At 43.3% G+C, this 122,999-nt stretch overlaps 1 protein-coding gene across 1 annotated transcript; it reads left to right on the top strand.

Moving 5' to 3' along the window:
• Positions 1-8,435: 8,435 nt before the first annotated feature.
• Positions 8,436-121,585, top strand: kcnq5b (potassium voltage-gated channel, KQT-like subfamily, member 5b; the record flags this gene model as incomplete). The annotated part of the gene is made up of 14 exons (XM_080463297.1): positions 8,436-8,767; positions 100,449-100,539; positions 101,741-101,867; positions 105,535-105,710; positions 107,453-107,578; positions 109,396-109,506; positions 109,687-109,782; positions 111,463-111,557; positions 112,825-112,851; positions 116,137-116,360; positions 117,277-117,385; positions 117,877-118,008; positions 119,632-119,758; positions 120,299-121,585. The coding sequence occupies exons 1-14, from the start codon at positions 8,445-8,447 to the stop codon at positions 121,583-121,585; spliced, it is 3,051 nt and encodes a 1,016-aa protein (XP_080319423.1). The 5' UTR covers positions 8,436-8,444.
• Positions 121,586-122,999: the final 1,414 nt, after the last annotated feature.

The following is a 122,999-nucleotide window of genomic DNA, read 5'->3' as shown; positions in this document are numbered from 1 at the left end:
GCTCTCCACCACGGAGCCGAGAATCAAAAGTGGAAGCAGGGTGGTTTTTAACCGAATCAACAATAGCAAAGAAATGTATGTAAGCATCGGAATGTATGGACAGAGGTAATTACCCTCCACACCTGCAGGGGGTGCCGTCCCCCCTTCAGGGGGGGCTTCTCCTCTTCAGATCCCCCGACACATTGCCGGCACGCCTGCTCTGCCGCGCCCCCCTCCCCCCCTCCAGCGTGGGTCTTCAGTCTGGAAGCACAGGGCCTTCTTCTGGTGCCTCGGAGCTGCATCACTGGTCCCCCCCCCCGTTCCTCCCCTCTATCCCCCATCTCTCTTTTCAATATGTTTACCACGGCTGCTGTGAAGCCACTCCGTTTCAGCGTGTTTGCTTTTTTTTTCTCCCCCCCCCTTTGTTTGTTACTACGGGCACAAAAAAAACTTTCTACAGTGCGTGAAATGCTCATGATAATGTCGTCAGTCTGGTGTGTGCATGGAGAGATTAAAAAAAAAAAAATACACAAGAGATACAAAAAACTACTAAATGTCTGCAAGTGTTATGCAGTGGGAAGGCTGGGGTGGTCGGGGTGGGGGGCTGGTGATGATGACACACTTTAGATTTTTACACTTGACCGTGAGGTTAGCGTTGTTATTCCTCGTTCCACCGCTGGAGAACGTCCAGTCGTCTTTGTATAGATGTGTATTAGGCCTCTCAGGAGGTTGACCAATAAATAACTTAAAGTTTATGTCACTTTGAAAAATCACAAGGGTACAACGTCACTGTAAAGAATGAAAAACTAACGTCAGAATAAGTAAAAAGTGCATCTTTGTTCAGCTCTCTGGAGGTGGGGGTGGAGGGGGGAGTGCCTTCCCTCCTCCGGCATGTTTTTACCCAAACTCTTAGTTTGTTTTATTATTTGTTTTTATTATTATTATTATTATTATTAAAAAACACAAGCACAAGAGCTTGATTTTTTTACGACAAAAAGTTTAACTTTTTGAGAAAAGAAAAATACGTGGTTTAAAAAAAAAAAAGATGGAAAAAAACAACAAAAAAAGCAACAATTTTCGTCGACGAGTCCGCTCTATGTCTTTGTGTCCGTCCTCAGACACAGGCCAAATGTGAAGACGGGTGACGCGTCTGCACGCAGAAGCAAAGCTGAAAAATCCCTGCAGACTGTTCCTGCTGTGTTTGCATTATTATCACAGGACAGACAAACTGAGACTCATCAACGAGCCATTTCAAAAGAAAACCCTCCACTTTTAAAGTTTGTAAGCAGTAACTAATCTTTCAGTATTTTTTAAATTACTTGCACAGCAATGGACATCATGCCAATGGATGGTAAAGTTAATGTTTGTTTTTGAGAAAGTTACAAAAAAAACTAACATTTCTCACATGCTTTTATTCACATTAAGAGAGTTAATGTATTTCTGCTTCCTGAAAGCGGAAACTGGTCGCGAGCTTAGCACGACATGAGTTGCAGCAGTCATCAACAAGTGTTTTTACACCTACAAACAGAATTAAAACATAATAGGAAAGTTAACTTTATTCACGTTTTAAATTTGCCTGATGTGCAGGAGGGAAATAACTACACTCGGCCAGCAGGGGGCTGTCAAGACAGTTCAGCTTTGTTTTTTCGGCTTTGCGGCGTCATCCATCTTTTCCTACATGAGACAGAAACCGAAAGAAGTGTCGCTCACAGTTTCCCTCGTGCATCTCTGTGAATGTGAAAGTAACCAATCAGACTGATCTGTCGGGACACCAACGCTCATCCATCCATTCAGCCCGCAGGCTCCTCCCACCGGGGGAGGGAAGAGGCGGGGCCAGCATGTCTCTGGAACCAGTTCCAAGCTGCATGCACATTTTCTTTTTTGTAAAACAGATTACAGAGGAAAAAAAAAGAAACCTGAACTAGATAAACGTGTGTTAGTTCCACATACTGTAGGGCCGCTTGTATGTTGCATGCCGTTGTACAGTTTGCTCGTACTTGAATATTAAAGAGATAAAACCAAGAAATCGAAGCCATTCCCCATCACACGAAAGACATTTTAAACTGCAGTCTTCTCCACGTCCCTCAGTCCGGTGCTGAATGTCTCTCAATCCGAACCCCAAGATTACGTTGATGTCTCTCCTGGACCCTCTGGAAGATGTACTGTACTGCACAGTGGTACTGAGCAGACCTCACAGCCTCTCTCACTGTTACTCCACATCATAGTATACCTCCAAGGGGGCTGAGGCCATGTAAGAATAATAAATATGTACAAATCAGATTCACATATAAGGAAATATGAATTATGTTTCAACATAATGATTTCAGATACACACAGATATATTTAGAAGCAGATGCACAGAGAGTCACACTGTAAATACTCAGCAGGCGTTCACTGGCGTCTCATTGGTTCGAGTGATAACTGCAAAAATAAAACAAAACAAAACATAGAAAGGGGCCAAGTTTTACAACGATCGAGCTGATCATCACTAGGGACCATAGCGCAGGGTGGGATGCCACAAGGCGATGTACTGGGGTCCCACACAGTCATCGTCCGACCCCAGCCGCGTTCAGTCCCACCTCAGAAGAGTTTTTTTTTTCTTTTCCATCGTCCGGTGAAGCTGTTTTGTTTTCCTTATTTTTCTTACTTTCTTTTATTTCTTTGTCAGTATTACCAGGAAAAAAAAAAAATGCTGATTGTTTACAACTTCTGTGTTCCACTGAAGCAACAAGAAAAATTAGAAAAGAGTAAAGCATTCACTGCAACATTTCTTGTTTGTATAACAGATGTGGCTCAAATGATGTGTATGTTTTATATATATAAAAAAAAAAAAAAAAGTTCATTTTTATTATTTACAAATAAAAAAAAAGAATGTGTGGAAAAAAGTTGAATGTCTTTTTTCATCCGTCCATCCTCAACAAACAAGGATGTTTTTGGAAATAATTGAAATTGAATCCAAGTCTTTTTTTTCTGTGAGGCAACAGTGCGAACTAGTGCACCATTCCGATTCTGTTCACAACCACACCCATCTGTCCTGTAAACAAGCTTGATCCTATTTCTATTTACATCCACCGGGACAATCCCAGTTCGCAACGGATAAAAGTCTGAACATACAGCAGTCATGGATAATAGAGAGAAACACAATCACACTCACACAAACGGGTAATTCGGAGCAACCAAGAAGGAGGCCGTGCCTGAAGAAATGGTAAATGAATTTCACTTATAGCTTTTCCACTGCTTGATCACCCCCAAAGCTTCTTACGCTGTAATTTTAATCACATTGCTTCGTTCACACACCAATGGAGGCGGCTGCCATGCAAGGTGCTCAAATCCATCCATTGGGAGCAATTTAAGTTACAGTGTCTCGCTTCTAGGATATATGGACTGTGTGAGTTGGGGAATCAAACCAGCCTTTTTCAAATTGAGGGACTCAACCGACATGGAGGTGCCACCCTGAAAGATAGCAGTCTCCCATCCACACCTTCTCTGTCGGTTTTATCCATCTTATTATCTCAAGATACTGTTGAGTCTTTTTTTTTTTTTTTTATGTATTTGGTTTTCCTTTGTTTTGTACAATTCTTCTTGTCTTGTCTCACTCCTGACAGTAATTAGTCTGACTGCAGAAACAAGCTGAACACGGTGGGTGAGTCATCTGGCCTCATCAAGAGGATCAGGGGCAGGTGAGTGGAGAAGCTGGCGAGAGGAGCTCAACTGTTTGCTTCAGTGTGTGGAATACCTGCGGAGACGCCATGAGTAGGACGGCTGTTTGGTCTGGTCCACAGGCCTGAGATACTGTATCTGTGCTCATGTCATTGAAGCTATAAGCTTGGAGTTTAGTTTGACTGGCGCGCGGTGGGCTTAAGTTGGAGCGCATTGAAAAGCGACATGAGCTTTATTTTGGCTATGTTTGTAAAAATTGAAAGAGCTTGACTTGGTGGTGGAGGAAAGGAACTTTAGCTACTGTTTTTTTTTTTTTAATCCCTGAAAAAATCTTCTTCGATCACAACAAAATTGTATGGTGGGATTGGCTCCTTTAGATTTTCTCAAGGTGTTTAAATGCAGGATGATTCGTTTTACTAATAAGTCTTGTACCTTTACGTTTGAGGTTTTCAACTAACGACACACTCTGCATTTGTTTGTCAACACAACATAGAACAAAAAGGAGTGGCGTTGTCCAGCGTCCTCTGGTACCATCCTCGCCGATTTCAGTTGAAGCTGAACTTGAAGCAGAAACAAAAATTTCCGGCGATGTGAAAACTGTCGAAAGGATCCTTTTAGTTACATACTCGAGTGTCTTCGGATCGGTTTCTGGCAGTTTTCTTCGATTTTTAACGAATGTCTTGTTTTTCATTACCTTCCCGTGCGGTTTTGATCTGTACGTCCGTTTTTTTTTTGTTTTTCGCTCTCGATCTCCACTTTCTGGCTTGAAACTCTGTGAAGAAGCTTAAAATTCAATTTCGGGTCATTTTCTTAGTGGAGCTGCTGTAGATTTAGAACGCTGGAAGACATCCTGACTTTCCGTACGAGCGTCGCCGTCAGTATCTCGGTGTGTCCCTCCACTGTGATCTGTGCTCTCGTTTCTCTGTTCCTTCCTTCCTGCGTGTTCTGTGACTCTTTTTCTGCAGATGTTCTTCATCTTTAGTGCATCTTCTGTAGGTTTTCTCCTTAAATCTGACTTTGCCTTCCACACTCCAGCCTGTGTTTGCTCATACGTGACCGTTTCTCTTCATATTTCCTCTTAATGCGGCGTCCTGTGAGAAAAGTGGCGCTATGTAAACACGACTGAAGCGAAGCGCATCTTTAATGGAAAATGTCTCGCAGAAATCGGTGTAATCTGATAAAGGCGAGGTGGCTTTTGGAGAGCGGGAGTTTGATGATGTAGTATTTGTTGATAGAAGCACATGACAGCCGTGCAGCGCTGCAACAGAACACCATAACTCTGTGGTCCGGGTGCTGCGGCGCTGCTTCCATCCAGAGAGGAAGTGGGGCCACGGCGGCCTCATGTGTGACCTCACATATGATACAGTGCAGCAGAGGGCTTGGGAGATTTATGTTCCACATCCTCTAGTTAAATAAGCAGAGGGCCCCTAGAAACAACATCTGCAGGCAATCTCCGTCAATGCCAGCCCAACGCCCCCCCCCCCCCCCCCCAAACGCTTGGCCCCTGAAGGGGGTCGCGACCTATGAGTATAGAGCGTGGATTCATACAGTCGTGGAAACGATAGTACGAGTCCGAGAGTGGGACCACGCTGCTCCCAGGAAAAAGATTGGAATATGTCATGAGGTCCAAGGTCAGACAGAAAGACAAACCGTGACGAGAAGTTTTCATCACTCGGATGAAACATCATCCACAGAGATTCTCCTCAAAGAGACAAACTCACCAAAGCTTCAGGGGGAAAAAGACTTTAGAGCCAAATTCTGTTTCCTGACCCCAAACCGACTCTGAGAAGTGTCCACGACCAGGACACTTTGATTAGTTCCAGGATTTGATCTTCTGAAATCGATTCATCTGAACGCGTCAAAACGAGCTACTAACTAAATAATGATATTCTGCTGCTCCCTCCTCAGAATACACAGTTAATATCAACACAATATTCACATTACAGATTATATAACGCTCTGACACACGCTAGTGAGAGTCTTCCAATCCATTTCAAATGAACCTTTTTGGTTTGCTCAGCTCTCAGTTTTAATATCTTAGGATTTATCAGCTTATGCGTTGGCCATTAAATTGTCTTCTCACCAAAAAACGTTTCAGTTTATTCTTTTGCTTTTTCCATTTTGCTTTTTTTTTTTTTTTTCATGTTTTTTTTTTTTTTTTTAAATCACACTTTAAATCCAGTTTTATCCACTCTTAACAAATCCTTGTCTATTAATTAAGACAGCACTTTTTTGTTGTTCCAACTAAAACGAGCAGGAAGGGTCTGACAGACTGTTGGGCCGAGATGTTGTCTGCTGCTGCACCAGTAGATGGAGTAGTTTTGTAGGAAGACGGACGCTTCATCCGGTTCAAGCAGCTGCTGCATTAACACACACACACACACACACACACACACACACACACACACACACACACACACACACACACACACACACACACACACACACACACACACACACACACACACACACACACACAGAGTTGAGTAACAGTCGACCAGTGTTATGCAGAGTTTGGTGTGATGTACAAACACGACCCTTCATTAAAAACATGGTGGCGCATTTTTTGGCAGCAGTCTGTGCAGTGACAGAGAGCCAGCGGTGTTGTAAAAATGAAAGTCACTCTGATTAATCCAAATGCAAAAATAACTTCAGTTATGATTCTCGAAAACATTCACGTGCATATCTACAGTTACCAACAGTTGGTGGTGTTTTCTCTCAGGTGTTTGAAGTAAAAACAATTATAAATGCTTGCCAAAAAGTGCTCCCCCTCTTTTTTTTCCACATTTTATTGAAATCTCTTTGAATTCAGTATAAAAATCTACATGTAACAGCAGAAATGGGACAAGTACTGTAAATTAAGGGGGCAAGTAACTATTTTACTATGTTGCGATATTCAAGTAGATTTTTCGATTATGTATCCTATTTGAGTATTTTGACAATAGAAGCAACATTTAGCCACACTGAGCCTGCAAAAGTAATCAGATTACATGAATAATAGCAAGATATCAAGACTTACTCATGCTAATATGAATGGAATAGGATTTTACCTATTTCATATCAAGGGGTTGTATCTTCACATGCTGTTGCCATGATAACAAAAGTTACAAAAGTGGGTAAAAGATGTTCACTGTAGAACTTGTACTTTTTACTTTTACTTAAGTAAAGCAGACAAATCAGTACTTTTACTTGATATTCTTTTTTTTTAAATCTGTACTTCTACTTTAGAATGAATGTCATGGTCAATGTCTGATTATGTCATTTTTTTTTACTGTTATTGTTTTACATATTTATTCTTCAGATTCTTTTTTTTCTTCTTCATTTTGCTACTCTTCTGTCCACTGGCGGCTGTAAACAATTTAATTTCCAAATTTATGGACAGATAAAGGCATGTCTGATCAAAAGGTCTGCAACCTGCCGCTTCGGGTCACATGTTGCTCTTCAGCTGTTCTGTAGTGGCGCCATGAAGCTTCCACAAAGACATTTTATCTTATTTTATTTATACAACAGTCATTTTTTAAAAAAAAGACTATTGGCTAAATGATCTTGACAATGGTCGCAACTTCAACAACTGAGGAAAAACAGCTTAAAAAACTGGAATTACTGGGCATTCTAAAAGAGGGTGGTGTGTGTGTGTGTGTGTGTGTGTGTTGGGGGGGGGGGGGGGTCGCCATAACTCTGGCGGGTGAAACGAAGAAGAGGAAATCCTCACACAGGAAGCGCAACTTTCTACTTTCACAGCAGCTTCCAGATCCTCCTCTGCTTCACTTCACTGTGAACACACCAGGACCAGAAACAGACCAGGACCAGATCACCACACACACACACACACACACACACACACACACACACACACACACACACACACACACACACACACACACACACACACACACACACACACACACACACACACACACACACACACACACACACATCTGTCACGTGGTTTGAAGTGACAGCAGGACAACACATGACACGAGCAGCCGTGAAAAACAGAAGTGTGGAGCTGCTGGACTTGTGGCGTGAGAGTCCGTCCAGAACATGAGGACCAGTTCTCTCAATTAAAACTCCTTTCTGTTTCCACCATAATATTTTCTGCAGATGTTCACGAGCCGCGGCTCCTTTTCCAGCCCACCAAGTGGAAAATTCATCAGAGTCCGTTTCACAACATAACGCGGTGTCATTTGGAACTTTTTTTTTTTTTAAGGAAATTAAATTTAAAGACGATCGTCAGATGCTCATTTGCATCTCCGCCGGTTTGGCACAAGCAGCGTCGCCTCTATAAACTCTTCTGAGCACAGAGCGTCACTGTGAGAAATAAATAGAATTAGAAAGAAAAATAAAAGATGCACCGTTCAAACTGATGGTGAAGTCTCCGAGCACGACCGGCGACACTGATGCGCATCAGCCGGGGACGCGCAGCACCGCTGAAGCAACAGGCGGTGGAAGCGCAGGGGAAACAGGGGTGCACTCACATTTAACGCTCATATATCTTTTTTAAACTCCCATTGCGTCTGGAAGTTGATATTTTATCCTGAGCGGGAGCAAAACGCGCCGCGGGCAGCTTTTTACGCGCGGTAGATGTAAGAAAAAAGGGAAGAGGGCGGTCAAAGTGTGACGGCACACTGCGCTGCTGCTGCCGCCACCGCACGTCTCCCGCACTCTGCGCCGCTCACGCTGCATCCCGCACGTGGTATCTGTCGCTCAGGTCCCGGTCCCGGGTCTAGGAAACCCCTCTCCCCCCCCCTCCACCGCATGCTCCAGTAACCCAGCGCGCACTTGATGACCGCTTTGGTGATGCCATGCCCCGGAACCACGGCGGAGACGAAGGCGGCACCGGGCTCTGGATGAGGACGTCGCCGGGGCACCGAGCGGAGGGCTACGGCTTGAAGGATGTGGAGACCGGGCGGAGGATGATGAACAGCGCGGGAGACGGGCTGCTGTCCGCGGCCGGCTCCGACAACCTGCGGGGGAAGCAGGGCGCGCGGCTCAGCCTGCTGGGGAAGCCGCTCATCTACAGCGCGCAGAGCGGCCGCAGGAACGTGCGCTACCGGAGGCTGCAGAATTACCTGTACAACGTGCTGGAGAGACCCCGAGCCTGGGCCTTCATATACCATGCCTTCGTGTAAGTACCAGCTCCAGTTTTCAAGCTGCACACCTGTTGATCATCCACACGATCACACTCACTCTCACTCATTGTTTTTGCACCAGATGTGCAGTTTATTACTAAAAGCTGTTGTGTGTATTGAACCCACTTTGTCTCATCGTGTAACATCTGAGTCCATTACTGTGGAGCACATTGAACTCTGAGCTGTCACAGAAAATACATAGACATTCTGCTTTTTCCATTCAGGAGACATTCAACATGCTTAGAAACTGAGCTTTCACTTCTCCTGTGAACCAAGAGCTCACAGATTCGGTCTGTCTGGCTCCTAGAGGTCAAAGGTTAAAGATCGGGCTCTTCAAACCTGTTGATCTCCCACATGCGACTGTTTGTTTGTTGTGCGATCGTTTCTGACAGGAAGGAAGTTGACATGTGGGACCAGAAGAGGGGTTTTGACAGTTTACAGAGTAGCACGTTTTTCCTTTTTAATGTCAACGCTGAAGTCGCTCACTGTCATTAGATCAGTGGTTTTTAAAGCGTGGAAGATGAGCACCCCCCCACCACACACACACACACACACATACACACACACACACACACACACACACACACACACACACACACACACACACACACACACACACACACACACACACACACACACAGGACCTTCCCCCGCACATGGCTGAATACCAGTCTGACTTCCTGTTTCACAATATAAGATATTGTTCATGTTTGTATCGATGTCAGATTTCAAGCAATATAATGTAACTCAAAGTGCTTCACAAGTAATTTGTGATTGGACATCATCGTATGTTAATTATTTGAAATTTTGAAGAAATCATGTAAGAAAAGAACTAAAATGTTACGTAGGCAAAAGGCACCCCCCTCCACCGCCCCCACCACCCCGACCTGCTCTGACCCCCAGATGTTTCCTGTTGTGGCCCCCACGGGATCCCCACTGCTTCAGGCTGTGGCAATGGCTTGAAAATGTCCAAATGAAGACACATTAACAGCAGCGTCTGGCTTGAGGCGCCTCAGATCAGCAGGAATGATGAACATGGGGGAGAATCAATGAAGGAAAGTGATGGTGGAATATGGAGCGCTGACGTCACGCTGCTGGATGTCTGAGGTCCAGAGTGACGATGAAATTTCCTGAAGTCGTTCAGCAGAGCTCGTCGACCAGCGTTTCCCACAAGGCTTTTTTAGTAGCAGTTTGAATGTGACACAGGAGGCGAGTCGCTTGTGTTTATTAGTGTGTGTGTGTGTGTGTGTTTGTGTATGTTCCCAGTTTGGGATACGTTTTGGGTGTAAACTCATTATCTTAGCCTTAGTCAATTTTCTTCTTTTAAATTTCATGGTTACTCTTAATTATTTTTCACATTTTTGTAGCTTTACACTCATAATGAGACATCAATCTTAGAATAACGACACATGAAGAAAACAGGGTCACTTTTCATCTTCATGTCAATCAGGCGTCATTGAAATGTGTTTTGCGGTTCACTTGGTTTCTATGGACCTGCTGGACCACAGCGCCTCATGTACTGTAAGGTCTTTAAACTGTCTTACACATTTTGACGAGATTCAAGTTGTCCTTTAAAGGTGCTCTGTGTAAGTAATGCCACTTTTGTCCACTGGGTGGATAAAATGAGTCACTTCCTCAGAGTTAAGGCAGTTTGCTCATTGATTTTCACGTTCTGACTAATGTTGATCTTTTCTGACTTGTGTTGATCGTTCTGTTGATTCATTTTGACTCGTGTTGATTTGTTTTGACTCTTGTAGATTCAGTCCGACTCGTGTTAAAGTGTTTCTGACTTGTGTTGAGTCATTGGCTGACTCATTCTGAGTCGTGTTAATTTGTTAAGACTCATCTTGTGTTCTTGTTTTGGAAGCAGGTAAGTAGCTCTTCACACCATCTGGTGGTCCAATGCGATATTACAGGACTGACTCTGCTAGCAGTTTAGGACTTCTTTGCTTGTATGATTATTCGTTGTCTGACCCTGATTTCTCAGTGTAACAATAGTCTGGGGGGGGGGGGGGGGGGGGGGGGGGGGGGTTGTAGTTTGTAGTAAACCTGTTGCTCTGCCCTGCTGACCTGACTTGTTCCACTCGTGGTTGAAGCGTGTGTATTTTTTGCTGTTAATATACTGGAAACCTGAGAGGACACTCTTATTGCTTTTTGTCTTCAGCAGTATTATCTTTCATTCCGAGACACAGAAACAGAAAAATGGCCTCCAAAGCAGCGCGTTCGCCAAATGACCCAGCTTGATAGTGTGGTTACCACCAGGACAGTAAGTTTATTCAAGGGGAGTTTTTTGTTTTGCGTCATTGACCGATCTCGCTAACCCCCGTGTCTCTTTTGTGAAGCTATTTAGACTGAAGCAATGACGGGTTGAAATCGGATGGCACATCCAGCAATAAGCATTCTACAAAGACACGTCTGTGTTACATCTCAGATGAGCACACTGAAAGCTGTTTGATCACATCAAGTGTAATTTTACAGAGACATGAATGGTTTCACAAGCTCCATTCAACTTTTCCCACTATATTTAGCCATCCTGAATGCTGCTGTGTTCAGAACTCCCAACAAGTCCAGGGTCATATTCCTCATCTAAACTGTAAAAAGCATTTAACACCCAGTAACTGTTGTTCAGACGTTCTTTTTGTGTTGCGACAGCAGTTTTCATGGTGGTGCCGGGTGTGTGAGTGATTGTATGCATGCTTGCACAAACACATTATATAAAGGCAGCCCATCTACCTGTACTTGAAGTTTGAAGCTATAGAACCCCCCCCCCCCCCCCCAAAAAAAAAAAAACGCCACTAAATTGGACATGGACTTTAATCTCTGTTCCCTAAAACTCAGAATAATAAGTTTGAGTGGCGAAGGATAATGCGATTTGATTAGCTTTATACTTTAAGTTTACCAAGAGGGAATATATTTACAGGATAGCCTTTTTCCACACGTCTCATTTCCTGGGGGTCCAACAGAAAAATGTAGATAGAGAAAATATCGGAGTATCAGAGAAGTAACAACCACTTTGACATTTCTGTAGCATAAAAAGACATTCTAATTTTTACAAACTTGATTTTTAACTTTTAAAATTGCTTACATTGACAACTTTGTTCAGGTCAAGGTGCAACTAAGAGCAAGAGAGATTTGTATACGGGAAATGGAGAGTACGGTCTGCTTTTCTGCAGATGATGTTGTGCTTTTGACTCCATTGTAGTAGAAAGTGAAGCAGCCGTGATGCAGATCAGCACCTCTGACGGATAGTGTTTGTTCACATCCCATTAGAGGTCTAAGAGGCAGGGCGTCGTCCATAGTTCAATTCAGGACCTTCTGGAGAGATGAAATCTATCAGCTGGTCTGGGAGCAGCTCAGGGTCCCTCCAGTGCAGCCGGAGGAAGTGGCCTTTGGACAGTGACGTATCTTCTTCACTCCATTACCACAGTGACATTGTGTGGACAAAGTTAGAAGGAAGATTGGCGGATCGACGGATCGTCTATAGAAAAGTCAGCTGAAGAGCAAAGACGTCAGTCCATTAGAGGTGTAGAGCTTGAAAGTTTGAGAAGAAAACAGTCAAATCAGAGCTCAGGTACTCTTGGGGCTAAAAACAAATCTGTTCGGTGATTTAAAGAGAACTGTTGATTTCCTTCTGTCGGCTCAACTGTTTGGCAGAAATGTCGACTCCAAAAAGTCTCATTTGCATATCTTATGAAAGTGTTGACTCACGTACGCCCACAGAGATCTCCGGCCTCTTTTCTCTTTGCCGACATTAGGACGGATTTTCTTAGCTTTCTGTGACAGTAAGTGAAGGTGTGGAGGTGGTCTTTTTTTGGGGGGGGGGGGCACATGAGCCTGACCTCAGCTCTCTGCTGTCTCTGCTGCAGCGTGATGGATGCAGCCATGATGGTCAGTGGCCTTGAAGGTTGCGCCTCTCTGCTGAGATGACGGTTGTTTCAGCCGAGCGACTTCTTCATCAGAATTTGTGTCCGTTTGATGATCTTCAATTTCCACAACAGACATAAAAAAACTAAAATAAAAATAAGCTTCACCTCCTTCCAGAGCCAAGGTGAGACCGGAGTGTCCTCAGGAAAGCGTGTTCCTTGTTCTCTATGCTCCATCAGCTCAAATATCGACTCCACCAGTCCCTTAATACTCAACAATATTCTGCAGGAAAATGACAAATTTGCATAATCTCAGTTGAGAACGAGCTGTTTTTCTCTCCCGCCAAGCTGCTTTGTCATGTAAATCACAATGATCAGCACAGTTTTTAAATAAATTTCCACCAACTGTAGCTTTAAATGTTGTGTTGTTGTTTACTGTGATGTGCAAATCGCATCATTATTGTAGCCGTGAATGTTTGGTCGACAATTAGTAAGACAATGTGGATCAGAACAGAAACTTTACAAATTGCATAAATTACAAATCTGTTTTTGCCCTACTTTTACCTTTTACGTCAATGTTTTAGGGCAACGCTGAAGTAGGAGAGGCTACTGGGCGAATACAAAGTTAAAAAGTGTTTTTTTTTCTTCCAGGGTGTTTCAGTTTGAGGAATAGAAGCATAGAAACCTAAAACAAATGCATGAAGAACGAGAACGGACACCACATTTGTTTGTGGGACCAAGTTGGCATCGCTAGCATGTTAGCCGTGAGGCTAGCTAGCGTCAATATGAGCTGTCAGGTAGCAACATCAATGTGTGAAACACTGAGCACACAGATAAACCGCGACCAGAGTCAGTGCACTCACACTAGTGTTTCTGGATACTTGCTGAACCGAGAAATCAGCTGCGAGCTCCGTAGCGGAGTTAGCAGTGTGCTGGCAGGCCGCTAACAGCAGCTTCCGGGGAAGTGACGGCTCACCGCGGAGCTCAAGTGTGTCCACAATGGAGGATATCGCGTACCTATCCAGGAGCTGCTGTGTCTGAAAATCTAATCGATTTGTCCTTGGATGATGACAAATCATCCCTGAAAATCTCATGCAATTCAGGTCAGTAGTTTGTGCGAAAACGTGGTCAAACACATACATGCAAACAATGAATAAATTAATATAGCCAAAAACATAACCTTCTCCACCAACTTTTGTTGGCGACAGTAATGGAGTATTGAAACTGTATTTAGTCTTTAAAGACTTTGTCGAAAAGTCAGACAATGTTAGATATTGTGAGGTGATCGTAGCTCCTGATGCAAGTTTTCAATGTGGTGTGTTTTGTTGGAAAATTAAAAACCATAACAGTAAATTCTAAGGCCAAATGGTACTAGATGCTAACAAGTATGTAATTCAAGCTCCCTTTGCAAAATTAAAAAGTTAAAAAGTGTTTTTTCTCCCTTGCCAAGCCATGCTATTTCCCAGCCACGGCCGCGTCTTTATTCTCCTTCTCATAATTTCAGGGATTTCTCTCCAATCACATAAATGTCACAATGGCGAGGGCTCCGTTCACGTTTATGTTTAGGACGTGTTATTTTATTGCACACTCACATCGTCGTAGGCTATGATTCAGTTTGCATTTTCATTTCGCAATCTGCAAACAGAAAACTTCATGTGAGGCCATTTAGGAGTGTTAATAGGGGGGCTTCCAAGGAAGAAAGAAGGTAGTGGTCCTGTTGTGTGAATGGATGGAACCTTTTCTGGCATTCAGCAACAACACCAGCTTTCATTTAATAGATTAGTACACAAAGCCCCAGTTGGTCACATAACTCAAATTTTCGGTGCTGATTTTGTCAGACTGACATCCATCTGTCTCCTATACCTGCTTTCTATGTAAACAGATGAGGAGGCAGTCTCAGCTGACGCTGGGTCCAAGGCAGTGTACATCCTGTACAGGTCACCAGTGCATTACAGGACTAACACAGGTGATTTATCCAGCTAGTATTGGCATGGAGCTACGCTTATTTGGTTGTTTTTGGGTATGACTGTTTCTTTTCTTAAGATCACAAGTTTTGTGAGACTCTCAGCAGTTTGCCGTCATTGCCGATATCCTCTAGCGTTGTGTTTGTGCTTTGATCCCCCACGATCATAACTTAGTGCTTTTTGTCGTCTTTTTAAAAGGATGGACAAGATGCTTTAAGGTGCAGTACATAAAATTTTTACTTTTCAGCAGTGACTCAGAGTTTTACCTGTTTGCTTTTAGTTGTTTTGAATTTCCCATTTTAACTTGTGTTTGAATCTGCTGCATGAAGAGTGACTCACTGCACCATCTTGTGGTACAAAGTGGTATTACAAGACTGAGCCGTCTGCTAGCTGGTTAGCTTTAAGATCACTCCGCTTCTCCTTCTTGATTAGTTTTTCATTGTTAATGACTGAAAATATGACAGACTGGAGCTTTATTCGATTTAAACAATATCACGTTTGAACTGATTAAAGATGCAGTTCATTTTATATTCCTATTATGGAGTATTACAGATATTATTGATCCTGCTTCGCTACTGCTATGATCAAAATATACAAAACCTTTTTTGAGAATTGACAGCTATTACTGCTTTTAAGGTAAAAGATAAGAGTAAATTGTGTTTTTGCATATGCTCTGTGATAAGAAACAAATTTCAGCTGAGCTAAAATACTGAGATAGTGTGCTAAAGTGATGACATTGTGAATATTAGAAAATAATCACTGTAATTAATGTGTAAAAGCAAGTTTCTTTACAGTTTGAGCTCCAATGTTTTTCCCACACAGTAGAACTCGCTCTTTTCCCCTGTCATATAAATCATCTGATAGCTTATTAAGTGCATGTATAACACATCCTCTCGTTTCAAATTGGTAAAATCTGTTTTTCCATTAATCAAATGTATTCCTTTTTATGAACATGACATTTTATTAACAACATTCAGGTACATCGGGTGCATGTGCACTTTTCTGCAGAATTGGTATGTTTGACGGTAATTTGAGTCGGTGAAGCTCACAGCAGTTTAATTTCATCATCCATTGCTTTCAGCAGGCAAACGAGGGAAAAAAAACCAACCCTTGCGTTTCTTGGTCTGGTCGCATTAGGAACAGGTCAGAGGAGAAACTGTGCTCAGCAGGCGGCCTGGCAGCTCCAGCTCTCCTCTGTCTGACATGCCCTCACTGGATTCATGCTCACAGAGATATTTCACCTTCAACTGTTCAACTCAAACACTTCCAGACCCCCTGAGGCACAAATTACTTCTTGAAAATCACCAAAGACAACATCGGGGCCAACCTCATCATGTGCATTAGGTTTGTATTTATTAGATGTTGGAGAGTTAATGTTCACATTTGAATGTGCAGTTTTTATCCTGACCAAGCCAAGTGAACGACTTATTGTTCATGTTTCTTTATTTAATGCGATAACGCACCTTTTATACACATTTCACCAGAAAACACTGCAAACCACAAAAACGTTCTGAAGGTAATTAGAGATCCACAATCAGGAGAGTAAGGAGGGAGGATAGATTTATCCAACAAAAATCTAGAACCATTAAATCTCCAAATAAACGCTTTAATGGAAAGTAGAAATAAAATGAATAAATCGTCATATTAGTCATCATATAAATACATATAGAATGAATATATAAACAAATAGTAATACGAAATATGTTAAATTCATAAGGAAGAATCTAAAAAATATAAAAAATTAATGTATACATTAATAACATTATATGTACATGAAATTACAAACAAATTAATTAATAAAATAAGTAAAAACAGAAGAATAAAAAAAAACCCATAAATATACCATCCATTTTAAATTAAAAAAACATATTTTATACAAAATTGAAAATGAAGCTAATAAATAAATAAATGTGTGTGTGATATATAAGAATTCCATCAATATTATATGAACACAAGATATATAAAAAACAAATACATTGATACAGCTATCAATGTATTCATACTTTGAGTTGAGAATACATGTATGAAGTAAAACGTAACCTATAAATCAGTTATTTCACAAACATTATAGGAAGTAAAAAACTATAAAGGGTACATAAAATGAAACTTAAATAATCTGAAATGAAAAGGAATTTAACAGAAATATTCACAATACATAAATAAATACATGCAAAATACAGGAAATGAATTTGAATGGAAAAACAACAAACAAATTATTACATGAAATTACTGAATAATAGCAGAAACAAAGATGCTGTGAAGACAAACTAATTGAAATGTCTCACTGAATAAACAAATGTGTTCAATTTAAGCAAATTATTATTTTTTTCCAGGTGGTTCATTTCAAGTTTCTGCAGTGTTTGCTTTCATAATTAAAAACCGGTTCAGATGGAATGAAAATGGAAATATGTGTGTTAATGGTGTGGGTCATTGGAATATGTCCATGGAAACACATTTCTATTTTTAAGTTAATGTCAAATTCTTCCTAGAGTTTTTTTTTTTTTTTTTTTAATTTTAACACTTTGATAGTATAAATAGTTTTAATTTGTCCCACATTGTTCTTGAAAAGTGTGTTTAATTCCCCTGCTGTCCTGTCTCCTGTACAGTGTATGGGGCTGCTTGCATGCACATATATTTTTATCCGTCCCCCCCTACATGTGTGACGGGAGCAGCACTGAGCCGCTCTTTGTGCGGCGCTGACTTGTGCCTGGGGTCCCTGCCTGCCCTCCTTCCTGCTCGCACACACACATACACAGTGCTGCCATTCATCTCACCTCTGGATTAACAAGCTCTGATCCTCACAAGTATGTTCGGGGCAGGAAAATGTTGGGGGTGGGGGGGGGGATGTCAGCGTCGCTCCAGCCCAGGTTTGTGAGCTGGCACGCCAGAGTAAGTGTGTGTGTGTGTGTGTGTGTGTGTGTGTGTGTGTGGGGGGGGGGGGGGGGGGACATGAACTCGCTGCTCTCACTTGTTAAATATCTATCAGTGGCTTTATTGTTGGGAATACTCCTATTCGCGGGCCACACTAAAGGACGCTGGCTCATCCTGAAAGCCCTGTTTGACGGGCGTTATTGGACACGCCAAGCCAACAGACACAATAAAACGTTTAGTAGACATCTGAGTGAGGAATCAGACGCGGCTCCGAGTCCCGCTGCTGTACTGAATTATACTTTGAGCCGTCGTTTGTGGTGCACGCATCGAGATTCTGTCACTGAGAAATATCTGTTTTTCCTTCGGGCTCCCTCGTCGCTGTCTGCTGGAGAGCTTTATACCTCCGCCACGGAAAACGTCTGCGGGGGGGGATTCAGTGTTTCTGCACACGTTTCCTTCACATCCAGGACCGACTCTTCAGGTTTCTATGGTTCACCATCTATAGAATTTCTTGTGTGTGAAGAAGCTTCACTAAGCACTGAGGCCAAAGTGCTGAATCAGCAGACTGCAACTATTTCAAGTGAAAATGGAAAACCTACGTTGCGTTTTTGGTGCTCAGAAAATGCAACTTTTTGAAAATGGCTCCCAAGGTGGAACTTTCTGAAAACACTTGAACTCTGTCTCCGTGTAGATGGGGTAAAACAACTTTTCCGAAACGGTGCTGGTAAATTGTCCTTTTGCACATACATGAGTAGAATCTCAACAATGTTTACCTCCAGAGGGACATGTCTCCCAGTCCACATTCTCCTGGGACTCGATAGCTTTATTGTTGAGAGTCACCCTTAATAGCAACCCAACATAAGCATCTGTCCATACGAATGTCCGCGCACTTGCCATTGTTAATGTTTATAGTATATTGTTCTCCACGTTCTACGTCGTTTTCTGACACGTTTCTGTGTAAATCAACATAGTTATCAAATCATTGCTGAGGAAAATGTGTTTTTCTGAAAAGAAAATAGAGAAACGATGCATTTTCACTTGAAACGTAGTCGTGCAAATGGGGCCTCAGTGTACAAGAGCAACTATTCCAGTAGAAAATGAAACCAGAAGAGAGTCTGTGGTGTGAATATGTGTAACTTTAATGTGGAGATTTGACTGAAGGACGGTTCATCCAGACGGTTTCTGCAATGCAAGAGAGACAGCAGCAACACAGAAGTCACAACTCACAGATTAGAACCACAACATGAAGTCAAATATTACAAAAACTAACAACACAAAATCTGATCCATTCAACCGTTGTGTAGCAGAATAGTACAGCTGCAGAATGTATAAATGAGAGTAAATGCGGTTAAATGTATGAAAGTGTGCAAACTCTGCTAAATGCTTTGAACCAACAATTTGTACAGGCGTTAATGCAAATTTGCTTCAGACTCGCTCGACCTATTTGTGTTTTTGTGACAAAAGTTGCATGAAAAATGTGTTTGCACACTTCGCCTGTATAAACAAGGGGTGTAAAAGTTGGCCAGATAAGATCAACAAGTGGCTGAGGTGCTGTCTGCAGCCTTGCTGTGGGCTCCTGTCATTTTGTTCAAAGTCACAAAGTTTCATTTGTGAAAAGTGTGTCTGTCTTGAGCACTCGTCTCCGAAACAGGAAGAAACAGCACGTTGGACTGGGTCTATTTTGGGCTGCGTATGAACACGCATGTTGAGCTGCAGTGAGTATATACAGCAGCAGGGAACCTGTCCTGATGTCAGAGCTGCACAGCGACTCAGATAATAGTTTTCGGACAACAATGGCTCAGAGATCCATCACGCTTTCACGGCGCGGCAGCACTTTGTCAGCAGGATGAAATCACTGTTTGTTTTGGTGTTCTCGATGACAATGAGAAAACTTTACTGTAGAATATCAGGCGCTCAAACCATTCACAGCCAATAAAAGGACAGAGTCCGAGTTCAGAGCCGTGTCCCCTCAATGTGCTTTCAGTCCCACACAAATGAAAAAATATACACTGATCAGCCAAAACGTTTTGGCTTTGTGATATTTCCTGAGTTCTCGAGGCCTCCACAGGACCGCTGGAGATGTTTCTGTGGTATCTGCTCCTGAAAGGTACCAGCAGAGTTTCTCTGTACTGAATGGGGAAGAGCGAGGCCTGTAAACAGTCTGTGGACGTGGTCTCAGGGTCTATAGAGACGTGGTCTCAGGGTCTATGGAGACGTGGTCTCAGGGTCTATGGAGACGTGGTCTCAGGCCCCGTTTACACAACAACGTTTCAAGTGACAACACCTAATCTGTATATAGAAAAAAAGTGATGTGTTTACGCTGCAGCAGCGGACACACTGAGAACGATGTAGTTAGTCTGCCGGGCCACGGGAGGGTGCTGTTGCTTCTTTTTGTAATGAAACCACACAGACTTGTGTGCAGAAAACAAAACGCTATATATGTGAACAAAATGGAGAGAACCCGACATCCGTATGGACTGATGACGAATGATATCAGGGGAGAGTCTCAACTATTAAACTACCGATGTGGATGATAAATCTAGAATACGGACCGCGAGTCGCCCCACTAGGGGTCGCCATGTTTGTTTACAGGCACATGAGCAGAAGGAACTATTTTCAACGAGAAGGGAGGGGGGAGATATGCGAATGCTCAGTGACAGCGCTTTGTTGCCTCCGGCAGTCTCTGCAGGACGGAATCGCTACCGTGAAAGAATCTTTCCACTTTGGGAGCTTCGGATAAAAACTTTGAGGAAACAGTGGATCTGCACACCAGTGTCGTGTAAACGAAGACTCGGAGTGTCTGTAGAGGTGGTCTCAGGTGGTCTCAGGTGGTCTCAGGTGGTCTCTGTGTCTACTAATTTTGTAAGTAGTTTTTTTTTTTTAAACCTGAAAATGCAGGAGAAGAGTTTCATTTCTTGTTGAATCTGTGTGAAATCAGTGAATTCAGTGAAATCGGAGATTCTGTGTTGGTGGATCACAGCTGATGGAGATGATCTGCAGCAGGTTTCAGGTTTCAGACCAGCGTTTGCTCAGAGGGAGTTTCCCTGGCTCTATATCCAGAGTTGTCCATTCTGTCAACACAAAGAGAGCCGGCTGTCGCGCTGAACACGCCCGCACACAGGCATTGTGGGTATTGTGCTTCAGGTAAGAGCGTCATCATTTACCTAAACAGCACCTGTTTGCCTCATATGACAGGCTGCCTTGTCAGCCCACAGAGACGAGCTTTAAGAGCTCCAATTCTGTTCTTTGTATTTAATTTAATTTAATTTTATCTTTGTTCACTCAGGTGATCTTGTTAGGATCAAGGAGCTTTTGATCAGCACCAATAATCTAATAGAGCTTTCCTGACCCCCCCCCCCCCTCCCTATTTTGTAATGAAGTATTCATCTTTTCGAAGCCGCCATCTGAGAAAACGACCTTTGAGGTGTTCTTCGGCTCCTCTTGAGGTTTCTGACACTTGCAGGAGGCGGACATCTTTACAACCGACAAGAAGTCCTGAGTGAGCATTGTTCCTCCCAGTCGCCTTTCGGGTTGCACTGTTCTGGTGATACTTTTTCGGCCCAGCGTTTGAGAGGCTGTGATCTGAGTAACAAAGTACCGATTGAGTCAGTGGTTTGTAACCCAGGGAAGTCTCCTTGAGGATGTGTCACAAATCACAGAGGGTTGGTTAAAATTAGATTCACACATGTCAGAAAACCAGAATAAAACACACGATAGAAACCCTGGAAAACTGCACAGTGCTTTCATTTTGAAGGGTCCTTCATGTCCACTGGTATTAGATTCAATATTTTTTGCATATTAGAAACGAGGGGGGGGGGGGTATGCACCATAATTGGAAGAACAATTGGGAGAGTTCAAGTAAAGAGACGATAATCACTGAAAATGTGACCTCCACTTTCTGGTGTCTCCTCTCGTTTACCGCCTCAACCACAGTGATTCTGTAGCATTTCTTCCCTCTTTCATGTAATCTCCACCTGAACCATCACCTGAGTGGCGCGCGAGTGCAGAACGTGCATCACTTCATATCCTCTCAGCCGATCCTTCCCTCGTCTCTTCCGTCAGATCTGTTTGTTTGTCCTGAAAGTGCTTTTGCTCGCTCTCAGAGGGGCTGCCGAGAGGACCTCTCACAGTCTCCTGCTCCCACTTTAGCCCGGTTTTCGTTGCGTGTGATCTTTTGAGTGTAAATCTGGAATGTGATGATACTTGCCTCGAAGGGAGAGCTTACAGAGGAGGCTGGCCTTCTGAGGACTTGTCTCCGCTCCTGTATTGTCTCAGTGAACCTGTGTACAAGGCTATAGAGCGCCATCAAAAACAGAATTGAATTGTTTACAGTCCTTGAACCAGGACGTCAGCCTCACCTTCCCTTTTATGAAAGTGTTACTGTTGGACTCATGTTTGGAGCTTCAGTAAGCTTACGTAAATTTCTTTACCCCTCATCAGTCTGGAGTACGAATACTCTGGGTTACAACGGGTTAAAGAAACGTTTTAGTCTTTAAAGAGACCTTAAGAACCTTGAGCGTTTAGTCGAAAAGCAATGATGAAATCTGACTCCAAACTCAACTCTCACTACCACGCACCAAATCTGAACCAAACTGTGAACCAAGCCTGAATAAAAAACGGAACCAAACCCTCACCTCGACACAACCAACAGGTTGCTCATGATCTCTATCGGTCCCCTCGGTACACGAGTCCCTGTGCAGTCAGATTTCACCTTCAGTGTTTGTAGACCTGGAGGATGATAAAATGTTGCATTGACTTACATTCATGAAACAAATTCTCAAATTTTCCCCAAATGGGACTCTCTTTCTCATCATCATTTGAATGTTTAAACACAGTTTGATCCCGGCAGATGGTCACACACACACACACACACACACACACACACACACACACACACACACACACACACACACACACACACACACACACACACACACACACACACACACACACACACACACACACACACACACACACACACACACACACACACACACACACACACACACACACACACACACCAGAAGCCCCTCAAAACATCTGAGAAAATCCCTAAGTGAAATATGCAATTTTAAGCGCTTTCATGTTGCCATGGCAACAGATGCTGCCTTTCAGACCTCACTGGAGTCTGTACGAAGAACAAGAGAGGAAGAGAGAGATGCCCCGGGTGGGTTTTAGTAAGCAAAGGAGTGAATGCTCCTGTCTGTGTGTACTCCTCTGTCATGTGCTGACGGCGTGCCCCCCCACCCAGTTGACCACGCGGCCCCCCGCTGTGCCACCATGTCCAGCAGTTAGTCATGGCCGAGCTGCTGCTCTGCTGTGCTATATTTAGACACAGATCAACTGGATTGGTGTTCATGGTCTGTGGGGCTGCCCTTTCCCCTGTGGGAAACATGCAGCTCACCTAAAATACCCCCCGCTGACCACTGAGGTGCCCCTTATACATGTCCAACAGGGCTCCTGTTGGACATGTATAAATCTGTGTTCTGTGTTCTTCTAAAGCAGGGATCAACTTCCCATGTCTTTGGAGAAAAAGTTTATATTCTCCAGTAGAAGAAATTGTTCACTTCAGAGACTCAATGATATAATTTTTATGTCTTTTTTCGTTTTGACACGATTTGATTTCTTTGCTCATGTTAAAAAAACAAACATGAAATAGGTGTGAAGAAGGTAACACTCTGCACACATCGTCAGTACATCAGGTCTCACACCTCCGTTCTTTGTGCCCCCATCTCCCCCATGTCCAGTCATCTCCACGTCCTCCATCACTCCACCCTCTTCTCCATCTCCAGCTGGAACCTCCCATTTGATCTGTAACTTCTTCAACCAGCTGTTCCTCTCACCTCTCCATGTTGACTCCATCCTGTTTAATGAACATCTCAGCGTCGTCATCCTCCTGTCTTTTACTCAGAGGTTCCGTCTGCAAACCAAACATCTCTGCTGTTGTGTGAACTATCGCTTTCCATATTATGATCTCTTGGGAAATATTCACTTGACTGAAATGCCCTGAAATTGCTCGAATTGTTACATAAATAAAATTGCACGTCAGATGGACCCAGCACCCGGGGAGAAAGAGACACGTGGTTAAATATAGCTTCTCCATGCCTGACTGTAGTGTGACGTAGGCAGTCTGCATGCGGCAGCACCCATCATATGTTTGTAGTATGTGTGCTCATCCTGCACAAGGACAATGGATTTACCTCCATCAACGTCCCGTTGGGGGAATGGCAGCACATCAGGGGGATTTTGGGCAGGGAGGGGGGTCTCGCTCCGGGCACCACACTTGGCACGAGGCTGGTGATGTTGTGTCGTAGTGGATGAGGGGCCAGAGGCCCTCTGACCTCCATGTCTTACCCGCTGGGGCAACAATGCAGCTGTGTTGACAGTGTGTCCCTCAACTCTTCCGCCTGTGTGGAGAAAGAAATGAAAGTGGCAAGAGAAACCTCAGAAAGAAAGACTCATGAGGAAGAGATTTTTTTTATTCATGGTGTATTCACTGGTTCCTGTTTCTAGTTGTGTTGCTCGTCACTGACGACTGAATCATTAGGGTTTGCACAAAAATGTATTAACCTCTAATTACATCAGAGAAGTGGGTTTTCCCTTCATAGTGTGACAGAAAAATGACCTTAATGTATGTGAGCTATTTCACTTCTCCACTCGGACTTTTTCCTTTTTGTGTTTTAAACGGTGTCTTTATATTCTCCGTGTTCGAGTTCTGATGTTCGAACACTGTGGAAGCAAATTCTGTCATTTTCTGAATAAATGATAAAAGTTATAAAATGTTTGATTCGTGTACACAGTCCTAAATTGCTCAATCGTCCATCCATCCATCCATCCATCCATCCATCCATCCATCCATCCATCCATCCATCCATCCATCCATCCATCCATCCATCCATCCATCCATCCATCCATCCATCCATCCACCCGAAACATGACTGAAACCATTTGTTGGGACCATTTGAAGACTTGACATGTTTATTTCTTTCTCTCCACTGCTCAGATTCTTTCACGTGTCGCTTCCGTGTCCTGTTGTCGCATGTTTTTTTTTTTTTTTTCTCCTGGTGTGATGTTATAGGAAGTGACCTGTTTTGTTGTTTGGTGGCCTTGAGTTCATGTCACGGGGGCCTGAGTGGGTCAAGCCTCGTCATCATATAATAGCCTCTGTTACTTAAACGGCTAAAAAGTCTTCTGGTGACTCCTCTTCTACAGGATCTGCTGCCCAATTCACAAAGACTGTCAGAGTTTGTAGTAACTCCATTCAGCGTTATCTTACGTTAGTATCGGGCACAGTTGACTTAAAACATACAGATAAGATATATGGCATATGCTTCATGTGACAAATCCTGCTCTCTCTATTGAAGCAGGGCCGATTGCTTCATCATCACTGGAATTTAGCTTTTAAATCAGTTTCTTGAGAATCTGTGAGATCGTCGCTTCTCTCAGGTGTCTCATGCCTACGAGCGCCGGCGTGAGCGGCCAATGCATTTGTGGTTCTCCGCTTGAGAAAAGGAAGCTGCGTTTGTCGGCCACGGCTTTGACCTCCTTCCTCCGGCTTGCTGAACCATCGAGAGTCGCCCTGGAAGCGGAGATCCCAGGCTCGCAGCCCGACGTCACCTCGCGTTTGTCCACAGAAATCAGACGCCGCGCGGCGTCGAAGTCAGCGAGGTTAGAGGACCGAGGTTAAAGTGCTGAGGTACGAGTGAAGTGTGGGAGTGTTTTTAACCATTACATTGCTCTGTTAGCACTTTCTTGGAGCCGAGTTGTCAGAACACATTAGTGGTAAGTTTGCTCCCGAGGTCACCGCAGGCAACGTCCTCTGTCATCTGGATAGAGAGAGAGAGCTGTGTGTGTGTGTGTGTGTGTGTGTGTGTGTGTGTGTGTGTGTGTGTGTGTGTGTGTGTGTGTGTGTGTGTGTGTGTGTGTGTGTGTGTGTGTGTGTGTGTGTGTGTGTGTGTGTGTGTGTGTGTGTGTGTGTGTGTGTGTGTGACAGGGGGATGGGAGCAGAGATCGCACACATGCGGCTGACATGAAGAGGTCTTCATGTGCCTTTCCTTTTTCTTTTTTTTTGATTCCTCTGGCCTGGTGGGGAGTGCGGCAGTTTTTTGTTTTTTTTTGCTCAGGAGTGTTATGTCAGCTCTTCCCGCTGCAGCCATCCTGCCTTTCATCACGATATCGCATGTAGAGTTTATTCAAACCGGGAGTACAACACAACATCAACATTTTAGCCAAAACTGTGAATCAAAATGAATCACAAACATTACAACAATGAGCCAGCTAACTTTGATATTATTTGCAGATATGGAAGGTCCGTAAGTAATCGGCAATATATACTTTGATTTTCCATCATAATGTGGGACAATTACAGACGCCGCGACGAAGCTGAAGCTCAAATCGTTCTGCAGGTGCGTCAGAAACGGCACTTGTTTTTAAAATATACCACAGAGAAGAAAAATAATAATGTCCCTTATTCCAAACACAAACGGGAACATTAATCATGTGGAACAACAGGTGCACATAAAACACACGACTTGCAGCTTCATTCTAATCCCACGCGCTCTTTTGATGTCGCTGGAAAAATGGAAACGGCTGAGTTGATACCATATGTACGCTTTAAAGTATTTTCTCAATTCTCCCGAGTCAGCTTGAAATTATAGAAAAAAACTCCAAATATTAAGAAAATAGTGACTTGGTACAGTTCATGTATAAATAATGTTCAAGCCTGTATTATTGCAGCATCAGCTGTGCTGTGTTGCATTTTTTTTTCTTCTTACATGGTTAAATTCCTTTTTACACATTTACCAATCCCTGGAATCCTATTTCTAGGACGCTGGGGGCTCCAGAGAGCTGATGGGGGGGGGGGGGGGGGGGGGGGGGGGTCAAGGGTCTCGCTCAGGGTCCCACAATGGTGACCTGTCCGCCATGGGACTCAAACCTGTGAACTTCTGATCCCAAGTCTTCTTTAGAATCTACGCCACCAGTACAGAGCTGCTCTCCACGTCACACAACATTGGATAATGTTAATGCTAAATGCCAACAGCATAGACCAGTAACTAAGATGTCCCTGCTTCCCTTCATGTCTCCAGAACTAAAATCACAGACAAATCCGATGTCAGCATCTGAGGGAAGAAGAAGTAACCTTCACTGGTTTCTCTTTTGAACCCCTCACAGTGCCTCAGATTGTTTGTACGTTAGTGTTCATGCAGCATGTTCGGTTCCTCGGTGGTGAACGGGCCACATGAGTGAAGTGATGCTATCATCACGTCTTTATCCAAGCTGAAGTTCAGCCTCTCCTGTGTGTGGTTCCGGCCAGCTGTTCTGTCATGTTCAATCAGCTGTACATCAGTGGCTCCCTACCTTTTGTCTCTGGTTTTCCTCACATTGACCCTCTTTGATCTGTGATCCACTGAATCATCCCGGGGAAGACAAATAACCAACTCTTCAAAATTTGAAACAACAATGCATTTGACCTTAAGAAGGTGTATTATTCAGTTTTTTCTGTGGAGCATTAATTTGATAACCTTGGGCCAGGTAGAGCCTCGGACTCCCTCTCTGATGTATATTGAGATTGATGTGACAGTTTGCTACTGTGAGAAGTTGCAGTTCTTAGGCTCAACCATATTTCACATGACATAAAGTTTCTCAGCTGGGCTGAAGCAGGGCCTGAAGACCTCCCCTCACATTCGGGTGTGAATTGCTGGATTTGCAGAGCGTGCATGAGAACCCTTCCATCCAGATCACTCAGATTCCCCAACAGTGGAGTAAATGTCACTTACGGTCCCGACACATGTCCGTTAGGCCGACTCAAAGCTGCTGGTCATGTCTTCCTGTCGCCGCAGCGCTGGGCTCAGGAAGGGTCTCATCTTCTCAAAACAAGCTCGACCCTGCGGCGTGCCCGCTCGAGCGTTTCGGAAGAGGGAGCGGTCAGATTTTGGGACTCAAGCTGAGCAGGAACACACAACAGCTGCTTGTTGGAATAACAAGAGTGACTGCGCCACATGGGTCATATTACCTCCAGGGCTTTTAATAGAGCGGCTTGACTGCAGAAGGAGAAAAGATTAGTATGGAGTACAGTAGCCTGATCACATATCGCAGATGAAAGCGCTTTTAAGAGCCGTGTTGACAGAGGAAAGCGTCACCTTCAGTGTGAGAGGATTTGACTGCTGCAGCTCAGGGGCTGAATGCTTCCACTGCTACAAACGCTGCAACAGTCTCAAAATCCACAAATGTGTCCTCTGTTTCCAAGACAACCGAAGATCCGACAGGTGTATCCCAGGATTCACAGCACCACATTCCTGACTAATGCACAATCCTACCCCTACCTATTGTTCAATTATGCAACCCAAATGTATTTGATATTAGTGGTGCTGAGTGACGTTCATGTTGATTTGAACGGAGGGAAACAGAATGTATTGTTCTTTGTTTCAGAGTCATTAATAAAATGTTTGTCTGCTCTTGTTGGCCGTGCAAAATGTAGAAAAACTGAAAAATAAATATACAGGAATTAATAAATAGTGCACTTCTTATGTAACGGATTATCAACGTTAATGCACCTCTGCGTGTGTGTGGTGGCCACACAGTGATGGAGTGGTTTGTGCTCTCGCCTCACAGTGAGAAGGTGTGGGTTCATATACTGACCAAGCCGCTCAAGTGGAGTTCAAGCAGTCATATTAAAGAATATGAATACATTCTGAGCCCTGTGTATTCTTCACATTCCTTGTCGTATTAAAACAGCAAAGCTGAATAGAGACGTATGTTTCTGTCTACACCGTTTTCTGTTGCCTTATTTTGTTTTCTGCAGTGAGGAGCAGATGGCTCTTTTTATTCAATTGAGATGCAAATTATGTTGCCAGTGAGGGGTAAAACAATAAGTTTTCAACAATTATGTGTTGGAAACAAACCGGGAATTAAATGAGTTTGATTCGAGAACAAAGTGTTAAAGCAAATAGATGCACAATACCCAACAAATACCAGAGGTTTACCTTGCAAAAAAACCCACAAAGTACCCAACAACAACACCCCCACTGAGCAAAGAGTGGTCCAGATGACGTCTTTAAGAAGTCATTTCCATACGTCTTCCATACATCCAGAGGTCTTGTTAGGATGTTTTTGTATGACGTCCAGACAGGACGTCCATGTAATGTCCAGGAAAGACGTACAAAAAACTTTCATTCTGGCCTTCCTGAAGACGTCTTAAAGACGTCTTAAAGACGTATGGAAATGACGTCTTAAAGATGTCATCTGGTCCACTGTTGCTCAGTGGGCTATAACTACCAGAAAAATAAATAACTCAATACTTCAGGATTACACAACTAATTACCTCAGATATACTCGGGGAAACAGCTGATGAAATCTTGCAGAAATAACTAACAACATATCAGAGAAGTACTTAATACGCTAGAAAAATACCCAACAGTAATCCCCCATTCTATCCAAGTAATGCCCAAATATATTTCTGACTACCACCCAACTAAATACCAGAGAAATATGTGACAAACTACACAAGAAAAACTGGACAAAATACCAAGATAAATGCTTGACGGAATATCCAAGATGGGCCTCAGAAATACCCAACAAAATATCAAAGGTAGACCAAACAGCATATAGGATAGAGTCACAATAGAATATTTAGGAAATATACAAATAGCCAACCAAACACTCAAATAATACCCTAAGAAAATATCCTCTAAGATTACAACTGACAAAGTCCCAGAGGAAACACGTGACAAAAATATCCAGGAAAACACATATGAAGAAGAATTTTGAGCTTTTTGAGTAAAAGTGTCATCAGCAGAAATGAAAGAAACTGACACCATGGTTCTTGGGCGACGCTCAGTCAGGCAATAAATTACCGTCTTGTTTGGTCAGGTTTACACTGCACACTCCTCCAGGATGCAGCCACTGTCAACACTTTTCCATGTTTCAATTAAGTGTTTCGGGGTTACGGCTCATTGAGTGTTTATCAGTGATTCACTGATGGTTCATCGATTGTTCATTGAGAGTTTGTTGATGGTTGTTGATGACTCATTGATAGTTTGTTGATGGCTCATTGATAGTTTTTGATGACTCATTGATAGTTTGTTGATGACTCTGATAGTTTTTGATGACTCATTGATCGCTTGTTGATGACTCATTGATAGTTTGTTGATGGTTTTTGATGACTCATTGATAGTTTTTGAGGACTCATTGATAGTTTGTTGATGACTCATTGATAGTTTGTTGATGGTTGTTGATGACTCATTGATAGTTTTTGATGACTCATTGATAGTTTGTTGATGGCTCATTGATAGTTTGATGACTCATTGATAGTTTGTTGATGACTCACTGATAGTTTGTTGATGACTCATTGATAGTTTGTTGATGGCTCATTGATAGTTTTTGATGACTCATTGATAGTTTGTTGATGACTCATTGATAGTTTGTTGATGGTTGTTGATGACTCATTGATACTTTTTGATGACTCATTGATAGTTTGTTGATGGCTCATTGATAGTTTGATGACTCATTGATAGTTTGTTGATGACTCACTGATAGTTTGTTGATGACTCATTGATAGTTTGTTGATGGCTCATTGATAGTTTTTGATGACTCATTGATAGTTTGTTGATGACTCATTGATAGTTTGTTGATGGTTGTTGATGACTCATTGATAGTTTTTAATGACTCATTGATAGTTTTTGAGGACTCATTGATAGTTTGTTGATGACTCATTGATAGTTTGTTGATGGTTGTTGATGACTCATTGATAGTTTTTGATGACTCATTGATAGTTTGTTGATGACTCTGATAGTTTTTGATGACTCATTGATCACTTGTTGATGACTCATTGATAGTTTGTTGATGGTTGTTGATGACTCATTGATCGCTTGTTGATGACTCATTGATAGTTTGTTGATGGTTGTTGATGACTCATTGATAGTTTTTGATGACTCATTGATAGTTTGTTGATGGCTCATTGATAGTTTGATGACTCATTGATAGTTTGTTGATGACTCACTGATAGTTTGTTGATGACTCATTGATAGTTTGTTGATGGCTCATTGATAGTTTTTGATGACTCCTTGATAGTTTGTTGATGGCTCATTGATAGTTTTTGATGACTCATTGATAGTTTGTTGATGACTCATTGATAGTTTGTTGATGGCTCATTGATAGTTTGATGACTCATTGATAGTTTGTTGATGACTCACTGATAGTTTGTTGATGACTCATTGATAGTTTGTTGATGGCTCATTGATAGTTTTTGATGACTCATTGATAGTTTGTTGATGACTCATTGATAGTTTGTTGATGGTTGTTGATGACTCATTGATAGTTTTTGATGACTCATTGATAGTTTGTTGATGGCTCATTGATAGGTTGTTGATGACTCATTGATAGTTTGTTGATGGCTCATTGATAGTTTGTTGATGGCTCATTGATAGTTTTTGATGACTCATTGATAGTTTGTTGATGACTCATTGATAGTTTTTGAGGACTCATTGATTGTTGATGGTTGTTGATGGCTCATTGATAGTTTTTGATGACTCATTGATAGGTTGTTGATGACTCATTGATAGTTTGTTGATGACTCATTGATAGTTTGTTGATGGTTGTTGATGACTCATTGATAGTTTGTTGATGACTCATTGATAGTTTGTTGATGGTTGTTGATGACTCATTGATAGTTTGTTGATGACTCATTGATTGTTGATGGTTGTTGATGGCTCATTGATAGTTTGTTGATGACTCATTGATAGTTTGTTGATGACTCATTGATAGTTTGTTGATGACTCATTGATTGTTGATGGTTGTTGATGGCTCATTGATAGTTTGTTGATGACTCATTGATAGTTTGTTGATGACTCATTGATAGTTTGTTGATGACTCATTGATTGTTGATAGTTGTTGATGACTCATTGATAGTTTTTTGATGGTTGTTGATGGTTAATTGCTGGTTTATCAATAATTTGTTGATAGTTCATTGCTAGTTTATCGATGGTTTGTTGATGGTTGTTAATGGTTCATTGATAGTTTGTTGGAGGTTCATTGATAGAGTCCTCTGGGTTTCAGCTCCCTGTTGGAATCTCCATCAGTCTGGCTTCTCAACAGGATTAAGTCATGCTGGAGCAGCCGTCTGCACATGGCTACTGAGGCTTTTGGAAAAATATTTGTCAAAGTCATTTATAATTCAGACCGGCTGCGGTCCGGAGGATTGTGAAGTAGAATTATTGCTCTTGGCAGTTTGCAAGCAGATGGAAAACCAACCGTAGTTATTGGTTTTATAGGAGATTTAAATATATTTTAATGAGAGATTTTATTCATAACTTATATTTAGATCTTGTCCTCAAACTATGAGCTCTGCATATTTGCTCTGTACAGCTCCTGACCTGCTCTCCGTTTTTCTTTCTTCTTTGGGGAAAATTGAAATGAAAGTTGCAGCCGGTTGTTAACCACACAGTCAGCTCTAACCAATTTCCTGTCATGATTAAGGAGTAGTGTTCTTTGTAAATACCCCAAAAACCACCAGTATGACAATGGTAAAGTGAGACGTTCCAGATAAGCTGGGAGTAAAGAAGGCCTTATTGTAAAAATGCAGAACGTCAACACAAAGTGTTTCTGTGGATTCCTAATTTCTTTTCTTCACTTTTTCTAGCTTCAATGTTTATGCTGTAAATCCTCCTCTCTAGTGCTTTATCAACTGTCACTGTCCTTCTGTCTGTCTCCATCTGATGGTCAGTCTGTCCGTCCATCTGCCCGTGAGGCCAAAAATAACTTAAAATAGAATTACAGTCATTTGATCATAAATTAAAGTGCTTCAGGTACTTTTTTAATTCCGTCGAAACAGGGGTTCTCAAATTGGATGAGTACTGTTAATTAAAGTCTTTATGGTTTGCTGCTGTTGTGAGTTCACTGCAAATGAATCGAAAGCATTAGTATCACAACCTTTTTTAGCAATATAAATGTTTCTATTGTTTCAATTAAGTTATTCATAGTTTTACCCTGTCAATTATTAGTTTTTTCAGTTAATAAGATGATTTCCTCATTGCTGGCCCTCGGTGTCTAGGCTTAACTTTTAATACTCCTTCAGTGGACAACAGATCTTTTACTTTTGACCAGTAACAGTCCACGAGCACCATCAGATTCAGTTTATTCCTGTTGAAGATGAACGTAAAGAGAAAATATACATATTTATGCTGAAACCGCATAGTTTCAGGTAAGAAAAAACAATTCAGCTTCTCGACTTATCCTTCATGAAAGTATTAAACTATGAGGTGATTAACACAGTCATTGTCAGTAATTGTTGTTTGAATAATACAAACCGAATGGAGTAGATTATATCAATCACAAACTTTAGCCAAAACTCTCATTGGGTGATGCGACCATCATGAGTGTTGGGTGATTATATATTCATGTCATCACCCAACACATGATATTCATCTCAGTACTCTCTGTTCTAGTGAAGGAAACACAGTTTGACCAGGCGCTTTCACTTTCTACCCAGGCGAGGTCTTCTTTGGTCTAAAACACATTTTTCTCTGGTTTGTAGTTTGATTGCTGCCTCTAACAGACGCCGCACGCTGAACTAAACACTGGAGGCCTTTTTGTCTTTGAATTGGACCTGCCGGTGTTCCAGCGAGGAGCACTGACGGCGCCTATCCTCAGGGAATCAGCTGCAGGCGGTGCGGATTTAAATGACGGGTCTCCGTTTAACTCCACAGTTTGGTGGTTTTCAGCCACGCTGGCCTTCGTGTCACCTGGAGGATTGAGACGTGTCCCGCTCGAGGCTTCACCAAAGACCAAGCACCTTCACGTGCTGGTTTCAGGACGGCCGCTCGAAAAAAAAAGTGAAGGAGCCGACTGAAACCTTCAGTCAGTGGAAAATAAAAGGCTCCCTTCCAGCTGGCACGCATTAAAATCCCACTCTGCCCCAGTTCTTTCTCTTCATACCTATTTAGCGTAGCTTTTGTTGCTAATTGAGTCGGTTCTCCCGGGCCTTGTTTTGACGTGGGATTACAGAGAACCTCTGGCAGACGGCGGCAGTTTGGACCACTTCTGCTCTCTTTGTTTGCCAAGTCTCACTTAGCTTGGTTTTCTTTTTTCTTTTTTTTTTTAATGTTCTCAAAGGTTGAGCGTTCAGAACACGTCAGTCAGGAATCGTCCCTTTGTTCTCCGAGTCAGTTTGTTCTGATGTTTTCTACTCACCAGGGGTTAAAAAAAAAAAAAAACTCTTCAAAAGATCTACTGAAAACTACTGAAAATTAGCACTTAATTAAAGTTTATAGTTGCTTGTTAAAAGGTAACGAGTCATTTAACTTAAGAGAGTTACTCTGATGTTTCTTTTAAGACTGTGTGCATGCATACATGCGTGTGTGTGTGTGTGTCTTAAAATGCGTAGGTGACGAAAACAAGTAGACTTGTATGGACGAACTGAAGTACTTTTATGGTTTTTATTTGACTCGTTCTTAAATATAATTCTTGCATTTTAGTAGCCAATAGGTTTTGTTATATCTGCAATTGTTCTCAAAACACAACAAGAAAAAAAGTTATATTATTCATTCTTACAGTGTGTATGGTCGTCGACAGCTGATGCTCCTTTTCACTAGGGCATCTTTCATGCTCACTTTGACTCAATTCCTCCAGGAAACGGTGTGATAGGGTTCATTGTGAGCCATATGACTAGCAGGTTACTAGTTAAAGTGGCGTTACTCAGAATTTACTGTTTTGTATTACGTCTGATTTTTCTTTTTTTTCTTCTCTTGAATCACTGGTGTCCTGGGAAACTTTATGGATTTTTAAGCGCGAGGCCAAAATAAGCCTTGGCCTTGGCCTTGGCCTATACCCATTTCAGCTACAGAAATTGTAAAAAAGGGAAAAAAAAGCATACGTGCGTGAACTTTTAAGCACTGAATGCATAACATAAAATGTTTGCACTGTACCCAAAATAAACCATTCATTCATTCATTCATTCATTCATTCATTCATTCGTATTGCAACAATGATTTGTTGCATTTCTGTTTTTAACTTTATAACTTTAAATTTGTTTTTCAATGGTTGAAAAATATTAATAGTATCACAAAAAAGTTGGGTTTTGTTGACACAATGTTTTTTTTCTCCATATTTGACATGACATTATTGTTAACAGCTGTTGGAATAAAGATGTCTTAATATATACAGTCGGAGAAATCAGAAATGTTTTTTCATTAAGCGTAATTTAAAATGTAATCAATCTCTATTACATTTGAAATAAATTCAGTTGAGAAATGTGGATCAATATCGACATTTCCACATTTGTCTGGCATGTTTTAGACCCAAAATGAAACGCTGAATCCTGTAAATGAGATGGACGGACAGAAAAAAAATCTGCGTTAATGACAGAGTGAGGATGTAAAAGTCTTAAAAAGCAGCGGGAGGAACATGGTGTTTGTCAGGATGGATTTATCCTCCAGCCTCGAAGCCTCTCTAATCCCGCGTCTGGTTCCTCATGAATAGAAGAATATAATGACTCGTGAACAGATTTGCTGTTCTTTGGAACCACGCTAATGCATTAAAAGCAGTTTCTTCCTCTCACATCTGCTCTGATTCTCCCTCCGTCTGTTTCAAACACCGACCTGTCCGACCCCCCCGCGGGGCTCCGAAGACCCCCGCTGCACCCATACGAGCACAGACGAGCTCTGCAGACTTTTGGTTAACTGCTCTGTCGGTACGGCTGCGGTGGGAGGGCTCCTCCAGGTATGAAATAAATAAATAACCATTTAAATCAGTTAACTGCACATATTTTATAAATGAAGTGCAATATATCACACTTTTCTTTCATATCTAAAACGCTTCCTCTGTGAATGAGCTGCGCATGAATGGACATGATGACTGAAGACAGTTTTGTGTATAATGTAATATAGTGATAGCAGTGGCGGCTGGTGGTGAATTTATTAGGTGGGGCTTTTCATTATTCCTAAATTTCAGTACGGTAACTTAATTTTAATTTAGTGAATTTATTAACCACATTACTACAATCCTGCCTTTTTTACATTGAGCGAGGCCTCCGGTGATGAAACATTATTGTACTTTTAAACAGCTAATGAATAGAGAGCACTTATTAAGACTCTTTTATTAACATACTTGTAAACAAATATACAAGCAGATGCTTCATTAGTCTCTTTTAGAAAATCAATGTGTTTTTGGGCTGGTTTGCTTGAAATGACAGTCTGAGTTTAGGGAAAAGTGAAGTCACCCTCAGGCAGATTTTCACCAGCACATCAATCCATCTTTCAAAGCATTTTAGAATTGTGCATCACCTTGCAACATAAACTCAGCTTTTTTAAGCTTTTCGATTTTTCATTTTATTGATAAATATGAACATATCGAAACATTTACAAACAATAACACGACAACGTTTCACGTGACAACACCTAATCCGTTTTAAAAAAGGATGGGGTACGTTTACACTGCAGCAGCGGACACACTGACAACGATGTAGTTAGTCTGTCAGGTTGAGACTCACCCCTGATAGCATCCGATGCATCATCAGTCCATGCGGATGTCGGGTGCTCTCAATTTTCTTCACGTTTATAGGGTATTGTTCTCTGCACACGTCTGTGTAGTTTCATAACAAAATCAAGCAACAGCGCCCTCCTGTGGCCCGCCATACTAACTACATTGTTGTCTCCGTGTCCGCTGCTGCAGTGTAAACACACTACTTCTTTTATAACGGATTAGGTGTCGTCACGTGAAACGTTGTCGTGTAAACGGGGCCTTAGAGTGCTCCATAGTCTCCGCCAGTCTCTGCAGGAGGGAATAGCTGCTGTGAAAGAATCTTTCCGCCTCAGGAGCCGGTATAAAAAAACTTTGCGGATACAGTGGATCCATACAACGGTGTCGTGTAAATGTTTATGGCGATACTTGTACATCTACTGACTGTTCCATTTATTGCATTTATGATTTATTGGTCTTTTCGACAGTGGATGGAAAACTGTACCCTCTCGATGCATTAGACTAAAATCGGGTAAAACTAACGATCATCTGAACTGTGTCAGAAGAGTAAACAAACTCACAATATGTGTCAGATGTTAAACATCAGTGAAAAAGTCTGTTTCTTTCAGATGAAACATGTCAAATTTTAAGTTGTAATTAATGTGAAATGACCTCCAGCAGTAAATTGTTTTATAGAAGCTGATGTTTGGACGGTTTGTTCTGCAGAGACTGAAGTGCGAACACGTGGGTTTTTGCATTTGCAGTTCTGAAAAAACGTGCGTTTAGGTGTCAACACTGTGACAATTGACCGAAACATTGAAAATATTTGTTTTTTTGACATTTGTACCGCTACACAAAATTATACAGACAGTTGGAAATTCAAAAGAATATTGAAAAACAAACACAAAACTGAATTTATTGAAATAGAATACTTGAGTTCTTCAGTTATGCTCAACTAGGATCAGTTTGAATGAGTGCTGACAGTGTGCTGCAGAACAACGTTCACTGTGGAGAACAGCTGCTGCTCTCTGGTCCTAATCACTGTCAGCTGAACATCCATCAGACCACTAATGAATAAAGCTGCATCATGTCAGACCCCCCCCCCGTCCATGCTCCTCCACCCACTGTGGGCAAACGTCTCCAAGCTCGAGCCGTAAAAGCACCGCTGAGAACTGTTAAATGCTACGTTTCACACCCCATTCCTCGCATTTAACGGCTGCTTCTTTCTTCCGCTCGCTGTATTTAACTTTCACGCTGCTTCAGTGTTTGTGTCTGAAGAGTGAGCGCTTGCCTGGTAAAAAATGGGAGAGAAAAAAAAAAAGTTGTAAGCAGGACTCTTACAAGTAAACGCGTCGGTGACAGAGAGAAAAGTCTTCGTGTTTTAATAGTGTTGTAAACACAGCTTGAAGTTGTTATTGGCTTCTGTCTAATTAAAGCGGGAGACAGCACTTGTTAAAAACAGCCTCGGTACAGGATCGCACAGCTTCACAGACTGCAGCCTTGTTTTTGTTGGACTCGAGCCGCGTGCTTGTTCTGAGCCCAAAGTGAACACACGGCAACCAAAAACCATAAAGTGCGTTGCGTGAGGGAATAAAAAAGGATCTTTATGTTTGTTTTGTATTTATTTTTTAGAAGGTTTAAAATGGGACTTTTTATAAGCTCCTCTACCTCAATCCCCACTAAAAGTTACTTCAGTTATTAGTTACTTCTGTATAAAGCAGTTGAGCAATTTACCCACCCGCCCAAAGAGTAATTGATCACTAAGAAAAGTAATTTAAGTGTTTTTATGTTGCTGTGATTCGGATCAGGTGGAATGAGGCTTCTCCTTCAGTAAACAGGAGTTTAGTGAAACAGTAACCAATTTGTGGTTAATACCACAGAGCTGCAGAAACAATGACTGCAACTAATTTCACCAAAAAGAAAAGTAATAATGCCTTTTTACAACTCTAACAAAGATACTCCTGTCTGGATAATGTTCAGTTACCAAGAGTTTAAAAGTAAAAAGCAGTGCGATTACATAACATGGTACTGAATAGTACAAGTAACAATATGTTGAAAGGGAGGTTGCAGTTTTTTAATGACATAGAAACCATGAAAACAGGTTCATTAAAGGAAAGCTACATGCTAATGCTAATCAAAGCTACTGTGGATGCAAGCTAATGCTACTGCTACTTCCAGTGGGATGTGTTTGACGTTGATCTCTGGAGGACTGAATCAGTTCAGGTTTAATGAGGCTCCCCTTCCAGTAAACAGGAGTTTAGTTGAATTGTGACAATTTCACACTTCACTAACTGTAACTCAGTTATTTACTTTAAAGTACTTTCCGTCATTACAAGCTAATGCTAATGCTATTTACAATGACACGACTTTCATGTTTCCCTCTGGAGTCCGTTCAGGATGAAGAAGGCACGCTTCCTTCAGTAAATAGGAGTTTAGTGAAACGGTAACCCGTCGCGCCAACACTTAATGCTAATGCTGTGCAGTCTGTGCTGAGCAGAAGCTCAAGAACTACTTTTGTGTTTGACAGATTAGTAAATCTAATCGCTTAAGTTACAGTCACGTCCACAAACGGTGAGCGGAGAAAGAGAGACAGCGGCTCTGCAGCTTCACAAACTTTCTCATCCATGAAAAAAAACAATGAACCCACAATTTACGGCGTTTCTGAAGGACACCAGAGAGATGCTCAATTCAGGGCTGATTGATTATTTCTCTGCAGGCTTGAGGCGTCTTGTCGGATGCTCGCATGCACCAAAATGTGTGGTTACCATTTCCCACTTAATTTGACATGGTGTGTGGTGGACCATCGCCTCGAGACGTGGAAGAAAAGCCTGAGTAGCATGTAGTATGTTCAGGCATGTGCTGAAACAATGGAGGGGAATCGAAACAGAGACGGGAGATGTTGCTGCTGCTGTTCTGCTGTCTCATAAACACTCCGCTGAATGAACCAGACTTGCATTAGATTTAACCATCTGCCTCAATCAACACTCCCACTACAGTGTGCACACAACTCATTTCACTGAAAGACAGGAAAACTCCTACATTTTGATCATTTATAAACAAACAATAACATTATTTGTTTATATTGTGTTGCTGAATTTAGGACCAGAAATGTTAACCTGCGGCTAATTCACAGCTGCTTTCAGAAACGCTGCTACAGAAAATACCAAACCAGGGTTTATTCAACCCTTATCCATATCCCTTAAAATTAAATCACATTCTAAAACTAAAACAAACAAACACAAAAATAGATTTTAAGTGGGAAAAAGAACAACAAGGCCATCTGTTTTCAGACTTCATACCTGCAAGAAACACTGAAGCAGAGCTGCTTGTTCTTGAAATGCTGTAAAAATCTAAATCTAAATACAATAACATTTTACCTTGCAAATATTTCATTCACAACAGTAAAGGAAACACTAAGGCCCCATTTGCACGACAACGCTTCAGATGAAAACGCATCGTTTTTGTGTTTTCATTCTAGAAAAGTTTACACGGCAATGTTTAGAAAACTGTGTCCGTTTACAAGGAAATGGCAGAAAAGTTGAAAACGATGGAGTTAGCCTGCCGGGACACTCGCGGGTGCTGTTGGTAGTTTTTGTAATCAAACCACACACACATGCATGCAAAGAACAATACTCTATAGACATTAACAATTCCGATTACATGGACATTCGTTTGGACAGACAACAAAGTTGGATTGTTATTACAGATTACTCCACTATAAAACTACCCTAACCCTCACTGTGGGGCGGCATGGCCTGTCCACATGCCAAAGTGTCCTTGAGCAAGACACTAAGGCCCTGTTTACCCCCAAAAAGTGGGGGCGTTTACACTGCAGCAGCGGACACAGAGACAATGATGTAGTTAGTATGCCGGGCCACTGGAGGGCGCTGTTGCTTGATTTTGTTATGAAACTACACAGACGTGTGCAGAGAACAACACACTATAAACATGAGGAAAATGGAGAGCACCCGACATCCGCATGGACTGATGACACATCGGATGTTATCAGGGGTGAGTCTCAACTATTAAACTACTGATCTGGACGATAAAACTAGAATATGGACCATGGTCGTACCACTACGCGGCCGCCATGTTTGTTTACAACTGAATGAGCAGGAGGGAGGGGGAGAGATGTGCATGCGCAGTAACAGGCCTTTGTAGCCTCCGGGCAGTCTCTGCAGGAGGGATTTGCGCCGTGAAAGAATCTTTCCACCTTGGGAGCGGGATTAAAAACTTTGCGGATACAGTGCATCCGCAAACTGGTGCCGTGTAAACGGACCCCCCAAAAGTGAAGAAAGTTTTGCGAATACACTCTAATTCGTTGTCGTGTAAACGGGGCCTAAGACCCAATTGGATTGACGGCACCTTCCATGGCAGCAGCCTTTATCGGTGTGTGAATGGAATTAACATTGAATAGCGCTTTGGGAAGTCCATTTACCATAACAGAAGAGTGTAATCTTTATTTTTTAATCTTTAAAGACTTTTTTTATTGTGTGTAGATTTGATTTATGCCAGGTTGACCAGACGGACTAGTCTTAAAAAACAAAACAAAAGAGAGCTTTTATGTCCTGGTAAAATAAAGCATTTAAGGCTGCAGTACACCACAGCCTGGCAGACTGAACACGGGGTTTATGGAGCAGCTGATTCAGGAAAGTTTTGGCTCTTTGTCATCCAAACAGGAGATTCTGTTCATTTTCTCATGATTTTTGTGTCGCTGATAAACATGATGAGCTCTGCATGTACATCATTTAAAAAAGGCATGATGACAACGATGCGAATGTGCGGCTTCTGCCTGCGCTGGCAGACCACTTCAGCCAATATCGCCTCTCCCACACACTCACTGTCAGGCTTTAAATCTGAACCCATCAGCTATTTAACACCACACACACATACACGCACTCACACACACTCATGAATGGGTCATCTACTACAGTACGTAAACAAGGTAAACTTTACCCAGTAACCACTCGTTCTTATCCCCCTAACATACATAAACACTTACATCCCGCACTTGAAGCCCACTCTTCTGCTCCATATGTGCACGCAGTCCATCTGCCTCCGCTCTCGCGCTCCTGCTGAGAGCTGTCACTGCTCACCTCTCTCTGACGGACTGTGGATTTCTGCAAACGAGGCCTTTGAACAAATTGAACGACAGAGGGGCTCAAGAGGCTGAGTGGGAGTATAAATACACATACGATGGCTGGACAGACTCACCCGGGGGAGTCTACATGCCTCCCATTCTCACCCTCTACGTCTGTAACAGTTTAGAGGTGTAGGGTTGCTGGAGGAAGAAAAATCAGGTGTCAAATTCACATTTTTTTCAACTGCTAGTTAAAAACGACTCAAATCTGTCCAGATTACAGGTTAAAACTAATCATAAAGAGTGTAAAAAATAAGCGTCACACATCAGATTGAACCAGTCAAAATCCAAATTCACTTCAAAACCAATTTGGAGAACCACGAGCCCAAAACTCTGCTTCACTATTATAGGAAAAATCACAAGCTCCACTAGGTTGGATGGGAAGCCTTGAAGATCACTACCATTGGAAAAACCCAATGAAACCAAAATCAACCCTCCCGATGATCTGCTGTTTTACTGAGCTGCTGGGTGGAAGCTTTTCTAGTTTTGGTGAAGTTTGAGAAGTTCTAAACAGGTAGCATGTTCTCTCGTCACGTTAGGTAGCAGCCTCAGGGCCAGAGGCTGAGCCGTTCCCGGTGTCCTCGGGTCAGAGTTCACGGCGAAAGCTGAGCGTCCTGCTGGAGGACGTGTGAGCGGCAGCGAGAGCGGGATGACGAGCGGCGGGGGTCAACTGGCTTCATATGAGATCCGTGCAGCTGTTCACACCTCCTCCGCCTCTCCTCCTTCCTCTGTGGGGTGGTTTCTCTCTGACGGCCTGTCAGTCCACTTAATGGGTACAATTAGACGAACACATGCACCACATACATTTTCTAACATACTGAGACACTTAGAGGAAATGTAAAAATGCAAAGTGACACAGAGAGAGCACAACACAGATGGATCAAAGACAGAACTCCTGTAGACACAGTCATCAACCATTTCTAACAACCAGAAGGAGGAACGTAAACTGGAATCAAAGAAAGGCTGTGTAACTTAAAACTGCAACTTTACACAACTAAATATAATGCATAATGTACAAAGTTTAAAACGTCTTTCGAAAAAAAAAAAAAAAAGGCTCAGCTGCTTTCACATAGATCAACCGAGCCGCTAAGATTCGCTCTGATTAGCTGTCTTCAATGAGAGCAGCTCTGATTGGATCTCCTGTCCATTCGTCCCGCCCTAACGTGTTCGTCTCATTTTGATTCGTTGACTAAATTGTCCGTTATATTTCGTCACAATCTTCATTTTCATGCCTTACTTTTTTATTCCGTTTTTATTAAGTCTTCGTCTGTGAAAACGGTTCGTTGACTAACATTTTTCGTCATAGTTTTTGTCAACAAAATTACCACTGGTGTTTGTTTGAAATGTAGGCCCTGTCCACACAAGCCAAAACAATCTTTTTCCTGCCCGGCAATCTAAAGAAAAATTCCGTCCACACATCACTATGAACACAGTTCAACACAATGTCTAAGGGCATGTAATACATATGCCAGGCCTTAAGGGGGTGCTGTGACACACCAAATACACCAAAAACACAGAAGAAGACACAGAGACCACAAACACATAGAAGAAGAGAATACTCCTTCTCCTCCTCCTACTCAAGAAATCCAACATATCAACTCATTACCTGCTATTATCTGGCGCTTCGCCACCACGACCTGGAGCATGTAGTCCGCCATTGTTGTGGTTACTGTGTGACATCGCAGACCGTGGAGAGGGGTGCGGCGGAGGGGAGAGGGGTCGTGACATCATTGTTTTCCACAAATGTGTGTCTTTGCCCATCCACACCTTAAAGCCGAGCAGGCGTTTCTGAATTTCCCCATTCTGGGCCCCATGTTATAAAAAAAAAAAAAACGCCATGATGATCGGCCAAAGATGATGCATTTACAAAATGGCATTCTCGTGTGGACAGGTGAGTGGAACCGTAGAAAGTATGGAAGAGCCGTTCGTAGGTAGGATATACCGAGAAGCAGGTCAAAGTCAAAGTTATAAGCAGAAAAGTGGGTGAGTGTGAGGAGTTCAGCGATTTTGAAGATTCAGAACATCTTCAAACCTGCAGCTGTTGTCTGATGTTTCCAACCCTTGAAAGGGTCAAAGGAAGGGGAAGCGGTGACCTGGTGGCTTGGTCATGGAAGCCCTTGTAGTGCAATCCAGCAGACGAGTTGCTGAAGCTCCAATCCCTGCTGGTTCTGCTGGAAACTGTAGATTAGACGATGTCGACCACATCTCCAAAGAAGCAGTGAGCCTCGGCCTTAGACTGAGGCGACACGTCATCAACGATCCAAAGCACACAGCCAAGGTATCAAAGGAGGCATTAGGACAACTCTGTGAGGGTCCTTGATTGGTCCAGACGTCTCTCCAGAGATCTAAAAATGGCTGTTCACCATCCAACCTAATGGAGCTTGTGAGTTGCGACAAAGAGGAATGGACCAAACTGCCCAAAGATACAGTAGGTGTGCCAAGCTTGTGGCATAATATCCTAAAAGATTTGAGGCTTTATTTGCTGCCAAATGTGCATCAATATACTATTAAGCAAAGGCTATCAATACTTCTGCACATGTGATTTCTTAGTTTTTTATTTTTAGCAAATTTTCAAACATAAAAAAAAGAAATCTCATTGACGTTCTGGGGCATTGTGTGTCAAGCTTTGAGGAAAAAAAATCACTTTAACCCGCAAGCTGTCACATAAACTGTGGAAACGGTGAAGTGCTGTGAGAGGTCATCTTCAGAGTAAGTGGAAATTAGCTGATTTAGTCTGTGCTGTGTGAGGAGGATGTGTCGGAAACACCACAGTGTCTCAGCTGAATCTTCCAACATTATTCTCATTACATACGAAACCACTGCTCAGCGTTACAAATACAAAAAGCTGAATGTGCGGCTGGAGGCTGAGTGAGAGAGAGAGAGAGAGAGAGAGAGAGAGAGAGAGAGAGAGAGAGAGAGAGAGAGAGAGAGAGAGAGAGAGAGAGAGAGAGAGAGAGAGAGAGAGAGAGAGAGAGAGAGAGAGAGAGAGAGAGAGAGAGAGAGAGAGAGAGAGAGAGAGAGAGAGAGAGAGAATTCATCCTCTCAACAACCACAGCCTTAATTAGAAGCCTAATTACACAGGGAAATGAGATGCCAGGAGAGAGCAGAGGGAGGGATGGAGGGAGCAGGAGGAGGAGGAGGAGGAGGAGTCCAGGCTTCAAAACAACACTGTTCAAAAATAAACCCATCGTCTAACTTTCACCTAAACACCAACACACATCTTCTCATCTGCACCATGTGACCTGTGAAGGGACCAAAACACAACAGGGTTGAGGGTTAACCGGGGACTCTTAAAGCGTGCTAATTTGTGCGGTCACACAGATGTGACTTAACTGAGGGCTTGTGTACATTACACTTTCAGTTTTCATGTGTTTTGCAGGTGATTTAATAACGATAGAGTGGCATCATGTACGTACAGGAGAATTTAAATAGGGCTTTTGGGGCTTTAGACCTGTTTATATGACATCGATCTGATGAAAACTTAGTAGTTTCCCCTTTTCTTTGCTTATATTCTTCATGCAGTGGTTTGCTGGCGCACTGAAAACCTGTAGCTGCTTAATTTTATTGATTGTTTTTGTTCTTGTATGTTTTTATCCATGTATCAATATTACTGCATATACTTGTGTTTTTTACTGGTATTTCTGTTTTTATGTTTCAGCTATTAATGGTGTAAAGCACTTTATGATCCTTATGTGAAAAGTGCTATATAAATACATTTTATTTATTTAGTTACAAAGCACAAACGAATTTGAAAGCAGGGAGTGGAGATGTGTTGGTGGAGAAAAATATTAACTATACATAAATAAATCTTGAAATTAGCAACAAGAAAAAAGCTCAATGTGACATATAATCCGCCACAAAGTGAAAGTTTAAGGTGCAACAAATAAAACAGATTATAATAAAGTCGTGTAGTGCTGGCTGAAGAAGTGTCTCGTGATTTGTACATTCAATCAGAGCACAGAGCAGAAACTCCTCTCAGTAGTTTCATGATGTTCCATATTCCTGAAGGCAAACGCTCTGAATGTTACTAGATCAGCTTCTACAGGTGCATTTAAGAAATATCACAAATATGACAGTCCAGACAGAACCAGCCTTCACCCGTCGTTACCTGGGATGAGATCCGGGCTTCACAACCCCCAGTTAGATAAAGTGGCATGGAAGGTGTGTTTTTTATTTTTTTTCTCAAACATGACTCAGATGGAGTGAAAAGCCTTTTTAACTACGAACTTTCTGCCTTTGAAGCTCTGAAATCGCCTTTTTTCCTCCTCGTCCAGGTGACATCTAACAGTTTTAGCCTTTGAAACTTTCACCACAGAAAAACAAGTCAAGGGGACTTTTTGTAGAGGTCACTGCACGAAAAAATAGACACAAAAATATAAACAGTGAAGCTTTCCAGTGACCCGAGAATAACCCCAAAACCTCCCCGAGAGCAATTTTCTCCGGAATGATGTCTTTTGGACAAAATAATTCCACTGAAACCAACCACACACAAACACATTTATTTCAGAGTAACTGGCTAAATGGTTTCTGGAAAGAACGGTTCCTCAGGAATTTCTCAGATGTAATGATTGATGCCTGTAAAGTGACCCTGAGCGAAGCCACAAGGCCCAAACACAGCAGATCACCACGCTAATGTAAAGATGATACCATTATTGGCAAGATTCAATATCGAGAGGGTCGCCGTCAGAGGCGGTTCGGTAGAGTGAAGTGGTTTGCACCTTTACCGCACAGCCAGTAAAAACAATGGTTTGATTCCAAAGTTGGAGCCTCTCTGTGGAGACGTTGAGTGTTCTCAGTTTTTTCCGAGTGTTCCCACTTCCAAACACAATCCAAACAGTTGCTTGTCGGGACAATTTGTGACTTGGCCATAGTTGATGTGCATCTCTGACTGGAGGGCTGTTAACTACTCTCAGTTGCCAGGTTTGTTACTCGTTACGACTGGTTTGGACAACTGCTGCTCAGCTGGTAGACTGGATCGTCTTCCAACCACAAGTTGCAAGTTTGATCTCCCATCTCACTAAGAGTCTGATAGAACATCAACTAAGATCCAGATCATAGAGCATCTTCCACAAACTAAGTCATCTAACGTCAACTGACATCCAATCCAGATTAGAGATCATCTTCCTTGCAAGTATTGCATTTCTCCCCATCGTTCTAAAAAAAAGATTTCCGTCCACACAGGAAACATCAGCGTGTGCCCAACTCCATGACACCTGCTCAAGTTGATGTCGTGCATATCCCAGGCCTACAGGGGGCGCTGTAACTACATAATTACGCCAATGGCGAAGAAGAAGACATGGAGCATGCAAAAACGGAGAAATCTGCAAATCCAAAATATCACCTTTATAAACCAGATAACGTCAGTAGCTTCTGCAGGGGAGCAGAGTTTTCGGGTTGACAGGTGGGGTGATATCGTTTTCAGCAAATGTGTGTCTTGCCCATTCATGTATCAACGCCGAGGCGGCGTTTCAAAACAAACAAGGGAACATTATTGAAACATTCTAAATAAAAATATGCAGTTGTTGTGTATATTCAATAACTAATGGAGTAACTGCTACGTTTTAAAGCCTGTCATTTGTTATCAGTTTCTACAGTTCACTCATTAGCTCATAATGGTCCCTGCAGCAGATTTCATCTCTTTCGCACGGCCAGGCTGATTCCCGAGCTCTCAATAATTAACATCTCTGTTAATGGAAGCCTCTGCAGCCTGTCATTTCATCCCCGTCGTTACCGTACGAAACCCTCCGTGTGCGAGTCCCCCTCGGGGCGCTAACAGCCGTGTCAGCGTTCGCTCCCAGCATGCCGGTGCCACTTTACTTTAGCCTGCGTGAACATTCTGATCTGTCTGCCACTGGAACACGAGCGAACAGCAGGTCTGATATAACCGCCCACATTTTCATTGATATTTTATGAGAAGCTAAAAGAGAATGTGGCTGTAATAACCGGTGGAGTGGACCGTGCCGCTGCTGTTCTGACCTGTGTAGCATCATCGCGCACTCGTGGAAAACAAAATGAAATGTGGAAACATTCCGAGCAAAACCGGTGTCCTATGAAAGCCAGTGTTTGAAAGCCTCGGTTATGTAGCATTGTTGATCAACTGTAAATTGGAAATATTCCGATTTCTAATTGGAAACAATGTGCACTGAAGCCAATCTAACTTGGATCGTCCTCTGTGTAAGTTTGTTAGAGCTCTGAAGAGAAAGTTTGGCATCATGCATGTCACTCATAAAGTAGTAAATTACAACAACACCACTACTTTTGCCTCTGACATGCTAGTAACTGATTACGATATTTTCTTAGTGACTGATGTGCCAGTGAACTTGTTTTGGTTGTTAGTAAAACTATGGATGGGGCCGATCTGATCCAGTATCGGTATCTGGTTCCGATACCAACGTAATTCACGGATTGGAAATTTTCGATCCACAAAGCCTCATCGGTGCTTTATTGTTGCTGAAATGACTCCACAAGTGTTTCCCTGCCGGCTGCTCTACTCGCTGACTGCCAAATATAGAATGGATTTCCTGAACTTTTCAGGAAATCCATTCCGTTTGCAGCCAGTGAGCAGGCTAACTTAGTAGCACTGTGCTATCCAGCTTTTCATGACAACATGTCGCTGTTTGGATGTATCTTACACTCAAAACAAAGCAACACAGCAACATGCAATGTTTGTTAAGCAATGTAAGTACAGTGAGGCACCGTTTTAAAACGCCAACTCACCGAGGAGAACGGCACTGACCGCGGCATCAAAGCAACGAAAAGTGCTCAACAGGCAATTCACACCTCCGTGAAGCTGCGTCCTACTCCATGCAAAACTCTGTGAAAATAGTCCCAATCATTTGTGCTGCATTGGAGCTCAAAAAAATGCTGTTTGTGCTGCGTTGCTAAAGAATTCCCCCAGGGATTATTAAGGTGATTCTGTGGTTTTAAAGATATAACAAGTTTATTATGAGATGATGACGTCACGCAGACCCCCACATGGAACAAAAATAGTTTGAACTGCTTCCTTTACTGAACTTATACTAACTTCAAGTTGCCTTTTGAGAGCATACATGCATACATTCGTACATTTCATACTTGCCCGTAGAGGAGTTTATTACAGCCTCATATAATATTATTAAAGCAAACAGAGCTCTGGTATCGGAAAAGTATAGGTATCGGCCGATATCCAAATTCAGTTATTGGGATCGGATCGGAAGTGAAAAAACGTGGATCGGTGCATCCCGAGGTGAAACTAGTTGAAGAGTTGCAAAGCTGCTGTCTTCTTTTGTTGCTCATTGAGCATTAGCGTTAACATTATTTGATTCGTTATCCAGAGAACTTTGACTACTATTTCACTAAACTCCTTGTGGCAGTTGAGCATGCCACCGCCGGGTTCCCCCACACAGACGTGGAGTCAAGAGTTCCAGAAATCATCGTTCTTTTATTAAATGAAGTCACAAATAAACTCAAACCTCAAGTCTGCCCACAGGCTTTTCAGCCTGTCCTCCGCCTGTCAGGGTGGCTCCTCCTTTATGGGCAGAGAGGTGAGGCCGCATGCCTGATTCTCATCAGGGGCTTAATCACCTCTCTGCCACACCCCTGTTTCCTGGAGAAGGAGTCTGATAAATCTCAAACTAACGCATAGCAACATCCATACAGTGAAACAGATATTGTCACCAATATTAACACTTGGTCATTGGTAGACCATCAAAGGTCAAACAATAGTTACCTCTCCTCGTAACAACTTACTTTGTGCTTTCAGTCGCTAGCAGAGTAACTCCACTGCTTAGAAAAGACGGAACTAGTAAATGTACAAGATGCAAGATTTCGTGCTCTCATTCAGCTGGCGTCACACTTAAGGAGATTCTGTGTCCTCATATTGGGAATCACTGATTCATTGAGGAGTTCAAATCACAGAAAAGCTTGCTTTTTATTTTGGTTCCATCTGTTCTGTCCCCTCAGTGTTAGTAAAATCTGGTGGAGAATTGGGGAACAAACCCAGATTTTACTTAAGTTTTAAGCAAAGTTACTTTTGGCTCATAACAATGGCTGTATTGACAAAACTGCTCATTGTGTTCCAAGATGGAGTCCAATTGAAAAGAATCTGATGCTGTTGCCAAAATAATTATCTGGTCCTCGTTGTTTATTCCCCCTAAAGGAGCACAAACTGAAAATCGTCTCATACTAAATGGTTGAGACGTCAGGAATCAGTTCGGTTTGATGTGGTGAGATTTTCACCAAGATGGGTGTATGCATGAATGGACTCAGGGGTTGACATAGTGACCGTGTTGGCACCCACAGTAAGTAGAAAGATCCTTGTTGGATTCCGGTATTGCGCTTTAGTTTGAGTTTTCTTGTTCTCCCCCTGCAAGTGCAGAATTTCTTAAGTGGATAAAAGAGAAGGATGGATGCATTGCTGGATGGATGTAATGACAGGCAGGGATGAAAGGATGATTGGTTCGATGGCCAGATAGATGATTTGAAGAAAGAACCGATTGATGGTATTGGTGCATAGACTGACGAACGAAGGATTGGATGGATGGATCTATGAATGTTTACATACTTGGATGGACAGACGATTATTGGGTAGACAGATTGGATGGGTCGATGGTTCAACAAACCGATATATGGATGGATATATGGATGGGTGGGTAGATGGACGGTTTCAGTTATGACTCACATAACTTCTGAGTGTTTGGGTCCAGATGCAAATGAAACCTTTCCGGTCATGGAGATCACACAGTTGGAGGTGCAGACGGAGGAAACGCTCTGTCTATCCACTTCATATTGTTGATGCGGCTTTTATAGTTGAAGTAAACCTGCGACACTGTGATGAGGCGGTTTCAGACAGGTTTATTATTACGTTTGAACTCTTGGGGAAAGTAACGGCGCCTGTAGCTCCGAGCGAAGATGATCTCACTGTCTGCCGCATGAACGGTGTGATGTTAGAAACACCAGCAACCCTCGGTTTGTACGGAGTCACAATTGTTTACCTCCATCTTTACACTCTCGGGATTTAATATGGACACCTTCACCTCAGTGGCAGGCAGATGGAAATGAGAGCTCACATGTATTTCAGAGGAGTTAACGTTTTAGAATGACAGATTTGACAGATTTGACAGATTTGGACCAACAGGTTCAAGCCCGTGGGCAAATCTTTCTCAAGGCCGACGGCAAATATGCAGAGGGAGACATGACTGCTATGCAAATGATCCCATCCTCACACTGCCATTTGTCTTTTCATCCTCCTCTCCGCAAGTGTTCTCAGCCCTCTCGCCTCCACCCGCCGCTCAGTAATTGGTATTATTCAAGAGGACGTCGGATGGAGGGTGTCACATGTGACTGAGAGCAAAATCAAAGCATTGTGTGCAGCACTCAGGGTGGATTAGAAAGAGAGCAGCAGCCTGTTTGGACCTGAGAGGCGAAGACGCTGAAGAGCTGTTCAAATTCTGCGCAAGGATGAACGAGGCTTTACCTTCAGTTTCCCTGCTGAAACCAATCCTTTGAAATCCTTTGTTTCCATCACATTCTCACATTTCACTCTCATTCATTAATATACCCATCATATTTTAATAAATTCTATATATATAGATATTTTATATATATATTTTTTTTTGGTTTGTGTTTTTACTGTAAAGCACTGTGTGCAACGTGTGTTCTGAAAAGTGCTATATAAATAAGGTTAGTATTATCATCAGCATTATTAGTAGTAGTATTATATATATAGAGTGGATTGAAATGAATTCATTATTTAATTGAATGTCATAAATTTTATTTCACTTTCTTCATTTCATTTTTCATGTTTGTTTCACATTTAGTTTTATCCGAATATAAATATATACACACAAAGATCAGTATATCCATAATAAAAGTATACATTTGTATAGAAAGCATTAAATGTGTGTGTATGTGCGTGTGTGTGTGTGTGTGTGTGTGTGTGTGTGTGTGTGTGTGTGTGTGTGTGTGTGTGTGTGTGTGTGTGTGTGTGTGTGTGTGTGTGAGTAAATCTAAACGTATATTCATGAAAAGAAATACACAAACATGGAAACATAAATAATATACATTTCATGGACATAGTTGGGTTGTTGTTTTTAAATTTGTAAAAGGATGTTGAGAATGTGATTCATGAATACAATGTGATTTAATAATGTTCATAACAGTGATAATAATTATTGAAGATCGAGGCTTTAGTCCATGGACCTATTAATGCTCTTAAGACGAGGTACGAGAGTAAAATCATTCTCACTCAGTGAATACGTGTAAAATAAAAGTTCGGACATGTTTTATATCCTCTTGTTGTGTTGTGACACGTCCTCATGAAGTGGTTTCAGTGCCTCTCGGGCAGAAAAACTAACGGTAGCACAGTTCAGTTAATGGAAAGCCGCAGCAGAAATATAAAGGAAAGGAAAGAGACTGTGTGAAGAAAAATGAAGAAGGATGAATAATATTATGTGACAGACTTAGAGACTGGAAGTGAGCAAAACTGTGTCATATCTGGGGATTAAATAACAGCCTGTTTAATGATAATCATCAGGGAAAATGAGCTGCGGTGGAGACAATTTGACACATGAATTAAATACTCGCCTGCAAATGTTTCACATCTCAATTATTCATACTGGCTGAGATCAATAGAATCTCTGAAATGTTTCCCATCATCAAGCAGCGATAATCAGTTTTGAGCACCTTCCTCTCACTAACTGATGTTACTTCAGCTAACATCCAGATTATAGAGCATCTTCCTCCAACATCCACATTATAGGGCATCTCCATTTGTCCGTGTCTCCTTTACTCCCTCCTGGAAGCTAATCCCAAACGCATAGACTCCACGGTCCGTGTCTGCTGCTAATTAAAGAAGCGATTTGTAACTGTCGTCAGTTGCTCGCTTGTCCTTAACATTGCTCAGAAACATGAATTAGGAAACAACACTGACTTGTACAAGAAGAAAAAAAAAAAAAAAAGCGGGCTAAAGCCTCACACCTCTGCAGCTGTCTGAGTGCACACAGAGCCAGCCTTTGTTGAGCAGACCATTCAGACTTTTCTTAGCTCTCGGGTAAACTGCGGTAACCTCCGAACAGAGCGTCTGAGCTCCTGTGTACTGTATCGACACCAGCGCGGTAAATCCACGGTCGCAGACAAGCAGCTTGTGCAGCCTGAAGTCTGCTCACACTGTCTGCTCACACTGTGCAGACTTCAGGCTGCACAAGCTGCTTGGCTGCGACTGTTTGGACCGTGAGGATTGATGCTGGGAGTCATTAGCAGCAGTGACTGGTGGGGAGCGGGATTTACATCGAGAATCGCCTCGTTCACAAATCAGTCTGCACTCTTTACCGGACTCACTGTTTGCCTTTTAAATGTGACAAATAACTTGTATGGTGGCCGACGTCACGTATAAACGCTTGTTGTGCTGTCATCAGCCAGAAGAATCACGAACAAAAGACTCCAGCCGGAATATTCCGAGTGCAGGGTGGTTATATACTGCAGTATTAAGATAAAAATGCTCCATACTTCCTTATCTCACTGACACATTCCTCACGCAAGCAGTCTTTTTTTTTTTTTTCCAGGTTTCTCAAAACATTGGCTCAGAAGTGTTGTCAGATAGTTTTAGGACTCCTCGCTCACTCCAAGAGCTACAAAACAACAGACGACATGCAGCGATACTGAGTAAAAAGTTCACACGTGCCAAACAAAGCAATGATCCATCCATTCCTTATCCAAGTTAGTGTTCGGGGGATCTGGAGTCCATCCTGGGAAATTCAGTTACAAGAGCATCAGTTGGCTTCGCGGCACTTTAAATCCAGCAAGAAGAAGTTCTCGGTCCCACTCACACATCAAGTAAACACACAGATCATTGAAAGAGCAGAAAAAGAAATCATGTTTAATGTAATGAATCAGTATGTCGTGTGTGTATAATGGTATCTTGGGTCAGTAGTTTTTGCAAAAAGTTGGTAAAATAAATACATACTACCTTCCAATAAATAAACGAATACACGTTTTATTTTATTTGGTGGAAAAAAGCAGGTCTTGCATCATAAAATGCATAGTTCACCTCAGATATGGGCAACCGGCGGTCCAGAGGTCATATATGGTCCCTGTCTTTCTGGCCCACAAGATAATTTCCAAGAATGTCGATACAGGGATCACTTAAGCCAAATATAAATCAGAACTGTTTACACTCATGAGTAACAACCTCACTGGAATGTCAGTAACAGTAGTTGAGTTACTATTTTGACAAGTGTAATCAGTTACTTGTTCTTTTCTGCTTAGGTAGTGGATCTACAGCCATGCATTGTCCCCAACACAGTAGTTATCTTCACTGTGCGATACATCCGTACTCGTCTCCTCTACAAGTTGCTTTCAAGACCCCCCGGCCCATCCCGGTGAACAAGGTTTACCTCGGCTGAACTGCCTCCGGAGCAGCTCACACACGGCGTCTGTAACAGTGCGTTTGCATTAAAGACGCTCTCCTCTTCCTCAGATGGTTTTTCTTTCTCTTTCTCTCTCCTGCACTTCGAGCCATTGCTGCTCCTCAATGTGGGCGACCTCACTGCAACACACACTTTCTCTCTGGCCAGAGCACCGTGAGTCACTGTGTGTGTGCGTGCGTGCGTGCGTGCGTGCGTGCGTGCGTGCGTGCGTGCGTGCGTGCGTGCGTGCGTGCGTGCGTGCGTGTGTGTATGGTATGATAAGGGTGAGTCTGAGAGGCAGAAAAAAGCACCACTGAGTGATTGCCGTGTACAGGCTTTGATGCAAATGTGCACACATGAAGTAACATAATAGAAAACACACACACACACACACACACACACACACACACACACACACACACACACACACACACACACACACACACACACACACACACACACACACACACACACACACACACACACACACACACACACACACACACGAGGGGTAATAACCTGAGTCTGACTCACTGGCAGACCTGCTGTGTTTCAGTATGAGAGACTATTAGAAGGCAGCAGCACTCTGACAGACTAATGATGTGTGCATGTGAGTGTGTGTGTGTGTGTGTGAGTGTGTGTGTGTGTGTATCGGAATTGCATGTGTGAGAATGTCACAGTTTCTGCTTGTGAAGTTTGAAGACGGCTCTTTAAATTGGTCACTTTGGCTTCGTGTCCTGAAAGGGACTCGTCAGGTTTCCTCTTTCTGACCTGAGTCGAGTTGATTTCATGAGAAAAGTCCCTGATGATCGTCTGAGAGGAGAAACTCTCCAAGCCTCTGAAACGCTGCGGTGAAATCTTCACGTTTACCACGACAGCATCAGGAGTTTAGGTAGAAAGAACAACATGTCTTTTTAATCAGACGTTGAAATTTACCCTGAATCTGCGTGAAGGAGGGAACGGGCAGGAGGAGAGAAATGAGAGGAAGCAAGATAGAAGAATACAAGTAGGAAGGACAGAAAGAGAAGAATGAACTGAAGTTGACGACGAGATGGATAGAAGGAATGAAGGGATGAAAGAAAGAAATAGGAGAGAAGAGGGGAAAGAAGGAAGAGAAGAATGAAAGGACTGAGAAAATGAGAAATAAAAAGGATGAAAATCCATAAAGGAAAGAAGGAAGAGATTTTTGGAGGAAAGAAAGGAAGGATGAGGAGATGAAAGATAACGGAGGGAGAGAGGAAGGAAGGAAGGAAGGAAGGAAAACATATTAACACAGAAAAGGAAGGAAGTAAAAAAAAGGGACAGCAAGGAGAAGGAAAGTGAAGAAAGAAAGAAGGAAGGGAAATGAGAGGAGTGGAAAAACTAATATTACTTCTCATGTGTCAATACTGTGTTAAAGGACTGAATGAAGGAATGAAAAAGAAGAGAAAAAGAGAAAAAGGAGTATTTCTCCTGTTGAATGAAGTCACATCAGACACTCAAAGTTCACATTTCCCACATTCCCAGGGGGAAATTCCCAGTTTGACAGTGACGTCTCTCTCCAGTTGGAAGTGGGACTAAAGTAAAGACGGTTGGAGCTGCGTTGTCTTTATTCTTCCTCTTTTTCTTCACTCAAACTCTGATTCAGCAGAAAACCCAAACTTTTTTTTCTCCCCTCCTCGAGCGAGCTCGCAGGAGCTCCCACTTTAATTGGAACGTGGTGAGAGTTTGAGTCTGGTGTGTAACAGGATTTCTATCAGGCTTCAGGGAGAATCCTTCTCAATAAGGCGCACGACACAAATGAAACCTCTCATCTGAATATTCATGAGCCGGGAGGCTTCGGTCTCTGCAGCTCCTCGCTGCTATAAACCAGCTCACCGGTAGAACTTCTCTCTTTGCATCTCAGAGTTTCAAGTGAAAAATGCGTTTTCATTTTAGAAAACAATAAAATTCGCTTAGCGACTTTTTAAAAATGTCGTCCAGCTACTCTGAAATACTGAAAACGATGTAGTGAGCACGTCCAGGACACGAGTTGGCGCTGCTGGCTGTTTCGGTAGGCTTAGCATTAGCATCGGGCTAACTGTAATAGAATGAATGAAATATCATATCAATTTTGACTTATTTTTCCACATGATATTCAGTCATGAAAATGTTTTTAAAGATACATTCATTATTTATGTATTTGAATATTATCGTTCAAAAATTTTTAAAAAGAGAATTTCGGATTTCCCCTAAAACCCCGACAAATAGTGTTCACGCATTGTATGATTACATACTTCATGTTACAGAACAAAATACTGTATAATATACACTCAATTAAGGTATTAGATTATCCTTAATTAGGCCTACAGACTGTTTCGTGGTATGATATAAAACACGTGTGGCATGTTGCAGATACACTGTCAGGAATTTAAATATAGACAGAAATATATGTAGATTCGTTCTTTGCATTAATGAGTGTGCGTGCAGGCATGCGATAATGTTTATATTATCAATCCCAACACACGCACAGACACACACACACACACACACACACACACACACACACACACACACACACACACACACACACACACACACAGCAGCAGCATCTTGGATCAGATTCTGGATGTTTCTTTTTCTCCATGTTGACCCCGTGATCGACAGTCGAGCCTCTCTCCATCCCCCCCGAGTGTTTAATCCACAAAGGAGGGCGGAGGCCGTTCCTCGCGTCTTATTGGCTGCTCCTCCGTGAGCGTGCCATTTCTTTTGCCTCCGCCGTGCTGCATTCGGATGCCTGCAGGAAGCGTGGTAATTTCCAGCCCCGCGCGGCTCTTCGTCACGCTGCGTCCGCCATCGCGAACACTCCCTACATCCTCCTCTGAAGCCTGAGACGCATCCGTTCTCCTCAGCCAATCATACGAGAGCAAGAGCCAACGTCATGAACTCGTGTCACTCGTCACACTCTTCTTTTCATTGTGAAGAATTTTAAAGTTGATCGATTCAAGATGCTTACTTATATTCAAGCGGTCTGCATGTGCGTCTTTAAAACATATTTGTTAAAAGCATCCTGAACAAAATCAATACAAATCCATATTCATTATTCGACACTGGCAGAAAGAGTTTGAAGCTTTTAAACTGAATGTGAATAATGTAAACTAACTGATGTTCACACAGTTTTTAAAACACTTTCAGAGACGCTGTTTTTTTTTTTTTCAAATGGTGACTCACAGGATCGAAACACAAACACACACACACACACACACACACACACACACACACACACACACACACACACACACACACACACACACACACACACACACACACACACACACACACACACACACACACACACACACACACACACACACACACACACAGAACGAGTGCAGCGGGCGGACGTTACAGCAGCATCAATACCACTTGTGACAGTTCAATAAAATCCAGCTCTTTATCTGCTCGCTGGAGGGCAGCTCGCCACCTCCACAGCGGCAACTCTTCCTCTTCCTCCCTCTCCTCCTCTTCCCCCCTCGTTCTCTGAAGATGTGTGAGAAGAAGCTTGACCTTTTGTCTGAAGCGCCTGCGTTTGAGCTCCGCCGGTTTATCTCTGCTGATGAAGCTGCCGAGCGGAGCGCTGAAACAATGAATTGTTCATGAGTGTAGCACTTACTGCAGCAGGAATCAGAGGCGGTCGACGTGAGTGCGTATTCGTAATTACTCAGAGCAAAAAGCCGCACGCACGTGACGGTATTTATTTTTATGGTTTCGTCAACCACAACACGAATGCTAAACCTAAATGCGAAATCCACAACACAAGTAACAGCTTTCCATCAAAACTGAATTTTACGAGACACATTTATTAAGTCACACAAGTAAGATGAGATAATGTACGGTGGCCCAGAAGGTTCAGCACAACGTCTAAGTCACAATGCTAATGCTATTGCCACAGCAAAAATGCTAAATCCACAACACTGACGCTAAAGCAAAATGCTAAAGCCACAATAATGCTAAAAATGCCATAACGCTGATGGAAAAACTAAACGCCAAAGCGACATCACTCAATGCTAATGCCACAGCAATGACGCTAGAGAACAATGCAAGGCAAATGTATTCACACTGCACCATTCAGACACAAGACAGTTCACGGTGCTTTGCAAAGACATAAAACTGCTGCTATCATTATAGCAACTCTGTCGCTGTATTTAGTGAGTTTTCAGAAATTTATAGCAAAAAAAGTTTTAGACGATTTAGCAGCCTTTTCACTTCTGGAGGCTCTGACAGGACTCTCATCGTACGTATTCTGCAAAAGGTGGGGGCTGCTCCTCCCACTCCCTCAGACACTCGGAGATGTTCTCGTCCTCCTTCAGCAGTCAGTGATCCATCTGTCCATCTCACACTGCTTCATCCAGCAGCAGTCCATCACAGAATGAAAACCTTCACTTCCACCCTTGTGTTTCTCTGTGATGTCACTCAGGGTTTGATTTTTAGTTAAATGGCCTGCAAAATGCCCACAAACTGAAAGTATTTTCCTTGAAGTAGTCTCTTTGCGTTTTATGCAGGATCTCAGTAAATCAGAGTCGCCAACTAACCTCAAACGTATTTTTTTGGTCCGTGTGGGGGAAAAACATTCACACATGGGAAAGAACATGCTAACGCCACATAGAGAGGCTCCTAGACCCAGCCAGATGAAATCTCTCATCCTGCACGCTTGTTGTCGTTTATAGTCGAGTGAATGAAAACTCTGTGAGCCGAAGCTTTAACCTCTTTTTTTTTTTTTTTTCAATGGAAGGTGTTTGTTCCTCAAAGAGACACTTTTCAAACTGCGTGCAGCGGCGACACACAAACGTCTGGCTTACGATGGAAAAAATGTGAGTAAAAGTTGCCGTGCCGAGCGAGCCAGCTCCGCCGCGTCTCCATTAACAGCTATGTTTAGGATTTTGGGAAGGAGGGAAGCAGATGCCAGGTCAAAACACACATTTCCACACCTAACCGTTGGACGGCCAAATCTTTAAAGCATCTGGAAACGCTACGCCGGAGCCAGATTCAGCTCATTATGGTCTTCATTACCACCGCAAACAAAAGAAGGTCTCTGACATGCCAAAGCTTTTATGGCTGATAAATCAAGCATTATAGGACTGTTGTAAAACCGACAATTAAATCAGAAGTGTGAAAATGAGTCAGAAGATATTTTTCAGGCTGAAGTCGTGACATCAGAGCGCCGCTTTCGACACGGTTTACCGTGACTTCAGAGCCAAAACTCTTCACTGAATGGAAAAAAACACGCACGCACGCACACACACACACACACACACACACACACACACACACACACACACACACACACACACACACACACACACACACACACACACACACACACACACACACACCAAGGTTTCTTTTTTTTTTTGTGGTTGTTTTTGTTTTTATAGTGGAAAACAACAAGTGCACCCAAAACCGACCACACTGAGTAAAAAGTTACGACCATCAGGGTCAAAAAGTGAAGAAAGTCGAGGTTAGCGGAGGCCAGTTTGTGAGCCACAAACGAAAAGTTCAGATACAAACCGTAGCATGTGGTGCAAGTATTTCGATTTGATTTGTAATGAAAACACACTTATGTAGATAATGTGATTATCTAGATATGGTGGTGTTGTGATCTGTTATCATTAGTTTACTGAGGACGAAGAGCAGGATGAGCCGCTGTTTGGTTCCTCATCATGTTGTAATCTTCGGTAACATCCTCACAGCTAGTAGCGTCTTAGAAGATTTCATGCAGAACTATGACTCGGTCGACTCGGTTGTTGCCCTGGTGATTAAAAGTATTTCACCCTGTCGAGTGATGAACCATCCAGTTTGGCTGTCCCGCCTTCGGCCTCTGTAACATTTGCTGACACGCTGTGTAAAACGATCAAGGCAGCAGAAAACGCTTCGGCACAAGAACGGGACAGAAGCAGTGTCAGGAAGTCCTGTCACTCACTGAGGGTCTGAGGGGCGACTGTGAATGAGTGGGAGTCAGTGGAGGTCTGTGGGGGTCTGTAGGGGTCTGTGACGATCTCTGTGGGTCTGTGGCGGTCTGTCAGTGGGATCCTGCAGTCAGACAGATAAACAGACCACCAGACGGCCTGAGTGGAAACACGCCGGTGGTCTCAGTCGGTGCCGCCAAATGACCATGTAACTCAGACGGAAAATCAGGAGGGGAAGCAGAAAGAGAAACATTGGACTCACTCCCCCCCACTACCTCTCGGCCTCTGTCTCAGTTACCCGCTCCTTCACCCCCCCACCCCCACCGCCTCCTTCCTTCTCCACTGTTTCTTAAATCCTCTCCTCTCGTGCTCTCAGCCCCTTCTCTCACTTTCCTCTATATGCCCACCTACTCAGCATGGACACACACACACACACACACACACACACACACACACACACACACACACACACACACACACACACACACACACACACACACACACACGCACACAAACACACACATCGTCTTCCCTCGCCTCCTCTGTCTCCCACCTGTCTGGTCTGAGGTCCAGGCAGACAGAGGCTGCTGTGTAGCCACTGAGCCATGATGGTGTGATAATGAGCCGTAGTGAACACGAGGAGGAGAGCCGAGTTCTCCACACCCACAGTTCTTATTCTTCTAGCCGACTGCTCCCTCGGCGGGGAGGAAACCGGGGTTATTCCTGTCCTGCGTAATGCCTTCTCATTAGAGGTGCTATAGAACCTCCAATATGATGTTGCACCGAAGACCCTGTATGTGTTTACCTGATTACCGCCGTGTCCTTGCACCCCCCTTTCCAGGCTGGAAAAGGTGAGATGTTGAAACACAAACCGATAACGTTGCTGATGCACCTGTGAGCATCCAATTATGTGCAGCGGTCGACCGTGCAGATACGAAATAGAGACATCAGAGCCGGCTGACACAAAATGACCCTATTCTACTGTAATTTTGAGCCGAAGCAGAGCTGTAATTAGTGTTCGATTGACCCTGATGTGTGCATGATCTGCACAGCGGCTCCACGTCCACTCTCGGAACCTCAAGTGCTGCTTTTAGGATTACTGTGACTCAGTGAAATACTAACAGTTTCTGCTAATAAAATCTTCTATACATTACTTTAAAACATTATTTATTAACCCAGAACTAAAAGCTTGCTCTCTTGAAAATAACATGTTGTAATCTGGAAAACTCGATGAATCAAACAGTCTCAAGAATAGCAATGTTTCATGTCACATTTTAAATTTCAAAATTCAGGTGGTTGATAATAACTTGTGTATAGAATTTGTAATTGTTTTTTTTAGCTTATTCACAGTTCTTGTATTGAAACATTTTTGTTTTTGCTATATTTGGGTTATCACATTTCACTGGTCTGACCAACACACACACACACACACACACACACACACACACACACACACACACACACACTGAACAACCACTAATAAAACATTAAAAAAATATATAAAGAGTATAAAAATTGCATCTAAAACACAAACACGTGTTTTTTAAATCCATGGATACACAGTTGGAGAGAAAATGGTAAAATATGACAAAACTAAGTGGAAAAAGTCTCAGTTTGAGAATGGAACTGTAAATATACTGGCGGCAGGTGCAGCGGTTAGTTCTCCTGGCTCCCTGCAAGAAAATCTCTGTTTTGATTCCCGGCCGTGATCTGTCTGTTTGCAGTTTGCATGTTCTCCCTGTGAAGTGTGGGTCTTCTCCAGGTACTTCAGCTTCCTCCCACGGTCTACTTGTATTCAAAGAAGTTGAATTAGTGTAATAAATTTGCCCATCAGTCCATCCCAGTGCTACCTGACACTTATTGGATGAAGAAATGAAAGACAGATCCACCACGATAGGATGAGATGAATAAGAATATAGCCGGAACTTGTAGTATGAATGACAGCACTGCTGTTTTCTTGGATTTTTATCTTGGCATGTTTTTCGAGGTGTACTCCAAATATTTGACTCTGCTCCTCATCCCACAAATGCGTTTGCCTCTCCATTATTATCCCATTCAGTACCTCTCGGTATTGTTCCAGAGAAATAACCCACCAAACACACTTTTTGTGCTCCATGCCCTGGAGCTGCCTGTATTACTGAGGAACAGGAAGCCATCAGAGCCACGCTGGATGCATCGGAGTGCAGAGAGGAAGACACCCAGACAGAAACTCAGAGGTTCAGGAAGGCACCCTTGGGGGGCACCTGGCAGGAAGCGGGTGACTCGGTGCCATTAGGCCGTCGTCTAATAGCCCCTCTGTGTGGAACCGGTTCGGTCACTCTTGGTTACAGGGCCCCTCGGAGAAATTGGCCTCATTTCCTTGGCTGCTTCCTCCTCCATCACAAGCAGTCGGGTGTGATGTCGTGCAAAGCTATTTCGAGTCTCTTCTTTTAGCCGGAGCGAGATGGAAAGAGGGGGAGTGGCCAGAATGATTTGCCACAAAAATGGACTGAAAGTGAGTAATGAGGGTATTACTGGGCTGTCATTTGTTTAAAATTAGAGCCAGCTAATGTTATCTCATTGTAGCACACAGCACATGTGACCTTTCAACCCTGCAGTTTACTCCGCATCACGTCATCGGCTCATTGGTCTCCACGAGGGATTCGTACTTCACACTGAAGGCTTTCAGATACTGAGCTGCATTTTTAGAAAGGCTCATTTTTGCAGCCTGAACACCACAAATAAACTAAAATGAGTATATGAACCCAAACCCACCAACTCAGCCCCCACTCACCAACCAAGCAAGCAAGCAAGCAACAAAATGACCAACTAATCTACCCCTGTACTAATCAAACAACCAATCGACCAATTAAACACCCACTAAAAAACATCTCATTAAATCCAAAACCAAAACACCTCGTTATCATACAACCAATCCAACGTCCCACCCATCAAGCAACTGACGAACTAATCCACTCATCCAGCAACTCACCGTCCAACTAAACGTCCACCAAAAAACCACTCACCAATCCTACGACCAAACCATCGACCAACAAACCTAATCAAATAACCAATCCAACATCCCATCAGGCAACTGATCAACAAAACTACGCACAAACCAAACAACCTGCCCTCCCACTCGCCAACCATCTAACCGACCAATCAGCCATTTTACCAATTACCCCAACCAAATCTACCATCCAACCAACTGAACCACCCATTGACTGACCAACCAACCATCAACTGTTCTATCCTGAAATGTCAGTATTTTCAAAGTCAAAGCTTCTGTTTATTTTGAAACACAGGACGTTCCTCCGTGTTTCTGCGGATGTTTTTCTCTGTATCACAAACTCCCTTGAGAGAGTCTGTTAAATTCTCTGCGATTCCTACACCTCACCTCCAGTACTGGCTGCCCTGTGTGTGTGTGTGTGTGTGTGTGTGTGTGTGTGTGTGTGTGTGTGTGTGTGTGTGTGTGTGTGTGTGTGTGTGTGTGTGTGTGTGTGTGTGTGTGTGTGTGTGTGTGTGTGTGTGTGTGTGTGTGTGCGTGTGTGCGTGTGTGTGTGTGTGTGTGTGTGTGTGTGTGTGTGTGTGTGTGTGTCAGACCTGAGGAACTGTGTTTTGTTCCTAAAACCTTCATGTTTAAACACTGAGCTCACTACAACCAGCAGAGAGGCTCTCCGGGACGACTCAGCGCTCCTCCGTGGTTCAGACTGTTGAAAGTGGACCGACATGACAGATGGCAGCATGTAGTGTTTCCTCCCGCTCATGACTCACCAGACATTTACAGAGCTGGCTTGGATTTCACACTCAGTATAACCTTTTCCCCCTTGCTCAGTAAATAACCTGTGTTTTTCACTCCGTTTGCAGCCACAAACCCTCTGAGACGTGAAGCTCTGACTGAGCAGGCTGCTGCTGGGGACGCGTGGCTGACAGTGAGGCCTCCTCATGTATTCACAGTATTTGACCCGGCTGCTCGCAGCCTATCAATAACTCATTACTGACATGCACTGAAGTGATTGATGTCTGAGTTATCTCACCGGTAGCTGTCCCTCTTTCTTATTTTCTCCTTATGGTGCTCTGATTGTGCCCCATCACATTCAGAGGGTTGAGCTCCTTCCTGCACTATGTAATAAATCCAAGACAAACCTGCTTCTGAAAGCCATCAGGGCTGCTGATTCAAGTATTTAACTGAAGCTGGATTCACATAAAAAAGGGCAATTTAATCCATATCATTTAGCTTCAGATTGTAAAGTGAAATACATTTGTGGATGGCCAGATAGCTTAAAGGGATAAATGATAAATGTCTACATGGATGGCTAACGGGCTAACATGATGGATGGATGGATGGATGGATAGACATCCCCTCATATTACCTGATTACAGTATCCCAGTTAGTTACTTTCCCCATGTAATCGAGACGGGTCGGTTTGAATCTGGCTGAGTGTGAACCTGACGGGATTCCATGACAGCTGCTCTGCCTCTTCATCGGTTTCCCAGGCCAAAGTTCAACTAAATCGAGCCTCGCATCTCCAGACATCGGCGACCTGGGCTCCGAAATGTGGCGCCATCAGGAGGTCGAGGTAACAATTGACTTCATCGGAGTCATGGCACCTCTGCTCTCTGGTCGTCCGGCCGGGTCGATGGGGCAGCGTCCACACATCTGAACCTGACGTTTGGACTCGGATCAGGTTCAGTTTGAGTTCACACTGAGTTTACATCGTTATTATTAGTTCGGGATTCCCTAAAGTTATTTTAAGAATACAGGAATCTGTAAGTTACCCAACAATGGTAAAGTTTATAGCATAGTGTTCTCTGCACACGTGTGTATGGTTTCACTATAAAAACAACCAACAGCACCAACTTGTGGCACGCTAACTGCATCGTTTTCTGCGTTGCTGTGTAACAAACAAAACTTTTCTGAAATGAGAATGCAAAAACAATGTGTTTTCACTTGAGATGTTGTCGTTGTGGAGCCTTTGTGTCCACAATATAATTCATTAGCATTAGCCTCTATCCAGTGGCGCAAACTTAACAGGGGCACATCGTGCACCAGCTCAGAGGCGGTCGTCTGATCCCATCCCCTGTTTGCGCAGGGAACACGGTTGTCCGTGGGCGCATTGCGAGACGCGGGGGCTTGGCATCGCCGTCATGTGCGCACGGGGAGTGAGCCCAGGGCGGTAAACCAGCCAGGTTTACCGCCTGTATCCATAGTAGCTGTCATTAGCGTTCGCTCAAATCCACAGTTAACATTAGTAAGAGTTACTTATTCCCAATTTATTTGCATTAACTAAACTACTTCTGAAAGACAAATGTACTTTGTTTCAGTGTTGTGGTCTTTGTAGATCGCTGCTATGAAATATATATTATCAGCTTGTTACATCTGACAGCACGTCAGCGGTAAATCCTGTTTACGTTAGAGAAAAGGTGAACATTCTCTTCTTCTTGGTTTTTCTTGAACAGAAAGAAAAGAAAGCTTAATATTTTCTGTATGATTCACAAATTTTGAGTGTTTTCTGTGGCCGCTGTCTCCTTATTTTATATCTCTAATGTATTTCTTGACCTTCTTCATGAAGCCTCTCCATGCTTTCATTAATAACTATATATTTAACCACAGTGCACGCACAGCCTTGAGCCTGTAACTGACCGGGCTGAATGTGCTCACACACTCTTCATATTCATATTCAGGATGTTTTCCCTCGAGCCACTTAATGCTCAGCTAACAGTTCTGAAGCAGTATTCCAGTGTCATTGACCCATTTCCAAACCATCAATGAAGCCAGAGGTAAAATAAGTCATGTAACCTTGAAGAAAACTCCTGTCAGAGTCTGTTTTTAGGAGTATTTCTTTGAACACTTCATCAGCCCCTCCATGAAGTACTTGGAAATAGAACATTTCAATACCAGAGCACCAAGATAGTGTGAATAGGTGCCAGTTATGTGCCACTTCTGTCATAAAATGCATTTAAAGTAATTGAAATAAGACTAAAATCACATTTATTTCAAAATTTTTTGCTAAATTGAGATGTTTACCCAGTTATTACATTTTCAAAGGTTTTTTAATACGACTTGAAAATTGTTTTACTGGTATTGGCTCAGATTTTTTATGACATGATTGACTCTGTTATTAAAATTGACCGAATTTTTAAATCATTGTTGCAATTAGCTTCACATCAACGTAAATGACTACAAATAAATATAAACAAATATTAACAAGTTGAAGTTGATTTTTCTTTCATTATCGTTTTTCATATTTGTTTTAAAGACATTAAAACATTAAAAACACACTGTAGTACCTCTGATGTGGAGTAGCTCTCCCCTCCAATGTCTGAATAATCTCCTGATTTCCATAGTGGTTCTGATTTACACTTAACAAGAACATGCAGTCGTGCACATAAATACCTCACCCACATTTGCATATTTCAGTGTGTCATCCCTGCGGAGGACGAATGTCTCACTGGTTTCATTTACTATCAAGAATTATTATCTGGAATCCGATCTGTGTGTGTGTTTCCTTAAAGGAGGGCATGAACATGGGAAATTGTTTGACAGTGCTGTTATGTAATTACAGTGTCATTATAATGTGATATTTTTCCCTGCGTGGGAGCCGATGCAGGGATCAGGAGGAAATGCAGCCTCCTATTAGAGTCTGCACTTCCACATCAAAAGAAACAGTCCAGGAAGTCATTGTGTAGAAAGCCTGTCAGTTTTTATCTATTCAGAGTGTTTCAGATCTGAACTTCAGTCCCGGAAAGAGTGGCGAATGACCCGCAGCACACCAGATTACGGCCTGTATGGAGGGAGGACGGCGGAAAGTTTTTTTGATTGGCTGTAATTAATGTTAGTGCATTCGACGGAGAGTTGAATTTTGTTTGGGATCCTTGAGCAGGGCTCATTGGAAGAAAAAAATGCGTGTGTGACACTCTGCGATGCCTTCGATGGTTTTTCCAGAGTATTGCCGGAAAATGCAGATGCTGTTTTTTCAGGCGTTACCTGTCCAGGTGAACCTGAGGCCATGTTTACACATAGACGGGTAAACATGGATATTTCCCCCCTCTACGTTTAACATCAACAAAAAAAGTCATTTACACAAACCCGCATAACAACCTCATTAAGAGCTGCTATGAGCAGGCCAAACCTCTAGGTGGCAGTGTAACGAGAAGCAAAAAACCATGCGAGCCAATCAGAATCCTGGAAAACTGTAAACAGGTCGCACACATGTGACGCTGATGACACTTTTGTCGCATACTGTGACGTTATACTCCGCCTCCCCCTGTATACATACTCACGTAAAGGCAGAGTTTGTACAAATCTCTACTTCAGCCAGGGTTTTCCGAGATAATTGTTTTTGGTGACTTGTCACCTTGTTTATATTCAAAAGGCCGAGACACTGAAATATCACCGCTTTCACTCATTTTCTTGTAAACGGGACCTCTGTCTGAGGCGACGTTTTCAAGTGAAAACAGACAACTTCTGCTGCAGTTTGGGTGTCGCTACCTTTCTAAAAATGCTCCGACTTTGTGTAAATGGGTCAGAAAACAACTTTTCTGAACTAAATATGCTATTTTGCATGATTTAGAGTTAAAAAAATGTTGGGTACTTTTGGCAAAATAAATATTTATTCAAGTTCTTATTTCATTTAGAGAGACGTCTTCTCGAGCAGAAGACTTTGTTTCTTACCAGACATACAGAACATGTTGTGGAATAAAACCAGCGGTTCTTTTTTTAGCTTCCCGTTTTCTATTAAAGTGTCCCGATGCACAAAAACAGTTGTTGTGGGTCAAATACTAAGATTCTTCTTCAAACTTTACGGTCCTAGATGAAGAAGAAAAAAACTGATGTGCAGACACTCAACAATAAAAGTGCACAATAAAAACGCAATAAAGTCACAATAAAAGTCGGAGAACTTCTAGAGCACACGTGTCGAACTCCAGGCCTCGAGGGCCGCAGCCCTGCACGTTTTGCATGTCTCCCAGCTTCAACACAGCTGATTGCAATGAGCAGCTCGTTATCTGGCTTTGTGCTGAATGTGGTGATGAACCATCAGGACATTCAGGGGAGGGAGACATTGAAAACGTGCAGGGCTGCGGCCCACGAGGATCTGAGTTTGACACCCCTGTTCTAGAGGAACACAAGCATGTGTGTGTGTGTGTGTGTGTGTGTGTGTGTGTGTGTGTGTGTGTGTGTGTGTGTGTGTGTGTGTGTGTGTGTGTGTGTGTGTGTGTGTTGCAGTGAGCGGTGCTAATCGTGCTGTCCTAACCTCAGCCTGTGATTAGTCGTGTGCTCTGTTCTCTGGATTTACAGGAGGAGCTGTTAGCCTCATAACGGCTGCGGTCCGCCAGCTTTAGCCAGTCCTGCTCCAGGGGACGAGGGGGGATTATTGTGTCTGTGGTGAATAAAGGCCGGCCCACCTGCCAGACTCGTATCGCCACTGCGTTGTTTTGGTGGCTAATATACTAATCCCAATTAGCAGCGGCGTGCAGCTTCAGGCGTCACATTCCACAAGTCCACAGGGGTCTCACAGGAACCAGCGTGCGACGGACGTCATGAGGAAAAACCAACAGAACAAATAGTCTCTGACGGCTCTCTCTACAAAGACTGTCTCTGTGCCAGCAACACCAGCCAAACTTTATTAAACTCATCAGAAACACACTGACACAATGCATGGATATGACTGAGTGAATCAGTGTTTCCTGTGCTTACAGAGACATTGCCGAGGTCCTAAAGGAAACATGTCTTTAGACTTGTCATTAAAACCAGATTCTTAGGTGGCGCAGTGTAAGAGGTTCTCAGACGAATGTCTCAGACCTAGTTTTTGACAATGTTTCAAGTGAAAACAGTTTAGTTTCAGAAAATTTTTTGTGTAAACTTGGCAACGTTCTTTAAATTGATGTTCGTTTACATGGAATCAACGGAAACGTTGAAAATGATGTCGTTTTATTGTAGGGCCACGAGTTGGCGCTGTTAACAATACCCAATAAAGGTTAACAATGGCGAGTGCACCGACATTGGTATGGACAGATGACAAAGTAGGATTGCTATTATGGGCAATATTCCCTGGAGTCTGCCATGGTTGTTATTGTTCATCTACAGTACTTGCACATGTGCAAAATAAATATTTACTATGGACTTGGTGTGCATGCACAGTAGCAGCACTTCAAAAAAAGTTGTTTTCTACCCTGTTTCCATGGAGACCGATCATTTTCAAAAAGTTACGTTTTCTGTGAGCACCATTGCCGTGTAAAACGGACACCCAAAGCGCAACTAAAGTTTTAAGTTTTTGCTTGAAAACATTGTCGCGTAAACAGGACTTCAGTGAATCTGTGTTTCCTGTGCTTACATGTACGTAGCCAAGGTCTAAACATATCTTTAGTCTTGGCATTAAAGCCAGAGTCTTAGGTGGTGCAGTGTGAGACGTTCTCAGACTTATAACTTGATCCGTCCATGTGTATTTTATATGGGTTTCATCCAACTCAATCTTCCTCACAGCCATTTGAAAGAAGTCCCCCTTTAATTAGCATTAGCATCAGCCTATATCCAAGTGTCATGTTGGATGGAGAGGGAGAAAGAAAAGTGATGAATCAAAGTGTAAATGAAGCTCTCAGGATGCCTTCAGACACACATCAAAAGCTGCTTTCAAAGTTGTAATAATTACTGCATAATGGCAGTAGAACGCAATTTCACTTTCCGCTGCAAGAATAAGTGTACCTGTAATTATTTTACAAAATACTTAAAGATAAATGCTGCTGTTCAGTGTGTGACACAGAATCAGAGGATTGAGTTGAACCGGCTCCAGAATGAACTCTGTTTCTTTTGTTCAGAAAAGTACAGCTCCTTTGTCATGTTCATTACATGCAGCAAGATTTACAGCTCTTCTGTTATGTGAGCCTCAAATCAGCCCCATATTCTGTATTCTGTTATCATGGGGGCAGCTTGTAGTGTGTTTACCCCACACATATAAGCTCATACCTGTGAGTGTTGATGATCTCCCTCCTGTAGCCATGTGCGGCCCACCCTCCGGCTCGCTATCAGCTCCGTGCTATAAATAAAGGAGGTAAGGGCTGAGGCGGGGCCTTATGAGACAGAGCCATTGTGCAGGGTGATGAATAAACTAATGAGCAAGGTGATTAATTGGCCCCATCCAGAGATAATGAGCGGCCACGCTCTCGAGGATTCAGCTCATCGCGGCTCTGCAGGCTCACCACCGCAGACAATGGATGCTTACGCGCGCAAAGGAGCCAAATGTTTGGATGTGTTTACGTGGTTAAAGCCGGGTCGTGTCTTCAGGGCTTGTCTACAGCGATTCAGTGTTAGTATCTGAAAAAGTACCATGTTGCTTGAACTAAACAGTTTTTAGCTGTGACTTGAGTAAATGATGAGTACGATGGAATCAGCACGTTGGTTAGTGTAGCTAATGTTTTTTTACACAGACACGGTTAAAGAGCTGATGTCTCCCTTGTTATTGCTAATCTGGACTAGTCTAAGCTTAATGACTGCTAAATTCTTGTTTACCAGAGGAAACACTTCCAATTTACCTTCAACTAACTCAATTCTCCTGACAGCAACATAAAGATTACCCACTGTTAGTAGCGTTAGCATTAGCCTGCATCCACAGTTGCTGTAATTAGCATTAGCATGTTTAAATAGTGGTCAGCTTCCCTGTCTGCATGCGGGCAGTTTATTTCATCTAATAAGTGTCTTATTATGGTTTCAAAAATAGTGTTGTAGTCAAGACCACCTCATCCGAGACCGGGTTAAGACCAAGACAAGCTCCGGACTTCAACGGGCTGGGATTGAATCAAGGCCAAGATAAGACCATCCGAGGACCAAGACAAGGCCAAGACTGAATCAAGCACAAGTCAAGGGGCCAAGGCCAGGTCAACACCAAAACTTTGAAATTGTCCACTCTCAAGTACTACAATACTATTTCTAAACAGAACTTCAGAACAGGGCATGCCGTGATCTTTTGGCGTCCCTCAGGTTGAGAACATTTGCTGTACACTGGTGTTTAAGGATTTAAACAAAACCACAAGGTTCTCAACGAGAGATTACAGAAACTAAATAAATATATAGCAAAGTTTTTTTTTAAAGTGAGACGATGCAGAACTTTCCATCAATAAGTGACTGTTGGTTTGACACAGTCACAGAGATGTTTCCATGTTGTCAGACCTGCTCAGATCGGCAGTCTTTATGTCTATTTAATGTCAGTCGGAAAAACTAAGGGAGGCTGTGGAGAATGGCAGCAGGGGGAAACATATGGCTAAACTCTCACTCTGCCAATCACAGGAACATGACCACACGCACGCACACACACACACACGCACACACACACACACACACACACACACACACACACACACACACACACACACACACACACACACACACACACACACACACACACGTACATGTATGAAAAAGCACAGACATCAGGCAGCAGTCTGATTTATTTCCCCCCCTTCCTCCTTCATCTCAATTCCAGGAATTTTATGAATGGAAAATGTCAGGGGATAGCTTCTTTTCCAAAGCGTCTCATGAGCTTACCATGCTGTTCTGGTGAGTTCAGGCCGTCTGGGGCAGCCATGTGGAAGCGCCACCAGAGGGACATGGACCCCCGAACCCCCACAAATCCCCCTACATCTACGTCACATCATGCCATATAGATTTTAACAGTCAAATTTCTTTGTACTGGCCAAGAAAGCAGAAAGTTCCAGCCTCAGCGCAAGGTTTGCTAGATGGTGTTCTCTGTTAAAAAGAATGTGCACAGTTCCTATCATCCAATATGGTGTCAATCCAGCAAAACAGATGAGTGTTCCTGGTGTGATGAGACATTTGAAGCAGAATGTGTTTGTAACCGCTGTCAGTGTTCAGCACCACTTTATTTATCTCATCATTGGTATTGTTAAAGTTACAATGACACCACGAGCTTTAGCAACACTGAGCAATTAATATTGAGATTATAGAGCATCTTCCTCTCACTGACTAACGTTAGCCATTATACATCTCCTAGTAACTAGTTGCCTTTTATTTCTAGCTTTTTACAGCTGTAGCTCAAAGATCAATCAAGTACAAATGTTCTGTAACTTGCACAACATCCATGATACACTGAAATCAGGTTTATTTTTGCTGTAGAGAAGAAGCCTCTTTTATTCACCTGCCTGTATTTGAGTGTTAAAGTTCAGCGTTTGGTTTCTTTCATTAAACCAACATTTCAGTGAAGAGCTTTTCCTCCTTGTCTCACTTTGTTCTTCCTAAAACGACGTTTCTTATTAACGGTGCTCTGAGAGAAGTCTTCTCCTCATGAAAGGTGGAGAAAAAAACTGGTCTTACAACAGAAAGCACTTTGGTGGATCAGCTGTGATCTGCTGTCACGCCGACTCTTTCACAGGAAAAACACTTCTCTCCTTTTCTACGGCTGTTAGCAGACGGCCAATTTCTGTCTCACACAATCATTATGGCAGGAGCTCATTAAACATTTAAAGCCCGACCCTCCTTAAAAGACCCACTCCTGTCTCTCTGTGGCACTCAGGCACTTTTTTTTCGCAGCGACTTTTCTGTCATTTTGCAAAAAAAAAAAAAAAATGGTAGCAAGCTGCTCCTGAATTATTGATCATGTTTCGTCTCAAAGGGCAAAACCTGTCACCCCCGGCCATGCTGGTCAGGGGGCTCATACGGGGGCGGGCGGGACCAAAATAACATAAAAACTGCAGTTGTGCCTTCGTAAACATTTTTTTTTTTCCTTTCCGCAAGTCTTTTGCTTCAGGAGGATCTCTCACTGGTAGCTGCAGCCACTCACTCCCACTTTGATTAACCCTGTATTGAGCTACATTATTTGTGACTTCATCATTTTTCCCATTTCCTCCAAATTCTAAATACTGAATCAGATGTGTCAATAAGACTTTATAACTGTCTACCAAAACAACAAGCCATTATTTCATCGTCATTTCATCCAGTTTCACGCTTCTCAGCAGATTTCATGGACCTGACCATTCGAATCATGTTGTGTACGGTCTCCTGTAATGATTGCCACAAACAGCCCTGTCACCGTGTCCCGGCTGCTTCTGGTCATCCTCGCTGTGCCTTCAGGGCTGTAAATAAGATGACCCCCCCACCCCAACTCTCATCTGATTATCTGGAAACAGCTCTAAGAATTTGACAAAAAAACCAACCAAACCAAAAAATGAAAAGAGTGAGACAGTGTGAGTGGGAAGACAGGAGATAAAAAGAGGAGAAAACCCCTCTTCCGGTCGGGAAGACAACCAGGACCACCTGTCGTCATACAGGAGGCTCACTTCCGTTCACGTCTACTACACTGCTGGTCGCAGTTGGTGGTTGGGTAGTAGTCTTGGTTGTTTTTGGTGGTTGTTATTATTGTTGGTGGGGTGGTTGCTGTTGTTGTTGGGGTTGGTGGTCGGATTGTAGCCGCGGTGGTTGTTACCTTTGCCAACAAAAGTTGGGCAATCAACGAACTTGGGTGACCAACAAAGTTGGCTGAGTAGGTTATGTTTTTTCTGTGTGTATTTATTTATTGGTTTGTATATATATATATATATGTATTTTATCAACTTTTCATAAAAAAACTACTCACCCAAATGGCATGAAATTTTCAGGGATGATTTGTCATCATCCAAGGACCAATCCATTATAAGCAATCCATACTGATGAAGCCCCCACACTGCACATGCTTTATGTGCTCGCCTTAAGGGTTGTATAATACACCACAAAACTTAACATTTTTTGAAAAAAAAAACCTTTTAATGGTACTATAAGACCATGTTGTGTGCTTGTGTTGTGTGTTAATTATTGTGTGTTCATGATCTTTTTTTAAGTGTGTCCATTTTTTTCATCATGTCAAGGGATTATCAGTATTATTTGATCCAACGAGCATCATTTTCAGTTGAAACTGATTTTGGTAGATGAATGAGTGGTTCGATTACTGGCCGGACCTTTCTGTGTGGAGTTTGCTTGTTCCCCTGTGCGTGTGTGGATTTCCTCTCACAGTTTAAAAACATGCACGTGAGGTTGATTAGTGACCCTAAATTGCCCCTAGGTGTGAATAGGAGTGTGTGTGTGTGTGTGTGTGTGTTAGCCGTGTGACGGACAGGCGACCTATCCGGGTGTACTCTTCCAATGGATGGATGAGTTTGGTCCACTTCAGATGACCTTGACTCCATGTAGATGAGTTTGAGTCGTCTGGTCTCCACAGTGCTGTTAAAGTCATGAGTTTGCCTTGTTTCTGTGTCAACAATCCAAAGTGAACTCCATGATCTTTCATCCACATCCAAACTGCCTCCGTCTGCAGTCTCTCGTCTTTCATCACTTTAACATGACCGAGAAACTGGTAAATGTGTCAGCGTTGCGAGGACGAGCAGCACTTAGAAACATGTTAAGAGTGAAACGTTACTCGCATGCTTCTTCTAGTTACTTGTGCTTAAAATAAATCTTCACACTGGATCCGTGTGTGACACTGAAGAATGTTAAAGTTTTAAGTGTAAGGATTCAATCAATAATAGATATGTAACTTCTGGAGTTATTGGTATTTGTTTGAAACGTTGCCCTTTTATTTCTTCTGCCTATGCTAAGCTATGCTAAACCCTGGCTGTGTCTCAGTGCAAAGAAAGCTTTAAGTTCAATGGTTCAGTAGCTACATGAGATTTTTTTTCTTATTTCCTGTTCTTCTCCACCGTCTCGTCTGCTTCCACATGTGTGAAAATGATTCATTAAGTCCCTGAGCTTCACGAATGTGAAGCAGAAGTCCAGAGTGAAGCTGGCAGCTTCTCGCTCTTCAGTTTGCTAGCAGGCTAACGGCGGTCTGCTGTCGGCCCGGTAATTTGATAATGAGGTTGGGAGTCGAATGGCTTCCAGATGTAAAAGCTGCTGCTGCTGCCGCTGCCACTGCAGGGTGGAACAGCCAAAGATCTACAGGTGCTTTCACACCTGCAGCAGCAGAGCAGACATGAGCCAGGATGTCACGGACGTCACCTGCGCGAGACCGCGGCCTGTGCAGCGTGTTCGCGTGTCAGAAACAGATGCAGTCTGGAAGCAAACTGGGATGAAGGACAAGAGAGAAAGTACACTTACTGTTCAGGAGTGGTGGTGTAGTGGTTAGCGTTGTGAAATGATAGTAAACACATCTCAGTTTGAGCCCAGGAGTACACATGATAATCATAATGATGTGACAACATCCTTCATTCATTTCAAATGAAAAGAAATCCATGTCTTAAAGAATTTGTGAACAAAGTGTAATGTAGCAGCTGACATCCACATCATAGAGTATCGTCCTCCCATTGACTGCTATAGCTGATAAGTGAATCTGACATTAGACTCATTCACGTGTTTTTTTAATTATCTAAGGTCACTTTCACAATGCTGGCAAATGTGACCTAATTCCAATTTTCTGCTCTCAAGGGACTCATATCTGGCTTTGTGACTGTGTGAACGTTGCAATTCCAGTTTCTGCACAGCAGATCCAAGCCTCCATCATTTGCAGTACCAAATCAGATATGTATCGAAAACCTTTCAACACGATCGGCGTCTGAACGATCCAGTTGCAAATGTGTGACGTCATTGACATGTGACTGACATGGCCAATCTGCACCAGAGGAAGCAGCTCCGCCAAAATGTTAAAGCCTTTTTTTTGTTCTCAATGTCCTTCTTCTTTACTTTGTCATTTTGTCTAGATTTTGTCGTCTACTATTGCACAGCGACTTGAAAATAATTTTTTGTTTGTTTATTTAGTGCAGTTGTTTGCTTATGATGTGTTCTTTATGACACATATAATAGTTTTACGATTTTAACATGATTCCTACAGAGATTGAGATCTGGGCTGGTTTTTATTGATGCGGACAAGTTTTCCATTGCGTTTGGGCTGGAATCAGCGAGTCAGATCTGGCAACCCTGGCACTGACCAGTGTGGCATCCATATTTAATTCCGTAAATAGCGTGTTCCGCGTGACGACACACCTTCTTCTGCACATGCGGGTCACTCTGCGGTCAGACAATGTTCACACTGCAGTCTGATGGAGGTCACATTTAAAATGTAGTGCGAACGATCACGCAAAGAAACCGCATCTCTGCAAGAAATCGGAATGGAGCATTAATAAGACCTGCAGTGTGAACATAGCCTAAATTCTATTTATCAAAAGAAATAACCAACCATTTGTGCTGAAACCTGAAACACAATTGCGTTCACAGTTACCTCGCTCAAATTTTATACAGGTTTTTTTCATGCACTAATCCTAAATAACCTTTGGTCGCAGAAAAAAATGCTGATAGTTTACTGAGCAGCTGCGTCTGTCCTGACAGGTCAGCACACCATCAGAGGCGGTGATCTTCAGGAGTCGCGGTCTTTCCTGGTGTGATTTTTAAAGCCCACAGCGGGACCTCGCGCATAAAACTAAAAGACTGTCAGTAACACACATGAATGACGGCCATCGCAGGTCAGCACATGTCGTCTGCGCCTGATGCATTAGGACAGAAATGGACCGTGGGCAAATCCATTTGTTCTCGCCGCTCCATTATCATCGATGTTTTCTCTGCACCGACACACAACTTCACCGCTACGCTTGCTAAAAGCAATCGCTTCTAATTGTTTAATTCTGTATTAATCTTCTTGTTTGTCCGCATTGAGACATTCAGGGGGAAAAAAATGTATCTTGCTTATGTTTTTGTTCTTGTGCAAATATTTAAATTAGTGAACAATATTGTGCGATGTCTGCCGAGGGCACTAAAAGCCGAGTGAGGTCGGAGCTGCTGAATAGACCTCTGATTCTTCAGTGAGGGTCAGTGATACGGGAGAACCGTCCTCATTGTGAGGGGGACAAAAGAGGAACTGCCGCCTGCAAACACGGCCACTGAAAGTCTTTTTTTTTTCACATGAAACATTGTCAAACATTCAGCTTTCCCTTTGTTGGGGATGGTTTCTTCGGATGGAGACGTTTCTCTCAGATGACTTCCTCTGGAAACTTATTGTACTGGCTCATTCAGACAAAATCCTCAGTCCAGAAAGAAAAGACACATTTTGGTATTCAGTTGCAGTTGTACTGTATTCGTAGGATAGCTGATCATAAGACTGCTTGCTGTATTGTATTTCATCCTCTATATTTTAAAATCTCTGTTCAATTGATTAATAACTGAAAGGAGAACTGAGAATTTTACAATCTGTCTTGTTCTGACGACTCGTCTCCTTTCCATTGTTGTCTCTATGAACTGTTTACAACAAAGAGCCATCAGAGACTTCCAACCAGGCTTCTGCAAACAGCTCCAAAACACAGGAATTTCACCCAAATCTACATTTAATAAACATTTAAATAAAAGAAAAGGCATAATGCCTACAAAAGGGCATCTCTTAGGGCTTTAAAACATTCATTGAACAATGTCGGACATATACAGTGTGAACAACAAACATTCGACATTGTTCATATTTATCTCTGCATTTATATACATTTATTTCTTTGTTTCTTCTATCTGGGAGATTTTAGTTCTGATCGCTCATGAACTCTAAAGTGACTCAAGCATCAAACATTCAGACACGCGTCTGAAACAAGACGTCTTTTTTATTTTAGAAGATTTACCAATAAATCTCACATAAGAGTGGTGAGTGAGTGAAACGTCCAGTTTAAAAGAAAAATTAAGTGAAACTTTTTTTTTTTTTTTTGGTTATATTTCCATTGATTCGACCTCTCGCTGCACAGATTTACTCTGCCGTGATTGGTTGGTGCTTTAAGCTCAGAGCAAATCAGAGGGTGGATGCTCTTGTGCAGGAATCCAAAATCAAGATTCACTGTCCAGAATTCTTTTGCAACATCTTTAAGATGGAAATTCACATTGGTGGTCAAAATACAAACTAATGGCAGTTTTACATATTTATTAAATAAATGATTGTTCGAGTGTATTGAAAAAAAAGCTTATTACAAGTCTTGCTCATCACATGTCCCTACACGATCATCTGACGCAATGCTCAAGACAGTGATGCTGGTGTCCAATTCCAGGCCTAATTCTGGAATTCATGCTCCAGTATTTTCCCCCGTTCAGTCGAGGCTGACAGGATTTTGCATCCTCATCACCTGAGACAGACTAAAGATTGTCGAGATGAGAGGAATTCCAATCAGCTGTTGATCTCTTCTCGCTTTACTCCATTTACATGTGTTACTTTTCCCCACGTCATCAGCCTGACAGCAGAATATTTCGAGACTTCAGGCCAACAAAGTTGACGAGATCGATAGAAGTACCTGGAAATTTGAGCTCTTGAGGTGGAAATGTTGCAAGAAGGTGTCGGAAGGCGACGACCCGCTAAGGCAGCCTGCTCAAAGATGAAAAAAATGTGTTTTATTCGGTTTTTTATTCTGAAGTGAAAAGAAATTGAATAAGATCCTGTGAAGCACATGAACTCTAAAACATCCCGTGTGTCTTCTGCATCACTCGTCCTCACTTTTCTTTTCAGTATTTCACCGAATGTGACCTCTGCTCCATCTCTTTTTATTATAAAAAAAAAAAATCTCCTTTGCTTTGCTTTCATTCATTCCTGCAGCTTGATATCTGCAGCCCTCACTCAAACATCCAGCTCGATTATGATGCGATTAGTTAATTGGGTGAAGATGTGGAAAGTGAATTATGCGTGTATCTCATGCGACGCCACTAATGGATGGAAAATACCTCCATCTCCGACCTCATCCTCCCCACACCCTTTAACCAAGAGAGCGTCTCATAATTTCCAGCTCCAATAGATTTAGCATCTCAGATTTATATCATCTTTCCATTTGGCTTCTCTGGCTGTCTCGCTTGTAATTTACTGTGAGCTTGTTATTGTTACTGTAACAAAAACAGCCCACCAGCTCCTGTATTCCTGGGTTTTATCTCTACGCGCTTGTCTGCTTGTTAAAAGCTAATCTTCTGCCCCTCCGTCGCTTTCCTCCGTCGGTCTGAACAGTCGCACAGCCTCCGAAGAGCCTCCTGACGTCTGCCCCGCTCCGCGGTGGCTTCAAGTTCAAATTACCTTGAACAGAAAAGTCAACAGTTTTTCCAGAAAACAGTGAGCGTGATTATCTGGCACCTCAATTACTGTTTCCACAAAAACCCCGAGCAGCTCTCCCAGTCGCACGCAGGGCTCTGAAGCGTGCCCACACTGTAAAAACGCCATAACAAATCCCTTTAACAGAGACACTGAGCGCCCGCCAAAGAATGTGCTGTTCACCACGCTGCGCCTCAACAGGAAGTGGACTGCTTTTCCACAGGACTCGCAGAAAATAGCTTTCCCATGAGCGGTGGCATGCGATCAGGTGCATGTGCTCCGCTGGCTCGCTGACGTCCGTCGAGCTGAAGACATGAATGGAGCGGCGTCGGGAAGGAGTCAATCGCCCCGTCGGTTCACGCTCTGGGAGGTGCTCAGAAGGTTTCTGTGACGGTGAAACCTCAGTGAAATCCTGCAGGAACAAACTCCTCGAAGTTTGGTTAGAAAATAAGGTTTGTGGTGGTTTAAACCAGCTCAGCATTTATTCTGCGTTTCTATACCAAGTGTTTTTGTCCAGCTTGCCTCGAGAAAATTTGTGAACCGACGTCTTTAATTTCCCTTAATTTCCCTTTGCACCAAAACATCACAGACCCTGGAGGACATGTTGTGTCTCAAAAGCATTGACGGTCCGCTGGTCGAGTCTCCATGAAATATCAGTTTAACTTGAAGTTACCTAAAAGTTCACCTAAACATCTAAATAATATTAATTGGTTTCATTATATTCCTGCTCAAGAAGTTCTCTACTAACCTCTGATTTACACATCATTTTCAAGTGACAATGGGAAACTTGTTTTGAAAACCACTCCGAATGTGAAACCTTTCGAAAAGGCTGTGTGCATGGAAACAGTAGAAAACACAACTTTTCAAGAACGCTCTAACTCCATCTCAGTGGAGACGAGAGAAAACGCAACTTTTCGGAAACTTGCACCCTGTCTCCTTGGAAAAGGGGTAAAACGCAACTTTTTGAAAATGCTCAGACTCTGTCTCCTAGGAAACGGGGAAAAATGCAACTTGTTGAAAACGCTGTGAAAATATAACTGTGGTTTTTTTCTCTCACAAAAACAAACAGCAGCACCAACTTGTGGCCTGGCATGCTCACTACATTGGTTTACTTTTCTGCTGTTTCTGTGGGCATCGTTTTTCAAATGTTGCCATGGGAACGTGAACATTTTCTGAAATAAAAATGCCAAAAACATATGCGTTTTTAAATTGAAACGTTGTGGAGTAAACCGGACCTTGTTCTGACATCCAAATGGGTCTTTAACCTTAATTGTCTTGTTAACACAAATTTCCCACGTTTCTCTGCTTGTGCATTTTTATCTCTGGTCTACTTTCAAGGCGTTGCACAAAGTTGCTGATACAGTAAAACATGGTAAAAAAAAAACCTAAAGAAATAAACAGGTCCTAATATAAAGTTAAAAATGTCATACATTGTGCTGAAATCTTTTTTAAGTTGTTTGTGGTCTGAAATTTTTTAGGTTAAGCATCTGTTCCTCGCATCACTTCACAGTATTTATCTTTTCTGCTCTGAACTCGTCTTCATCCAGAAATTTGAGCAACAGAAATCTAAAAATCTAAACTTGTTAAACGCTTTCAGGCATGTTTCTGAGCTTCTCCTGTAACGCCAGTGTCCCGTTGTACTCCCTCTTTGTTTAGTCTTTGTCAGATCACTTTTGGGTTTTTTTTTGGTAATTGTTTTTATTGGTCCTCCTCTCGTCTCCTCACTCCTGGACTCAATAATGTGAATCCGATATTAACCGAACGGAGCGCTGGCGTGCTGAAAGTCCTTTGCTTCTCCACAGTGGAGGGAAATTAAACGCCTGCGCATACATTTTTCACAGAGACCCGCACAATGTAATGAAACAACGAGGAGGGGAAATCTCCTCATTGTGAGGTCGCTTCTGTAATTGTGTTCCATCGTTTCTGCATGCAGAGGAACCCGAAGGGGGGAGATTTGCAGTGTGTTTGTGACGCAAAGTGCTAATTTGTGTTTAATGAAGAGTTCAGTTCAGGAAATAAATGTTGAATCATCTTTCTTCTGTTCTGACACCTTCAGATTTCTTATCAGGTTTATTCTTTGTGGAAATGAACCATAAAGAAACTGGTTTATTCTGATTCTGTTGCACACGCTCCTCTCTCGCACACACTGCTGCTTGTCTCCTCAGCCATCTGATTTATTTCCTTCATTTTTTATCTATTTTGGCTCATTTCCGGTCATTTGCCTGAAGACAGCCCCAAAAATCGCTTCCACTAAAAAGTTATTAAAACTGTGGAAATACAACAACACCGTAAAACTTCTCAAGTTGAGTCAACTCAAATAGAATTGTAGAAAGTGATTAAATAGAATACATTAAGTGCTGTAACTCCCTGACCTCTATTTTACACTTCTAACACAATTGAATGATCACAGTATACAGTATGTGTATACACACACACAAATATATATATATATATATATATATATAAATGACCATTTAATTAATAATGCCACTGACATTATTAGCCGTCTTCAGTCATTTGTTTACCTCGTAATGCAATCCTGCAGATTATATTTTCTGGATTTGTCTGTTTCACCTTGGAGTCTGGTCTGTTTCTGTCTCCTGCTTTGTTTACCAGATGCAACATGTTTTAGTTTTCAAATACTTATTGTTGCTCGTGTATTTTCAAGTGGTTCCCTGATACAGACGCCTCTCATCTGTGCAGTTCCATGAAATCAGTCGAACTGGTGTGGCGGGGTTCGCTCCTGTCCAAAGAACAACCTCCGTAATTCCAAATGGCAAGTCGACTTTTTCCTTTTATTGTCCCCAAACAGTGCCGGTGCTCGATATTTACAGTGAGAAAAAATATTTACAATAAGAACCGAAAAACATAACCATGAGCCCAGCTCTTCCTTTAGCTGGGTGGTTTGAAAAAACAGGTCTATTCGAGTCGTGTTGCTCTACAGTGCAACTTCCAGTAATGACTCCCGTATGCAGCTTTGCCTACGGCTCTTATACCGTTAGGCCCCTCCCAGGGGTGTGATTGAGTCCTCTGCACCAATCATAATTTAATAACACAAATAATAATAACCTCCTATTTTTAGGACACTTCATTTTTCCATTTAAATGAACAAAAACATTCTCCAAATAAAGTCACGACATACTTCCCGTTATAAACAAAAATTAATAGTTAAACCAAACACCAAACGATCACATGACCGTAAAGTCCTGCTCAGGCTTCGTTATAAACCCGGGGGTTAACTCCACCCCCGTCTTGCCTGTCACCAGGCGTCATGTCACCGGTAAGTGTTGTGTGTGTGTGTGTGTGTGAGGATGTTTGAATGTATGCGCAGGTAAAACATAGCCAGTCCAAGTGTGCACCCCTGGCTGACTATACTAACAGGTGGGGAACGAAAGATGAATTCAGTGAATGATGTCATGCGAAATACGGAGGGGAATGAGGAAATGAGTGTGGCGTGTATCGTGGTGTGGCGTCTGCTACGCAGGATGTGTGTGTGTGTGTGTGTATGCGTTCGGGTGTCACTGCGCGTTCACTGACCGAGGGTCTCCGCTGCCTGCGTAACAGCAGGGCAGAGTGCGAGCGAGTGTGGGCGAGCGCGGGCGAGCGCGTGCGTGTGTTTGTTGCCCCGTTGCTGATGGAGCCGCTCCATCACAACTGGGTTTAAAACTCTGTAGACTCTGTATTTATTAATCACCCAGCGGCTAACTTTGAGTCCCTCCACACACAGGCACAGTTGCAGACGCCCACACAGCCGAGCAGGACCCGACGGGCTCCACTTCTTGTAACGTGGTTGAAATACTGTTTGTTTTTTTGTTTGTCAGGTTACGTTCAAGTTACACAATCTGTGGTTCTTTGAATTTCTTTTAATCATAAAAAAAAACCTGTGACAAGATTTGTATGTGTTCTAATTGAATGCAACAGTATTACCGTAATGGTCTTCGTTTCATTTACAGATTAGATTACATCACATCTGATTAGAATAGCTTGCATTAGATCACATGGGGTTGGATTAGATTAGATTGAACTTTTCAACAAAACCGTCAATTCAAGTAATGTCCCATCAAAACACAGGGAAATACAATTAATAAATAAAAGTATCTAAAATGGTAATAAATTGTAGTATCTAGATACATGGTGCAGTTTGCGGGATATCTGGGGGTTTTAATCCCCCACCCACCCCAAATTTTATCAGAAGAGGAAATAAAATGTAACTACGATTGAAGTCCAGTCAAAAACACATTGATTTTACATGTATGTATTTTACAATGTAAGTGAAGCTCAAACATCAAGAGTAAAGCTCGAAACTCACAAAAAGTAGTTCCGGACCTGTTTACACGATGTTTTTAAGTGAAAACAGAAACATTTTGTTGGGTCTTAGAGGTCAGTATACACAACAACTCTGCTGGGGGCCACTGAATACGCAGTTTTGAAAACGCTCCGACTTTGTCACCGTGCAAACGAGGGAAGACGCCACTTTTCTGCACATGGCTGAGGTTGATGTATTTTCAGACATATTCCACTAAAAGTCCTAAATCTGAAGCTTTCCTTCATGCACCGGCAGCGCAGGCTCAACGCTGCATGATTGCAGCTGATCGATTATTTTTTCCATCATGACGGAACTCCAAGGACTCACTCTCATTAGTATTAACTGAAACCTATGTTGCGTTCAGGGACTTGTTATGTGGAGGACAAATGAAGGTTTTCATGTATTTTCTCAGTGTGAAGCTCTGAGGTGAATGGATGTGAGTGACTATTTTTCTTTTTCATCGCCCTCGTTAACCACACAGATCACTGATCACATCTGTGGTTTTCTCTGGCTTTCTCAAGCTTCCGTGGCCTTGCTTGAGGCTCCTCGTTCTTCTGGGAAACTGTGCTGTGTTCGAACTCTTAATTCCCTCCCCCAAGCTGCTTTTTCTCTCCTACAACCAGCATGTGAACGTCATTAAGTACAGAAGAACAGTCTCAGTGAAACAAGAGAGACAAAAGCACTGACATTTCTGAAGGTGTCCTGACTCCAAAAACCTACATTATGGGGGCAAATTTAGAAAAGAAAAAATCTCCAGGTTCATATTACATTTCTGTTACAACTAAAAATAATCACAGAATCTAATGTGGCTCAGCAAACTCTGAGAACCTGGAATCTGACCACAACATGGAAATATGATGAAAATGTCAATGCTATGTGTATTAATGATAATAAATATAACGGAAACAAGCTGTCATTGGTCCCGTTCAGACCTGCCGTTAACAGGCGTTTCAGGGGATCCGATCACAAGTGGCGAGCCCTAAAGACAAGTGTGAACGGGCACCAAAGCTATTTTACTGGAACCGCTTCCTGAGCTGGTCAGGGACGTATCTGAACACATTAGGCTTTGTGGCGTGAACAGCATGCGTCATGAATACGTCCAGGGATGGTGTTAAACGTGAACATCATCAGTGCGCACCATGTTTTTGTTTAAAAGAATGCCCCAGTCTGAATTATAGTCTTATGCAGTCAGTTATCCAGAGTTATCCAGAGTTGTTCAAACATGTTTCTCGGAAGCGTTGAATAAATACAACATTTACTGAGGGGCTGTCAAACTCATTTTTGTTCAGGGGCCACATTCAGCCCAATTATCTAGACTGGTGTGTGGAGTGCCACAATAGCATTTAAATTTAAACTTTAATCCATTTCACAACTTTTCATTTAATGGACTTGCAAACCCCGCAGCATCATTCCTTTTTCTGTCATTGTTGAAGTTCATTGTCAGTTTTTTTTTTTTTTTTACTGGGATGCAAATTGATGACATTTGTCACTGAAGACAAAGAGCCAAACAAAGAAGATGGAGATCGAAAAAAAAAGTTTTCCTGTTGATTGAGAAGCCGTCAAGCGCCGCGTAAATCTGCATTAGATTAATAATTCCACTCTGCAGAGTTTTAATGTTCTATTCCATCAGCCTCATCCTTCCTTATCACCCAGATTTAGACTGCATGGAGATGGATGCTGCGCGTCAGCACATCGACCGGCCCACTCCTGCACCGCTGATTAATGGGGTCCGTTGCTATTTTGAGGTCGCGGAGGGGGTTTGCCTGAGCAGAAATCACATGAATCTGCTCTGCGGGCTTCTTCTTCCTCTTTGAGACCAAAGTAATGTCTGCTGGGCTTCAACCGTTTCATGGAGAGTGGTTTTTGATTTAGTGTGAAGCTGTTAAGGCTGAAGGTTCACCAAGTCTGCCTTCGTTTTCAGCGTTTCTGTTGAAATTATTTTAATTTAGACCCTTCGGGTTGTTGTTTTCTGCTGCTGAATGAACTGAGGCCACCGGCTCTATTTCCCTCACTCACAGTGCCTTTTTATTTATTTATCTGCGAGTTTGACCTTTGAGGAGGCGGCGGTGCACGCCACAGGGGAGCGAGTGGGTGTGGTGCTCAACCGGAGCGCCATCTGGACAGGTGCTGTCTTTATTCAAGAGGTGAGGGTATTAGTTTTCCTAAACTGTGCGGGGTCGGTCCGGGACGCCTCTGGTCTCCCCGTACAGCGGCGTCTCGGTGACAATGAGAGCTCTGTGTGCCACTCGCTGCCCTCATCGGGTCTCGGCCTGAGCGCCTCATTATGCCTCACCTGGCACCATTAATACTTGTTTGCCTGGAGGGAGATCGGTGGTAGAAGTGGGTCAGAGCGCACAGGTTCGAGTATTGACCGACTGCTGGGCGGATAAATTACACCGATCGATGTTAGAGAGGCGCTGAAAAGTGAGAGGCTGCGGGAGAAAGTCACTGTGGACGTTTTCAGAAGCGGAAGAGGATCGATCGGTTTGCAAATGACAGAGATCACTCCCCAGTGACACTATTCTCTCTCATAACAAGCATTATGGGAAACGTGGGTGAGAAATTAAATGAGTGAGGATGAATGGTCCTGTCAGTGTCACATCAGCCTCTGTTTGTGTGTTTCATCTGATGCCGCGTCAGAAAAGATAGACTATCGTCTGGATGTGTTTGTCTGCCTCTGGGTAGCCATGTTGGACTTCTCGCTCACTACACAAGTGTTTCCATAAGATATTTCAATGAGTTAACCACAACATTATGACCACTGACGAGTGATGTTAATAATGTACAATGGCTCCTGTTAGTCAACAGGTTAGGGTTAGGGTTAGGGTTAGGGTTATCACTCTGTTGATGTCAGAAAAATGGACATCAACTTAAGCATCTCCAAACCTGCAGCTGTTGTGGGTGTTCCTGGTCTGCAGAGTTTTCAAGCTAAATCTGTCTCTCTTTTATTAATACCAATGTTTAGATCCAGGAACCTCGAGCTTTAGAATTGCTGAGACTTGGGGTTTAACCAAAAACATCACAAACAGGGTCCAGGTGCTTGTGCCAGGACCCAGGTGCCTGGGTTCCATCCTTGGGATTTGATGGTCTTTGGTAATCCGTAATGAAGATCTATGGGAGAAAACCAACCACGAAAGAATGGCACACCAAATACACAGAAGGCGGTGGAGGTGGAGGTGGATCGGACACACGCACTGGAAAACCCAGGATTGTGTGACAAGACAAGTGCTACCTTGGACAAAACCTTCCAAACTGAGCTGGACAGGATCAAACTGGGTCAGACTGGCATAAAATCATACAGATTAGCTCAAGATCGTTCGAAGTGGTGTATTTTTCTTGATGCCCTATGCTCCTCTTTGGTGCGATGAGTTCCTATCGTAAGTCACCTGGTGACACAGCCTGATTGGTGCAGGTCATCTGAACCAACAGACAAGCTCTTGGCTTGTTACCAGACGTCTGCGGGGCTTGATGAGAGCTTGGTGAGAGCAGAGAGACATCCAACACATGCAGGTGATCTGATCACGACTCAAACACAAAGCTGGAATGCTTCAGGAGTAGTTTGAGGAGCATAACAACCAGTCTGAGCTGTTTCCTTAATCCAATGGAGCATCTGTAGGATGTACAAGGAAATCCAGGCTGATTCGTTGAGGCTCAACCTCACAAAATCCATGACTTCAAGGTTCTGCTGCTGATATGTTGGTGAGATACCTCAGCACACCTTCAAAGGTTGAGGCTTGTCAGAAAAGGGAGCCGACACAGCAGCGTGCAGGCGGTCTTACTGTAGTGGTGAGTCAGTGAATCTTCTGTGTGTAGCCTGAAGAGAGTTCCCTCTCTAAAGACACGAGAAATTCACCATGATTCAGAGTGGCTCAGTCAGCAGATGGGAACGTGTGTGGCGAGTCAGAGGAGGAGGAGGTGGAGGAGGAGGAGGAGGAGGAGGAAGAGGAAATCTGCTCCCGTTGAAGCCCAGATGCGTCCATGCAAAAAAAAAAAAAACAGGTGGCACTTTAAAATATAGACGTAAACACATGTTCGAAGGCAGGATGCCAAAACCTTCCGGAAACAACTCGTCGATTAGTCAGCGACAGAATTTAATCAACACTTTGCTTTGGACGGCTGATCGTGCCAGCACATGACTCAGAGGTGCCCAGTGTTTACTGATCCCACTGTTGGAAATGTAAAGATGTTGTGCTTTCACATTGAAACGCATGCTCTCATCATGGATTACTGTGGCATATTTAGTAAATAAACAGGATTTCATTTTTTGTTGTTGCCATTTTTATGGAATGGATTTCACTGAGAAAATGTGGCTAAAATCACACTTCCACACACATAGCTTTAAAAAGAACCATTATGCTGCACTGAGAGTCCACCGGTGTTTGGCTTCACTGTAATGTTTTAGTAGCTGGAGATTAGAGCTTTTCTCTTTATTGCAGTGATGGATGACAGCTACTAGAATATCTCTGAACTAAAAATAATGTGATTAAGAGAGGGGAAGAAAATAGAGTGTCCAATCAGGAATTACTATAAATGCTGCTGTACGAGATTCTTATACTCTTATAGCTGCAGTGGTAAATTCAACATTAGTTTCATAGAAACTGGAAAACATTCGTTGTGTTTTGGATGTGCTTTACAAGACAATGGTGCTCCGAGTCACTGAGAAGGCAACTTTTAGAAAATGCTCCAGATCCGTCTTCATGGAAACGGAGACAAGATGCTACTTTTATGAAACGCTTAGCAGCTTAGCGCCACAGCCACAGCAAATTGTTTTTCTACACATGTGTGAGTAGATGGACAACAACAACAACAATGTTTCCTCCAGAGTGTCATGACTCCCACTCCATATGCTCCTGGGACTTGGTAGTTTTGTAGTTGACAGTCACTGTAGTAACAATCCAAATTGGTTGTCTGTCCACACTAACATCGGTGTACTTATATTGTTAATGTTTATAGCGTATTGTTCTCTGCACACATGTGTGTGGTTTTATTACTGGAAGAACCAACAGCGCTAAGTCGTGGCCTGGCATGCTAACTACATCACATTCAGCGTTTTCAAAACGTTGCCGTGTAAACGTAAAACTATTGTGAAAACGAAAACGCTGTGTTTTCACTTGAAATATTGTCACCTAAAAGGGGCCTAAACCGTCGCTTAAATCAAAATGTATGAACAATATCACGAAAAGGGTATCCATGAAAACTTGTTTCCAGTTGTTTCTACACTTCTTTTTTTAAATCATGACCTCTCAACATATGACATAATCAGATATTGTAATATCTGAAAATACAGCATTTTTAATTTTCTGATTTATAAATTCAAGTTTGATAACAAAAATGGTATTTTGGTTGATGTTTAATCAATAGATTATATACTACATTAAATATATCAATGAAACAAATTTACATTTCCATATTATAAGTATTTTTGAGATGAAATGTAACGTACATAATAAGAATTTTGTGTTTTGGTGAAAGATAAAAGGATTTGTTCTGTATTGTGTTAAGGGAAACGTTATATTGTGCACATCCCGGGTTTGAAGTGAATGGAAAAGCACGAGGGGTCAGTTTTCTTCAAGTCGGACACACTTCAAAAGATCAAGCCAATGTGAGGCAGATGAGGGAAACTAAAGGTTTTGAGCAGCATTCCCATTCTAATCTGATCTGGAGATCAGTTTCTTCCATTGAAACACTTCCACTGATCCACAGGCAGAAACCAGAAACAACCATTGTGAAGCATGTGCAGTCTTTTTTCAACCATTGCTTTACAGTCACAATGCATTCCGGTGTTTCATATAACTGGTGTCCTTACAGTTACAAATCATATAAATAATAAATATAGACCCCCAGCCTTCATTTTTGAAGAACAAATCTCCACTTTAAAGGCATCTGAGCTGTTTTTGTCTAACTTGAGAGATTACCTAACCATTCCCAGTGTGTCACAGGTTTAACCAGCATACAGTAGTTACAGTAAACACAAGTAGGAACACTTCGGCACAGCTTCAGAGACAGCGGGAGGCTGCACACTCGGTTCATTTATGAAGTCTGCATTGCTGCGTTCCTCCCCTTCACTTTCCACCACGAGTCCTCCCGCAGCTCCACTGATGGACTTTTAATTTGCACACCCTCTTTACGTGCCTTGACATGTGAGGAGAGACACATTAAACTGCAGTCAGGCGGCTTTACGAGCTCACACACTGGCGCTGTAACGCACTTTTTCTCTTCCAATATGCTCTTTTTTTTTAAAGCCCTTAACTTTTTCCTTGTTGCGTTTTTTTTTTTGTTGTGGTCTCTTGGATGTGATCAAATGGGGTACGGTTGTGAACGGCTGCACACTGTGGGTGGTCTGGTTGGATTTATCTCTTCACATTTCGCTGTAGCAGGAGATCATCTCACAGCTTGGATGATTGTGTGCGTGCCTTCGTGTTTTCCTCTGGGCCTGTTTCTGGACTCGGGCTGTGCGAGGGGAAGCTCTGCAGGGTGATGCACACAATGCCCATCTGCTTGTTACAATTCGGTTCAGTTCACAGAGCGTCACTTACCACGCAGCCATCTCACGCCACTTAACGCTCAAACAATATGTACGTGTATAGAATGAATCGAAAACCACACACGAGAGAAGAGAAACGGAGAAAATCAAAAGCTCCCGTCCTCATGAGGTGGCAAACATCTTTCTTTATCTCGCTGGAGGAAATTACGGTAAGCTGCTGTAGGCAGCTGAGGGACATTTGATTTTCTCTTCTGTCCCTCAGCTGCCTACAGCAGCTTACCGTAATTTCCGGACTATTAAGCACACCTGACTATAAGCTCCACCCATTATATTTAAAAAGAAAACAAAAAGAAATGTTGGAGTTACATGATTCACCCGAACACATCACCCATGTATCGGTGGCATGAAGCTCCTTAACCCATAAAAATCCATAAATTATCCGCGTCATTATTTAAGACACAGGGTTCAAAGCGTGTGAAAAAGGTTTATAGCTTATAGTCCGGAAATTACGGTAACTCAGAAAATGATCCATGGTGACCTGAACTCAAATATTGATTCATATTTCATCCTTTTCACTGTGTGACGAGCACAGGTCTTATTGACATGCACCTGTAACATGTAAACCTACAGCAACATGCCTAAGAAAATGGTCCAGCATGACCTGAACTATCGTCAAACAGGTGAGGGAGAGAGAGAGGGAAGAGCCCAGGCTAAACAAGTGAGATGACCTTCGTGCATTTGATTAGGTCCAAACCTACAGCAGCATACTTAAGAAAATGGTCCAGGACGTCTTTAATCACTTCTAGCTGTAAACTTTATTAAATAGAAAGGTCTTAAGCCAAACATTAAAAGCAAACTGTGTCAGCCTCCCGAACTGAAACTGGAGCTGAGAGGAGCCAGAAAGCTGAAAGCTCTGCCTCCCACTCTACTTTTAGAAAACTGAAGAACCTGCAGTCAGTCAGCACTCCTGCTGGGGTAATATGGGACTAACAGTTCTTTAAGATACAATGGAGCTTTGATATTAGAAACGGTGGCTTTATACAGGAGAAATCTATTTTGCATGCTAAATTTGCTGGAAACCTTTCGTAGAGTGATTGGCCATCCTGCATTGATTTGCTTTGAATAGGGGGCTCAGTAGAAAATGTGTTGCAGTGCTTCGTGAAGAACGTTGAAGATGCGGATTCAACTGGATTCGTGCTGTTAAAATACAATTTTCACTGGCCCCAGAAAAACACAAATTACATATCATAACCTGAAAAAGAGCGAAATACACAGCCTGATGCTGTAATTCTGGAGCGCTCCTTCTCTCCGTTGAAGACACAAGCATATGATTGTGTGATTTAAAGAAAGAAAACCAAGAAGAAGAAAAAAACAGCCGTTGTTCCAAAGCAAGTCAGACCAGATTATCGTCCCATCAGTGTGGGAAAAATTACACGTTTTTATTGCAAAATCTCAAGTAGCATATTGAATGAGAACAGAGAAAACCAACCAGAAATAGTAACAACGTGGACACAGTCAGAATTTTCACCTGCAATATAAAAAAAAAAAAAAAAACACCATTGAGAAGGACTTTATATTAAATGGAGCTGCACTCAGACTCAACATTAAAGATTTCTGAGTCTTGACGGGTAAAAAAAGACGCTGACAGGTTCCTTTACCAGCATACTGAAACTCTACATAATGTACTTACATTTACCATGAAGACATGTCACAGCATCACGTCATTAAAAACTAAAAGCTTCTGAGGCCAAATCATGTTAATGTATTTTTCTTGACTCTGTCTCCACGGCTGAGTGTTTCTGCTTCCATTGGAAGTCCTTTGAAGCACTATAGTATATTGAAACACCCAAAGGCTTCCCTTTGTCCTATACGGGGGAATTGTGAATGAATTGGATATTAAAAATTGTAATCCATGATGAATGGATGATTTGGAAATGGACAAAAATATATGGAATTTTATTGTGATAAATAGTTAAAATGTGAATACTGGCTTAAAGCTCACTTATTTCCTTAAACAAAACACACAAACACATTTCTGTTGGGTTTTCTGTGGCTGCCCACGACTTTCACTAAATTAGATGCAAAGACAGACCAGACTTGACGTGAATTGCTCGTATAGCCTTTGTTTTTTATGTAGTGTATACAGGCTTTTTAAATCCTTCAAGGGCCCGGACATATACTCTTCTGTATTGTTTCTTGTGTTGTTCTTATAGATTTAATTTAATTTGTTGATATTTGAAGTTAGCTTCCTGGTCACATCCAAATATTCTCCATCATTCAAGTCATCCATCTATTTCTTTTCAGGCAGATAAATAGGAAGATTATTTGTTATTAGGACAGATTAAACAAAGTCTAATCATATTTTGTTAATCCCCTTGGGTTTATCTCATTTTGCACAGCGGGCAGCCACATTACAGTGCTCTGGGGAGCTGATGGGGGTCAAGGGTCTTGCTCAGGGACACACAGTGGTAATCTCTCAGCTGTGGGACTTGAACCTGCAGACTCCTGATCCCAAGTCTGCTTCTCTAGCCTCTAGGCCACCACTACCCTAAACAACTGGACATGGCTGCCATGCAAGGCGCTCTATCCATCCACTGCAAGCGGTTTCATTTTCAGTTTCTTTGCTCAAGTGATTTGTCCACGTCAACATGTGGAGGCGAGGATTCAAACCTGTAATCATCTGACTGAGAGACGACTCCACCAACCGAGTCCCAGCCTCCCCAAAAATGATGTAGCGTTATCTTAACCTGTCAGTCAAATAATGGACTGGAAGTCATGCAACATGACATTTCTTTCGAAGAAGTGATACGGGAAGGCCTCGGCCTGTTTTTGAACCCTTGACCTTTTCGCTGTGAGGCGACCGCGAACCGCTGCACCACCATGCAGCCTCAATTTGATTTACCTCTTTGAGAAAAAAAATCTGTGTTGACATCACATTCCTCAGATGAACAACAAAGTACACAAAGATGACAATCATGAATAAAATCTGGCATTTTCTCTGTAAAAATCAACATATTGGTCAAAAGGTTGGAAATATTCACTCACATTGTACCTCAGTATGAGTACAATGACAGGCTGAAAAGATACCTTATAAAAGTACAAGTACCCCAGAATACAAGTTAATTACAGTAATGTGAGCATTAGTAACTTGTTAGTGAATGGAAAGCAGTATAATTGTCTTGATATTTCCTCTGCGGATAATCATAGGTTCTGCATGTGTGGAAGAAAACAACCAAATCAAATGACGTAAAAAGGACGTTCTCCAAATTTTTGGCAACTTTGACAACTTTTCCGAATATTTCCAACCTTTCATTGTGGTGAACACGGCTTCCTTTCCTTAACCCGAACATAAACAGCCGAGCGGTCCGGCCGCCGCAGAGCGAGACGTCAAGGAAACCGGCAGAAACATTATCGGGGCGGTGGACGCTGTTTGTTAGTCTGAGCGTGGCCACAACAGTTAGAAATGTTCTGCTTTACGTTCTGCTCTGTGGAAGTGCGGATAAACACCGCGAACGATGTAAAAAAAGAAAAAGAAAAGAAAAGAAAAAAGCCTCGCACGGTGACGGAAAACCAACACCTCGCTGCGTCAGTGGTGAGACGTCATGAAAAATCAGCTTTTCCTCTTTGAGGCAGCTTCTTCTGCACTCGTCTAATCTCCAAACATGTTAAGCTCCTTCGGCTCGGAGCTTCTTGCAAATGCATCCAAAACATTGAGAAAGAGTCACAAAAGCCCCCCCCACACACACACACACACCTTCCGGCTGCTCTTTGACACCGCTGGGCAAAATAAAAATGTTTCCCTGGCTCAGCTTTTTAAAAATCGGTGTGCTTTATGCGTCATCAGTCACCGTCAGCAACACATCTTCTAAAGAAAACACCTGCAAACACAGATGAGGCGACTGTACGCACTGTATTCATTGTTCACGTCTGTCGGTAGCTGCGTTTATCAGGTGAACCTTTCCTGCTGAAAGTCGACGATCGAAGCAGAAAAATGGACGAGCGTGAAAAGATCGAAGCCAGTTTGACAAAGTCTTGCTCAGAGTACCTTCGAACCTGCAGCTCTGGTGAGGTGCTTCTGCTCTGCGGGGGTTAGGAGCTATCAGAATACCTTCTATGTACTTTCACTATGATAAACTGTGAGGATCATGGTTTTCGGCAACGAGACGTCCAGCCGTCATTTGGACGGTCAATTTTCGGAAAAGACGGCTGAAAAAACAGCGGAAGTCTAAAATAAGTGTGTAATGGTCATCACTGTTTGTCACCTTCTAATTTTGCCTGAATTCATATTTTTTCGCCAAAACATAGCGAACTATCGGCTCGTGAACCCAACGCACAACCGACTTCCTGTTTTGTATTACTCCCAGTAATGAGCAGCGTGATTGATCAATTGATACCATGTGGGCTGTACCTTTTGAAAGGCAGCCTCTGATTGGCTCGTAATTCTCTAAATCATCCCTGTGCGTTCAAACGCCAAAGCGGAGGCAAGGATTTTCTTTTCCAAGATGCTGAGGAATTATATCTGTAGAATCCACACCGATGGTATTAATTATATGGACCAAATGACAATATTATTCTCAAGAAGCAAACCCCCTCCCCCACTAACTAAATAAATTTTGGACACCCATAATTTTTGGATGGACACCCAAAACACCAGTTTCTGCCTAAAACCATGGTGCGGATACAGAGCTCCTGGGATCCTTTACTTCCTGTGGCTGTCCACCTAGTATTCTGTGGTGTCTGATCCGTTCTGAATTTAGCCGACTTCAATCAAACCTCACGCCGTACACACACTCTCACTGAGACCTCAAGAAGTCAATGGCCACATCAGTTATTCCAGGGTTCATTTTAACTGGACTGAACAGACAGTGGTCAGGTACGTTACTCTAGCACCACTGCACAGGTGTAGCGTCGTCCAGGGCTGTTTTGTAGGCAGGTGGTCATAATGTTATGGCTTATCTGAGGGCTTGGGCTGCAGTGTTTGTATGTGACTGTTCTGGTAGAATACAAAGACAAAAGAATGTAGGAGCAGCACTTCTCAGTACTACAGTGAGAACCAACAACAGGCCGACGCTTCATCGGAACTTAGAGGGGAACGCTTGAAGCAACATGTTGAGGAACATGTTGAGGAACGTATTGAGGAACATTTGAAGAAATTATAGACAAATGAGGAGGAACACATAGAGAGGCGTATGTAGGAACATATGGAGGAACATGTTAAGGAGCGTGTTGAGGAACGTATTGAGGAATTATAGACAAACATGTGGAGGAACATGTTGAGGAACGTATGGAGGAATTATAGACAAACATGTGGAGGAACATGTTGAGGAACGTATGGAGGAATTATAGACAAACATGTGGAGGAACGTACCGAGCAATGTGTTGTGGAACGTATGGAGCAATGTGTTGAAGAATGTATGGAGGAATGCCAGTATGTGACCTCAGGGCAAAGGTCACAGGTCACAGGGTCGCCCCTCGGCCAGCGCTCACCATAAAAGGAGGGGCCAGAATAGAGCCGTTAGTACCGTTCTGAGTGCAGCGATGATGTCTTCATGGAGACGTTTGGCACCAGGAGATTATTTCTGATGTCTCTGTTGTAGAAAAGTGGTTCCAAATTTAGGGTCAGGGACTCGATTGGAGACACCAGAAGTGATCAGAGGGGACATGAGGCTTTGCCTGCTCTGTTGTTAAAAATATATATAATAGAAAACCAGAATATAACACTTTTTATTAACTCGTCTTACAATCAGAAGGTTAAAGATTCCATCAACCATTTCCCCTTGTCCAAAGTTCACAATTGTCCAAATTGCTCCAACTTCACTGCCGTGGCTGACTAATAATGCGAAGCGTCTACGGAAGCAGTGGGTGAAAAAAAACCCCGTGCTCACCATGGAAGCTTTAACGGTCCCACTAAAGTCGTTTCATCACATTATCAGGTGTGAGCGATCATTTCCAGTTTCCATTATTACCGGCTCTTCAGCGTCTCGGGTTAAAATAACAATAACTGTCAGTGCTTCTGCCGACGTCTGGCTCGCGTTTCTCCGCGAGGCCTCCGCCGCAGCACAGCTGTTTGTACTCAAACAGCACTAACAAGAAGGACAGACTTCTGAAACGCTGACAGATACGAGCACTTTTATGACCTCAAGCAGGTCTTTTATCGAGCTTCAGGTTTCACATTTTGTCCTCATCCTCTCATAAAGCTCCAGATGAAAACCCAGAGATGACATTAATGTGAAGCTCACTTCCCCTCCACCCTGCGCCAGCTACGTTTAGGAAGTACACTTCAATTCTGAGGGGTTTTTGTTTGTTTGTTTGTTTCCTTTTGAGATGAATTACTCTGTAAAATCTCTTTACGCTCAGTGTATCTCTGGTTCAGACGCTCCCAGGTAAAAGCACGTGGAGCAGATTCATATGAAAAGCTTCAATATGTGCAGCACTCTGTTTTTATGCTGGACTAAACTATGAGAGGAGATTTGCATCAGTGGGTACCTGGACTGTTGTTGGATCATTTTACAATGCCATTTGAACACTTTGTCTGCATTCAGGCATTTTCTCGTTTTTTTGTCATCATCTCTTTATTCTTTGGCCTGTATTCAAACTACACACCTGATTTTTTTTACTTTCTGTCCCCTTTTGTAGATATTTAGCGTTTTTTTGGTGTCAGTTGCACGCCTTTTGTCTTGGTTTCTCTCTGTTTTGAGTCATTCGGAGGTTTTGAGTTGTGCTTTTAATATCTTTTTTCTTCTTTTTTTTTTTAAATCTCTGATAGCTTGTCTCGTGTCCTTTTTGGACAGTTACTGTTGTTTTGTCATTTTCACTTTGTTGAGATTTTAAAAACAGATGATCTTGTCATTTTCTATTTTTCTGACTATTCAAAGCCGTTTCTCACGTCATGATTCTGTTTGCACGTCAGTCATCTTTTTACATTTATACCTTCTTGTGCTCGTCTTTTTTTCTTATCATTTCTCAAACATTTTCTGTTCATTTTTCAACCTTTTAGCTTGTATTGCTTTTGTTTTTGTCCAATCGTGGCCATTTTGTTTAGTTTTTTTCCCGTCATTAAATGAATGTCTTAGGTATCCTTCACCATCCTGTTTTATGTTTTTCTGTCATTTATATGTTTTGCATTGTTATTATGGCAATTTTTACACTTCATTTTAACAATTTTCATTTCAGTGTTTCCTCGATTTGACTTTTTTTCTGACTGGCTGTTTTGGGGCCATTTTTAATTAATTTAATTCCTATTTTTGTATTATTTTTGTGGTTGTTTTGTTTGTATTTGTGACTCTTCTACTCATCTTAGTGGTATATTTGTGCATATTTTGCATGCAACTGTTCTATTAATATTATTTCACCATTTTGTGGCTGCGTTATCTTGTTGTTTATTGTATCTTCATCGTGTTGATTGAATTATGTCTATTTCCTCATAGTCTCCGACATGAACAGAACTGTGAGAATCTGATGTTGATATGTTTCTAACACTGTTTCCTATTATACATCCATACTGCATAGAAAGGTTCTGCGAGTCAGTCAAGTCTAAAGTGCTTCATTGCCTTTAGTTTTACTCCTCACTCCTCACAAATCAATTAAGTTATGGAAATTGGTGCTGCACTCGGCGCTGGTTCAGACCTTTATCTATGAACATGTGAGTGGGTGGAGAGGTGAAGGTGAGTGGGTGGAGGACGAACATCTTTGCCTTGTTATTTGTGTATCTGTGTTTCTCTTTGTGGAAAGGTGTGTGTGTGTGTGTGTGTGCGTGCGTGCGTGCGTGCGTGCGTGCGTACGTGCGTGCATGCGTGTGTGTGTGTTGAACCTGTTTGGAAGGTTAAGAGCGATCACATCCTCCAGAATAATCCCACAACCAATGAGCTGGGAGCGTCCCGACACACAGCGAGAGCGAGGCCGGCGCACAACACGAGTTAGTGGGACTAATGAGTCCACTTCATCGAGTGCCGAATGACGCCGCCATTGTGTTTTTCAAGAGAATATATTGAGTCTGGAAGCAGGAGCCCGGCTCCGGATGAAGGGAGCTGATTGTCACTCTGTAATTTTGGGTCTGAAACCTTGTAAGAGAGCGAGGCGTAGGTGTGACGAGGAGCTCGCTTTCTGCTGACAGCGGCACAATGCCTGTCACTGGATGTTTTCCTCCAATCCAAATCGTTTCTTTCAAATCTTTGCAAATGTCAACAGAGTAAACCTTGAACTTTTGGTATTTTTCGCTTTCTATTTTCTGTTTTGAACAGTCACCGAATTTTCTGGAGTTTTGTGACGGATCAGAAATCCCAGAAATCTGTCAACCCGAAATTTTACCGACCTAACTCTAGATTAGTATTAGGATTACTATTGCAACAGCACATCATCAGTAGGGTAAAACCAACCTGTCTCATGACGGTCTATATCCAGCTCATGTTCACTATTAGTGAACAATCCATTCTGCTTCACAATGATGGGAAGAGCCGACATCCAAGGACCAAAAAGTGACGTCGCTATGAATGCTTGGCCGCCACAAGCCAGTAATCCCTGGTAACGTTTTATAAGACCTCCTGCTTAAAACCCAAAACGCTTTCACGGTCTGTCTTAATACTGAAAATCAAGATCAAATGACCTTTGCCCTTCAGACCTACCTGCTAACTTACCGACCTACCTTTATACCTAGATACACCACCCACCTTCCAACGTACCTTCCTACATACTACTAATTTAACTAGCGATCATTAAATCTACATACCCAGCTACTAACTTACCTACCCACCTACCTTTATGCCGATACACCCACCTAATTTACCTACCTGCCTTTATACCTAGCTACAGCACTTACCTGCCAATTTACTTTCCAATATACCTACCGACTAAATGACTTTGCTATACTGACATACCCAAGATCTAAATGAAATACAGCCTATACTACTATTACTAATAAAAGATCCAACGGTCCATATCTATATTTAATGGTCCGTTAATCCAGGCTCTGTTATTATTTCAGCAGCTCTCAGACTGTGAATGTAAGTAAAACATAAAAAACATCTGATAACTTTAAAACCATTTTAAAGCTCATTGGTAGCCAACGAGGGGACTTTTTAAGAGGTGTAATGTTTCCCTCACACTCGGTAGTGATTAAATAACTGATGTGAGGCAGCTGTGGAAAATCTTGACCTCAGTTTGGGCTCCCTGGAGGTCAGCGAGGGTCGGGACAGTCACGCCAACTCTACACCCACCATTTTCACATAAGCACCATTCAGATGCTCAATCTGACCCCGATTGTCCGTCATGAAAGACATTCCTTCAGTCTGGGGTCAGTTTGGCACTGAAGGGCTGATCGGAGGGTTCCAAGTCCCCACTTGGGAGCAGCTGCAGAAAGACCAAAGGCATTATGGGTAGAGCCGATCATACTGGCAGTAAGGGACATTTGTTTTCCAGCGGAGACGGCGAGGAGATTGATAGCAGAGCTGCACAATACAGTATATCAGCAATTTGTGCTGAGATTATTCCCCACTGAAGTCGAAAACATGGACCTGAACAGGAAACCTGGACTTTCAACTCTGCATCCAAGAGCTTCAACATCTGGGAGTTGAGTTTAGTGTAAATTAGAGCTGCAAAATATCAGCTGAACGTCCACCGAATGTTGACATGCAGAGGATGAACGCTCAGGGCATGAAAGCGCTTCAATCCAGTTCCGTCAGTCTTTTATGGGTTGGATATTGTGCATGTTGATTTAATAAGAAAACAAAGACTTTATGATGTTATAGGCCGCCCGAGTGCAAAACCATGTTTGAAACTTCAAATGAATTTGAGCCATTTACTTCAAGTTAAACAACTACAGTAGTTTGTAGCCTATAAGCTGCACTTTTTTGTCTTGTTTGGCTACCAACATCATTTTTATTAAAAAGCATCTTTTGAGTTAAAATAGTCTGCTAAATACCACTTTTAACCACTAGATGTCACTGTATGACAACGGAAAGCTGTGACGGCGCCACAGAAAAACACCCGTTACTTCTGACAGAGCAAGAAAAAGGGAAGATCTACACGGCAGAATTTAAATTGAGAACGCTCAAATGTGCAGCAGAAAGCGTTCCGAGTGTGTGAAGACGCAGGTGAAAAGCACAGAACCCGTTACAGTGATGAAGAAAACAGAGAAGGCTCATCGCGAGAGTTGAGGAACAAAAGCTGCTGGACCAGAAATATCAATGCTCCAGTTCCATCTAGACATTGATAATACATATTCTTATACCCCTAAAAGAGTTAAAGAGGTTTTTGACGTGTGTTTTTTTTTTTTTTTTTTCTACACGTGTGACTTATATAGTCTGGAAAATGCGTTAACTACCACAGATGCATTGCCTATAGATCCTAACAGCTTAAAATTTAAATACTTTACAGAGTGAAAAACTTACTTAAAATTACTACCCTGTAAACTTTGAAAAATATAAAACATCCTGTATTCACTGCATGTCGTGGTTGAAAGAGTTCATTAGCACCTGAATCCTGTACTATTTTCTCTTATTGTGGGCGTGTCCACCAGCGTTTGGCTTCACTGAAATAACAAACGTCTTTTGGTTTTGGACATAATGCTCCACTTTTGAGTTCTTTTGAACTGTGGTGTTTTCTTGGTTAAATGAAGCTTTTTCGAGGCCGAGGAATGAGTGTGCATTACCAATGTGAACGTGTGACTGTATAAACATGACTCGGGACGCGTCTGAAAGTGAATAAGGCCATGCGCCGCTCTCCTTTGGACAACATTTAAGCTAAAGTACACACACGGAGCGTCCAGACGTCTCTGGAGCAGATCTGAGATGATCAAACACAGATGTGCTCTCACCGTTCAACACCAGCGACCGGCGGCAGACGGAGGGCTGCGCCGGTATCTCACACAGCCGTGTGTTCTGGGAAGGTTGATGTGATGGAAAGAAAAATAACGTACACATCCATTTAAACCCCCCCCAAAAAAAAAAAAAAGTAATAATCGATTTGAAGTCTTGAGTTTCCTGGCAGAGTGTTCGGCAGTCAGAGTGAGGAAATGATGGCACGTCGCTTGTTTTCCAAAAGGTTTCACTGCTTGTTTCTTGCAAATCATGTTGCACAAACAAGCATGATTAACTTGATATGTGAGGAAATTGAATAATGGCGGAGCGGACGGTTCACTGCGCAGAGGAAAGAAGTGCTGCGGTGCCAGGACGGGTTCAGCAGTTTGTCTCGGTGGGAAAAAGATCAGCTCAGTGGAAAGGTTTTGGTTTTTTTCATTTTATTCAAAGGTGCACCAGCTGATGTCATCCGGTTCGATTCCAGTGTTTTATGTGTGCGCGTTGTGTTTGTTTCAGGTTCATCCTGGTGTTCAGCTGCCTGGTCCTCTCCGTCTTCTCCACCATCCCGGCTCATCAGGACTTCTCCTCCGACTGCCTGCTCATCCTGGTGGGAAACTTCACAAACACTCTGAACCGAACACGTAACACTTCACTATTCAGTCACCAAACATATCACCATAATAGATGATCCATTAACAGATGATTCAACTTTATTTATTTAGAAATCATGCCAATGAGAAGCTTTTCCATATTTGAGATTCGGGGTCTCTGTTCAGGTTTTCAGGTCCAGTGGTTAGAAGTGGTGCCTCACAACTGGAAGGCTCCTGAATCTCAGAAATGTAGGAGGAGGCTGGAGGTTCAGGAGAAATGGGGAATAACGGAGGGAACACGCAAACTCCTCGCAGAAAGAGTCCACTTTTCGAATTATATTCTCCTTATATTATAAGGAGTAACGCCAACCACTGCACGCCCGCACTGTTACTGTGGTCTCAGTACTCTCTGCAGGTTGAACAGTTTTCACTTTGTTACACTTTTTCTTCCTAAACAACACAGAGTGTTAGATAATGTGTAGAAAAGTGAATTATATGAATATATTTTTCAATTTGACACACAGAGAGTTGACAGGAGGTCGTCACTACAGGAGGAGGATCCAGAGCTGCGGCTCTTCTCTCTTTACATGATCCTCTTTGCTTTTCTGTGGCCAGAAAACATTCTGAAAGCACTCGGTGAAGTTTGTGTGAGAATTATTTTGGTCGTAACACAAACCGGCGAGCGGGCTCAAAGCTCCTCCAGGAGAATGAATGGCAGACTTGTGTTTCTGCATCAGTTGATCGTTTGTTCAAGATCCTTGTAAAGCTTCAGTGCAGAAACAGCAAACTGAGTTCACAGTGTCCTCGAGGTCCGAAGGTTCAGGAAGACAGAGCCACTGAGGACGTGTGTGTGTGTGTGTGTGTGTGTGTGTGTGTGTGTGTGTGTGTGTGTGTGTGTGTGTGTGTGTGTGTGTGTGTGTGTGTGTGTGTGTGTGTGTGTGTGTGTGTGTGTGTGTGTGTGTGTGTTGTTTTCTCAATGTTTTATTTATAAATAAATACCTTGTATAAGTTAAACATATATAGCAAATACACACATAGAAATAAATAGAAAAAACTGATACAGTTAAATTTTCTATTTCTATTTACATTTTTGATATAAGCATTTCACATAACATTTCGGAGCTGATTTATTTGTCCCTCTGATGTTATCCGGCGGATGAGGTTGTGTTTTGTCCGGTGCTGGTGCTTTAACCGAGCGTCTGCTGTGTGTGTGTGCAGGAGTTTGTGATGATCGTGGTCTTCGGGCTGGAGTACATCATCCGGATCTGGTCTGCAGGATGCTGCTGTCGCTACCGAGGCTGGCAGGGCCGCCTGCGCTTCGCCAGGAAGCCCTTCTGCGTCATAGGTGAGCACTTCTGCTGTTTTTACACACACACACACACACACACACACACACACACACACACACACACACACACACACACACACATCCTCACGTATGTAAGAACGAGCAAAGCAGCTAAATAATTTCTCTCGCAAAGAAATCATTAGATTTCACTGCTGCTCTTATTTCCCAAGATGCCCCCGACATACGTGATCGTTTTGTTGACGATCAACATTATCCGGCTGTAAAACGCCCCGAAGCAAACATTCACGCATTCTCACATGTATCGCCGAGTCTTTCATGAGCTCAAGGTGAGTCGATTCTGTGAGGAATAAACATGTTTTCCTTTATTATGCTCACATCTTCAGGCGCACACACACACACACACACACACACACACACACACACACACACACACACACACACACACACACACACACACACACACACACACACACACAGGAGGACTTGATCCACACGCCCTCCCACTGACTCCAGTGGACAAACGTCCCGCCGCACCGCTTGAGGTGGAATTGGTTGGAACTCTTGTTTATTGAGTCCAAACGTCCGCTCTGATGGTTCACGTGTTTAAAACTCGTCGGTCTCGTGCAAGCGGAGGACGATTGTGAAGCTGCTGGCAGCATTATGACACCAGCTGCTCACATCCACCTCCGATGTGGAGTCATTAAGAAACCTCGCTGCCACAAACACACTGCTTGCTTCACACATTCTCTCTCTGGCTCCAGTCTGCAGCTCATAGAACGAAAACAACGACTTCACAGATGAATTTGTTGAAGAGTTTCACATTGGTCTACGGTCAGGAAGGAAAGACGTGTAGCTTCAAATCTCTGATCCTATCTGCGAATGCTGTGGTTCCCTCGCTGTTGGAGGACCTGATACTGGTGTAATGGCCCCTCCCTTACTGGTGTGACCTCTTTATTCATTGTGTGCATTTTGCCTTGCATTCGTTTACTTCAAAAGAAATCTCAATAGAAACATTGATTTCACACTCTAATCGATCAGGCCCACATACTGTATGTATGCACTCATATGCTCTCCCCCAGCCCCTCCTCTTCTTACGAGCTCTGCGGGATCTTTGTTCATCTATCGCGGCTGACTTTTCCTCTTTTCCTCCTCCGTGTGAGTCAGTCGGTTTACAGTCGGACACCTTAGTCAGCATTTTCGTTCTCCTAAAAAGGGTTTGTTAGCGGGGCTGAATACCATCACCGGGTTTGGTTTCAACCCGTCACGTCACTGGACCAGAGGACAGAGCGGTTCGGTCGGAGTGGAGAGAGGGGAAAAGTTATTTCTCGAGTCGCAGGAGCTCATTACCAGAGTTGTCTGTGTTCTCTGTGGGTTCCGTGTTATTCGTCGGCACGCTGTGGTTTCTCTGTGAACTTCCTGTGCACGCAGTCAGCTCCGTGTGTGTTTGTGCATCTGTCCGTCTCGATTTGCAAGCGTCTCGGTAACACAGTGTGTCTGCACTCGGGGAAATGAAAAGAAATGACCGTGAAGCCTCGAGCACATGTATGAACTCTGCTTTTGCATGAAGCCATAGAGAGAATTACTTCACTGTTGAATTAATTTACGTGACAGTCAGAAGGGGGTTTGTAGGAGGAGGCTGAAGCACATGGTCGGACCGTTGATGCACACGGCAGATGGTGTCATTTCCTTGACACCGAGCCTTTATTGGGGTAATTTTCCGCAGCGCAGCGAGTGGTGACAGTGAGGAGACAACACAATAACACAGAGGAGCTTTCATTGCAGCAATTTGACATCAAACCGTGCAACTTTAGAGCCGCTTGGAGCCGTCCAGTCCGTCTGTGCCGAGGGTGGAGGACAGCAGTGTTTCTGGACGTCTTCCTTATGAACATCCATCTCCTGTGCTACTTTATTCTGTTCAGGGTGGATCCATCGCCAGCTCACTATGGTCAAAGTTCATCAGTTCACAAGAGAAAACATTAATTCTGTGGTTATATGAATGTGACTAACTGATCAATTAGGAATTATTTATATTGCAGTTCATCTACTCAGTGACACACTGATCAGCTATAACATCACTGACTGATCAAAACTAATTAAATGCTATTATAATCTGATTTATCAGTTGAAACACACAGTATCTTGGATTTCGACGGAACCATCACAACACAAGTGATCTGAATTGAAAAGCTGTGAATGAGGATTAATTCCCAGCCTTAATCGGTGACACCAGATTATCCTGAGTCCCTGTAATGAATCAAAGGTAGTAACTCTACCCAGTGGAAAACGATCTCTGCAGAGGCAGATGTAGCTGCTGATGCCAACATCTGGAGAGTGCCGTCCATTGCCAACACCACGTTTGTTTGCGGAACCGAGTTAGCATCGCGAGCATGATAGCCGTTAGCTCATATCAATGCTAATTAGGTAGGTCAGGTCGCTACATTATCGTGTGAAACACTGAGCAGGGATGGTCTCCATGGCAACAGACGCTGATTTCCTTCGATCTCCTCCATGAGGCGCCTCTTCCATCCGCAGTTTTTTATTTGGAAAGGGTTTAAAGTTAACGTCCCAAAATCTAATCGATCGGTCCTCGGATGATGACAAAACATCATTGAAAATTTCACGCAATTCAGAGGAGTCGTTTTCGTGAAAAAATAGGTCAAATACATACATACGTACAAACCAATAAATAAATACACGCTGCCGAAAACATAACCCTTATTGGCCAACTTCGTTGTTCGCCCAACTTTCGTTGGCGAAGCAGAACAAGGTAGCTAACGTTACCGCTAACTGAGTACGTCAAACCAATCTGGCATCAGCCATCACATTGCGAGTACATTCTGTTTACATGACAACATGTCCAAATGAAAACAGAAAACTTTTGTTGCGTTTTGGGGGTGTCTGTTTACATGACAGCGGAGCTTGAAGCCACTGAAAATGCAATGTTTTGAAAATGGCTCCGAAGGTGGAAGTTTTCGAAAACGCAACTTTTCTGAAATGCTGCTACTGCGCATGAGCACCACGGCCGTAGCAAATAGTTCTTCTTCACACGCGTGAGTAGACGGACAATAACAACATGTGTTTCACCCGAGAGTGTCATGACTCCCAGTCCAGATTCTCCCGAGACTTGGTAGTTTTATAGTTGACAGTAGTGATGGCCAAGTGAAGCTTCACGAACCACTGTCTTTATTTTCTAAAGCCACTATATGGCGCTGTCTGGTCAACAAACGTTTGAAAGCACACTTCATTGCCGGTCTTTCAGACTCTATCTTCAAACCAAGAGTGCCATCTGGTGGAGTCAGAAAATAAAGAAAGTGGTTCATGAAGCTTCATGAAGCTTCATTTGGCCATCACTAGTTGACAGTCACCATAATAATAATAGCGATGCATTTTCACTTGAAGCGTTGTCGTGGAAACGAGGCGGGAATCCCACTTTCTGTCAGGATGGTGGAAGGCATCAGACAGCATTACGTCCTGATGTTTGATGTTACAGGAAAAGTAGATGTACGGTCTCAGAGTGAAGGTTGGCCTGGTGGAAACTTACAGAAGTTCTTATTTAGAATAAAGCACAGTGAAAGAAAGCAGAAGTTCTCCTGATAGATCTTTCTAAAGCATCTATGAGAAATGAGGTCAGACCCTGTTTGTTTGTATTCTCTCTGATGCTGAACCTGTGTTCATGCGAGTGTTTCCTCCTCTCCCCCTCCAGACATCATCGTCCTGATAGCCTCGGTGGCCGTGGTGTCGGCGGGGAGTCAGGGGAACATCTTCGCCACCTCGGTGCTGCGCAGCCTGAGGTTCCTGCAGATCCTCCGCATGGTGCGTATGGACCGGAGAGGAGGAACGTGGAAGCTGCTGGGCTCGGTGGTCTACGCTCACAGCAAGGTGGGAATATGAGAAACATTTATCACTTGATAAACCTGATGATTTCCTGTATGTTATCACCATCTTGCTTTAGGAGCCGATTCTTTTATTGGAAGATCCCAATGTTTTTATTTTTCTCTGAACGTTTTCTTTACCTCGATCAAAGCGACACACTCGGAGTGAAAGACTCCCGCTACAACTTGACATCATAAAGGAAAAGGTCAAGCGCTGCTGTGACTGTAGATATATGGAGGCAGAGTTTGGAATAGGCTTTTTTTGTGGCAAAGAAAATAATAATAATAATAATAATAATAATAATAATGCATAGGTTTTATATAGCGCTTTTCTGGACACTCAAAGACGCTTTAAATTGTATTATTCATTCACTCCATACTCTATGGTGGTAAGCTACATCTAAAGGCAATATGCCACATAAGGTATTTTGTTTAAAAACAGAAAAAAAACTGTATTTCCTGATGCAGTATTCCCATTTTACCCTGGAGTAGATCACTCTTTGTTGCAGAAAGTTTCCTGGTATGGTTGTTGTGTTCACACAACACGACACCAGCGGCTGGGAGAAGAAATTCCAGTTTGTTTTCCACATGGAAAAGCAAAAGTACAGGAATAGTTTGTAATTTCTTCACTCTTGGGTTCGTTGTTCCGAGTTTAAACTTGGAATTCTGTGTAGATTTGTGAGTTCATTTCTATGCCGAGGATCTAAAGTTCATTACCAGATGGTCGCAATTTTGAATTTAAACTTTAAAGAGTTTTACGTATTTTTCTAGTATGAGAAGTGAAAGTTGTAAAAGTTGCTGATAAAGCTTCAGTGTGAAGATGACTTCACACAAAAATCTTACAACACATGTTGTCCTTAGAGGACAAGAAGGAAAGTTCTCACGTCGTTATGAAAGGAGTCTTGACTTTGAATTTGGAATTTCAAGTAGTTTTCTGAGTCAAGGAACAGAAAGTTCCTAAATCCCAGCCTGTCTAAGGCTGGAACCAGTTGTCCAAGTAACTTGAGAAAGTCGTTTGAGTTCATTTTGCTTTCGCAGAACATGTCTTCAAAATCCCTGCAATCAAACCAAGAAACCTGTGCTAACCACTGCACCACTGCGTCCTAACCCCTGCACCGTTCCCTCCTAACCACTGCACCACTGTGTCCTAACCACTGCACCACTGCGTCCTAACCACTGCACCGTCCCCTCCTAACCACTGCACCACTGCGTCCTAACCACTGCACCGTCCCCTCCTAACCACTGCACCACTGCGTCCTAATCACTGCACCGTCCCCTCCTAACCACTGCACCACTGCGTCCTAACCACTGCACCACTGCGTCCTAACCACTGCACCGTCCCCTCCTAACCACTGCACCCCTGTGTCCTAACCACTGTGTCCTATCCACTGCACCACTGCGTCCTAACCACTGCACCACTGTCCTAACCACTGCACCATCCCATCCTGACCACTACACCACTGCGTCCTAACCACTGCACCACTGCGTCCTAACCACTGCACCGTCCCCTCCTAACCACTGCACCCCTGTGTCCTAACCACTGTGTCCTAACCACGGCACCACTGTGTCCTAACCACTGCACCATCCCATCCTAACCACTACACCACTGCATCCTAACCACTGCACCACCCCGTCCTAACCACTGCACCATCCCGTCCTAACCACTACACCACTGCGTCCTAACCACTGCACTGTCCCGTCCATAATCGCCGCCGTATTGACTGCGATCATTCTGACCTCTGCCTGCAGGAACTGGTGACCGCCTGGTACATCGGCTTCCTGGTGCTGATCTTCTCCTCCTTCCTGGTTTACCTCGTGGAGAACAAGTTCAACAAAGAGTTTGCGACCTACGCCGACGCGTTGTGGTGGGGCACGGTGAGTTTATTGATTTTACCGGAGCAAATATGAATCAGGTGCAGGTCTGGGGCCCCGTCTCCATGACGACGTTTACAAGTGAAGACACTTTCATTCTGTTTCGGGTGTCTGTTTACACAACAGAGGAACACATCTTTTTAAAAACCGTTACCGAGGTGGAACTTTTAGAGAACGTTGCTCATTTTTATTTATTTATTTTTTTGGGTGACTTTATTTTTATGAACAAATTACAAGCAGAACAATTACTGAACGTTGCCAATATCAAGATGAGAGTAATGAACTCATGAGTGAATGGTTTATTTCGGTTACAATCTACAGTACAAACCTTCAGTTCTGTGTGTTCAGCTTATTTATTTGTTTGTTTATTCATTCACTTATTTCCCAACATTAAAAAAATAAATTAAAAATACACGAGAAACAAACTGAATAAACAAAAAAGAGACAATCACACAAATGTCCACAGTTCACATGAGACACACTCCAATTTTACAAAGTCGAAAAGGAAGGAAAGGAAGTTTAACTGCATTCATCTTTCAAAGACTTTTACACGCTTGCACTAAAACATCTTCTCACAAAAACAATTTAACAAGCTCTGGAGACAGACGAATGTCCTTGCATTGTCTTTTGATAGAGGGACCATTTCTGACGTCTTTTCAAACAAACCTTCCCGAACATAAAAGTCAACCTTCCCATTGTCCTTATTTCCCGCGTCAGTAACACTCGGTTAATCCCACTTTGCTTGTTTGCCTCAGTTTCTTCAGCAGCATCTCAACTTCTCGCTGATATTTTCTCTCATTCACCTCTTGAGCACTGACAGCTCCTCCATAAACATCAGCGCCATTAAACAAGCATTTTCTCAGACGTCCATAATGGGAGAAAATGGGCTTTGTCATGAATAGAAATCAGAGTGTGAATGGAAGATAATCAGTCTGCACCTCACAGATAGATGGACGGAAATAGAGTCGGGAAACACTGACTACTCTGCATTAACTCCTCGTTTCCAAGCTTCTCCCGAGCAAACATGAACGGCTTCATTCAGCGTTACGCTGCACATGATGCATGGTGACATTTAACTCAGTTTCTCCTTTTATTAAAGCCTTGCTTCTTCTGTCGGGGCGTTTCAGCACTGCCTCCAGTCTTCTTCGGCTTCTCATTGTGTGTCTGCAGATCGTCCTCGAGAGACTTGAGCACGCACACACACAAACGCACACACACACACACACACACACACACACACACACACACACACACACACACACACACACACACACACACACACACACACACACACACACACACACACACACACACACACACACTATACAAACAACATTTCCATTTCTACCAGGGCAGAATAAACACTGGAGTCTCTCATCAGCGTCCTTCAAACCAAGCCGAGGCCGTGGAAAACAACCCGGAAGCATCCAGCTGCTCGACGCAAAGAGAAAACATGCAAACACTGAACAAGGCAGCGAGGGACATCACACTTATAGAAACGCAGTCACACACGTTTACCCTAACCTTTGTTTTGGTTTTTTTCGCGACAGAAAATCCCCTCTAAATTAGGCTGCGGATCCTCTCTGACCTCTGGGTTCTAACCCAGGTCCTCCTTTGCCATTTCACGGTCAAATACACGTCGTGGTTTTCCTCAACATTATCTAATCATGACAAACGGAGAGCAGGCGGAGTGTTCCGACTCCCTGTGCTGAATTTTCTCACTGACTCCCCCCCCTGATGTTTGTTTCAATAGCGTCTCAATAGATATTCCTCAGTTTTTCTACTGATATTCATGCGATCGGGACGTTCACTTTTCACAGATCACCTTGACAACTATCGGATACGGAGACAAGACCCCGAAGACGTGGACGGGACGGATGCTCTCGGCGGGCTTCGCCCTCCTGGGGATCTCCTTCTTCGCCTTACCGGCTGTGAGTCTTGAAACCCGTTCATCATTTCATCCACTTTGACATGCGCGTTCCCATATTCCGCACTTCAATGTGGCACATGTGAGCGACGCTGGGAAATAGACATTTGCTAGAAAAAATACCAACTGTATCCACATTGTGTTCGTCCATTGATCTGCTCTCCGTGGTCCTTGAACCCTCCAGGGGATTCTGGGCTCAGGTTTCGCTCTGAAGGTTCAGGAGCAGCACAGACAGAAGCACTTTGAGAAGAGGAGGAACCCGGCAGCCTACCTCATCCAGGTACACACACACACACACACACACACACACTTATACACACACACTTATACACACACACACACACACACACACACACACACACACACACACACACACACACACACACACAGTATTATTGTTGCTGATGATGTGTCTCTGCTGTGTCATTAAAACTCATGAAGGATCTTTTTCCAGTTTCTCTTTCAAACTCAAACTGGCCCCATATGAGGCCTCTGGCTCTCTGAGGCACCAGGGCCCCTGTACCCACATTACCCCCACCCCCCACCCCCGGTTCCTGTGTGCTGCCTCACCCTCCTTCCTCACCTCCTCTCTTTCATAACGTACAGTCAGGTGCAAAGGTTAGGGCGCAGTCACATCTGTACCATTGAGAAGACTTTGATTCGCCAATAACAGCTGGAAAAGTTCTTGTGAAAACACAAGAAAACTACCAGATGTGTTCAACACGAAAAAAAAAGGAGTAAAAATGAAAAAAAAAATGTTTTTACCAAACTCTACGTCAAAGTACCGGCTTGTAAGTATGAGAGCTTAAAGCAAAAGTGTTGTAGGATTGATGAATAGATTTTTCTTTGGATGAGGAAAGCAAACACAGGATCTAGTTTCTGAGAATTTCACAGCCTGAGGCTCTCTCCTCTTAGCTTAGCATTTAGCCACTCGTCAATCCACAGCGGTAGTGGATGTTTCAAAAGCCCAGCAGCCTTCATGTTTGGAGAAAGCAGCTGTGAATCTGAGTTCGTCACAGAGAAATAAAGTGAAGAAAAAAAAGTAACGTGTCATTTTATTGGCGATCAGCTCAACGCCGTCCTGCTCCCTGCTGATAAATCCAAAACAACAAAAGTCTCCTCACTTTTTACACACAACTGTATTTCTCCATGCACCTCCTCCTTGCACCTCCTTCATCCGCCTCCTCCACACACCTTATTCTAATCTCCATTCACCTCTTCCTGACCTCTTGACCTCCTTCACGCACCTCCTGACCTCCACGAACCTCCTCCATGCACCTCCTCCTGACGCCTTCAAGCACCTCCTCCACAGACCTCCGTGCACCTCCTCCTGACCTCTTCACGCACAACCTCCTCCACGCACCTGCTGACCCCTTCCATGCACCTCCTCCTGACGCCTTCTTAACGTCCTCCTGACCTCCTCCACCCACCTCCCAATGCACCTCCTCCTGACCTCTTCAGGCACAACCTCCTCCATGCACCTCCTCCTGACCTCCCCCATGCACCTCCTCCTGACCTCCCTGCACCTCCTCCTGACTTCCTCCATGCATCTCCTGACCTCCTCCTGACCTTCTGACCTGCTCCTCCTCTCTTTTCTCCTCCTCCTCCTCCTCTTCATGCTGTGCGTCCCCATGTTGTACCAGGCTGCGTGGCGTTATTACTCCACCGACAGCTCCAGGCCCTACCTGGACGCCACGTGGCGGCACTATGGGCGCCTCCTGCCCCCCCTCAGGCATGTATCCATGTCTGCCCTCCGCCCAGCCACACCAGAGACTCTCCTGCTCTCCCTTTTTTTCTTTTTGTTTCACTAATCAGCTCTTTTCTCCTCACCCTCTTCCTTGTTTTTGTTGATTTGTTCCATCCTGACCTGTTTTATCTTTTTTTGTTGTTGTTGTTTCTTTCATTTGTTTCTCCTGGATTTACTTTGTCTTCTTCTGGGTTTTGTGTATTCTGCATGCAGTGTGTTTGGCGTAGTTATGCGGCTGATGAGAACTCGGTTTCCATTGCTACCTGGAAGCCTCACTTGAAGGCGTTGCATACCTGCAGCCCTACAAAGTAGGTACAACTATGGCAGCTGGTGTCTGTATTTGGTGTCTGTGCCTCTGTAGCCATCTTCTCCGACGCTGCAGTTATCTCCACTTGAACAACGTGAAAAAAAGCCACTTTCAATGTTATTTCTTATTCTTTCACATGTCTGCTTTGTTCTCCTGACTGAGCGTATAAATGCACTTTCTTTTTCGACTGGGAAAATGGTTCACAGCCATCAAAAGGACTGGTACTTTCCGGGCTCCGTTGATCTCCAAAGTTTAAAGTATAAATGAGGACAGATTCAGCCTCGTTGGTGAAGCTGCTCGTCTTCTAGTTGTAGGGTTAGTGATTCATCAGTGTGTCCACAGGCCAGAGATTGAACCCCAAATGTGTGTGAACAAGCGAATATGGATGGAGTCTGTTGAGTCACCGGGGCACACAAGCCCGACTCGAGCATCGTCCTTACGTTGCACCGTCTGTTCCTCACACGCTTTTGGCCACAGCAATTTCATCAGCTGTTTCAGCGTCATTCTTTGGGCCCGTTCAGACCTGGCATTAACATGTTTCAGGTGATCAGATCACGTGTGATCGATGTAGCTCCAGTAAGGTAGTGATTCCATTGAGATAGATTGAGTTTGTTAAAGCAGTTTAATATCGCAGAAAAGTGAAGTCAATTTTCAGACTGCAGCTGGATTCAGCAAATATAACTAATGATGTTTACATGAACCTGTTGCTGAGCCACTGCCTCTTCAGCAAGGAGCCTGGAAATATTGGGACAGCCATCTGCAATGTATACAAATCACTTATCTCAAACACACACACACACACACACACACACTCCTGTTGCGTGTGCTTCTTTAGTTCGTCTCCACAGTTTGCATGAACCTGCACGTTTTGGACTCTCCAAAATCACGTGGGTGTGTCTGCGTGTTTTAGCTCGTTACACATAAATCCTGCAGATTGTAAATATATTTTGATATATCAGCAGCTTTCTATCGCAACAAGCTGTAATCTTCTGCTAACTACACCAGAGACAGTGAGTTTGTTGTAAGTGCAATTTAAGATTTCGTTAAGGTTCTAACTCCAACCAGCTTCATTAATATGGAATAGATCTGAATACAGCAGTAGATTTGTTTGCGACACAGTTCGCTTCGATGCCAACCACCCAGAATCACCAGTAAACGGGCTAAAGCTAGCAAACACACCAGCGTCGCCATTTAAAAGCTGAAATGTCATGATAACTTGTGTGCTTTCTCACTCATTTTCTTGTCTCCTTCTGACTTGCCTCCAACAGGAAGGAGCAAGGAGAATCCACCACGAGGTTTGTGACGTTTTAATGAACCTTCACTGTGTTACGTTGTGTTAGATCAAACCGCAGGAGGTCAAATAAGATGCTGCCGCCACACGTTGATTTGAATCTGTAGAATAATCCGTGGAACCTGTTTGCTGAAACACTGAGCAAATGTTTGTCTGCAGAACAGCACAACGACCTGCATCCAGGCCTGAACCAGGTCTTTATCCAGGCCTGAACCAGGTTTTTATCCAGACCTGAACCAGATCTTTATCCAGGCCCGTATCGTGTCCCTCGAGCCTGGTGTCACATCTGAACGAGAAGCTTCCCCAGAGTAGAAAACACTAAAATAAAGATGAGATGTTTTTTTCTCGTCCATACTGAAGAACAGCAGTCTATTGGGAACGATTCACAGAGGTTTGATATTCAAGAGCAGCCAGACAAACGAATCACTTTTAAACCTCCATCTTCATCTCCTGGTTCCCTGGAGAGAGTGTCTGAAGGTTTCTGGCCCCACGCGGCTGATTCACACACTTGTTGCAGAGGCCCGGCTGAATTCACATATATAAATGAGGGATATTGACATGAAGAGCGTGAGTCACCAAATTGCAGCTTTTTTCAAATGGAGCTGTTCCTCCACTCGGCTCAATTACCTCCATTCTGCTGCTTCTAAATGTCAGTGGTCCACTAATGGAGGCACGACGAGCAACTCGGCTTCTTCACTTCAGCCTTCACACACACACACACACACACACACACACACACACACACACACACACACACACACACACACACACACACACACACACACACACACACACACACACACACACACACACACACACACACACACACACACACATTGTTGCCTTTGCATTTAAAGGATCCTATTGTCCAAAGACTTGGTCATGCATATAGCAGGTTACCCTGCCATGTACTGATATGAAACATGAGCAAGGTATTAGATGACTGAGGCCATGTTTACACATATCCGATTGCAGAAATGGATATGTCTCCTGTATGTTAAAAGAAATTTTACAAATGTATTCATACAACCCAGATAAGAAACCTGGTTAAGAGCTGCTATGAACTAGGAATCCTCTCCATATTAGCGGAGGAGGTTGAGCGGGAGCTGGACGCTGCTGTTTGGAATGATCAAGCTTTCCAAGCTGCGTCACTGAGGATGGAGGCTCACGGTTTTTGCTCGGACGTCTGAGCAGTGCCGCCGCACCAAACGTGTTCCACGCCAGTCCCGCATTTACTGTGGCGTTATTATGTCACGCCCCATTGCGCATCGCAACCCCACCTACATTTTTACCGTACTCTCAGTGGAACCGCGCAGCAGATTTGGGTCAGGGTGCGCTTCGCTTTACCGTGGTGTGCCGCACCGCGCAGGCGGAAACAAGACTAAAGGGGAGTGTCGTGACATCATGACATATTTCTGTACCGAATTAGTTTCACATGCATAAAAATGACGACATATTCCACGCTGAACCTATACAATGCTAACAGAAGAAGAGCTGAGGAGCAGTCAGGGGCACAACATGTAGATCCCCTTTAAGTAACATCCATCAGCTCCATAGAACATGAAGCAGTGTAGGAAGAGGCTGAGGGGTGAAGATTCTCTCCTCCTGTCTCTGCATCATGTAACACGTCACGTGTGTCTATCTCCTCTTGGTTTTTAGTCAGATTCATAGTAGTAAACAGAAGCTACTGAGGAGGTGTACCACTTGGAAACATAGGTACACAGCATTTCTGCTCTCGTGGAGTTTTTCTTTGGGAATGCTGACTAATACATGGTGCATGGGAATCTGCGGGAGGACATGCAGGTCCAGTCCAGTCCTGCTGGCGGGGACGGGACGGGGGTGGGGGGGCTGCACCGTCCTCCACCTTTTTGTTTGGATTTCTGACGAGCACCGTGCTGCTTCGCCTGCTGTCTGTTTCTAAACTCATCCATCCATGTTTCACTCTCACATCCCGCACAGTGACTCTGCACTTGAAGCTTGTGAAGCTCCATCGTCACTTTCAGTGTGCCTCTCACCCCCCCCGTGCTGCGTCTTGACAAATAACCGCATCACTCCACACGCCGCACACGCACAAAGCTAAAACTCAAACATTTCTGGCTTCTTATAGTCCCAGGATTCCCAAATAAAGGTTCAGCCAAAACTCAATGGTTACATGACACCAGACAGAGTGATTTGATCGTGGAAAATGCTGACGACTCTCATGATTGCACAAAATTTGTTTTCTTCCGCCCTTGAAAGTAGTCCTGTTTCTGTGCTGTATGTACAGTGTAAAACTTTAGATTTTAAAAGTTTTATATGACGCATGGAGACACCAGTGTATCACCTCTACTTTTTATAATAATGAATAACTCAGTACTACTATGAAATTAGTTACATACTAAAGTAACTAACTGTTTACACAATGACGTTTCAAGTGAAGACGTGAGGCATACCAATAACTTTATGTAACATCGTGAGACTTTCTGTTGTTGCCAGTTAATAGTCTTGTTGCAGCATTTTGGACGACCTGAAGGCGGACCAACGACTTACAATAATCCAAAGTAGAGATAAAGTGTCATCTCATATTTTGAGATTCCTAAACAATATCAAAGATTACTACGTTTATCCCGTTTCCATGGAGACAGAGCGTTTTGAAAAACTGCCACCTTGGTGAGCCGTTTTAAAAATGTTTTGATTTTAGTGGCTCCGAGCATCGTTGTCATGTCAACGGACCCCCAAAACATGTTTCCACTTCAAAACCATGCAGTGTAAAATGAAGCCTCAGTCGATTTCTGTGCTTTTTCCATAAAATAAATATCTGCAGCTTTGCTAGAAAAGTAACAGTAGTAAAAAGTTATATAAAATATAAATACAGGCCACATCTTCTAAAAATCTTCATGGTAACACTTTTTACCTGCTGTTTCTCTGGTCGGTGTCTGACGCCTGCGCTCTGCCTCTGCATGATGTTCCTCTGCTTTAGCTGACTCAGACTCTTCAAACGCTTCATTCCACTGTTTGTTGGTCACTTTGGTGGAGTTTCCACTTATGCACTGACACATCCTGGAAACACACATGTGATAAATCACTGGACACACAGTATTAGTTTGTGTAGCGACACTCACACTTTGCACACGCAAAGCAACCACAGCCCGCTGCAATGCATGCTGGTCCTTCTTCATCCTTCCTGCAGCACATACCACGGAGGCTGCAGTGTGATGAGTTGGTGAAAAAAACAGTCACATCAAACTTCTCCAATTATCTCATTTCCTCCTCTTCCTCCTCCTCTTCCTCCTCCTCCTCTGGGTTGCAGTCAGAAGTTGAGCTTCAAGGAGCGGGTAAGGATGGCGAGCCCCCGAGGTCAGAGCATCAAGAACCGTCAGACGTCCTCGGTGAACGAGCGGCGCTCCCCGGTGGCCGAGGCGAGTACTGAAGGCAGCAGCCCCACCAAGGTGCAGAAGAGCTGGAGTTTCAACGACCGCACACGCTTCAGACCCTCGCTGCGCCTCAAGAGCCAATCACGGTCCACCACCGACGGTACACATGCATACACACACACACACACACACACACTCTTCATCACTTCTTACTCAGTCAGCATTATTATCAAACTTCAGGCTTAACATAAGGACGCTTGACAGAGACGAGCTCCCTGAGGGCTTTTACAGTTTGGTTCAACTGAACAAATAGTCGAACCCTCGCTGTGGCCCCTCAGGGTCCAAACATTTATAGACAGAGCCGTTTGTCTGTGTGTGTGTGTGTGTGTGTGTGTGTGTGTGTGTGTGTGTGTGTGTGTGTACACTCTTCAGAGCTGGATTTTCGTCTTTTTTTGTGGAATTTTCCAGGAATCTTGAAACCTTTCATTGCTCTGAAAGACTCAATAAAACAGATGTCAGGGTGATATGTGTGCTATACTATAAGAGTACTCATTGTTTTCACAGTTTTTGATGGATGTAGGCCAAATAAACCTTTTAAAATGATTGTTTCAAGCTTTTTCAGACTCATTTTATTGGAGTTTATTGTATCTCTCTGGTAATCTGTTATTTCTACCCTGGACGGCGTCCGAGCTCGATTGGTTCAAAACTTTCGCCAACTTCTAATATGATTAGTTTTTCTGTGTTACTGTGTGTTTTTATACGGAGAGGTTTGTGTTATAAATGTCATGCGCTCTGAAGGAAGAGGTCCTGAACTTCAATATGGAGCCAAAGCTCTATTTTTTGAGTTTTAGTTCTGAAACTGAATTTTATTTTTTGTCTCTTTTGGTAGTTTTCAGGTGCTACATAAAACAGTCGATCTCATGCCTGTCGTTTCTGTAGTTTGTAACGCTTTTAGAGTAAAACCCCGTCCTGAGGGCCGGTTGTCCCCGACCTTGTCCCTGCAGTCACTCCGGTGGCTCCTCTCTGATCTGAAGTTCTGAAGGTCTGAGGTTCTTCTTTCTGCCTCCTCTCAGCAGCAGAATCCAACATGGCTGCCGACGACGCCTTTGACGACAAGGGCTGTCACTGCGAGATCTCCGTGGAGGACTTGTTGCCCTCCGTCAAGTGTGTCATCCGAGCTGTCAGGTGAGGCCAACGCTTTCTCCTCCACTCAACCCAGCACTGGGTTTCCTCCGTCTGTAGGAATTGGGTCTGAAATCAGTCTAAAACATTTCGAACTTGACACAAAAACTCTATTTAACACCTAATTAAACTCTGTAACTTGATTATCAACGTTTGCCCACAGTTTTCCTTTGTTAACCAGGTACTGGGTGTCAAAATGATCATGATATCAAAAATAATTTCTAATGTTTTTGTGCTTTTGCGGGCACATTTTGTTCTTCGGATTTAATCTAAATGTAGCAGTAGATTTTATGATATATAAGCTCAACTCAGTAAGCCTTTTGGATGGACTACGTGAAATTAATAATCCCACCACACTTTCTTGATCATATTTGTTGCTGCTGATGTACACACAGTAGGTGGATTACTTGTGCTGATGGGCTGTGGTGGAGTCCTCCTGGTGGGGTCAGAGCTCCCCCCGGTGGCCGCTCTGAGCTTCTGCTTTTTGCTTGCAGGATCATGAAATTCCATGTGGCCAAGAAGAAGTTCAAGGAGACGCTTCGTCCATACGACGTGAAGGACGTGATCGAGCAGTACTCTGCAGGACACCTGGACATGCTGTGTCGCATCAAGAGCCTGCAGACCAGGTGGGAACCAGCTCACAGACCGACGAGGGTTCCTACTCTGTGTTAGTGTGTGTTTTCTACTAGCAGAGTTAAAAAAAAGATTCTCAAAGACCACGTCAGTGCCAAGAAGTTCTGTTGATGTCAGTCCCTTTAGCCGGAGGGTTCAGATGAAACAGATTAATATTCAGTTCTCCAGAAAGGTTGACGTTTCCTCTTTGAGCTCTGTGGAGATTCACAGCGGATTGTGTCACCATCTGAGAAGGTTTGTGTCATCTGTGTGTTATCTACTGGAACTGAATCACACTCATCTGGACCTTCTCTTCATGGGCTTCAGACGAGTGTCACCGAGTCTGAAAAACGTAGTTATGAGAGGAATACATACACTGACTGATAAGTGTGTGTATGGCTCCTTTATGAAAAGACACAAAGTGCTTGTTTTGACAGGGAGGGCTTTAGTATATCAGCTGACCTGAGTGAACATCAGAGTGACGCTCTCCGGAAGACGTCTCAGAGCAACACAAAGGAAAAGAAATGAAGCTTTTGGCTGAAACGGGTGTAAACTGTGGGGCTACGTTAATTAACAGTGGTCACTTTGTATCTGAACTGAGCCCTGCACTACGACGCTGGATTTTCTCTTATCGAGATAACTTCAAGGATTAACCCTGGGTTTAGGTACAACGTTTTTATGCTGAATGTCTCACCTGCTCCGGACCGGGTTATGTTCTCCATAAGTGGTCAGAGCTCCGCCTCCTGACCAATCAGATCTCTTTGAAAACACCCTGCCCATTCTTAAATGATCGTGATTGGTGCACTGTTTCAATTCAATTCAACTTTATTTGTATAACACGAACTAGCGGAGATGAGAAATTAGTTTAGAGCAATTTTTTTGGACAAAATAAAATAAATCCTCGTCACTGAGGCTTTGAAGGATGTTTTTGTTCTTGACTTGTTCCAAGTCTGTTTGGCTCCATGAGGGTTGATCTGCAATAATGAGGTTAATAATAATGGTCACGCTGACAGAACTGCAGAAACATGAATTTATGTACTAAATGCCGTCGAGGTGATGAATTAAAAAACTCTGCCTCAAACCAACTGGATTTAAAATATAAACTAAAAGAAGAGCAGGGAGGAAGTTCAGCCCGACACGTGTCTGCTGTAATAAAGTGAAACTGATTGATCACAGTGCCGTCCGTTTATATCGCCGTTGACTTAATATCGTATAATCTCACCAAGTCAGCATTAACAAGTCAGGGATGTTCTGGCTTTGAACGCGGCAACAGTGTTGCTTTTAGCCTGGAGGATGTGTTTAAATTCTTCATATTCTCAGAGAATAACTGATCCTTCAGTCATCTGTAATCTGAGCTGCAGAGTTGTGATTGGTCAGACGCTACAAACTCCGCCCCTTCGATGGTGCACATGTAGTTCTGGGTTGAACCAGCGAGTTGTTAACCTGCTTCATAGTAATGGTGATCAGGGTCCCGCGTGTCTGGATATGTCAACCCAGGAACCGGAGAGAGATCCTGGATATGTTAATCATGGTTCCTAGTCCAGGCCTCAGTTCTTGCCTGACTGCTGGATTTCTACTCACTCTACCTCCTCTCATTGATGTGCACTTTGTGTGTTTGTGCGTCCTTTGTGTTTCAGGGTGGACCAGATCCTCGGGAAAGGCCAGATTCCTCTGGATAAGAAGATCCGGGAGAAGCTACTCTCTGAGGGAGACTTGTTGGAAGATGTGAGCATGCTGGGTCGAGTCTGCAAGGTGGAGCGACAGGTTGGTGTTCTGTTCTTCTTCTTCGTTTTTCTCCAGCGGTTCCTGTTGAACGGAGTCATCCAGCTTATCGGCATGAGGACATTTTCTGATCATGGAATAGTCTAAACGTTGGACGGGTGAAATGAAGTCCTGGAGGTCACTGTAATGATTTGTGTCCGGATGCACAGCTGTCTATCTCTCCTGTAGTATATTTTCTAAAAGGCATGTCGTGTTGGAGGATGGGCAGTTTCCAGTTTTGCTCTGAGATCGAAAGTTTCTTTTTCTTGTTTCCTTTGACACGTCAGAGGGGGTTCTAAATCATTAAAAGGTGGCAGCTGATTTATTAATGTTCAGCGAATTTACCTGCAATTGATCATGTTTGTGAATGTCCAACATTCAGTGTCAATCAAGGAGGCAGAAACACAAACAATAGATTGTGTACGAATGGTCGATGTGCTTTTCGAAACTTTCTTCTTGAAGAAAACTGTTCCGAGAAGATTCCCAATGTCACTGCAGCCCAGAACTCCTATCCACTCACACCTTCCTCTTCCCTCCTCGCAGGTCCAGTCCATCGAGTCCAAGCTTGACTCTCTGCTCGATATTTACCGACAAGTTTTGAGGAAAGGCTCGTCCTCGGCGTTGACGCTGTCCTCTCTGCCCCTGTTCGAGCTGGAGCAGACCTCAGACTACCACTCCTCGGTCTTCAGTAAGGACCTCTCCTGCTCCACTCAGGTCAGCAGCAGTGGAGCGCCTCCTCCCGGGGGGTTCGTGACTCGTTCCTCCACCAGCTCGCACCTCTCTCAGGGAGGACTCCATCTCATCCTGGCGCCTCCTAACGAGCTCAACCTCAACGTCAACGCCTCCTCTTCCACGCCTCCCTCTGGCCTCCCGTCCTCGTCTTTCAGCCCTTCACCGCTGCCTCACCACCATCACCACCACCACCATCACCACCACCATCACTCACGTCATCTCCCTCAGGCTCAGGCCACCACGCTGGAGAGTGGCACCGAGGAGGCCGTGGAGAGTCCTCCACCCATCCTCACCCCCAACAGCATCAGCAGCTCCGGGGACAGGGCAGGGGGAGATGGAGGGTTTCCTCTCCTTGCCAGGCTTCCGCCGCCGCCCCCCTCCAGCCGAAGCCCAGGTAACTTGGTCCGAACTACCTCCACAGAAGTGCCCTCAGACATGGACGACTTTTGTGGAGGTCTAGGCACTCAGGTGGAGGACAGCAGTGTCAGGGAGAACCTGGGTCTTGGGTTGGGGCTGGGAAGGTTGACGGAGCAGCTCCACGACAGCACCAACAGCAATGGAAGGCTCAATGCCAAGGAGGACGGATGCTGGAGGAGACATATGAGCCTGGAGCTGGAGCCCCTGGTGCCACCGGCCATGGGCTGCTGCTCCAGACCCCCCCAGACAGACCGAGGACTGGGCAAGTCCATGTCAGTGCAGGACCTGATGCAGGCAGCGCCAGGGAGCGTGCACGATGCCCGCCACAGTCTGTCCTCACCGAGCCCCAGTACAAGCAGCGACTCCCCCATCGGATTCCACAGCCGGAGCCAAGACCCCGGGGGTGGAGGAGGAGGTGGATCTGGTCGGAGTGCTGGTGGAGGCGGGTGGGGGGAGGAGGACCTCTTTATCAGTGACAGGGACATTGAGACGCAGGCGTTTGACTTCTTGTCACAGGGGACGACTGGGGCCCACACCTTCTCCTCGGAGCTCCTGCGGACAGGGGGCGGAGCAGGGGCGGGGTCCCGGGGCTCGAACCGTAGTCCCGCCAGTGGCCACGCGTCCTCCCCATCCACTGGCAGCACTGAGTTGCTGAACATGCCGCACGTACGACTAAAATAGACCCAGCCACACATTGGGAAAGAAAGCAGATCTCACCTCGCAGAGACGGTTTTTATCCTTTCGGAGGGACGTGGGAGGGGGGGGGGGGGGGGATATAACACCGGGCTTTTTTCTTCTTCTTTTCATGTTGATTCGTTTGAGAGGAATCACAGTATTTTCACACAGGCTGGCCACGTATGGCGTAACATTGCATGACTTTGTTTCAAAATATGATGGACAAGCCTGAGATAAAAGGTGAAGGAGTAAACGAAAACGGCACAGACGCCTAGAAACCTTCCCTGGAAGACGACTGGTGGATCTGTGACCGCGATTTAGAGCATGAAGAACTGCATGATTTCAGTCAAACATACGGATTGAAACTAATTTAAACTTAAGGATGTAGGCACCGAGAAACGGTGGAGGAATCCCACTGAGAGTACTCTTCTGTTCAGTACGTTCAGCCACATGAATGTTACCTCTTCACCACCAAACATGTCCAAAAGTTCACCCAACCCCCTCAAGGTCATATGCCTAAAATACACTACTACCAAAAGGAAGGACTTTGGCGTTTGCTCAATCGGTCTGATCTTTTCCTTTTTTAAATGGTGCCACATTTGGAAGGAACATGCAAACAATTGTCCAAAATCTTCACTCCCAACACCAACAGTACATCTGAGCTGTTTGCTGGCTGGACGTCAGGTCTGCTGGCAGGTCGTTCCAATGTCGATCCGAATGTTTCTAAAAGAACCACACTCTATCGATCCCCTTGGGGAAATTCCTTCCTTACTGGGAGCCAATCAGCTTCTTGCTCAGGGATCCACAGTGGCGACTTATCCGCTCTGGGATTCAAACCTTCAAACTTCCGATCCCAAGTCCACTTCTCTCGCCTCCAGGTCACCACTGCCCACTGTCTTGATTCAGAGATGAGAATCTTTGGGCGGCAGAGTCAACAGAAAAGAAAAGCTGTGTGGGGTTTTGGTGGGTTTTTTTTTGGAAGAGATCATTTAGAAAAACTATCTTGTGTTCATCCTAAATAAGCATGTTCCTTACAAATGTGTGCCCAATTTAAAAGGCAAAATCTGCCATTAAAGGTATAGGATTTACAGCTGAGAAGCATTGTTATAACAAAGAAGTAATCCACCAAACACAAATATCCTCACATTTATGACGAGTTCTTATGGACTATTAATTATCAATGGCTGTGACTTGGTTTCCCCCCAAATCATTTCGTGAAGGACTGTACTTAATGTGAAGACCAATGTAGAGTTTTCCCTTTTCTTACTGCAGCCTCAGGTGTTTCTTGCTTCTTTTTTTTTTTTTTTCTCTTTTTTTCTCTCTCTGCAGGACATTAATTAGCAGACTTATGACATAATGAACATCACTTCACTTCCTTCAGTGTTGCATCATGATTGCGCCGTGGTGCGGCTTCGGGGCA

Source organism: Lipophrys pholis (genome assembly GCF_963383615.2).
Source record: "Lipophrys pholis genome assembly, chromosome: 5".
Classification (NCBI taxonomy): Eukaryota; Metazoa; Chordata; class Actinopteri; order Blenniiformes; family Blenniidae; genus Lipophrys; species Lipophrys pholis.
The sequence above is the reverse complement of the archived record's forward strand: the minus strand, read 5'-3'. Positions and strand labels throughout refer to the sequence as shown.